At 40.0% G+C, this 144,179-nt stretch overlaps 1 non-coding gene across 1 annotated transcript; it reads right to left on the minus strand.

Annotated features, from left to right (window-relative positions):
• Window positions 1-79,506: 79,506 nt before the first annotated feature.
• On the minus strand, window positions 79,507-79,613 carry LOC127116146 (small nucleolar RNA R71). The gene has a single exon (XR_007801126.1). It is a non-coding gene; the product is annotated as a small nucleolar RNA R71 (small nucleolar RNA).
• Between the last annotated feature and the right edge of the window lie 64,566 nt (window positions 79,614-144,179).

Consider the following 144,179-nt stretch of genomic DNA (forward strand, 5'->3'; position numbering starts at 1 on the left):
TCCAACAATCACTTCTCCCCCTTTTTAGTCAAAATTTTGACCAAAGGTGACCAATTAGACAAAATAAATGTCAATTAGCCTAGCAGAGAATGTCACCACAGATGTCATAACATATAACATGTTAAAACATAATTGTTAGGAGATACAAACCAACATTATACACAGCTGTGACAGCTGAGATAATGACAAAGCCATGGAACTCACTAAGAGCCAAAAAAAATTACATAAAGGCATCAATAAGGACTACCATAAATTACACATTTAAACAAAAAGAACCAAATTCTTCAGCATCAAAGTATCAGGGGGAGCAACTTCCATAAGTCATTTAATCAGAGGAAGTACCATCTTCTTCTTACAACCACCTTGTAAAGCTCCTTGCTATTTTTGTCAGAAATATCCTCTGGGATATTGACCACAAGCTCCTCTGATTGCTATAGGTTCTCATGAATACAGATCCCCAACTTCCCTCTTAAACATTCAAATTGATTGGCATCCAAAGCTTTTGTGAAAATGTCAGCTAATTGCTTTTCAGTAGTAACATGCTCCAGAGCTATGATCTTCTCTTCTACAAGTTCTCTAATAAAGTGATGACGAATATCAATGTGCTTTGTCCTGCTATACTGAATAGGATTTTTGGAAATATTTATAGCACTCAGGTTGTCACAGTATAATGTCATGACTTCTTGTGTGACATTGTATTCAGTCAACATTTGTTTCATCCAGACCAGTTGAGAACAACTACTCTCAGCTTCTATGTATTCAGCTTCAGCAGTGGATAGAGATACACAGTTCTGTTTCTTGCTAAACCATGAGATCAGATTGTTCCCCAAGAAGAAACATCCTCCTGATGTGCTCTTCCTATCATCAGCACTTCCAGCCCAGTCAACATCACAGTAACCAGTCAGCATAGATCCAGATCCATGAGTATACAACATCCCATAGTCACTGGTGCCATTGATATATTTCAGTATTCTCTTCACTTGGTTTATGTGACTGACTTTTGGTTCAACTTGATACCTAGCACAAACACCTACAGCAAATGCAATGTCAGGTCTGCTTGTTGTGAGATATAGTAGACTGCCTATCATGCTTTTGTATAGACTCTGATCTACACTTACACCACTTTCATCTTTGGAGATTTTCACATGTGTAGGAGCAGGTGTCCTTTTGTGGCTTTCATTCTCCATGCCAAACTTCTTCACAATGTTCTTGGCATACTTGCTTTGAGATAGAAAGATAGAGTCTTCCATCTGTTTGACTTGTAGCCCAAGAAAGTAGGTCAGTTCTCCAACAAGGCTCATCTCAAACTCAGATTGCATTTGTATAACAAAATGTTCAACCATCTGATCTGACATCCCACCAAATATAATGTCATCTACATATATTTGTGCCACCATGAGCTTCCCTCCTTCATTCTTCACAAATAGAGTTTTGTCAATATCTCCTTTCTTGTATCCATTTTCAGTGAGGAACACTGTAAGTCTCTCATACCAAGCCCTGGGAGCTTGCTTCAACCTATATAGGGCTTTCTTTAATCTGTACACATGTTGTGGGAGATTTGGATTTGTGAATCCTTTAGACTGTTCAACATACACTTCTTCATTTAAGTAGCAATTCAAGAAGGCACTTTTTACATCCATTTGGAACAGTTTGAATTTCAGAATACAGGCCACTCCAAGCAATAATCTAATGGACTCAAGGCGAGCTACAGGAGCAAATGTTTCATCAAAGTCCACCCCTTCAACTTGAGTATATCCTTGAGCTACTAATATTGCTTTGTTCTTAGTAACAACCTCTTGTTCATCAGATTTATTCTTATATACCCACTTTGTACCTATGACATTTACTCCTTCAGGTCTAGGAACCAGTTCCCATACTTCATTCCTCTTGAATTGACCTAACTCCTCCTGCATGGCATTGATCCAGAACTCATCAGTCAAGGCTTCCTTGACATTCCTAGGTTCAATCTTCGACACAAAGCAGCCATGTGAGATCACTTCCCTTGATCTAGTCGTGACCCCTTTTTCTGGATCTCCTATGAGAACATCATTGGGATGATCCTTCTGAATTCTGATAGAGGGTCCCTTGTTGATTTTGTCATCAACAGGTTCAGCTTGAGGAGATTCACTTTCCTTATTTTTGTCTAAGAAGTCAGCTGGGGAATCATTCAGAGATGTCTCGACATCGTCTGTGACATCTGCCTGTTGGTCATCAACCACAACATTAATTGATTCCATCAATACATTAGTTCTGGAATTAAAGGCCCTGTAAGCTCTACTGTTTGTTGAATAGCCCAGAAATATTCCCTCATCACTTTTGGGATCCATCTTCCTTCTTTGCTCACGATCAGCCAAGATATAGCATTTACTACCAAATACATGGAAGTATTTGACTGTAGGTCTTCTTCCTTTCATGACTTCATATAGGGTTGTGGGAGTCCCTTTCTTCAATGTCACTTTGTTGTGAACATAGCAGGTTGTGTTCATGGCTTCAGCCCAAAAATGGTAGGGCAATTTCTTAGCATGAATCATAGCTCTAGCTGATTCTTGAAGAGTTCTATTTTTTCTTTCCACCACACCATTTTGCTGGGGAGTAATGGGAGATGAGAACTCATGATGAATTCCTTCTGAAGAGCAGAATTCAGCAAATTTGTTGTTCTCAAATTCCTTCCCATGATCACTTTTAATTTTGATGACAGGGCTTTCCTTTTCTCTTTATAGTTTTAGACAAAGCTCCTTGAAGACTTCAAACACATCAGATTTTTCTCTTATGAAATTGATCCAGGTGTATCTGGAGAAATCATCTGCACCACATATGCATACTTCTTCCCACCAAGACTTTTTACTTGCATGGGTCCCATCAAGTTCATATGAAGGAGTTCCAAAACCTTGGTAGTGGTGTCATGTCTGAGCTTTTGGTGTGACATCCTTGTCTGTTTACCAATCTGTCATTCTCCATAGATTTTTCCTTCATCAATCTTTAAGTTGGGAATTCCTCTAACAGCTTCAACAGATATGATCCTCTTCATACCTTTAAGATGCAGGTGGCCCAATCTTTGATGCCATATCTTCACTTCTTACTCTTTGGCTAAGGTACACATTGAAGAGTAACCAGTTTCTTGAGAACTCCACATGTAGCAATTGTCTTTGGACCTAACTCCTTTCATGATCACTTCATTTTCCTTGTTAGTAATCAGACATTCAGTTCTAGTGAAGTTTACATTCAGACCTTGATCACACAATTGACTGATGCTTATTAGATTAGCAGTTAATCCCTTAACAAGTAGGACATTGTCAAGGTCAGGAACTCCAGGGCAATCCAACTTGCCCATTCCTTTGATTTCACCCTTTGCTCCATCACCAAAGGTAACATAACTCATGCCATGAAGATGAAGGTCAGTTAGCAAAGGTCAAGGGATGGATCATATCATCCTTAATATCAATCATCCATTTTGGTGGATTATGGATTACACCTTATCAACACCCAAGTTCCATTGATATTAAGGATACAAGAAAGGATCAACCATGAATCAAGGGTTTGTGCAAGTCACAAGCATGGAGTCTCGGTTAAGAACCACCCAAAGGGAGTGTACTAGGTTTTAAACCTGCCAAACATGTTCTACAAGAGGTTCCCATAGTCATCATCCCATCTTTCGGATATTAACGGATAAACGACTACTCGTATTCCAAAAATATTCTCAAGAGAGACTCTTATGAGTGTAGTATCGCGTAACAATCGTATCAAATCTTACACTTGAACGACCTTTGCACTACGTCCTAAGAATAGGCCAAGATGGGCTTGGTAAACTAAGGTCCTTGGCTTCTAAGGTCTATATTGGAAAGAGTAATGTCTAACCACAACTACTTGTGTGACATTATTGATCCCAACATGATCTCCACCAAGTGAATGGGCTTGCAAGTCAACTTGCTAAGGAATAACTCCACACAAGTCAACAAGACTATGCCATTCTCCTATCCTAAGTGCACTCGAGTTCGGGTATAGAACTCATCTCACAAAGATCACCAAGCATACAAGGAATTAATATTCAAACAATTCAATCATTACATACAACTAATCTTTAACTCATTGATCAAAAAGAAGAAAGAAGAAGAAGAAGAAGAAGAATATGAAGGAATAAAGTTCATTAAATGAAATAATATGTATTAATCAACTAGCATTGACCAAAGATAGAGAAGATCAAGGTCAAACAATAGAAAACAGAAGCAAAATGAAGATTAGAAGTCAAGAAACAAATAAAATATTTTTGGCATTTTTTAATATTAAGACAAAACTTGAATTAAAATAATAAAAAAAAGGTCAGACTTCAAACTCACTTCAAATCAACTTTGAAAAGTCCAAGTGAATTATCTCAAGTTCAACAAGGTCAAACAAAGTTTGACAAAAAAAATTCAGTATTTTTAAAAGTCAGAAACTATTTTAAATCAATTAAAAAGGCATAAAAATAACCTAATTGAACTAAAATCTCAAATAAATATCAAATTAATTAATAAATTGATGAGAATATTTTTCATAGATCTATCATCATATAAAGTGGTTGGAAAAATATTTTTGTATTTTTTGAATATCAAAAAGTATTTTAAATGAATTTAAAATAACCAGAAAAGAGAAAATTATTAAAAAATATCAAATGATAAAATAAAAAATATTAAAAATCATTTTTAGAAAGTAGAAATTAAAAGGAGAAGAATGAAATTGGTCCCATAATTTTTGGACCAATAATAAGAGAGAGATGAATTGATGAAATGAAATGGAATTAAAGAAATAAAATGAAAATTAAAATCAGAAATTAAAAATAAGAAATATTGTGAAGCATTGGATCAAGAGCTCACTAATTGAGCTGGCGCATCAAACAGATCATGTGCTCGCATCCACCATACCCCAAAGTCAATGCAAAACACGCTGCCTTTAAACAAGTCATAACAATGAAGGTTCCAGATTAGATCTGGAAAAGAGATCGCACGGCCAGGATTTGATCTGGCAACTAGACGGTGGTGTACACCACCGTCTTCTCCGGCGAGGTATCCTGTTCCGGTGAGAGTTGCAGACATGGCAACCTCAACCAAATGCCACGATCTATATAGTTATGGAAAGCTGGGGTGATGTACATCACCCTTGTGCCATCTATTTTCTCTCTATACTTCCATGGAGAGAGGAATCAGGGCTTGAAAAAAATGGTGTTCAATTGAAACTTGATGGAATTTCAAAATTCAAAGCATCAAACAATTGCCTCTATTGAGAGGACTTCAGACAACCCAACAAATGCAAGAAATAAGCTATGAATAAAGAGTTTCAAAGAAAATAAGTTCTGATATCCACCTCTGAAATGTGGATCTTGAGAGCACAATTCTCCTTTGCTAATGCTTGCAGTGTAGTCTATTGATGAAGATGAGCAAGGGTTAGGAACTATAGATCTAGAAATCAACCAATGTAGCTGAAATTTAGATCTGAAAATTTGAAGAAAAAGAGAAAGTTCCTTTAAGTATGGCTATGGAGGGATTCGTGCAGCATAACAGGTGCCTTCAGGTTGTCTAATTATGAAGCCTAGCACTCCTATTTATAGCAATTGACAAGGCAATGCATGAACAAAGTGTGTGCATGAATGAAGAGGGCCTCCATGCATGGGCCTGTACAGGCACATGGAGGGCCCAATTCTGATTGGAATTGCAAGATGATACCAAATAGAATTAAAATGGACGTGCAGAAGTAATGTAATGAGCTCATGCAATGTGTTTTCAATAAGTTTCTAAAAATGCACCCAAATGTTCTTCTCTTCAAAAATGATATTTCCAAAAATGAAACATAGCCTTATGGGTAATGGTTGGAAAGCTTATTGCATAAGGAAGAAATGCTATGTTGATCAAAAATCCATTTGGGCCTTGGAAATTAAGGAAAATTGAACTTGAAGTGTAGGGTGCAAAACATGCATATGTGAACTTTTCAAAATTAGCCAATGTTCAAGCCCTTCTGTCTCAATGATGCAAGCTTCAAATTACAAACTCTTAAACATGAAAGTTGTAGATATTTTCAAGGAAATCAATTTGGACTTAAATTGTGCATCATTTGGATGTTTGATGAAGAAGTTATGGGCACTTGAAGTTGGATTTTTTCACATTTCAATGCATTTGGTCCAAAGTGACCTATAATGTTTTGCATTATCACATGTATTTATTTTGAGATTTAGAAATTTTTCTAAACATAAGATTTTAAGTAGACATATTAATATTTCCAATTCATTTGATCCCACCTCAAAATCATGAAAAATGAAGGAGTTATGTCTTTGGGAAGTTGACCCAAAATTAGGGTTTCGGTCAAAATGACCTATAATGTCTTGGAATGGATAATGACCTTCCAAGATTCAAATAAATTTTTGATGAACATGAAAGTTGTTCATATGGTCCTTAAGAACATTGTTTCTCTTAGGGTCATCTACATTTGACCAACACATAAAAAGTTAGGTCTCAGTGTATTTCAAAATAGTCAGATGAATTGACTGATCAACTTCTCAAGTCCAAAACTCATATCTTGATGAATTGATGATTGATGACACTCAAATAAGCTAAAATATGCATGAGATGTTGAATTAAAGAACTTCCCTTTATTGTATTTGACCATGGGTTGAGGTTACTTCATGAGCAAGGCACAGTTGATGGACAGATGAATTAGGGTTTCCTTGGGAAACAAACCTCAAGCCCCTTGATTTGTATTGATCAAAATGATGAATTGAGATACTTGGGAGGCATATTTGATGGATTAGAGCTTTGGGGAACCATTTCCATGCTTGCTTTCACCTTCTCTTGACCATGTTAAAAAGCATAGGGTCTCCTAGGAGCCTTGGATCTCATGATTGCTCAAGCTTCAAAAACAAAAGATGTTAGTGACATATTTTTGTTCTTTTGGTTAGTGAATAAAATGAGAAAAGCAATGATATACAATTCAAGTATGCTTGATGATCTCAAACCAACTCACAAGAGGTCTCACCCAAAGCTAAGGAGTCAAGATACTTATGATCCTTGAGGCAATGTAAATGCAATGTTATGATGCCATGAGGGATCTTAGGGTCAAAATTAGGGTCTTACATATGCCCCTATTTAAGGTCATTCTAGCCAAAGAAGTGAAGGTTAAAATGTTCGTCTCAACGAGGTAGAATGGGCTTAAATAATAACAAAGAGACGAATTTTTGTCCCTAAGAGACCTCATGATGCAAATGTATGTATGCAAAAAGGAAATACTCTGTGGAGATATGTGTCCACAAAAAGAAAAGAAATCAGGAGAAACTGACCATCCATATGGGTAATACACTCAATGGGACAGAGACTCTGGGGACTCTAACAAGGATAAGAAAGGAAATAAATTGCGTGAGCAGGTCACGATTTAGAACTTGCTAAGAGACACGAGAGGAATTTCGTGAAAAGAAATCAACGGAAAGACTCGAGCTGACTCAGAGATGCATGTATTGGGGAATATGCCAATACAGTGGAACTATCCACAAAGGATACTTCGGATGAAAATTCTTACTCAGATGGGGAAAATCCACTGAGGGACTCCGATGGGGAAATGTCCAAACAGGACTCATCTGAGGAAACAACAAGATGAGGTATTACTGGTTACTGGGTAATAAGCTCAAGGAGACATGTGGTCGAAACACCAGTATGAGGGTGAAAGAACAACATGCTCGGGGAGAATAAATATCTAAGACCGGTATAAGGGTGAGAGATATCAAACATCCAAAATCATCTGAGGAAGACCTAAAAAGGTATATTTCAACTCAGGAAATCTGACCCCACAGGGGACACAAGTCATAATAGGGAGTAGAGAGGAAGGAACACCAGGGATACCGGTTACTGGGCATATAATAGGTGACCGACCAAGCGTGAATTGGGGAATATTTCCAAGACACTCATCATCCAAAAGGAGGTCTGAAAAGCAAACTCGATTACAGGATGGGCATTCGACTCCGCAAAGAGGGGATACGAATCTTACTCGACTGGGGAAGACCAAAAGACTTAGACCAATGAGCGCATGAGATATATTATCTATTACCGTCATAATGTAGATAACATACTCGCATGGAAGATTATCCACAACCGGTTACTGGGTTAATAAAGGATAAATCGACCGAAAGAAAAGGCATCGGGATACCAAAAACTAGGTATAAAATGATGACCAATCAAAGGGAGAAACAAACATTACCAACAAAACGTAAATGACAGATGACCCGTTGGGGATACATTGACAAAAGCAATGATCCAGGAGATATATCACTGATTACTGGAAGATATACTCAAAAGGTGAAGGAATATCAATACCGAATATTGGATAAAGATAACCAACAAAGAGGGGATTACATCTACTGGCTACTGGGTAGAAGACCACAGAAGAGAGTAACTGTCATCAGTTAGGATGAACAAAAATAAGGTTAACTCTGCAAGGGGATAAAATAGGGTTTACAACTACCGGTATAAGGGTAGAAAACCACAGACTCCTCCCGGGAAAAGATGGACAATTGCTGGTTACTGAGCAATCATTCATCTAAATTAAACAGGGAAGTGCAAGGAGAATCACAAGAAGCCAAATCTAGGAACAAACTAGAGAGGCACGATGAAACAAGACTCATCCCTATGAGGATATAACTCAAGGGGAACTCCATCCCAATATATGTGTCGGGAGGAAACAGAAACAACAACCATCCACGAGGATATAACTCGGTGGAGAATACGGAAGAAAGAATAAACCCTTTCTGCTGATGGGGCTGACTCTACATGGGGAGATCAGACACAAACATCCGCTTGGTGAAATATGTATCACCGAATGGCAGGAAACAACAAACAAAGGTGTTTATGGAAAATAATGCAACATGAATATTTGAATGTCAAAATTATATGCGTATATGTGTGGTTTATGTATTATGAATGCTGACAAAACAAACATATCTAACACAAACAGGTCCAATGGTCAACAAACAAACATCTGGTACTACATCTCGAGAGAGAAAGCCAGGCCCACAGGAGAACATCAAATCTGATGGGGGCAGAGATACCAGGAAACACAGATCTCTGCAGGGGAATGAACATCAACCACTCCAAGCTGGAGTCAGGGGCCATACATGGATAAAATCCACCGCGGAAGCAACCCGACTGGGGAAATTATCAGAGGAGAAGATGGAACTATTGTGGGGAACAATCACCAAACATCGTACTACTGACGAAATCACATATGCTGAGGAGGAAGGATCATAACTCCGTTGAAGGAAAGACAGACTTCTTCGTTTACCACTCTGTTCGGGATGAAACCATAAACAGGATCTGAAGGAAGAAGATACAATCATGCCGGGAATATGAACAAATGTCTTACCCTATTGGAAATCATACCATCTTTGGGAGAGCACTGAAGACGTCCCAAGTATCCTTTTGTCATTGTGAATGTTCACTTTGTTTAAAAACAAATTATGAAAAATTTATTTATTTAAAACAACGATATTTCTCAATTAAAACAGGTAAAACATTTGTTGAATAGAAACAAATAAGAGTGCAAATAATTGGATAAAGGCTCAAATTTATTTGATGGGATGGTAGTCTGCAAATGGCAAGACTCCATAGATCTTTACAAATTTGAAATTGGTGATATATATTGGAAAAGGGCTACATTAAACATAATGACCATTTCTCCACCAACTCTGAATCTGATGTATTTGAAGCTTCAATTGATAATGACTGAGCGAGAATTTCTGACAGATGACAGCTTGTAGAACAAAGTCTTGTCAGGACGCAGTTACTCGCCAAATCCCTAATTTATGCCTAGATTACCCCAGGGTGAGGTGCTCAATCTAGCGGGATCCAAAATATTTTTTTTTATGTCTCTAACTTTTGCATGGATTGCCCTTTCGGGTTTTCAATCCACCGAGACGCTCATTTTTGCCTAAGCCGCCCTTTCGGGTTTTCAACTTAGCGAGCTATTCTGTTTTTAATTTTAGGTGAAGTATTTCTTGACTGCATCTGAATTCACAGGACGAGTGAAATCCTCCCCATCCATAGTTGTAAGTATCAAAGCACCGCCTGAAAAGGCTCTCTTAACAACATATGGACCTTCATAGTTTGGAGTCCACTTGCCATGGAATCGGGCGCGAAAGACAAGACTTTATTGAGCACAAGGTCTCCTTCTCGGAACACACGAGGCTTGACCTTCTTATCAAAGGCCTTCTTCATCCTTTACTGATACAATTGTCCATGACACATGGTAGTCAATCTCTTTTCTTCTATCAGATTCAGTTGGTCATAACGAATCTGAACCCACTCAGCATCAGTCAACTTGGCTTCCATCAAGACTCTCATTGATGGGATCTCCACCTCTACTGGGAGCACAACCTCCATGTCGTAAACAAGAGAGAAAGGGGTTACCCCTATTGAAGTGCGGACAGATGTACGATATCCATGCAAAGTAAATGGCAACATCTCATGCCAATCTTCTTGATATTCTTATTAGCAGCTTCAATAACCCCATTCATCTTGGGTTTGTAAGGAGAATAATTATGATGTGCTATCTTGAACTCGCTACACAGCTCTTTCATCATCTTATTGTACAAGTTAGATCCATTGTCAGTAATGATCTTATCCGGCACACCATAACGGCATATGAGTTGATTCTTGATAAACTTCACAACCACCTTCCTGGTTACATTTGCATATGATGCCGCTTCAACCCACTTGGTGAAGTAATCAATTGCTACGAGAATAAATTTGTGACCATTGGACGCTTTTGGCTCTATCATGCCAATCATGTCAATTCCCCACATGGAGAAAGGCCATGGTGATGAAATCACATTCAGGAGTGTCGGGGGAACATGAATCTTATCCGCATAAATCTGACACTTATGGCATTTCTTCACATATTTGCAACAGTCAGACTCCTTTGTCAGCCAATAGTAGCCCACTCTCAACATCTTTCTAGCCATGGCATGTCCGTTGGAATGAGTACCAAACAAACCCTCATGGACCTCAGTCATTGACAGGTCTGCTTCGTGTCTATCCACGCATCTGAGCAGAACCATGTTAAAATTTCTCTTATAAAGCACATCGCCATTGAGGTAGAAACTGCCAGATAATCTCCTTAAAGTCTTTCTATCTTTCACAGATGCCCCTGGCTGATAAATCTGGCTCTGAAGAAAGCACTTGATATCATAGTACCATGGTTTATCATCTTGCACCTCCTCTACTGCAAATACATAAGCTGGTCAGTCCAAGCGCATCACGATGATATTGGGAACTTCATTCCAAAGTCTAACCACAATCATCGAAGCAAGTGTAGCAAGAGCATCTTCCATCCGATTCTCATCTCGAGGAATATGATGGAAGTCAACCTCAGTAAAGAACATTGAAATCCTCCTCGCATAGTCTCTATATGGGATGAGGCCAGGTTAATTCGTCTCCCATTCACCCTTAATCTGATTAACAACAAGGGCCGAATCACCATAAACATCAAGATGTTTGATCCTAAGATCAATACATTCTTCCAATCCCATAATACAAGCCTCATACTCAGCCATATTATTCGTGCATTTGAAAGTTAGCCTTGCTGTAAAAGGAAAATGTGTGCCTTGAGGAGTAATAATCACTGCCCCAATACCATTTCGATATTGATTCACAGCGCCATCAAACACCATGCTCCATCGGGAACCAGGTTTTGGCCCTTCATCGAGCGTAGGCTCATCACAATCTTTCATTTTCAAATACAGAATTTCCTCGTCCGGGAAGTCATACTGAACTGACTGATAATCCTCAATTGGTTGATGTGCCAAGTGGTCAGCCAAGATACTACCTTTTATAGCCTTCTGAGCTCGATACTCAATATCATACTCAGACAACAACATCTGCCAACGGGAAATCCTCCTAGTTAAAGCAGGCTTCTCAAAGATATACTTGATTGTGTCCATTTTGGATATCAACCAAGTCGTATGATTCAACATATACTGGCGTAAGCGCTTAGCAGCCCAAGCCAAAGCATAACATGTTTTCTCAAGCATCGAGTATCGAGACTCACACTCAGTGAACTTCTTACTCAGGTAGTATATAGCATATTCTTTCTTTCCCGATTCATCTTGCTGACCAAGGACACAACCCATTGAGTCTTCAAGAACTGTCAGATACATAATCAATGACCTCCCTTCCACAGGCGGAGACAGAATCGGAGGTTCAGACAAATACTCTTTAATACTGTCAAAGGCCTTTTGGAAGTCCTTGGTCCAATCATGAGACTGATCTTTTCGGAGGAGCTTGAATATCGGCGCACATGTGGCAGTCATGTGGGATATAAATCTGGAAATATAATTCAAGCGGCCAAGAAAACCTCGGACTTGCTTCTCAGTTTTGGGCGCAGGCATCTCTTGTATTGCTTTGACCTTTGCAGGATCAACCTCAATACCTCTTTCACTGACAACAAAGCCCAATAACTTGCCGGAACGGACTCCAAATGTACACTTGTTAGCATTCAGAAGAAGCTTATACTTCCTCAATCGCTAAAAAGCTTCAACAAGTGCTCTACATGTTCAACTTCCGTTCTTGACTTTGCAATCATATCATCAAGATACACCTCGATCTCCTTGTGCATCATATCATGAAACAAGGTAGTCATAGCTCGTTGATACGTGGCTCCGGCGTTCTTCAAACCGAAGGGCATCACTCGATAACAGAATGTTCCCCAAGGTGTGATGAAAGTTGTCTTCTCCATATCCTCGGATGCCATCCTAATCTGATTATATCCGGAAAATCCATCCATAAACGAGAAGATATTGAATTTAGCTGTATTATCTACCAACATATCAATATGTGGTAGAGGGAAATCATCTTTCGGACTAGCTTTATTCAAGTCTCTATAGTCCACACACATTCGGACTTTTCCATCTTTCTTAGGCACGGGCACAATATTGGCCATCCATTGGGGATATGTAGAAATCACCAGAAACCCCGCATCAATTTTCTTCTGAACTTCTTCTTTGATCTTCACTGCCATATCGAGATGAGTTCTTCTGAGCTTCTGCTTCACAGGCACACACCCAGGCTTCAATGGCAAAAAGTGTTGCACGATATCAGTATCCAGATCAGGCATGTCTTCATATGACCAGGCAAAGACGTCGACGTATTCTCGTAGCAACTCAATCAACCCCTTCTTAATAGATTCTTCCAGGAGTGCCCCAATATTCACTTCTCGCACACAATCTTCAGACCCCAAGTTGACTGTTTCCAGATTCTCAAGATGTGGCTGAATGATCTTCTCCTCGTGCTCAAGCAGACGGGTAATCTCATCAGGAATCTCTTCAACATCATCTTCTTCTGCCTCAAATACAGGGAACTCAAAGTTGGGAGATGGTGTTGGATCATTATGTTCAATGGGTTTGATCAACCTGCATAATGATTTTGGATATAAAAGTTTTTAGAATTCAAACAAGGAAAATCATTATGCAGATGAAAAGATTGATTTTATTCTTATTATTATTTTTTTATTTTATTTTTTTATATTTTTTTTAGGATTTTATGTGATCACCAATTTCATGCAAAAGCGAAAAGGGAAAATATTTGGAAAAACAAACATTTAACCTGAATTTGTTGAATGAAAATATCATTGTATTTATGAGCCAACAATGTCATCACTCCTCCTTTTGGCATGGGAGGAGGGTTTTTTAAACACAATGAACATTACTCTGACTTATGGATAACTGTTGGAACATCAACAGCGACCCAATTATTACAGACCCCTCCAAGGATGATAAAGTTGCTAGAATCCTCTGCATCCTCTTCCACAATGGCAGCAGCTTCCTCATCTTGACCGGTGTGGATGGATCTTCCACTCTTGAACAGCACACGCTCATTGAAGGCGCCAGAAGAGTACTCTATGCCAGCCCGGGATTTGTTGTCTTCTAGCTTTATCATTTGCCCCAATCCAGCAGTTGCACCATGCTTGATGGCCAACTTTGCATCTTTATAGGCTCAGCAATAGATAAAGCTTGGAACGGCGTTCCGACTTCATCCTCAGCATCTATAGAAGAGAAGGAAGAAAAATGGCTAACCAGGAGAGCCTTTTCTCCCCCTACCACCACCAGCTTCTTGTTTTTAACAAACTTCAGTTTCTGGTGTAGGGTGGATGTCATGGCGCCTGCCTCGTGAATCCATGGTCAGCCCAATAGACAGCTATACGATGGGTGAATGTCCATGACCTGGAAGGTGATATGGAAATCACTTGGTCCAATTTTGACTGGGAGCTCAACCTCTCTAATCACAGTTTTACGGGACCCATCGAAAGCTTTCACCACCACTCCACTCTACCTCATGGGAGGCCCCTGATATGACAATCTTGTAAGAGTGGACTTTGGCAACACATTCAATGATGACCCAGTGTCCACCACCACATTGGACATGGCATCATCTTTGTAGCTCATAGATATGTGTAATGCCAAGTTATGGTTTCTTCCCTCCTCGGGGAGATCAGCATCACAAAAGCTTAAATTGTTACAAGCGGTGATGTTTGCAACAATACTGTCGAATTGCTCTATCGTGATGTCGTGATCCACATACGCCACATCCAACACCTTCTGCAGAGCTTCTCGGTGTGGTTCTGAGTTCATCAGTAAGGATAGTACAAAGATCTTGGATGGCGTCTGTAGAAGTTGATCTACCACGTTGTACTCACTTCTTTTGATGAGCCTCAACATCTCATCACAGTCTTCCTTCGTATTGCCACTCTGGCCAACCAAGACATTAGTTTTCAACGTAGAAGTAGCTTTGGCAACAAGTGCCGGATTCGTAGCGTTCACATCATTCCCAACCGGGTGTTCAGCATAATCAGCAGTGTCAGCTCTTCGAACATCAGCTTGGGATTTCGGCGGAGCCGAGAAGACACGACCGCTACGGGTCAAGCCGCTGACGTCGGTAATATTAACAATAGATGTAGAGGGCAGGGGCACCTCTTTCCCATCCTCCAGTGCTACAGCATTGTAGCGATAGGGGACCGCTTTCTCAGAAGAGTATGGCATAGGGCCGACTGGTTTAATGGTCAAATTAGGAGAAGCCTTTTGCTTGCTACCATCGTACTTGATAATAACAGGCTCAGGGATCCAAAATACTGGAGAAATTACATTGACTTTATCAGCATCTTCATCAACATTTTTGTTTTGAAGTATCTCAATGACTCCCTCATCCAGCATTTCTTGAACATCTTTGCGGACTTGGCGACATCCTCTTTGATTGACAGAGCAAACTCGACATCTGTGGTGGTCGTGCTCGTAATGACTGTACTCACACAGCAGTCTATGCATCTTGACCAGAGATTGTCGAATATGGCTGACATATTTGTCTTTGTATTTACCAGGCAACCCTGGACCATGTTGACAGATTTCCCATGCTTGGGCATTGGGTTCTTCTTTACATTAAGACCTATGTCCTCAAAACACAAAATACCACATCTCACAAGGTCTTAAACCTTGGTCTTCAGTGGGTAGCAGTTTTCCACGTCGTGTCCGGGAGCACCGGAATGATAAACACAGTGTAATTCTGGCTTATACCACCACTGAGGGTTGGTAGGTATAGCCGGTGGGTCTCGTGGAGTAATCAACTTCCTCTCTATCAAAGAGGGATACAATTCGGCATAGGTCATGGGAATAGGATCGAAGGTGACCCTCTTCCTCTCATAGCTTGTACTGGCTTGATTACTGTTTCGAGGCTTGTAGGCCTGCTGTGGAGGACGGTGTTGTTGTTGTTGATATTGTGGATGTTGTTGTTGCTGATTATTATTGTGATGCTGATACTGCTAATTATCTCTGAAAACAGGTGCTATGTGAGCCACCTAGCGGGGGAACAATCTGTGTTGCTACCTCTCGCCACCTCTGGGCGTATTCTTTAAAAGTTTCCTTGTCCTTCTGGGACATGGCTCTCAATTGATCCCTATCGGGAGCCATATCCACGTTATACTTGTATTGCTTGACGAAGGCCTCACCAAGGTCTTTGAAGGATCGGATGTTCGTGTTATCCAAGCCTATGTACCATCTTAGGGCAGCACCGGACAAACTGTCCTAGAAGTAGTGAATGAGAAGTTGGTCATTGTCGGTATGAGTCGACATTTTCCTGGCATACATGACCAGGTGGCTGAGAGGGCAAGTATTCCCCTTGTACTTTTCAAAGTTAGGTACTTTGAACTTTACCGGGATTTTGACATTAGGAACCAAACAGAGTTCAGCAGCAGACTTGCCGAACCAGGTGGTTGAGAGGGCAAGTATTCCCCTTGTACTTTTCAATTCCTTGCGGAGCTCAAGAAATTGGTCATTCATAGCATCCATTTGTTCATAGACATTTGGGCCCTCAGACGGCTCAGAATGATAGATGGTATCGTCTACTCTGGGCATAGTATGCACGACAGGAGGAGGAATGTAACACCCTTCTAAATACCCCAAATTATTATAATTAAAATAACAATATATTCATCAGAGTAATTATGCCCCGAAGGGTGTCACACAATCATTTCATAAAAATCATTAAAATCTCCTGTCATGCTCATTTATTTAAATCAAAATAAGGTCTTTTGCATAATTCGCAGCGGAATAAAATCCAACATCAATGTAAAACATGTAACACTATACATGTAAATCATCCAACAACCAATATCAAATTAATTAAAACATTCCCTCCCGATGTTACATCTATCAGAGCATGACCCATAAGAAACTACTCTAGACTCCAAGCATAAGCTTCTACTCAACTCATTTCTCGTTACCTGAAAAATAGGTGTAAGGGTGAGTTCCTCAATCAATATAATAAGCATTATAGAACAACATGTAATGCCAAGTAATTAACACATTAATTCACCCTAATTAGACTACGCATTCAGCAATAGTAATATCCATTCAAACATCATACTCAACAGTACAAATCTCCATCATATTCAATCATTAACAACACAATACACAACACACACATGATACTGGAATACATCCATTCATATCATATGCCATACATTCCTTATGCAATGAGACTCTATGCATGCGGTACCGACTATTTGTGAACATATAGTTCAACCTCACCGTCCAAATCCAGGCACGGCTACCAAGCTCACTAGTCCCACTCATTTGAGACATAGTGACTCACTCACTAATTCCTCACCATGGGAATTAGCTACCACCCCAAATGGGCCATGAAATGCACGCTAATCACCTAGCATGCAAACATCAACAACAACAATCAAATGATATACTCACTAATTCCTCACCATGGGAATTAGCTACCACCCCAAATGGGCCACAACATGCATGCTAATCACCTAGCAATGCAACATCAACAATAATCAAGAATAGACACATGCTCACACTCTAAGCCATAATACAGTCTATTCACAAACGTATACATTCACATCATCATGTATACCATCACACATCATCAACCTAATTAATCACAAAAGCACATCATATCATGCCACATAATCAACCACAGTATTATCGCACTCTACTAATATCTATACCACTCAAAGCAACGGGAATTGATCCCTACAACATCATATCTCAGCTAAGTCGCATCACTCAGCCTAAACAACCAAAAACTGCACAACAGTAGCACAGAAAAATCACAATTCTGCCCATACGCGTATTACCTCTGCCATACGCGTATTGCCCAAACCTGGCCAAACCCATACGCGTAATGCCCACTCTCATACGCGTATTGCGCATTTCCTCGCCCAACTCATACGCGTATCACCTATCCCATACGCGTATGCTACGCGTAACAATCTCCCCTTACGCGTACCAACAGAGACCAATATACGTTCAAAATATCATCTTTTTCTCCCATACGCGTAAGGCTCCCTCCATACGCGTACCAGCCAGCTCATACGCGTATTGCCTAGTGCCATACGCGTATGACCAGAAACCAGAACTCTCATATCTGCTATGGCTTTCTCTGCTACGAGATCTACCCAATTCAACCTTCTACAGTCCAATTTTCACACAAAATTCCTTCCTATTGTCTAACTCAAAACAGGTCCTATTCGATTCCACAAGGTCTAACATTTCCACACTAACTTCCTACGAATTCTTCAATTATATTCCAATTTTCGTTCATCTCAACAGTTCACAAATTCAACATATATTATCCAATCATAGGTAAAACAATGGTCTATCACTACCCAGTACATATCATCCCATAATACCCGTTAATTGATGATAAACCCCCCTTACCTGAGTTAATCCGGCAGTCTCTGAGCTCCAAGCTTTCCCTTCTTTCAACCTTCGTTCTTTTGCTTTTTGCCCTTTCTGCCTCTTTTCCCTTTTCACGTGAAATTAACCTTTTTACCAAAAAATGGGATTTTTTCTAAATTCCAACTTATATATTATTCCAATAAATAATTATCCCAATAATTATTATTCCAAAATAATAATAAAATAATAATAATCCAAACTTCCAATTATTCAATTAAATTAATAAATAAAATATTAATTTAAATTAAATAATTAGCTTAGTTTAATTGGGGTGTTACAAGGAACAGCTAGGACCGAGCTAGATGCCAGCAGAGAAGAAAAAGTAGGTGTGGGACCCTCAGGCATGAAGTTGGGAGGCATCCCCCACGGAAACCCGGCTGGCATGGCTGTTGGGGCGAAATGGGCGCTGGCCGCAGGCACAGTTGAAGAGACAACCTCGGAGATGAATGTCCTCTAGGAAGGAGTTGAAGGTGTCGGAGACGACTGGCTCTGGGCAGCCATGAGTGACTCCATCAGGGCAGTCAATCTGGCTACTTCCTCCTTAAGCTCACGGTTCTCTTGCTCCAAATGATCCATTAGTCTTGATGCGTTGGCTCGGGTGTAGTACCGGGGGTCAGCTTGTCTTCAAAATAAATGAAGAACACAGAGTTAGACCATAGAACAAGAAGCCTGGAGCAAAACCTGCTTATGCACATGATGCATACAATGCATATGATTTAATTTTTATATCAGAGGAACTTTAGAGTCCTATTTGCAAATATTGGAAATATTAAACATTTAGACATTTATGGAAACCCCATATCAATAATATCTGGAAAATATTTTTACACCAAAGAGTACAATATTGGTAACCAAATACAATACAAGAGAGAAGGAAAATGGACATCCTATGGAACCTTAGAAGCAATCATCTAAAGCTCTAGACACAGGAAGATAAGATGCATGAAGCCGCTTCACCTCCGTCTCGTAGGCTGCCTCCATGTCTGCCTTCTCTTTGGCGAGTGGATCGTACTTCCTCTTCCAAAATTTGGAAGACTGAGGAAGTAGAGAAGTTCATGCATCATCAGGATCATCTATAACTTGGTGCTCAAGGAACTCTATCAAAGCATCCTTCTCCTTGATCTGCTGAAGCAACTCTTCTCGTTCACGGATCCAGGCATGCGAACCATCTTCTGTAACACCCCGATAAAATATGATAATTATTTAATTTAAGTTAATAGTATATTTATTAATTTAATTAAATAATTGGAATATTATTGGATTATTATTATTGGAATAATAAAATAATTATCCCAATAATTATTATTCCAAAATAATAATAAAATAATAATAATCCAAACTTCCAATTTTCAATTAAATTAATAAATAAAATATTAATTTAAATTAAATAATTAGCTTAGTTTAATTGGGGTGTTACAACTCTCCCCCACTAAAAGAGTTTTCGTCTTCGAAAACATACCTCAAGCGAACAGCTCCGGATAAGACTCCTTCATCTGACTCTCAAGTTCCCAAGTCACATTGCCACCTGCTGGTCCTCCCCAAACTACCTTCACCAAGGCGATCTCTTTACCCCACAACTGCTTCAACTCTCGATCCTCGATCCTCATAGGTGATGTTTCAACAGTCAGGTTATCTCTCCCCTGTACATCATCTACTTGGACAACATGCGACGGGTCATGAATGTATCTCCTCAACTGAGACACATGAAAAACATCATGCAAATTCGCAAGCGACGGTGGTAAGGCGATACGATAGGCTACCTCTCCTATCCTCTCCAAAATCTGATAGGGACCAATAAATCGAGGTGTCAACTTCTTCGACTTCAAGGCTCGACCAACACCAGTTATCGGAGTAACACGAAGAAACACATGATCTCCCTCTTGGAACTCAAGTGACTTCTTCCTCTTATCATGATAACTCTTCTGACGACTCTGAGCAATTCTCATCTTCTCCTGAATCATCTTAATCTTTTCTGTAGTTTGTTGGACAATTTCCGGTCCAACCACAGCACCCTCACCGGACTCATACCAACATAAAGGTGTCCGACATCTCCTACCATACAAAGCTTCAAACGGTGCCATACCGATGCTCGAATGAAAACTATTGTTGTAGGTAAACTCAATCAAAGGCAAATAACAATCCCAAGCACCTCTTTTTTCCAAAACACAAGCTCTCAAAAGATCCTCTAATGACTGAATCGTCCTCTCAGTCTGACCATCAGTCTGCGGATGATATGCAGAACTCAATCTCAGCTTAGTTCCCAAAGCCCTCTGCAAACCTTCCCAGAACTTCGATGTAAATCTAGGATCTCTGTCCGAAACAATACTCGACGGAATACCATGCAAACTTACAATCTTCTCAATATACAACTCAGCTAGTCTCTCTAACGGATAATCCATTCTGATCGGAATGAAATGAGCCGACTTCGTCAATCTATCAACAATCACCCAAATAGCCTCAAAATTCTTACTTGTCCTCGGCAAACCAGAAACAAAATCCATACTGATACTATCCCACTTCCACTCTGGAATAGCCAACGGTTGCATTAGCCCAGACGGCTTCTGATGCTCAATCTTTGACTTCTGACAAGTCAAACAGGAATACACAAAACTCGCAATTTCTCTTTTCATTCCCGGCCACCAAAATAACCTTTTCAAATCATGATACATCTTCGTAGCTCCAGGATGAATACTCAAGCCACTACGATGTCCGTCCTCCAGGATACTCTTCTTAAGCTCAGTAACATCCGGAATACACACCCGATCACCAAATTTCAAAACACCATTCTCATCAACTCTGAATTCACCACCTTGACCTTGATTCACTAAAGTCAACTTATCAACCAAAAGCATATCGGATTTCTGACCCTCTCTGATCTCATCCAAAATACCACTTGTTAATCTCAACATTCCCAGTTTAACACTATTGTGAGTGCTCTCACACACCAAACTCAAATCTCTAAACTGCTCAATTAAATCCAATTCCTTAACCATTAACATAGACATATGTAATGATTTCCGACTCAATGCATCAGCCACCACATTTGCTTTACCCGGATGGTAATTCAAACCAAAATCATAATCCTTCAAAAATTCTAACCATCTCCTCTGTCTCATATTCAGCTCTTTCTGATCAAACAAATACTTTAAACTCTTATGGTCACTGAAAACTTCAAATCTTGACCCATACAAATAATGCCTCCATAACTTCAGAACAAATACCACAACTGCCAACTCTAAATCATGTGTCGGATAGTTCCTCTCATGAACCCTTAGCTGTCTCGAAGCATAAGCTATCACCTGCTTATTCTGCATCAACACGCCACCCAAACCCAATAATGAAGCATCACAGTAAACCTCAAATGGTTCCGACGAACTCGGTAATATCAGAATAGGAGCAGTAGTCAACCTTCTCTTCAACTCTCGGAAACCTTCTTCACATTTCGAATCCCAAACAAACGCTTGCCCCTTTCTCGTCAACATCGTCAGCGGTAATGCCAACTTAGAAAATCCCTCAATGAACTTCCTATAATAACCAGCCAAACCAAGGAAACTTCGAATCTCAGCAACAGACTTCGGAGCTTCCCACTTAGACACCGCTTCTATCTTAGAAGGATCAACAGCAACACCACCTCTTGAAATTACATGACCAAGAAAACTAACCTCCTCTAACCAAAATTCACACTTAGACAGTTTAGCAAATAACTTCTTTTCTCGTAGGACTCCCAAAACCACTCTCAAATGCTCAGCATGCTCTTCTTCAGATTTCGAATACACCAAAATGTCATCAATAAACACCACAACAAACTGATCTAGGTACGGATGGAAAATCCTATTCATATACTCCATAAATACTCCAGGCGCATTAGTCACACCAAAAGGCATTACAGAATACTCATAATGTCCATACCTTGTTCTGAAAGCAGTTTTCTGAATATCCTCAGTTTTCACACGTATCTGATGATACCCAGATCTCAAATCTATCTTGCTGAACACACTTGCACCAACCAACTGATCCATCAAATCATCAATTCTCGGCAAAGGATACCGATTCTTGATCGTCACTTTATTCAGTTGCCTGTAGTCCACACACAACCTCATAGTACCTTCTTTCTTCTTAACCAACAACACTGGTGCACCCCACGGTGACACACTCGGACGAATAAATTTCTTATCCAACAGATCTTCCAACTGACTCTTCAATTCGGCTAACTCAACAGCAGACATACGGTACGGAGCCATCGATATCGGTCTAGTACCAGGTACTAAATCAATTGAGAACTCAATTTCACGCTCTGGCGGTAATTCATTCACTTCTTCCGGAAACACATCAGGAAAATCACACACCACAGCTAGATCGCCAATCACCAGTTTATCTTTAGCCTCCAAAGTCGCTAACAGCATAAACAACTCTGCCCCATCTGCCACTGCCTCATTCACCTGCCTTGCTGATAGAAACAAACTCTTTCCTTCCTCAATCTCAGGGAATATCACAGTCTTATCAAAACAGTTGATAGAAACTCGGTTGAACACCAACCAGTTCATACCCAGAATAACGTCAATCTGCACTAATGGAAGACACACAAGATCTATCCCAAAGGCTCTACCAAAAATACTCAAAGGACAATTCAAACAAACCGAAGTAGTAGTCATTGAACCCTTCGCAGGAGTATCAATCACCATACTTCCAAACATCTTAGATATCTCTAACTTAAGTTTCACAGCGCAATCCAAAGATATAAAGGAATGAGTCGCACCTGTGTCAATAATAGCTACAAGAGGAAAGCCATTAATATAACACATACCTCGGATCAAACGATCATCTGCAGAAGTCTCAGAACCTGATAAAGCAAAAACCTTGCCTCCTGACTGATTCTCTTTCTTCGGCTTAGGACATTGTGGACTGATATGACCCAACTCTCCACAGTTGAAACAAGTCACAGTCTTCAACCGGCAATCTGCAGCTAAATGACCACCTTTTCCACACTTGAAACATTTCTTCTCATTACTGGTACACTCATGGATACGATGTCCAGCCTGACCACATCTGTAACACTTAGCAGGAGCACTAGAATCTTCTCCACTAGGCCTCTTCATCCCACTCTGCCTCTGAAAACCTTTGCCAGCAGCATACGGTTTTCCACGATCAATCTGATTCTTGCCCTTCCTATCAACCCTCTGCTGATAACTCTCAGCTCTAGCCTTGGAATCCTGCTCAAAAATCCTGCAACAGTCAACCAAATTAGAAAACACTCTAATCCTCTGATATCCAATCGCTTGCTTGATCTCGGGACGCAACCCGTTCTCAAACTTCACACACTTGGAAAATTCCCCAGCAGCCTCAGCATAGGGAGTGTAATACTTCGACAGCTCTGTGAACTTAGCAGCATACTCCGCAACAGACCTGTTACCCTGCTTCAATTCCAAGAACTCAATTTCTTTCTTTCCTCTGACATCCTTGGGAAAATACTTCCTCAGAAATCTCTCTCTGAACACAGCCCAAGTAATCTCAGCATCTCTAGCAGCTTCCAACTCAGTGCGAGTAGCAACCCACCAATCATCAGCTTCTTCTGACAGCATATGTGTACCGAACCTGACCTTCTGGTTATCAGCACACTCAGTTACTCTGAAGATCCTCTCTATCTCCTTCAACCACTTCTGAGCACCATCTGGATCGTATGCTCCTTTGAACATTGGAGGGTTGTTCTTCTGGAACTCACTCAACTGACGAGCAGCTCCCATTCCCATAACATTCGGATTTCCTCCAAGTACACCAGCTAGCATACCCAGAGCCTCAGCAATTGCAGCATCATCTCTACCTCTTCCAGCCATCTCTATTCTGAAAACCCAAACAAGCTAAACAAATAAGTACTGATAGGGTTACACAACACCTATCCCGTACAGGGGAAACAGAATAACTACGACTCGACACGACCGACTATGCTCTGATACCACTAATGTAACACCCTTCTAAATACCCCAAATTATTATAATTAAAATAACAATATATTCATCAGAGTAATTATGCCCCGAAGGGTGTCACACAATCATTTCATAAAAATCATTAAAATCTCCTGTCATGCTCATTTATTTAAATCAAAATAAGGTCTTTTGCATAATTCGCAGCGGAATAAAATCCAACATCAATGTAAAACATGTAACACTATACATGTAAATCATCCAACAACCAATATCAAATTAATTAAAACATTCCCTCCCGATGTTACATCTATCAGAGCATGACCCATAAGAAACTACTCTAGACTCCAAGCATAAGCTTCTACTCAACTCATTTCTCGTTACCTGAAAAATAGGTGTAAGGGTGAGTTCCTCAATCAATATAATAAGCATTATAGAACAACATGTAATGCCAAGTAATTAACACATTAATTCACCCTAATTAGACTACGCATTCAGCAATAGTAATATCCATTCAAACATCATACTCAACAGTACAAATCTCCATCATATTCAATCATTAACAACACAATACACAACACACACATGATACTGGAATACATCCATTCATATCATATGCCATACATTCCTTATGCAATGAGACTCTATGCATGCGGTACCGACTATTTGTGAACATATAGTTCAACCTCACCGTCCAAATCCAGGCACGGCTACCAAGCTCACTAGTCCCACTCATTTGAGACATAGTGACTCACTCACTAATTCCTCACCATGGGAATTAGCTACCACCCCAAATGGGCCATGAAATGCACGCTAATCACCTAGCATGCAAACATCAACAACAACAATCAAATGATATACTCACTAATTCCTCACCATGGGAATTAGCTACCACCCAAATGGGCCACAACATGCATGCTAATCACCTAGCAATGCAACATCAACAATAATCAAGAATAGACACATGCTCACACTCTAAGCCATAATACAGTCTATTCACAAACGTATACATTCACATCATCATGTATACCATCACACATCATCAACCTAATTAATCACAAAAGCACATCATATCATGCCACATAATCAACCACAGTATTATCGCACTCTACTAATATCTATACCACTCAAAGCAACGGGAATTGATCCCTACAACATCATATCTCAGCTAAGTCGCATCACTCAGCCTAAACAACCAAAAACTGCACAACAGTAGCACAGAAAAATCACAATTCTGCCCATACGCGTATTACCTCTGCCATACGCGTATTGCCCAAACCTGGCCAAACCCATACGCGTAATGCCCACTCTCATACGCGTATTGCGCATTTCCTCGCCCAACTCATACGCGTATCACCTATCCCATACGCGTATGCTACGCGTAACAATCTCCCCTTACGCGTACCAACAGAGACCAATATACGTTCAAAATATCATCTTTTTCTCCCATACGCGTAAGGCTCCCTCCATACGCGTACCAGCCAGCTCATACGCGTATTGCCTAGTGCCATACGCGTATGACCAGAAACCAGAACTCTCATATCTGCTATGGCTTTCTCTGCTACGAGATCTACCCAATTCAACCTTCTACAGTCCAATTTTCACACAAAATTCCTTCCTATTGTCTAACTCAAAACAGGTCCTATTCGATTCCACAAGGTCTAACATTTCCACACTAACTTCCTACGAATTCTTCAATTATATTCCAATTTTCGTTCATCTCAACAGTTCACAAATTCAACATATATTATCCAATCATAGGTAAAACAATGGTCTATCACTACCCAGTACATATCATCCCATAATACCCGTTAATTGATGATAAACCCCCCTTACCTGAGTTAATCCGGCAGTCTCTGAGCTCCAAGCTTTCCCTTCTTTCAACCTTCGTTCTTTTGCTTTTTGCCCTTTCTGCCTCTTTTCCCTTTTCACGTGAAATTAACCTTTTACCAAAAAATGGGATTTTTTCTAAATTCCAACTTATATATTATTCCAATAAATAATTATCCCAATAATTATTATTCCAAAATAATAATAAAATAATAATAATCCAAACTTCCAATTATTCAATTAAATTAATAAATAAAATATTAATTTAAATTAAATAATTAGCTTAGTTTAATAGGGGTGTTACAAGGAACAGCTAGGACCGAGCTAGATGCCAGCAGAGAAGAAAAAGTAGGTGTGGGACCCTCAGGCATGAAGTTGGGAGGCATCCCCCACGGAAACCCGGCTGGCATGGCTGTTGGGGCGAAATGGGCGCTGGCCGCAGGCACAGTTGAAGAGACAACCTCGGAGATGAATGTCCTCTAGGAAGGAGTTGAAGGTGTCGGAGACGACTGGCTCTGGGCAGCCATGAGTGACTCCATCAGGGCAGTCAATCTGGCTACTTCCTCCTTAAGCTCACGGTTCTCTTGCTCCAAATGATCCATTAGTCTTGATGCGTTGGCTCGGGTGTAGTACCGGGGTCAGCTTGTCTTCAAAATAAATGAAGAACACAGAGTTAGACCATAGAACAAGAAGCCTGGAGCAAAACCTGCTTATGCACATGATGCATACAATGCATATGATTTAATTTTTATATCAGAGGAACTTTAGAGTCCTATTTGCAAATATTGGAAATATTAAACATTTAGACATTTATGGAAACCCCATATCAATAATATCTGGAAATATTTTTACACCAAAGAGTACAATATTGGTAACCAAATACAATACAAGAGAGAAGGAAAATGGACATCCTATGGAACCTTAGAAGCAATCATCTAAAGCTCTAGACACAGGAAGATAAGATGCATGAAGCCGCTTCACCTCCGTCTCGTAGGCTGCCTCCATGTCTGCCTTCTCTTTGGCGAGTGGATCGTACTTCCTCTTCCAAAATTTGGAAGACTGAGGAAGTAGAGAAGTTCATGCATCATCAGGATCATCTATAACTTGGTGCTCAAGGAACTCTATCAAAGCATCCTTCTCCTTGATCTGCTGAAGCAACTCTTCTCGTTCACGGATCCAGGCATGCGAACCGTCTTCTGTAACACCCCGATAAAATATGATAATTATTTAATTTAAGTTAATAGTATATTTATTAATTTAATTAAATAATTGGAATATTATTGGATTATTATTATTGGAATAATAAAGTTGGAATTGGAACTTTGGAATCAGTAAAGAGTCCCATTTAGTAAAAAGGTTTTCACAACGTGAAAAGAGAGAAGCGACTAAAAAGTGGAAAAAGGGCAAAACGGAAGAGCAAGAGAAAAAGGGTTGAAGAAGGGAAAAGTTTGAAGTTAAAGGATTTGCCGGATTAACTCAGGTAAGGGGGGTTTATCGTCGTTTAATGGGTATTATGGGTTAACATGTAATGGGTAGTAATAAGCCATTGAATCGACTCTAATTAGGATGATGAATGCTGTAAATTATGAACTTATGGATGAATGAAATATGGGTTTATAATTGAAGAAAATTCGTAGGAATTGGATGTAATAAGGTTAGAAATTGTGAAATCGAATGGGTATGATCTGTGTCAGATAATATGAACGAATGCTGTGTAAAAATTGGACTGTGGGAGGTTGGATTTGAGAAATCTCGTAGCAGAGGAAAACCCATAGCAGATCTGAAATTTTGGTTTCTGGTCATACGCGTATGACACTAGGCCATACGCGTATGAGATGGCCTGGAGGGGAGGAGACTGGTGCTGATACGCACCATACGCGTGTACTTACGCGTAGCCTGTGAGTGGTACGCGTATGGGGTGAGGCCATACGCGTATGAATGAAGAAGATGATGTTCTAACATAGTTTTGTCTCTGTTGGTACGCGTATGGGAGAAGTGGTACGCGTAGCATACGTGTATGGGAGAGGCTTATACGCGTATGGGCTTGGCTAGGAAATGGGCCATACGCGTATGGGCAGGAGGCATACGCGTATGGGCAGAACTGGGATTTTTCTGAGCTGTTGTTGTGCAGTTTTTGGTCGTTTCAGCTGAGTGATGTAAATTAGCTGATGTATGATATAGTAGGGATCATTTCCCGTTGTTTTGAGCAGTATAGGTATTAGTAGAGTGTGCTAATACTGTGATTTATTATTTGGCATGATATGATATGATTCTGTGATAAATACGCTGATGATGTATGATGGTATGCATAATGCTGTGAATGTATCTGTTATGTATGCAATTGTGAATGGACTATTTACGGCTTAGAGTGTGAGCATATGTCTATCTTGGATTGTTGTTGATGTTTGCATGCTAGGTGATTTAGCGTGTATAGCATGGCCTTTATGGTGGTAGCTAATTCCCATGGTGAGGAATTAGTGAGTGAGTTGTTGTGGATTGTTGTTGATGTTTGCATGCTAGGTGATTTAGCGTGCATAGCATGGCCTTTATGGTGGTAGCTAATTCCCATGGTGAGGAATTAGTGAGTGAGTCACTAGGTCTCAAATGAGTGGGACTAGTGAGCTTGGTAGCCGTATCTGGGTTTGATCGGTGAGGTTGAACTACGTGTTCACGAATAGTCGGTACCGCATGCATGGAGTCTCATTGCATAATGTATGTATGGCGTATAATATGAATGGATGTATTCCAATATTATACGTGTGTTTTGTGTTGGAGTGAGTATGATTATGATTATGATTGAATGTGGCCGTTGCTGAATGTGTGATATGATTAGGGTGATGAAATGTGTTAATTTACTTAGCATTACATGATATTTTATAATGCTTGTTATATCGATTGAGGAACTCACCCTTACAACTATGTTTCAGGTAACGAGCAGTGATTGAGTAGAAGCTAGTGCTTGAAGTCTAGTGTAGTTCCTTAGTGGGTCATGCTCTGGTATATGTAACATCGGGACGGGATGTTTTACCTTGTTTTCATTGGGTTGTTGAATAATTTTACATGTAATGTGTTACATGGTTTGCATATCCGCTGCGAATTGTGCAATATTTTATTTTGATTAATAAATGAGCATGACAAACTATTTTGGTGAATGGTGTGAAGTGTCAAGTGTGACACCCTTAATTGCATATCTACTATGATTTATATTTTGTTGTTTTAATTAATTATTGGGGTATTTTAGAAGGGTGTTACATTAGTGGTATCAGAGCATAGTCGGTCGAGTCGAGTCGTAATTATTCTGTTCCCTGTATGTGATAGGTGTTGTGTAACCCTATCAGTACTTATTGTTTTAGCTTGTTGGGTTAACTCAGAGATGGCTTGAAGAGGTAGAGACGATGCTGCGATTGCTGAGGCCCTGGGTATGCTAGCTGGAGTACTTGGAGGGAATCCGAATGTTGTGGGATTGGGAGCTGCTCGTCAACTGAGTGAGTTCCAGAGGAACAATCCTCCAATGTTCAATGGAGCATACGATCCAGATGGTGCTCAGAAGTGGTTGAAGGAAATCGAGAGGATCTTCCGAGTGACTGAGTGTGCCGATAACCAGAAGGTCAGGTTCGGTACGCATATGCTGTCAGAGGAAGCAGATGATTGGTGGGTTGCTGCCCGCACTGAGTTGGAAGCTGCTGGGAGTGCTGAGATCACTTGGGCGGTGTTCAGAGAGAGATTCCTGAGGAAGTACTTTCCAGAGGATGTCAGAGGAAAGAAAGAGATAGAGTTCTTAGAATTGAAGCAGGGCAACCGGTCTGTTACTGAGTATGCTGCTAAGTTCATAGAGCTGTCAAAGTATTACACTCCCTATGATGAGGCTACTGGGGAATTTTCAAAATGTGTGAAGTTTGAGAACGGGTTACGTCCCGAGATCAAGCAGGCTATTGGGTATCAGCGGATTAGAGTGTTTTCTGACTTGGTTGACTGTTGCAGGATTTTTGAACAAGATACCAAGGCCAGAGCGGAGAGCTATCAGCAGAGGGTTGATAGGAAAGGCAAGAATCAGAATGATCATGGGAAGCCGTATGCAGCTGGCAAAGGTTTCCAGAGACAGAGTGGGATGAAGAGACCTAGTGGGGGAGACTCCAGTGCCCCTGCTAAGTGTTACAGATGTGGTCAGGCTGGACATCGTATCCATGAGTGTACCAGTACTGAGAAGAAGTGTTTCAAATGTGGGAAAGGTGGTCACTTGGCTGCAGAGTGCCGGTTGAAGACTATGACTTGTTTCAACTATGGAGAGGTGGGTCATATCAGTCCACAGTGTCCTAAGCCAAAGAAAGAGAACCAGTCGGGAGGCCAGGTTTTTGCTTTATCGGGTTCTGAGACTTCTGCAGATGATCGTTTGATCCGAGGTACGTGTTATATTAATGGCATTCCTCTTGTAGCTATTATTGACACAGGTACGACTCATTCCTTTATATCTTTGGATTGTACTGTGAAACTTAAATTAGAGATATCTGAGATGCATGGGAGTATGGTGATTGATACTCCTGCGAAGGGTTCAGTGACTACTACTTCGGTTTGTTTAAATTGTCCTTTGAGTATTTTTGGTAGAGACTTTGGAATGGACCTCGTGTGTCTTCCACTAGTGCAGATTGATGTTATCCTGGGTATGAACTGGTTGGTGTTTAACCGAGTTTATATCAACTGTTTTGATAAGACTGTGATCTTTCCTGAGATTGAGGAAGGAAAGAGTTTGTTTCTATCAGCAAGGCAGGTGAATGAGGCAGTAGCAGATGGGGCAGAGTTGTTTATGCTGTTAGCGACTGTGGAGGCTAAAGATAAACTGGTGATTTGCGATCTAGCCGTGGTGTGTGATTTTCCTGATGTGTTTCCTGAAGAAGTGAATGAATTACCGCCAGAGCGTGAAGTTGAGTTCTCGATTGATTTGGTACCTGGTACTAGGCCGATATCGATGGCTCTGTACCGTATGTCTGCTGTTGAGTTAACTGAATTGAAGAGTCAGCTGGAAGATCTGTTGGATAAGAAATTTATTCGTTCGAGTGTGTCACCTTGGGGCGCACCAGTGTTATTGGTTAAGAAGAAAGAAGGTACTATGAGGTTGTGTGTGGACTACAGGCAACTGAATAAAGTGACGATCAAGAATCGGTATCCTTTGCCGAGGATTGATGATTTGATGGATCAGTTGGTTGGTGCGAGTGTGTTCAGCAAAATAGATTTGAGATCGGGGTATCATCAGATACGCGTGAAAACTGAGGATATTCAGAAGACTGCTTTCAGAACAAGGTATGGACATTATGAGTATTCTGTAATGCCTTTTGGTGTGACTAATGCGTCTGGGGTATTTATGGAGTATATGAATAGGATTTTCCATCCGTACCTAGACAAGTTTGTTGTGGTGTTTATTGACGATATCTTGGTGTATTCGAAATCTGAAGAAGAGCATGCTGAACATTTGAGAGTGGTTTTAGGAGTTCTACGAGAAAAGAAGTTATTTGCTAAACTGTCCAAGTGTGAATTTTGGTTAGAAGAGGTTAGTTTTCTTGGTCATGTGGTTTCAAGAGGTGGTATTGTTGTTGATCCTTCTAAGATAGAAGCGGTATCTAAGTGGGAAGCTCCGAAGTCAGTTTCTGAGATAAGGAGTTTTCTTGGACTTGCAGGTTATTATAGGAAATTCATTGAGGGATTTTCTAAGTTGGCGTTACCGTTGACGATGTTGACTAGAAAGGGGCAAGCGTTTGTTTGGGACTCAACATGTGAAGAAGGTTTCCAAGAGTTAAAGAGAAGGTTAACTACTGCTCCTATTCTGATATTACCAAGTCCGTCAGAACCATTTGAGGTTTACTGTGATGCTTCATTGTTGGGTTTGGGTGGTGTTTTGATGCAGAATAAGCAGGTTGTAGCTTATGCTTCGAGACAACTGAAGGTTCATGAGAGGAACTATCCGACACACGATTTAGAGTTGGCAGCTGTGGTATTTGTTCTGAAGTTATGGAGGCATTACTTGTACGGGTCAAGATTTGAGGTTTTCAGTGACCATAAAAGTTTAAAGTATTTGTTTGATCAGAAAGAGCTGAATATGAGACAGAGGAGATGGCTAGAGTTTCTGAGGGATTATGACTTTGGTTTGAATTACCATCCGGGTAAAGCAAACATAGTGGCTGATGCATTGAGTCGGAAATCATTGCATATGTCTATGTTAATGGTTAAGGAATTGGATTTAATTGAGCAGTTTAGAGACTTGAGTTTGGTGTGTGAGAGTACTCACAATAGTGTTAAATTGGGAATGTTGAAGTTAACGAGTGGTATTCTGGATGAGATTAGAGAGGGTCAGAAATCCGATGTGCTTTTGGTTGATAAGTTGACTCTAGTGAATCAAGGTCAAGGTGGTGAATTCAGAGTTGATGAGAATGGTGTTTTGAAATTTGGTAATCGGGTGTGTATTCTGGATGTTACCGAACTTAAGAAGAGTATTCTTGAGGAAGGACATCGTAGTGGCCTGAGTATTCATCCTGGGGCTACGAAGATGTATCATGATTTGAAAAAGTTATTTTGGTGGCCGGGAATGAAAAGGGAAATTGCGAGTTTTGTTTATTCTTGCTTGACTTGTCAGAAGTCAAAGATTGAGCATCAGAAGCCGTCTGGGCTAATGCAACCGTTGGCTATTCCAGAGTGGAAGTGGGATAGTATCAGTATGGATTTTGTTTCTGGTTTACCGAGGACAATTAAGAATTTTGAAGCTATTTGGGTGATTGTTGACAGATTAACAAAATCGGCTCATTTCATTCCGATCAGAATGGATTATCCGTTAGAGAGATTAGCTGAGTTGTATATTGAGAAAATTGTAAGTTTGCATGGTATTCCGTCGAGTATTGTTTCGGACAGAGATCCTAGATTTACATCGAAGTTCTGGGAAGGTTTGCAGAGGGCTTTGGGAACTAAGCTGAGATTGAGTTCTGCATATCATCCGCAGACTGACGGTCAGACTGAGAGGACGATTCAGTCACTGGAGGATCTTTTGAGGGCTTGTGTTTTGGAAAAGGGAGGTGCTTGGGATTGTTATTTACCTTTGATTGAGTTTACCTACAACAATAGTTTTCATTCGAGCATTAGTATGGCACCGTTTGAAGCTTTGTATGGTAGGAGATGTCGGACACCTTTATGTTGGTATGAGTCCGATGAGAGTGTTGTGGTTGGACCGGAGATTGTTCAACAAACTACGGAAAAGATTAAGATGATTCAGGAGAAGATGAGGATTGCTCAGAGTCGTCAGAAGAGTTATCACGACAAGAGGAGGAAGTCACTTGAGTTTCAAGTGGGAGATCATGTGTTTCTTCGTGTTACTCCGATAACTGGGGTTGGTCGAGCTTTGAAGTCGAAGAAGTTGACACCTCGATTTATTGGTCCTTATCAGATTTTGGAGAGGATAGGGGAGGTAGCCTATCGTATCGCTTTACCGCCGTCACTTGCGAATTTGCATGAGGTTTTTCATGTGTCTCAGTTAAGGAAGTACATTCCTGATCCGTCGCATGTGGTCCAAGTAGATGATGTACAGGTGAGAGATAACCTGACTGTTGAAACATCACCTATGAGGATCGAGGATCGAGAGTTGAAGCAGTTGCGGGGTAAAGAGATTGCTTTGGTAAAGGAAGCTTGGGGAGGACCAGCAGGTGGCAATGTGACTTGGGAACTTGAGAGTCAGATGAAGGAGTCTTATCCAGAGTTATTCGCTTGAGGTATGTTTTCGAGGACGAAAACTCTTTTAGTGGGGGAGAGTTGTAACACCCCTATAAAATATGATAATTATTTAATTTAAGTTAATAGTATATTTATTAATTTAATTAAATAATTGGAATATTATTGGATTATTATTATTGGAATAATAAAGTTGGAATTGGAACTTTGGAATCAGTAAAGAGTCCCATTTAGTAAAAAGGTTTTCACAACGTGAAAAGAGAGAAGCGACTAAAAAGTGGAAAAAGGGCAAAAAGGAAGAGCAAGAGAAAAAGGGTTGAAGAAGGGAAAAGTTTGAAGTTAAAGGATTTGCCGGATTAACTCAGGTAAGGGGGGTTTATCGTCGTTTAATGGGTATTATGGGTTAACATGTAATGGGTAGTAATAAGCCATTGAATCGACTCTAATTAGGATGATGAATGCTGTAAATTATGAACTTATGGATGAATGAAATATGGGTTTATAATTGAAGAAAATTCGTAGGAATTGGATGTAATAAGGTTAGAAATTGTGAAATCGAATGGGTATGATCTGTGTCAGATAATATGAACGAATGCTGTGTAAAAATTGGACTGTGGGAGGTTGGATTTGAGAAATCTCGTAGCAGAGGAAAACCCATAGCAGATCTGAAATTTTGGTTTCTGGTCATACGCGTATGACACTAGGCCATACGCGTATGAGATGGCCTGGAGGGGAGGAGACTGGTGCTGATACGCACCATACGCGTGTACTTACGCGTAGCCTGTGAGTGGTACGCGTATGGGGTGAGGCCATACGCGTATGAATGAAGAAGATGATGTTCTAACATAGTTTTGTCTCTGTTGGTACGCGTATGGGAGAAGTGGTACGCATAGCATACGTGTATGGGAGAGGCTTATACGCGTATGGGCTTGGCTAGGAAATGGGCCATACGCGTATGGGCAGGAGGCATACGCGTATGGGCAGAACTGGGATTTTTCTGAGCTGTTGTTGTGCAGTTTTTGGTCGTTTCAGCTGAGTGATGTAAATTAGCTGATGTATGATATAGTAGGGATCATTTCCCGTTGTTTTGAGCAGTATAGGTATTAGTAGAGTGTGCTAATACTGTGATTTATTATTTGGCATGATATGATATGATTCTGTGATAAATACGCTGATGATGTATGATGGTATGCATAATGCTGTGAATGTATCTGTTATGTATGCAATTGTGAATGGACTGTTTACGGCTTAGAGTGTGAGCATATGTCTATCTTGGATTGTTGTTGATGTTTGCATGCTAGGTGATTTAGCGTGTATAGCATGGCCTTTATGGTGGTAGCTAATTCCCATGGTGAGGAATTAGTGAGTGAGTTGTTGTGGATTGTTGTTGATGTTTGCATGCTAGGTGATTTAGCGTGCATAGCATGGCCTTTATGGTGGTAGCTAATTCCCATGGTGAGGAATTAGTGAGTGAGTCACTAGGTCTCAAATGAGTGGGACTAGTGAGCTTGGTAGCCGTATCTGGGTTTGATCGGTGAGGTTGAACTACGTGTTCACGAATAGTCGGTACCGCATGCATGGAGTCTCATTGCATAATGTATGTATGGCGTATAATATGAATGGATGTATTCCAATATTATACGTGTGTTTTGTGTTGGAGTGAGTATGATTATGATTATGATTGAATGTGGCCGTTGCTGAATGTGTGATATGATTAGGGTGATGAAATGTGTTAATTTACTTAGCATTACATGATATTTTATAATGCTTGTTATATCGATTGAGGAACTCACCCTTACAACTATGTTTCAGGTAACGAGCAGTGATTGAGTAGAAGCTAGTGCTTGAAGTCTAGTGTAGTTCCTTAGTGGGTCATGCTCTGGTATATGTAACATCGGGACGGGATGTTTTACCTTGTTTTCATTTGGTTGTTGAATAATTTTACATGTAATGTGTTACATGGTTTGCATATCCGCTGCGAATTGTGCAATATTTTATTTTGATTAATAAATGAGCATGACAAACTATTTTGGTGAATGGTGTGAAGTGTCAAGTGTGACACCCTTAATTGCATATCTACTCTGATTTATATTTTGTTGTTTTAATTAATTATTGGGGTATTTTAGAAGGGTGTTACATCTTCGTCTCTCAACTCCTCTACTCCTTGGTCAGGGAGGGTTGAAGGCCCAGTCACAACCAAAGGTGTAGGTCTTGGATATTCGTAAGGCATGAGGTACTCGGAAACTCTCCTCCTAACCCAAGAGGTATAGGGTTCCAAAGCGATACAGTTCTTTGGACCTAACTCCTTCCTTCCCTTCCTATGAATCTTGCGCCAAGCGCGGACCATCCTGCCCTTCAAGCTTTGGGGATCTTTACCCTCCTGAAAGAACACACCCTCTAACAGAGTGTTATTGGGTTTATCCATTAGGGGGAACCCAAGCTGACGACGTGCCAAAATAGGGTTGTAGTTCATCCCATCACATGTACCAAGAAGAGGCACATTGGAGAATTCACCACAAGAGTCAATAATTTGCAAACCATCATATACACGGTTGTACCAAAAGATATCATCATTAGTGAGAGACATAAGTCTCGCGGACCACCGTACACATCCTTTGTTCTTCTTGAAGGCGACCGTCTGTGGCAAGTGCGAAATAAACCACTTGTGAAATAGAGGCAAACAACACACAATGGTACCACCACCCTTTGCATTCCTCATATGCAAAGAAAAGTAAGTGTCTCCCAACAGAGTCGGAACGGGATTAAGAGTAGAGAAAATCCTAATAGCGTTCACATCCACAAAGATGAGAAGTACAAATATGGCCTCAAAGGCGTCCTCACTTATGGCCTTCTCATACATAGTAGCTTGAGCAATGAGGAACTCAGAAGGGAGGCCTTCAATTCCACCTTTGGTAGTCATATGAGCACCAACCAGAGATTCATCTATATGCAACATATCAGCTATCTCTTGAGACGTAGGAACACTCTCTAAGCCACTGAACGGTAACTGGTCTAGAATAGTATACCCACAAGGTAGGCATACTCCTCAAGCGTGGGCAAAAGCTGAAAATCCGGAAATGTGAAACAACGGTACAAGGGATCATAGAACTGCACCAATACACTCATCAATCCTTCGTCCACCTGAGTAGTCAGAACAGATAGAAGCTTCGCAAAACGAGCCTTGAAACCCAAGGGATCTAATACATAGGATGTCAAATTCCTTAGCTATTTCAAGTCGGGTTGTCTGAAACTGTACTTCTTTATATTCCTTCTTTGTCTTTCCATGTCTGAAAATTTGCAAATAGACCTCTTAAGTTCCTTGAAAATTTTCTCATTATTGATGATATGGATGCAAATGGGTGCATGAATGCATGAATGCAACAATCACACTCAAGGATCAAGCAAAGCACACCAAACAAAGGTCATGGGATGGATCATATCATCCTTAATATCAATCATCCATTTTGGTGGATTATGGCTTACACCTTATCAACACCCAAGTTCCATTGATATTAAGATTACAAGAACGGATCAACCATGAATCAAGGGTTCGTTGCAAGTCACGAGCATGGAGTCTCGATTAAGAACCACCCAAAGGGAGTGTACTAGGTTTAAAACCTGCCAAACATGTTCTACAAGAGGTTCCCATAGTCATCATCCCATCTTTCGGATATTATCGGATAAACGACTACTCGTATTCCAAAAATATTCTCAAGAGAGACTCTTATGAGTGTAGTATCGTGTAACAATCGTATCAAATCTTACACTTGAACGACCTTCGCACTACGTCCTAAGAATAGGCCAAGATGGGCTTGGTAAACTAAGGTCTTTGGCTTCTATGGTCTATATTGGAAAGAGTAATGTCTAACCACAACTACTTGTGTGACATTATTGATCCCAACATGACCTCCACCAAGTGAATGGGCTTGCAAGTCAACTTGCTAAGGAATAACTCCACACAAGTCAACAAGACTATGCCATTCTCCTATCCTAAGTGCACTCGAGTTCAGGTATTCAACTCATCTCACAAAGATCACCAAGCATACAAGGAATTAATATTCAAACAATTCAATCATTACATATAATACAGTAATCCCAAATTGCACAAAAATATGTCACAAAATAATATATACACAACAATACAACAAATATGAAAAGTAGGAAAAACCCACTAGGCAAATTCCCCAGCAGAGTCGCCACTTTTCTGTAGCGGGGTATTCGTTACCATTAGAGATATTGACTAAATCTAAGGTAAACCATACAAGTCGAGTTGCCACCGCACTTCTATTTATCCAAAGGAATGGTTAGAAAGCAAACAAAAACCTAAAAGTTTTATCGAATCAAAAACTAGTAAAAATGTCAGAGATCGGGGTAAGGGGGTTGTTATGCAATGGGAAGGTTTTAAGCACCCAAAACATCCTAGGTACTCCTAGGGAGCCCTTTTCACATTTGTTGTAAGGTTGGTATTTTGTGAAAATTTGTTTGTGCCAACATGATTGAAGAGATGAGAAGAGAATATACAAGTTTGCCTAGTGGGTATTTTGTGAAAATTTGTTTGTGCCAACATGATTGTAAGGTTGTGTTTGGATGAATAAACCCATTGCCTACGTACCATCTTAAAAAAGATTAGGATCAAAACCTCGTAGTTCGGGGTAAAAATATCAAACAAATTGGTGAATTGATTGGTCCAAAAGCCTTAAGGTCTTTTTTTATCCAAGGGAGAAAACTCAACCTAAAACCACAAATCCACCATGTGAGGATAACTTCAACATGCTAGTGAGGGGTTAACCCTATAATAAGCATGGAAGACTCATTGTCCATCACTAAGGATATAGGTGAGTATTACATCTACCTCAAGGATAACTCAACCCTAATAGCTAAATGTTATGAAAAGTTTGATTAAGAGAGTGGCCATTGAAACCACAAAAAAGTATTTGAATGAGTGGTATTTACCAATGAAAAGTATTTACAAAATATGGTCAAAGTTGAGTTAAAAGTTCAATCCAAAATAAGTGTTATGAAAAGGAATTTTGAAAATCAAAAGCATAAGGCTTAGGTTTCTAATGTTTGAAAACAAATGTTAAATATTTGCACAAAAGTTTTGGCTTGGGTTAGAGTGGAGGGAAGAAGAAGAATGGCTAAAGTCCTAATCATACAAGAGATGAGGGATAAGAAACAAGACCACAAATGGAGTTCCTCTCTTAAGATCATATTGATGATCCAAGTAGCTCCCATCCTTTGGAATATGCAAGCAAAATAACTGTAAGCTCAAGCAATCAACATAATCAAACAAGCTCTTAGAAGATCCCCAATGTCTCTTGTATCTTTCACTTTGGATGAACATGGCAATGGTTCTTCAATTTGAGTTTTCATAGGATTCCCTAGCACAAAAGCACACACACATCAAAGAGTTCTATGAAGTAAATGAAGAATGGACAAGAGTGAGTTTAGAGGTTTAGTCCTTCTAATCTATCTTCAACATTAAGGTCATTTTAATCCAATTTTGCATAGGGAATGTCCTAGAAACTAAGTCCATTTGTTTATTTCTTTGCATTTGGTCCACAACAATCAAAACAAAACACAAGCACAATAATATATACACAATTATATGCTCAAGTGAGCAAAAGGAAAATTGCATTAACATAAACATGTGCTCAAATGAGCAAAGGTGGAAAAGAAAATGAATAATATGTACAAGAATATTAAATTGCATAAATGTAAAGTGCAAGAAGTAAATGTTAATAGTTAATGGTTAATGTTAGTAGTTAGTGTGCCATAAGGCAAGTTTAGCGCTATGTTAAGCAATCTTAATTGGACTTATGTAGAAGTCACAACTATCTGAGGTCGGTCAATAATAATGTAGGCAACAACACAAGTTAGAGGTCTTGATTAGTGAATCAAACTCCAACAACTTGCCATGCCAAAAAGAAGATGAGATATGATCTTGTATTGATTTAGGTCCTTTGCATGATTTAGGAAACAATCTATCCTTAATGCAAACCCATTCACTTGATCCATGATCAAGATGAATTATATTTGAATCAAGGAAGATTAAACCTCCATGTATCAATGCTAACCACCAATCTTTAACTCATTGATCAAAAAGAAGAAAGAAGAAGAAGAATATGAAGGAATAAAGTGCATTAAATGAAATAGTATGTATTAATCAACAAGCATTGACCAAAGATAGAGAAGATCAAGGTCAAACAATAGAAAACAGAAGCAAAATGAAGATTAGAAGTCAAGAAACAAATAAAATATTTTTGGCATTTTTTAATATTAAAACAAAACTTGAATTAAAATAATAAAAAAAAGGTCAAACTTCAAACTCACTTCAAATCAACTTTGAAAAGTCCAAGTGAATTATCCCAAGTTCAACAAGGTCAAACAAAGTTTGACAAAAAAATTCAGTATTTTTAAAAGTCAGAAACTATTTTAAATCAATTAAAAATGCATAAAAATAACCTAATTGAACTAAAATCTCAAAAAAATCTCAAATCAATTAATAAATTGATGAGAATATTTTTCATAGATCTATCATCATTCAAAGTTATTGGAAAAATATTTTTGTATTTTTTGAATATAAAAAACTATTTTAAATGAACTAAAAATAGCCAGAAAAGAAACAATTATTGAAAAATATCAAATGATAAAATAAAAAATATTAAAAATCATTTTTAGAAAGTAGAAATTAAAAGGAGAAGAATGAAATTGGTCCCATAATTTTTGGACCAATAATGAGAGAGATATGAACTGATGAAATGAAATGGAATTAAAGAAATAAAATGGAAATTAAAATCAGAAATTAAAAATAAGAAAAATTTCGAAGCGTTGGATCAAGAGCTCATTAATTGAGTTGGCGCATCAAACGGATCATGTGCGCGCATCCACCATACCCCCAAGTCAATGCAAAACACGATGCCTTTAAACAAGTCATAACAATGAAGGATCCAGATTAGATCTGGAAAAGAGATCGCACGGCCAGGATTTGATCTGGCAACCAGACGGTGGTGTACACCACCGTCTTCTCCGGCGAAGTATCCTGTTCCGGTGAGAGTTGCAGACATGGCAACCTCAACCAAATGCCACGATCTATATAGCTATGGAAAGCTGGGGTGATGTACATCACCCCTGTGCCATCTATTATCGCTTTAGACTTCCATGGAGAGAGGAATCAGAGCTTGAAAAAAATGGTGTTCAACTGAAACTTGATGGAATTTCAAAATTCAAAGCACCAAACAATTGCCAATATTGAGAAGACTTCAGACAACCCAGCAAATGCAAGAAATAAGCTATGAATAAAGAGTTTCGACGAAAATAAGTTCTGATATCCACCTCTGAAATATAGATCTTGAGAGCACAATTCTCCTATGCTAATGCTTGCAGTGTAGTCTAGTGATGAAGATGAGCAAGGCTTAGGAACTATAGATCTAGAAATCAACCAGTGTAGCTGAAATTTAGATCTGAAAATTTAAAGAAAAAGAGAAAGTTCCTTTAAGTATGGCTATGGAGGGATTCGTGCAGCATAACAGGTGCCTTCAGGTTATTTAATTATGAAGCCTGACACTCCTATTTATAGCAATTGGCAAGGCAATGCATGAACAAAGTGTGTGCATGAATGAAGAGGGCCTCCATGCATGGGCCTGTACAGGCGCATGGAGGGCCCAATTTTGATTGGAATTGCAAGCTGATACCAAATGGAATTAAAATGGACGTGCAGAAGTAATGTAATGAGCTCATGCAATGTGTTTTCAATAAGTTTCTAAAAATGCACCCAAATGTTCTTCTCTTCGAAAATGATATTTCCAAAAATAAAACATAGCCTTATGGGTAATGGTTGGAAGGCTTATTACATAAGGAACAAATGCTATGTTGATCAAAAATCCATTTGGGCCTTGGAAATTAATGAAAATTGAACTTGAAGTGTAGGGTGCAAAACATGCATATGTGAAATTTTCAAAATTAGCCAATGTTCAAGCCCTTCTGTCTCAATTATTCAAGATCGAAATGACACAATCTTCAACATGAAAGTTGTAGATCTTTTCAATGAAATCAATTTGGACTTAAATTTTGCATCATTTGGATGTTTTATGAAGAAGTTGTGGGCACTTGAAGTTTGACTTTTTCACATTTCGATGCATTTGGTCTAAAGTGACCTATAATGTTTTGCATTATCACATGTATTTATTTTGAGATTTAGAAATTTTGCTAAACATAACATTTTAAGTAGCCATCTTAAGCTTTCCAATGCATTTGATCCCACCTTAAAATCATTAAAAATGAAGGAGTTATGTGTTTGGGAAGTTGACCCAAAATTAGGGTTTCAGTCAAAATGACCTATAATGTCTTGGAATGGATGATGACCTTCCAATCTTCAAATAAATTTTTACATGAAAGTTGTTGATATGGTCCTTAAGAACATTTTTTCTCTTGGGGTCATCTCCATTTGACCAACACATAAAACGTTAGGTCTCAGTGTATTTCAAAATAGTTAGATGAATTGACTGATTAACTTCTCAAGTCTAAAACTCATATCTTGATGAATTGATGATTGAGGACACTCAAATAAACTCAAATATGCATGAGATGATAAATTAAAGAACTTCACTTGATTGTATTTGACCATGGGTTGAGGTTACTTCATGAGCAAGGCACAGTTGATGGACAGATGAATTAGGGTTTCCTTGGGAAACAAACATCAAGCCCCTTGATTTGCTTTGATCAAAATGATGAATTGAGATACTTGGGAGGCATATTTGATGGATGAGAGCTTTGGGGAACCATTGCCATGCTTGCTTTCACCTTCTCTTGACCATGTTAATGAGCATAGGGTCTCCTAGGAGCCTTGGATCTCATGATTGCTCAAGCTTCAAAAACAAAAGATGTTAGTGACATATTTTTGTGCTTTTGGTTAGTGAATAAAATGAGAAAAGCAATGATATACAATTCAAGTATGCTTGATGATCTCAAACCAACTCACAAGAGGTCCCACCCAAAGGTAAGGAGCCAATATGCTTATGATCCTTGAGGCAATGTAAATGCAATGTTATGATGCCATGAGGGATCTTAGGGTCAAAATTAGGGTCTTACACTTATCAGCAGTGGCTACTCCTTCCTTAGTAATTACTGGATGTTCCCAGCCTGTTAACACAGTCTTCCAAGCCTTATTATCAAGAGTTTTTAGGAAGGCTACCATTCTAGGTTTCCAGTAGTCATAGTTAGATCCATCCAAAATTGGTGGCCTGTGAATAGATCCTCTATCTCTCTCCATTGTACAAGAAAGTGTTGTCTCTAGATCTCACCCAGAACCAGAGCAGGATGCCTGCTCTGATACCAATTGAAATTCTGGTATCAGATATGAGATGTCGAAGGTAATGTCACGACACTAATATCTGAATAACACAAACAGAAGAAAGATATATAATAGTAAAGCAAATGACACAAGCAATTGTTAACCCAGTTCGGTGCAACTCACCTACGTCTGGGGGCTACCAAGCCAGGAAGGAAATCTACTAAATAGAATCAGTTTAAAGACTCTCCGTACACTTCAACAAGTTACAGTCTTTCTCACCTAATCTCTACCCGTGCAATTTCTACCTAAGCACTCTTAGATATGAGAACCCACTCACTTCCCTTCAATCACCCTTGTGATTTTAAACAACATTCCTTGAGAAAAGAAAACACTTTTCAATAACACACACTTGATTTTACTTCACAGTTTCAATCAAGTAGACACACACTTGATCTTGCTTAACAACTTTGATCAAGTAGACACACACTTGATCTTGCTTTACAGCTTTGATCAAGTAGATACACACTCTTGCTTACAAGCTTTGAGTGACAAATTACAACCACAAATCAGACCAATTCAATCATCTATGGATGACTTGAATGGCTTACAAGTCTCACGACTAAACAAGACACAAACCCTAGCTCTCTCTCTCAGTATTTCACTCAGTATTGGTTGTGTTGTTAAAACAGGTTTTCCAAGTCCCTTAATATAGAAGCTTTCAGCTGGGCTTGGACATCTTGAAAACCCTAAAACTATTTTCCAATTAAATCTTTTCATAACAGCTGGTTAGATCTCCTTGGAAAATAAGTATATCATGTTGTAATCAATAATTGAATGCGCCTGCAAATCAGATCTTCAATCATACATAGATTGCCATTAAATGCGCAATCACATAACACCTAACATTCACACTGAATATTCTGTGTACAGGATGTCATGACATTGGGTCTGACATCCTGGAACAATCCTGCATAATTCCATAATTCCTTTTATAATTTCCAGTAGGTACAAAACATCAGATGTCATGACATCGTGTATGACATCCTGAAATGATCCTGCATAATTATGTTTTCCAATTAAACTCCAGCAGGTACACATTATCAGATGCCGTGACATTGTGTATGACATTCTGAAACAATCCTGCATGATTATGTTCTTGAACTCCAGCAAGTACATAGGATATCTTATGTTAAGACATCATACACAACATCTTGTAAACACTCTTTGTTTTACCAAAATTGCTGCCAACACTTAGAACCAACACCAACAGTCCACCAAGATATTTTTTTAGTGTTTTTGTTGTTTATTAGGTATTTTAAGGTCCTAAGATCACAAGCAAAACAAAATCACAAGCAAACAATATATACAATCACAATATATGGCTCAAGTGAGCAAAGTGAAAAGAACTTAAACATAAATGTCTTGCATGAAATCTAAATGACAATGAATGATAAAGGTACTGAAATTTAAAGTGTATTAAGTAAATGACTTGAAATTAAAGCAACATTAATAAATAGTTAGTCAAAAGTTAGTGAAGGGTTCAATTGTTTACGTCATTCCTTGGAGAACACTCAACCATTCATTCACAAGTATGAATACATGAACCAAGACATCATCCATGAGAAGGGCTCCAACTTGGATAAATCAACAAGTATGCCACTAGCTCTCATGAAAGGAAAGAAGGTCAAGTTTTAACACAATGCCATGAAGAATGGGAGACTTACAATCTCAGTTACTAGAATGTTATGCCTTGCGGGACAAGTTTAGCTCTATGTTAGGAAATCGTAATTGGACTTATATGGAAGTCACAACTATCTGAGATCGGGAAATAAAAATATAGGTGTTAATGCATGTTAGAGATTTGATACAAAGAACCAAACTCCTAAAACATACCACACACTAAAAAAATGGGAGAGAGCTATCTTAATCAGGCTCATTTTGATTCATCTGACACAATGTCATTGATGAATTAACTAGCATTAGACATGGAGAGAATTCATTGGTCAATGATGGATTGGGGAAGAATAGGGATGAATATGAAGAGGGAAGGAGAAATAGAAACCCAAATTGATCATAGGAGGAATTTCATCTGATTAATACTATCCATTCATTTTGGGGGATGAAATATACATTTCATCAACCCCCTAAATCGAACAGTATTGGTCAAACAAAAGTCAAATCAACCATGACCAATTCCAAACAAAAATTCAAACATCATATGATCAATTAAATGGCTAAACACAATTTTTAAACAATTATTCAATTAAAAATCAAATTTAAAAAGAATTAAAATGCATTTTTAAATGGACAAAATCTCAAATCCCTTCAAAACACCAAATAAATGGCCAAGGGATTTATCCTAGGTCAAACAAGGTCAAAGGAACTTAGACAAACAAATTAGAATTTTTGGAAAGTCAAAAGTATTTTAAAATATTTAAAAACAAGTCCAAAATTATTTAATTCACAAAAAATATCCAAATTAATCCAAAAAATAATTTTAATTAAGAATATGGAAGAGAAAAATATTTAAAGTTTTTTTGTGAAAGTCCCATATTATTTGGATAAAAGATGAATTTATTATGAATTAAACAAAATAGGAGGGTTAAACATATAATCAAAAAATATAATAAAACTAAAAAAACAAGGGCCATCAGATCTCCCTCATTAATTGAGGTGGCAGATCTGATGGCCACACGCTTAAGGACCCCCATGTCCCAAGTCAAACGCGTGGGAGCTATGGTAATTCAAACTGAGGGTTAAGATTAAAATGCAAGGCAAAGGTCAGATGGCTAGGACTGATGTCAGCACACCACCGGAGCTAGGGCTCCGATCATCTTCTCCGGTGGACCTCACCGGAATGGTCCAGCACCAACTTCCATAAAAATGGTAAATGAATACACTATTCGAAAGGAAAAAAGCTCAGGAGCTCGAATTTGACCTCAATTCCTCCCAATTTAAAGTATATTAAAAGATACGTGGATTTGAAATTTGAGGTGCATGATCTGAGTTGCTTCGATTTGACCTTAAAGCAACTCAATTTTGTTGCCTACATTGGTAGGTCTTTAGACAACCAAAAATCAACCAAAATAGTTGAGAATTAAAGGAGAATCGAAGAAGAGAAAATCCAGAAATTCACCTTCAGTTTGCTTCAATTGAGCTTGATCTTGCTTCTAATTTACTTTGGCTCGCCTCTAACAACTTGCAGGAAGTGTAATGGATGATTAAGAAGCTTGGATTCTTGGAGTTTCAATTCCAAAATAGAATGAGAATAGAAACTCGATTTCAAATGAAATCTTCAAGTTTATCCTTTAATGGTGGTTAGGGAAGCAGTAGTGCAAAGCTTGGGCAAGGTTGATCCCTTTTCTGATCAGCAAGGGCATGTATATATAGCCATCCAATTGCTTTCCACACCTTTTAAAAATTTGGCCAAATTTAGTAATTGTGTGCATGGGTTCATAGGCATGCATTTAGGCCCAAGTGATGATTGCATTAATTCCAAATTCGTGCACAAAACATGATAAGATCATAACATGAAGCCATGCAAAGGTATTTGAAAATTAAGTTCAAAATTTGTCAAAACACATCATGCAAAGTAACCATGCGTAAGTCAGTCAAACATGATCCAAATGCCATGATATTGAATGATTTGGAAAGCCAACATAAAGGGGAACACCTTTTCTGTTGAAGACTTTTCCATTTGAAGCTTTGATCATGATGAATTTTAAGATGGAAGTTGGAGAAATCAAACATGAATGAAAATTTTCTAAGTATAAAGTCAAATGACCACTTCTTCCACCTTGAATAACTTTTTCTATGAGCTTCAAATCAAAATGGTTTCTTCACCAAAGTTGTATCTCTTTTCATTCCTATTCAATTTGGTCACAAATTTGACACCATTTGAATCTTGCATGAGGGAGTTATGGATTTTAGAAGTTGAGGAAAATTGCTTGTTCAATGGTAATGGCCCAAAATGACCTATAATATTTACTCTTGGAACATCTTGAAATTAATCATGAAACTTGGATGGTCTTCATTTCATAAAAAATGAGCAAGTTATGGTTCTTGGAAGTTAACCTTCCCTCTAGGGCACAAACAAAATGACCTGTAATCTTTTACCATATACAATGACTTTCAAAGAAAACTTAGCTCTTGATGTCAACATGAAATTTGTTTGTAATGTTATAAAGAGTAACTTTTCTCTTGGAATCATTTTCATATGACAAAAGGTGTAGGATATAGGGTCTAAGAAACCCTAGATTTGACTAGTTGACTTTCTCTGGTCAACCTCTTTAACCCAACTTGAAAACTTGAAGTTATCTTGCTATTTTGGTCTCATGAAGGATCATATATGCTTGATATGATGTATCATGAAGTATCCATTGAAATATTTGACCAGTTGTTGAAGAAACTTGTTGAGGAAATCACACATGATACCCAAATTAAATAGGGCTTCCAAGGCAAACAAGCTTCAAAATCTTGATGAATTCTTGATCAAATTGACAAATAAAGAACACGGGGATCCATATATGATGATTGGAATCATTGTGAACCTTTCCTTGATTTATATCTTTGCATTATGGGTCTCAAACCCTATATATGAGCTTTATGAGGCACAAGTGGACACACACTACCTACAAAAGAAACAACACCATACTAGACATATTTTGGGTATTTTGGTTAGTAAACAAAAGAAAATAAGGTATGATAAAATCAAATATGCTTGGTGATCTCTCCCAATGCATGCCCAATGAATAAGGGGTGAGGAGGATACCGAGGTGTGATCCCAAAGTCAATGCAAATGATGAGATAGCCTGAGGGATCTTAGGGTCAAAATTAGGGTCTTACAGCTGTCCCTAGTTAAGGACATTCTAGATGAGTATCTGAAGGTTAAAATCTCTGTATCAACTCAGTAGAATTGACTTAAATAACAACATCAAGAAACAAATTTTTGTCCCTAAGAAACCTCATGATGCATATGATATGAATTTTAAAATAATCTTTGTGGGAAATATATTGCCACGAAGGAAAAGAATCCGGAGAGACGGAAAATCCATAGAAGCATAATGCATTCCATAAGGAAAGTTCACTGAGGAGACAGAGACTCTGAGGGATAAAAAGTTATGCGTAGGCCAGGCTACGACTTGAAAACTACTGGAGACACGAGGGGATTTTCCATGAAAATAAATCAATGGAAAGACTCGGTTGGGGAAAAAGGAAATCTACATGTATTGGGATAATACCAATACAACAAGAAACACCCGCTGGGGAAATGCGTAAATCAGAACGATGCTGAAATACTCGAACACAAAAGGGAAATTGATTTCTCAAAGAAATACGAAGTCAAACTTAACTAGGGAAGAAAAACTTTAACACATGAGTAAAAGTGATATATTATCTATTACCGGTTAATGGGTAAAAAGATAATACACTCGGATAGAGGGACATCCATTACCGGTTAGGGTAAACATATCAAGGATGACTCGCTAAGAAAAATGAGGCATATTCATTACCGGTTATTTGGTAAGAATGGCCTACTGGGAAAAGAAAGCAAATAGGACTTACAACCACCTGTTACTGGGAAGAAGACCAAAGAGAGAGTATCAGTCACTGGTTAAAGTGAACATATCAAGGATAAACTCAAAGGAAAGAATATCCGACATCGGTTAAGATGAACATATCAAGGATACACTGCCGGGGGAAATAGGAATTATAACTACATGTTACTGGGTAAAATACCAAAGAAAGAGAAAATCTGTCAACGGTTAAAGTGAACATATCAAGGATGAACTCTTTTGGGGAAAGTAGGAATTACAACTACTTTTTTACTGGGTAGAATATCAAACATGAAGCATATTCACCACTGGTTAAGATGAACATATCAAGGATAAACTTACTAGGGAAACGACAAAATGAATCCGCTGGAGAAATAAAAAGAAGTAAATTACCTTTTATCGGTTATTGGGTAAATTAACACATGTAAAGTACTCAACATCAAGAAAAATATTACTAGTCATTGGGTAATACTTTCTTGGGGGACCAAAAGATCTACCTAGGTAAGAACTAGAAAGAAACGGTCAAACAAGACTCAACCCAATGAGGATCTAACTCAAGGGGAGTGGTTCCATCCAATAAGTAACTAGGGAGGAGACTGAACTAACAATCATCCACGAGGTAATAACTCAGTGGAGAAGGAGAAAAGATAAACCTTTTCTACTTAAAGGGGCTGAAACTCTACAATTGAAGGAGGACAGACACACTAAATTTGTATGGGGAAATAATATCCCTAAAGCAGGGGATCAGAAAAAAAAGTCAATGCGATAAAAATGCACAATGAAATATCTGATGTTGGGTTTTATGCATGTATATGCATGAGTATGTACATGATTATGCTGATAAACGAGCACAAATGATACAAATGACGAAGATTTGGATCATCACAACTAGATACTCAACTAATCTCAACAAGATGGAAACACCAACTAGAGAACCTGCTAGGGATGAAAATGAATCACCGAGGGTATAAATCCTAACTCAAAATAAAATCAACTCTGGCTGGGAAAAGGCATGGAAAACATGCGTCCAACCTAAATTAAGTCAACATCATATCAAATGGGAGACAACCTTGCAGAGGGCGCCATCAATACTGCTCAGAACCAAATACTTCCTGAAGGAAGAAATCTTCTATCAGTAAATAAAATTCCGATGGGGTCTCAAGTCACAATAAGAGGTAAAAGCTCTGAGTGGGGAGAACTAGACGATCTACTAGAGATTATATCCAAAAAAATCTATGTGGGGCTTCATTGGGGATACAGCAATCTGCCAGGAGAAATTGAAGACCACACGAGGATACCAAAATTAGCAAAAACCTTCTCAGAAGGAAAGTAATAGTCATCAGACTCTTCTTGGAGATTGAGAAATAAACCAATTCCAAGGTACCAGAATATCAACCAGATTTGTAGACTCATGCAGTGGAGAAACTGTCACGACTATGCAACAACCAAATAATGGTTTTGGGGATCTGGAGACCAAATAAAGGTTCTAGGATAATCCAAGGTTCATTCACCAATACACAAACTGGGAAATACAAAAACATGAACATCTCGGTTGGGGAAATATGATTTGCACATGGAACAACATATCATCTCTTTCAGGGATGAAAACCCACCAATTGTGTCGGGGATGAACAACGAACTGTTGTGGAGGTAAAGTCACCAAACCACTTCCCGGGAAAGACCAACAATGCTTCTCACGTCAAGACTTACCGTCCTTGGGATTTATGTTGAAATTCCTTTTTTGTAATTGATCGTTCTTAAAGTAAATGTCGTATTATTTTAAGAAAAATGATTGTTCATTGATTTATTTATTTCAAAATTATCATCATAAAATTTAATTTTAAAATAGAAACAAATAAGAATACAAAATAATTGGATAAAAGCTCAACTTTATTTAATAGAATGGTAGTCCGCAAATGGCAAGACTCCATGGATCTTTACAAAGTTTGAAAATGGAAATTTACATGAGAAAGGGATACATTTAATACAATGACCACTACTCTTCCTACCAACTTTGAAATCCATTGTGTGTTTGTCTTTGGTTGAGAATGATGAATTAGAGCCAAATGACTGCTCAAAACTGCTTTAAAGATCAGGACCAGTCGAATGCAGTTACTTGCCATAATCTCTAATGTTTGCCTAGATTTCCCCAGGGTGGGGTACTCAATCTACCGGGATGAATTTTTGGTTTTATGTCTCTAACTTTTGCCTGGATCGCCTTTTCAGGTTTTCAATCCATCGAGACGCTCATTTTTTCCTAAGCCTTCCTTTCTGGTTTTCAACTTAGCGAGTTGTTCTTTTCTTTTTTAGGCGAAGCATTTCTTGACTACATCAGCATTCATAGGACACGTGAACTCTTCACCATCCATAGTTGTAAGAATCAATGCACCTCCTAAAAAGTCTCTCTTAACAACATATGAGCCTTCATAATTAGAAGTCTATTTGCCCCTAGAATCAAGTTTAAAAGATAGAATCTTCTTGAGCATGAGGTCACCTTCTCTGAACACACGAGTCTTGACCTTCTTATCAAAAGATTTCTTTATTCTCTACTGATATAACTGACCATGACACATGGAAGTCAATCTCTTCTTTTCAATCAAATTGAGCTGGTCAAATCTAGTCTGACACCATTCAACTTCAGTCAATTTGGCTTTCATTAGCACACGCAATGATGGGATCTCAACCTCCACTATGAGCACAACATCCATGCCATAAATAAGAGAGAAAGGGGTTGCCCCTGTTGAAGTGCAGATGGATGTACGGTACCCATGCAAAGCAAATGGGAGCATCTCATGCCAATCTTTATATGTCACAACCATCTTCTGAATGATCTTCTTAGTGTTCTTGTTTGTAGCTTCAACAACCCCATTCATCTTAGGTTTGTAGGGAGAAGAATTATAATGTCCAATCTTGAAGTCTTTGCAAAGATCTTCCACTATGTTATTGTTCAAGTTTGATCCATTATCAGTAATGATCTTACTCGGCACACTATAACGGCATATAATTTGATTCTTGATAAACCTTACAATAACTTGCTTGGTCACATTTGCGTACTATGCCGCTTTAACCCACTTTGTGAAGTAATCAATAGCCACCAGAATGAAACGATGTTCGTTCGAAGCATTGGGCTCAATCATGCGAATCATATCAACTCCCCACATGGAGAAGGGCCATGGATAGGAAATGACATTCAACAGTGTCGGGGGAACATGAATCTTATCTGCATAAATTTGACACTTGTGGCATTTCTTCACAAACTTGCAACAATCAGACTCCATTGTCATCCAATAGTAACATGCTCTCAACATCTTCTTTGCCATAGCATGTTCATTGGAATGAGTACCAAAGGAACCTTCATGAACTTCAGTCATTAACAGGTCTGCTTCGTGTCTATCCATGCATCTGAGCAAAACCATATCAAAAATTATCTTATAAAGCACACCACCATTCAGGTAAAAGTTGCCAACTAATCTTCTCAAAGTCTTTTTTCTTTCAAAGATGCCCCAGACGGGTAAATCTGACTTTGGAGGAAACATTTGATATCATAATACCATGATTTTTCATTTGTGACTTCTTAGATGGTAAATATATGAGTTGGCCTATCAAGACGCATCATAGTTAAATTGGGAACCTCATTCCAGAATTTCACCATAATCATCGAAGCTAAAGTTGCAAGGGCATCTGCCATCCGGTTTTCATCTCGAGGGATATGATGAAACTCAACTTTTGTAAAGAAAGTTGAAATTCTCCTCGAATAATCTTTATACAGTATCAAACCGGGTTGATTCGTCTCCCATTCACCTTTGATTGGATTGACAACCAAAGCTGAATCTCCATAGACATCAAGATATTTGATTCTGAGATCACTGGCTTCTTCAAGCCCCATAATGCAAGCTTCATACTCAGCCATATTGTTGGTACATTTGAAGGTCAATCTAGCTATAAATGGAAAATGAGTGCCATGAGGAGTAATAATCATTGCCCCAATGCCATTACCATACGAATTAACAGCTCCATCGAATACCATGCCCCAACGGGAACCAGGCTTTGGCCCATTTTGAAACAATGGTTCATCACAATCTTTCATCTTCAAGTACAAAATCTCTTTGTCAGGAAAATCGTATTGCACTGACTGATAATCTTCAATAGGTTGGCAAGCCAAATGGTCAGCCAAGATACTACCTTTAATAGCTTTTTGAGATCGGTATTCAATATCATACTCAAATAACATTTGCCAACGACCAATCCTCCTAGTTAAAGCAGGCTTCTCAAAAATGTTTGGATCCATTTTGGATATCAACCAAGTAGTATGATTCAACATATACTGGCGCAGATGCTTAGCGGCCCAAGCCAATGCATATCACGTCTTTTCAAGCATAGAATACTGAGTCTCACTATCGGTGAACTTCTTACTGAGGTAGTAAATTGCATATTCTTTCTTCCCAGATTCATCTTGCTGACCAAGAACACACCTTATACTTCCTTCAAGCACAGTCAAATACATGATCAAAGGTCTTCCTTTAACAGGCAAAGACAGAATTGGAGGATCAAGTAAATATTATTTGATACTGTCAAAGAATTTCTGACAATCCTCGGCTGAATCAAAAGACTGGTCTTTTTGAAGAAGCTTGAATATAGGCACACACGTGGCAATCATATGCGATATAAATCTTGAGATATAGTTCAAGTGGCTGAGAAAACCTCTAACTTGCTTCTCAGTTTTGGGCACAAGCATCTCTTGTATTACTTTGACCTTGGTAGGATCAACTTCAATACCTTTTTCGCTGACAATAAAGCCCAACAACTTTCCAGAACGAACACCAAAAGTACACTTATTGGGATTCAAGAGGAGTTTATACTTCCTCAAACGCTGGAATAACTTCAACAAATGCTCAACATGTTCTGCTTTAGTTCTTGATTTAGCAATCATATGATCAACATAGACTTCAATCTCTTTGTGCATCTTATCATCAAAAAGAGTGGTCATAGCTCTCCGGTACATTGCATTAGCATTCTTTAAACCGAAAGGCATCACTCAATAACATAATGTTCCCCAAGGTGTAATGAATATGGTCTTCTCCATATCTTCGGGTGCCATATTGATCTGATTATAGCCCGAAAATCCATCCATAAACGAAAAGACTTTGAATTAGGTTTATTCAAATCTCTATAATCAACACACGTACAGACTTTTCCATCCTTCTTAGGAACAAGCACAATATTGGCCACCCATTGCGGATACTCGGAGGTAACAAGGAAACCAACATCAATCTGTTTCTGCACTTCCTCTTTAATTTTTACTACCATATCAGGATGAGTTCTTCTCAATTTCTACTTGACTAGAGGGCATTCTGGCTTCGATGGAAATCTATGCTCCACAATCTCAGAATCCAAACCAGTCATATCTTGATAGGACCAAGCAAACACATCAGAATACTCTCGAAGAAGATCAACCAACCCCTTTTTAGCTTCTGGACACAGTTCAGACCCAATCTTGACTTCCTTCACATCATCATTGTAACCCAAGTTGACTAATTCAATATGCTCTTCAAATGGCTGAATGGCTTTTTCCTCATGCTCAAGCAAACAAGATAACTCATCATATACTTCTTCATCATCATTCTCTTCGTCAGCTTCAAACACAAGGAAATCAAAGTTTGGAGAGGGAGTAGGATTATTAAATTCAATGGGTTTGAGAACCAACCTGCATAATGATTTGATATTTTGATTTTAGAGAATTGGAGTGCCAACAAATATTATGTAGATGGGAAGATTATTATTATGTTTTTTGTGATTACCATTTTCAGAAAAAGCATAAAAGTAAAAATAAACATCATAGATATGGATGAATAAAATTGTATTTTATTGATGATAATATTGAAAATGCCCAACAATATTTCACTTCTCCCTTAGGAATAGAAGAAGGTTTTTTATTAAAATAATTAAAACAAATTACTTCGAACGGTGCATAACAACAGGAACATGAACAGTAATCCAATTGTTGCAAGTTTGGTCGTGTGCTACAAAGTTGGCACAAACTTCGTCTTCATCATTGTCTTCAATAACAACAGATGAGTGTTGATTATCCTTATGAATGAACTCTCCACTGCGGAAAACTTCTTGTGTGGCCTTAACATTGACGTTGAATGACACTTGCTGAAAGCCCAACCCTACTCTATTCTTGTTCTCAATGACTTCCACAATGCGACCCCATTTGTCGGTGCTACCAACCTGAACAACCTCTTTGGCATCCTTTAGAGAAGACATGGGTTCCCCAGTCTTCTTCAATTCATCAGCAATAGACAAAGCTTGGAACATCGTTCCAACCTCTTCTTCCGCGTCTACGTAGGTGAAGGATGACAAATGGCTTACTAACGGCGCTTTCTCCCCACCAACAACGACAAGTTTTCCGTTCTTAACAAATTTCAACTTATGATGCAAGGTAGACATCACAACACCAGCTTTATGGATCCACGACCTTCCCAACAAATAGTTGTAGGTCGGGTGAATGTCCATTACTTGAAAAGTAATTTGAAAGTCACACGGACCTATCTTAACTAGAAGGTTCACTTCTCCAATGATAGTTTTTTGAGAATCGTCAAACTCTTTAACCACCACGCCACTGTACCTCATCGGGGCGTCTTGATAAGAAAGTCTTGCTAGAGTTGACTTTGGCAACACATTCAATGATGAGCAAGTATCAACCAACACATTGGACAGAGCATCCTGCTTGCAGTTTATTGAAATGGGGAGCACTAATTTGTGATTTATACCTTCCTCAGGAAGTTCTTCATCATAAAAGCTCAGGTTATTACAAGAAGTGATGTTGGCAAAAATATGGTCAAACTGATCCACAGTAACATCGTGTTCCACGTAGGGTTTCTCCAATACTCTTTGCAAAGCCTCCCGGTGTGCTTCAGAATTCATCAATAATGACATCACATAAATTTTTCACGGTGTTTGAAGCAATTGCTCCACAATGTTGAATTCACTTCTTTTAATCAGGTGCAATACCTCATCATCATCGTTAGTCTTCAACCAGTTGGATTCACCAGACTGATAAGTTGGAGCACTAACTGGATCAACTGTAGGAACCTCTGCCTTCTTACCCACTGTAACATCTTCCACAACTTTACGAAATACCGGACTGAACACACGACCATTATGGGTCACCTTTACTACGTCCACAATACTCACCACTGAATTTGCAACTGGAAGAGGAACCTCTTGACCATTCTCAATCATAATGGAATTATACTTACACGACACAACTTTACTGGATGAATAGGGGACGGGCCCCACTAACTGTATAACCAACGGAGATACCGATCTATTTTCTTTATTGCTGCTACTATCAAAATAAATAACTTCCCGCTCAGAGGTCTTGAACACTGGTACGATGATGTTCACATCATTTCCCATATACCTTGACTATTGAACTTGAATAACATTCTCATCCATAAACTTTTGAATATCCCTTTTAACAATTACACACCCTCGAGGGTTAATGTTACAAATAACACAACCATCATGGTCATGTTCACAATGGCTTACCAGGAATAAGTCTTTGTGAATCTCCACCAAGGACCTACGGATACGACGGACATCAAAGACCATGAAATTCCCAGGACAACCGTCTACCATGTTCATAAAAGCGTTGTCATGAGAAGGCAACAGGTTGGCTGTAACATTCAGCGCTCTGTCCTCACAGGACACCATACCACTTTTGACCAGCTTTTGAACCTCGTACTTCAAGGGATAACAATTTTCGATATCAAGACCAGGAGCTCCGTGGTGAAAAGCATAATGTAAGTCAGGTTTGAACAACCATGGTAATGGTTCAGGAGTTTGTGGAGGATTACTTGGTTGGATAACATTTTTGACTACCAAGGAAGGGTACAATTCTGCATATGTCATAGGAATAGGGTCAAAAGAGACCTTCTTCCTCTCAAATCTATGATGATAATTGTTGTTGTTGTAGTTGGTATGTTATTGTGGTTGCTGTTGATGTTGTTGTTGAATAGGAACTGATTGATTTGTTGAATTATTGGTAAAAATTGGAATTACTGATGATACTTAATGCTAATGTTGACGGGATTGGGAATTCTTTCTCAAATGAGGCCTCCTCTACCTCCATGTTGATACTACATTAGTTTCTCCTTCCTTCTTTATGGAGAAGCTACCACGGTACTTCTTGCTTATTGATGCTTCATCTTTGGATAATCGTCCCTCTCGGACTCCTTCTTCCAATCTCATCCCCATGTTCACCATCTCGGTGAAATCATTATGGGAACTTGTGATCATACGTTCATATTAAAATGAACTCAGCGTATTCAAGAATATCTTGGTCATTTCCTTTTCCTCGAGAGGTGGACTAATCTGAGCAGCTAACTCCCTTCATATTTGAGCATATTCTTTGAATGTCTCTTTGTCCTTCTGAGACATTGACCGAAGCTGGTCATGATCCGGAGCCATATCAACATTATACTTGTATTATTTGACAAAGGTCTCGCACAAGTCGTTAAACGTACGGACACTAGCACTATCCAAGCCCATGTACCATCTAAGTGCAGCACTTGTCAGACTATCTTGGAAGTAGTGAATAAGCAGTTGATCATTGTCGGTATGAGTAGACTATTTTCTAGCATATATGACAAGATGACTCAGAGGATAAGTATTCGCCTTATACTTTTCAAAGTCTGGGACCTTGAACTTCACCGGGATTTGGACATTAGGAACTAAACACAGTTCCACAATACTCTTACCAAATAAATATTTTCCTCTTAGGGTCTTCAATTCCTTGCGCAACTCAAGAAACTGATCCTTCATCTTATCCATCATTTCATAAACATCTAGAGCTTCATACATCTCATAGTAGTAAATGGTTTCCTCGACACGAGGCAGAGTATGCATAATAGGAGGAGGCACAGACAGGACCGAGCTAGATGTCAGCACAGAAGAAAATTTTGGCGCATACCCTTCAGGCACAAAGTTTGGTGGCATTCCCCACGGGAACCCAGTAAGCATGGCAGGAACAGATTGGCTAGCAACCACAGGCATAAATGATGAAGCAATCTCTGAAATAACAGTCCTCTGAGGAGGAGGAGTTATAGGAGACGGAGATGGTTGATTCTGAGCAGCAATCACAGACTCTATCAAGGCAGTGAGCCTAGGAATATCTTCCTTGAGTTCTCAGCTCTCTTGTTCAAGATGCTCCATTCTTCTAAGACGATTAGCTCGGGTGTTATAGTGATGAGTCAGCTTGGCTGATACACAAAAGAAGAACTGATAAGACATCTGACAAAAGAAACCTGTTATGCAAATGATGCATGACATGCAATGTTTTTTTATTGTTTTTAATTTCAAGGAACATATGTAGTCTCATTTCCAAATATTTTTAATTAGTAATAAAAATTAATAATAACAATTTAATTAACCATAACATCTCTTTTTATTCATAAAATTGGAAGGATTACACTGAGTACAATTTCAGAAACCAAAATATAAATACAAGAGAAAAGTAAGAAATCATCCTAAGGATCCTTAACAACTGCATCAGATGATCTGGACAATGGGGCGTATTTCCTTCGGATGCATCGAATCTCTGACTCAAAAGACATCTTCATCTGAGCTTTCTCGAGGACAAGCTGATCAACAATGTTCTTCCAAGCACTGGTAGGTTGAGGCATACTAGAGGAAAATAAACCCTTTGTCTCTATCTGTCTCTTCATTACACGCTCCTCAAAAATCTCAATAAGTGCATCTTTGTTCTTCGACTCAAGTTGCAAATCCCCATGCTTTCGATTCAAAGCATGGAACCGTTCTTCCCACAGGTATCTCTCTTGCTTCATCTTGGCAAGTGCGTCTTCCAACTCCTATACATCATAGTTAGGGAGAGTTGATGGCTCAACCATAACGATAGACATAGGTCTCTCACAAGCCTACGGCATCTTAGGCTCCAAAGCTCTCTTCTTCACCCAAATAGTGTAAGCTTCCAAAGCTACACAGTTGCATGGACCAAGCTCGGGTATTCCTTTCCTATGCACATTGTGTCAAGCACGCACCATTCTACTCTTCAAAAGTCGGGGATCTTTACCCTCCAGATAGAGTAGACCTTCTAACTGAACGTTATAAGGTTTATCTCTCAAGGGTAACCTAAGTTGATGATGGGCCAAAACAGGGTTGTAGTTGATTCCTTCTTGCGTACCAAAGAGAGGCACTTTAGAGAACCCACCACAAATGTCAATAATATCCAAGCTAACCACTGCATAATCATACCAAACAATATCATCATTAGTGAGAGACATAAGTCTCTGAGACCACCGTAGACATTGCTTATTCTCCAAGAAAGCAGGCGTTTGAGGCAAGTGCGAAATAAATCACTTGTACAGAAGAGGAACACATCATAAAATAGTTCCACCACCTTTAGAATTCCTCAAATGTAAAGAGAAATACATGTCACCCAACAGAGTCGGAATAGAATTCCCAATCAAGAAGATTCTAATGGCGTTAACATCAAGAAAACTATCAATGTTAGGGAACAAAGCTAGACCATAAATGAGCAAGACAAAGATAGCTTCAAAAGCATCCATGGTACCGGCTTGAGCAAAAGCAATAACTCTACCAATTAGAAAATCAAAAGTCAACCCTAGAGTCCCTCATTTCTTTACCAAATGAGCATGAATCTCAGATTTCTTCAGATGAAGAGCTTCGGCTATGGCATGAGATCTCGGGATCTCCTCCAGTCCACTAAAAGGTACCTTGTTAGATATGGGCATACCCAAGAGATGGGCATACTCCTCCAACATGGGCATAAGCTGATAGTCGGGAAAAGTGAAACACCGATAAAGTGGGTCATAGAACTGAACCAAAACACTCAGAAGCCCTTCAACCACATCAGTAGACAATACGGACAAGAGCTTCCCATGACGTTGCTTGAAGTTCAAGGGATATAATACAAAGGATGACAACTTCCTTAACTCTTTCAAATCAAGACATCTGAAACTGTACTTATTAGTGTTCATTTGTTCATAATTTATGGTCTGAAAATATTTCCAAACAAAACCTTAGTTCCTTTGAAATTTATTTTATGTGATGAATGTTATGACGCGCATGTATGCATGAATGCAACAATCACACACAAGGGATCACACATAATGCAAACACAAGAAAATGTCAAGGGATGTATCACGTTGTCATCAATATCAATCATCCATTTTGATGGATTATGGTTTTCACCTTATCAACACCTAAGTTCCATTGATATTGATGAGACTGATTGGATCAACCAAGAATCAAAGGGTTTGTTGTGAGTCACAAGCAAGGAGTAGGGTTAAGAACCATACCAAAGGAGTGTACTAAGGATAAAAACATGTAGATCATGTTCTAAAAAGTTCCCAGAGTCGTGATCCCATCTATCAGATACTATAGGTTAGGATGACTGACTCATCAACCCATAGTATTCTCAAGACAAACTCGTCTGAGTGTAGTATCGCATAACAACAGTTATTAAGTCTACACTTGAATTGTCTTCGCACTAAGTCTTAAATAGTCCAAGTTGGGTTAAATGTTCTATGGTCCTCAGCTTCTCGGACCCTAAAATTAGAGAAAGTAATGCCTATATATGACTTACTCATGTGACATCAGTAACTCCAAAGAGGTCTCCACTGAGTGGGGGATCTCATGTTAACTCTTTCAAGACTACTCCTTTAAATCCAACATGACTATACCACCCTCTTATCTTATATTTAACTCAAGTTTGGGTTAGAACATATCTGACCACACAGAGATCACCAAGCGCAACATATAGAGCATCATACAACAATGTATACAAACAAACATCAAATATACAAATATACACACATACAAGTAGGCTAAACCCACTGAGGACTACTCCCCAACAGAATCGCCACTTAATTTCTGTAGCGGTAAATTCATGACCATCAAGCTATGGATAATTTGATGTCAATAAAACCAGAGTCGCCACCGGGCTTTTATTGTTTCCAAAGGAAAAGGGCAAAAGTACGAACAAAACCCAAAGATAAGAAGTTTTCAAATCAAAACTAATAAAAATTTATAGATTATAGGTAAGGTGGTTGATTACACAGAGGGAAGGTGTTAGCACCCAAAGTGTCCTAGGTACTCCTAGGGAACCCTTTTTTGTGGGTAAGTGTTTTTGGTTAAAAAGATATTTGTTGAAAATTGAATGGGGGGATGAGAAAATAATTCATTTATTATATTTTTGTGTTTGACAAGACCTTTGGTCTTATGCCTACGTACCAACATAAAAATGAGGGATCAAAACCCCGTAGTTCGTGATAAAAAATTTAAAGAAGTTGGTGAATTGATTTTAATCAAAAGTTTAAAAGAAAAGGCACAAAAGGCCAAAGATTTGAATGGGGTTGATAGTTATTTTTGTCTTTTTGAAATTAAAGTCAATATGATTAAGTTTGTTCACAAGTTTGATTTATGAAAGAATTTAAAAATTCAATGGCATAAGGCCAAAGTTTCTAATCATTAAAACATGTCTAAATTGAAAACACAAATAGAGAAGGTTTTGAAAAGAGGGAGAGATTTGAAATTAAAGAAGTAGGAGGAGATGAAGGGACTATCCTAGAAAAAAAATTAAAAGTTAATAGTTGAAAAGATATGACCAATGGGATGCAATCCACAAGACAAGAATGTCAGGTAAAAACTCATTTTACTTTGTGTAAGACCCCAATTTTGACCCAAAGATCCCTCATGCTATCTCCTCATTTGCATTAGCTTTGGGATCATGCCTTGGTATCCTCCTTACCCACTCACTCATTGGGTTTGCATTGGGAGATATCACCAAGCACATTTGTTTGTATCATACTTTATTTTTCTTTTGTTTACTAACTAAAATACCAAAAATATGTCCATATATAGCTTTGTTTCTTTTATAGGTAGTGTATGCATCCACCAATGCTCTATCAAGCTCACAACTAGGCTTTGAGACCCTCAATGCAAAGTGATCAATCAAGATATGGTTCATATTGGCTCTAGTCATCATGTATGGGTCCCCATTACCTTCACTTATCATTTTGATCAAGAATTCATCAAGAGTTTGAAGCTTGTTTGTCTTGGAAGCCCTAATCCATCTGGGTATCTTGTGTGACTTCCTCAACAAGTTTCCTCAACATTTGATCAAATATTTCAAGGTATACTTAATATTATATCATCTTATACATATATGATCCTCCATGAGTCCAAGAGATCAAGATAACTTCAAGTTTGCAAGTTGGTTCATGGTGGTTGACCAGAGAAAGTCAACTGGTCAAAACTGGGGTTCACTAAACCCTATCTCCTAGAATTTTTGTCATATGAAAATGATTCCAAGATAAACGTTACTCCTTATGACATTCCAACAACTTTAATGTTGAGGTAACGACCTAGTTTTGCTTGTAAAGCCATTTTTTATGCTGAAAGATTATAGGTCATTTTGTCTGAACCCTAGTTAGGAGGTCAACTTCCAAGGACCATAACTTGCTCAATTTTTATGAGATGAAGGCCATCCAAGTGTCATGATAAATATAAAGATGTCATATCCAACTTTTATTAGTTTGAAGAAGTTAAAATTCAACTTGAAAATGCATGTGCCAAGAGGAAATATTATAGGTCATTTTGGGCCATTACCATTGAACAAGAGATTTTACTCAACTTCTAAAATGCATAACGCCTTCATGCCAAATCCAAATGAGGTAAATTTTGTGACTAAATTGAATAGGTTTGAAAGAGATACAACTTTTATGAAGGAATGTTTTCCATTTGAAGCCCATAGCCAAAGTTATTCAAGGTGGAAGAAGTGAACATTTGACTTGGGACTTAGAAAAATTTCAATTATGTTTGATTTTCCAAATTTCCACCTCAAAATTCATCATGATTCAAGCTTCAAATGGAAAAGTGTTAAACATGAAAGTTATTCCCCTTGATCTCACCTTTCAAAAAAGTCTAAGATCACCTCATTTGGCCAAGACTTTAGGGACTTGCGCATGAGTTCTTCACAAGGTTCTGTTTGATAAGATTTATGTTCAACATTCATTTCCTTTATGCATGGCTATGTGACATCATTTCAGGTTAGATAACACAAAATTATGGATCATTTGGCATCATTGGATGGGCCTATCACACGTCCATGCATCCATGTAATTGAGATTTCTATTTTTTGCATTTTAAATGAAGTGTGTGGAAAGCAAATGCATAGCCTATAAATCAGACCCCACATGCTCAAAATTAAGGATACCTTGCCCAAGCTGTAAACCTGCAATCCTAACCCTTAACATTAGAGGACAAACTTGAAGGTTTTCAATTGAAAATCGAGTTTCAATTTCACTTCAAATTTGAAGTTGAAACTCCAAGAATCCAAGCCCTTCCTTGGTCCATTTCACTTCCTGCAAGCATATGAAGTCAAGCCAAGGCCAATTGGAAGTAAGAGCAAGAAAGATTCAAGCTCCATCAAAGGTGATTTTTCAGAAACTTCATCTCTTCGATTCTCTCTCAATTCTTCACCATTCTCTTTGATTTTTGGTTAGCTGCAGTCCTACCAATGTAGGCAACAAGATTGAGTTGCTTTGAGGTCAAAGCGAAGTAACTCAGTTCATGATCCTTAAAATTCAAATCCCTGTATCTTTTTATATACTTGGAATTGGAGAAAATTGAGGCCAAATTCGAGATCCTGAGCATTTTCTCTTTGAAATAGTGTCCTTGTTTTTCATTTTCCATTGAGATGAAGTTGGACTAGTCCGGTGACGTTCACCGGAGAAGATGACCGGAGTCCTAGCTCCGGTGGTGTGTTGGCATGCCTCGTGGCCATCTGATCATGTTTGGATGTTTTAATTTGAGCCTTTTCTTTTGAATACCACTTGTACATGCGTGTTGACTATGGACTATGGTGGGTGATACGCGCTTGGCCATCAGATCTGCCATCCCAATTAATGAGGGATTTTAGGTTTTGACCAAATTAAAATTTATTTTAGTTCACTTTTAATTGGATTTTTAATTGGTTAAATGTTTAAAAATTATGTTGAGCCATTTTTATGATCTTGTGATGTTTGACTTTCTGTTTGGGCCTTGGTCAAGATTGATTTGACTTTTGTTGGATCAAAACTATTGGATTTAGGGGATTGATGAAATGTACATTTCATCTCCCAAAATGAATTGATGGTTTTGATTTAATGAAACTCCTCCCATGACCAATTTGTGTTTCTATCTTCCCCTCCCACTTCATCTTCATCCCTATTCTCTCCCATTTACTCATTTGACCAATGAAATCTCCAATGTCTTAAGGCTAATTGGTTCATCAATGACCTTATGTCAGATGAACCAATACAAGTATGGCTAAGATAGGTCCCCCCTCTTGATATTTTCTTTTAGTGTGTGGTATGTTTTAGGAGTTTGGTTCTTCATACCAAATTTGTAACATGCATTAACACCTAAGTTTTTATTGTTCGGCCTCAGATAGTTGTGACTTCTACATAAGTCCAATTACGATTTCTTAACATAGAGCTAAATTTGACCCTAAGGCATGGAATTCTAGTAAGTGAGATTGTAAGTCTCCCATTCTTCATGGCATTGTGTGGAAACTTGATCTTTTTCCTTTCATGGGAACTAGTGGCATACTTGTTGAACTATCCAAGTTGAAGCCCTTCTCATGGAAGATGTCTTGGTTTAAGGATTCATACTTGTGAATGAATGGTTGAGTGTTCTCCAAAGAATGACTTAAACAATTAAGAAATCACTACTAACACTTGACTAACTTTTGACTAACATTTGACTAATTCTTGTTAATATTGCTTTACTTCCAAGTCATTTACCTTATGCAATTTAAATTTCAGTCATTTACCATTTATTGTCATTTACATTTCATTTAACGTGTTTATGTTTATGTCATTTTCACTTTGCTCATTTGAGCCATATCTTGTATTTTGACTTTGTTTGTGGTCTTAGGACCTTAAAACACCTAATAACAACAAAAACCCTAAAAACATCTGGTGGACTGTTGATCTTGATATGAACTTTTAGACCTAGGACTAGCCAACATTCCCTATGCAAAAGGACTTGGCCAATGCCAATATTTTGAGACTGAGCTATTGTTAATTGAGCCTTCATCTGATGCAAGCCTTGGGATTTGTTTGAATTCATCTTTTATTATGTCTTTGTGCTTAATTGTTATTTTGATCTTGTGTCTGATGCTTTGCTCTGAGTTGATCAAGGAATATTTCATCTGATACATGAGAAGACAAAGAAGACTGCTAGCTATGGGATTGCTTGCTTGGATGTGGTTATCTTTATTTGATGCCTTGATCTTCATGATGTCAGGATATTGCCAATTGCTTATTTATTATTGCTTGATTCAAAGTCCAAAGGAAAATGGGTTTCTATATGACAATCTTGTCTGTTGGATTGCATCTCATTGGTCAGATATTTTCAACTCTTGACTTTTAATTATGTGCTTAGGGTAGTCTCTTCATCTCCTCCCACTTCTTAAATTTCAAAAAAATATCTCTCCCTTTTCAAAAACCTTCTTTGCTTGTCATTTCAAACTTATACATGTTTTAATGATTAGAAACTTTGGCCTTATGCCAATGAATTTTCAAACTCTTTCTTAAATCAAATTTGTAAATAAACTTAATCATATTGACTTAAAATTTCAAAAGACAAAAATAACTAACAACTTCATTCAAACTTTTGGCCCTTTGTGCCTCTTCTTATTAAACTTTTCTTAAAAGCAATTCACCAACTTATTTGAAATTTTTACCACGAACTACGAGGTTTTGATCCCTCATTTTTATGTTGGTACGTAGGCACACGACCGAAGGTTTTGTCAAACACAAAAAATATAATCAATGAATTCTTTTCTCATCCACACACTCTATTTTTCCCAAACGTATTTTATACCAAACACATATGCACGCATAAAAAAGGGCTCCCTAGGAGTACCTAAGACACTTTGGGTGCTAACGCCTTCCCTCTGTGTAACCAACCCCCTTACCTGTAATCTATGGCATTTTATTAGTTTTGATTTGAAAACTTCTTATCTTTGGGTTTTGTTCTTACTTTTCCCTTTTCCTTTGGAAACAATAAAAGCTAAGTGGCGACTCTGGTTTTATTGACGTCAAGCTTATACATAGCTTGAAGGTCATGAATTTACCGCTACACTTTGGACTTTAGCAAGCAACAAGCATAAGCAATATCCAAGCAAACCATATGAAGACCATGACATCAAATAAAGATAGCCATAACATCCAAGCAAGCACTCCAATAGCCAACAATCTTCAATATCTTCCACTGTATCAAATGAAAATGTTACTTGGTCGTCAGATACAATCATCAAACATGAACAATAATAACAACATAACCAATTGATCACAAAGATAAAATGGCAAATGAACCAGAAGCACTCAAGGCTTGCATCATATGAGAGGCACAATCATGGATAACTCAGTCTCAGATAGTGGCATTGGTTAAGTCGTCAAAACATATGGGAGTTGCCTATTCTAAGTCCAAAAGCTCAGATCAAGTCCAACAGTCCACCAAGATATTTTTGTAGGGTTTTTGTTTTTTATTAGGTATTTTAAGGTCCTAAGACCACAAGCAAAGCAAAATCACAAGCAAATAATATATACAATCACAAGATATGGTTCAAGTGAGCAAAGCGAATAGAACTGAAACATAAAAATCTTGCATGAAATGTAAATGACAATGAATGATAAAGGTACTGAAATTTAAAATGCATTAAGTAAATGACTTGAAATTAAAGAAACAGTAATAAAGAGTTAGTCAAACGTTAGTGAAGGGTTCAATTTTTTAAGTCATTCCTTGGAGAACACGCAACCATTCATTCACAAGTATGAATACATGAACCAAGACATCATCCATGAGAAGGGCTTCAACTTGGATAAATCAACAAGTATGCCACTAGCTCTCATGAAAGGAAAAAGGTCAAGTTTTCACACAATGCCATGAAGAATGGAAAAAAAGGTCAAGTTTTCACACAATGCCATGGAGAGAATTCATTGGTCAATGATGGACTGGGGAAGAATAGGGATGAAGATAAAGAGGGAGGGGGAAATAGAAACCCAAATTGATCATAGGGGGAATTTCATCTGATCAATACTATCCCCTAAATCTAATAGTATTGGTCAAACAAAAGTCAAATCAACCATGACCAAGGCCAAATAAAAAGTCATACATAATAAGATCAATTAAATGGCTCGACACCATTTTTAAACAATTATTCAATTAAAAATCAAATTTAAAAAGAATTAAAATGCATTTTTAAATTGACAAAACCTCAAATCCCTTCAAAACGCCAAATAAATGACCAAGGGATTTATCCTAGGTCAAACAAGGTCAAAGGACCTTAGACAAAAAAAATAGAATTTTTGGAAAGTCAGAAGTATTTTAAAATATTTAAAAACAAGTCCAAAATCATTTAATTCACAAAAATATCAAAATTATTCCAAAAAAGTTATTTTAATTCAGAATATGGAAGAGAAAAATATTTAAAGATTTTTGGTGAAAATCCCATATTTTTTGGATAAAAATGAATTTATTATGAATTAAACAAAATAGGAGGATTAAACATAAAATCAAAAAATATAATAAAATTCAAAAAAACAAGGGTCATCAAATCGCCCTCATTAATTGAGGTGGCAGTTATGATGGCCACACGCTTAAGGATCACCATGTGTCAAGTCAAACGCGTGGGAACTATGGTAATTCAAACCGAGGGTCAAGATTAAAATGCAAGGCAAGGATCAGATGGCTAGGACTGATGCCACCACACCACCGGAGTTAGGGCTCCGGTCATCTTCTCCGGTGGACCTCACCGGACTGGTCCACCACCAACTTCCATAAAAATGGCAAATGAATACGCTATTCGAAAGGAAAAAAGCTCAAGAGCTCGAATCTGACCCAAATTTCTCCCAAATCCAAGTATATTAAAAGATACGTGGATTTGAAATTTGAAGTGCATGATCTGAGTTGCTTCGATTTGGCCTCAAAGTAACTCAATCTTGTTGCCTGTATTGGTAGGTCTTCAGACAACCAAAAAATAAGCAAAATAGCTGAGAATTGAGGGAGAATCGAAGAAGAGAAAATCCAAAAAATTCACCTTCGGTTTTCTTCAATTGAGCTTGATCTTACTTCCAATTTGCTTTGGCTCGCCTCTAACAACTTGCAGGAAGTGAAATGCATGATTAAGAAGCTTGGATTCTTGGAGTTTCAATTCCAAAACAGAATGAGAATTGAAAATCGATTTCAAATGAAATCTTCAAGTTTATCCTTTGATGGCGGTTAGGGAAGCAGCAGTAAAAAGCTTGGGCAAGGTGGATCCCTTTTCTGATCAACAAGGGCATGTATATATAGCCATCCAATTGCTTTCCACACCTTTTATAAATTTGGCCAAATTTAGTAACTTGTGTGCATGGGTGCATGGACATGCATTTAGGCCCAAATGATGATTACATTAAGTCCAAACTCGTGCATAAAACATGTTGAGATCATAACATGAAGCCATGCAAAGGTATTTGAACATTGAGTTCAAAAGTTCCCAAAATAAGCCATGTAAAGTAACCATGTGCAAGTCACTCAAAAATGATCCAAATGCCATGATCTTAGATGTTTTGGAAAGCTAACATGAAGGGGAATAACTTTTCTTTTGAATAATTTTCAATTTGGATCTTGGATCACGATGAATTTGGAGGTGGAAGTTGGAGAAATCAAACATGGTTGAAAATTTTCTAAGTATAAAGTCAAATGACCACTTATTCCAACTTGAATAACTTTATCTATGAGCTTCAAATGAAAATGGTTTCTTCACCAAAGTTGTATATATTTCATTACTATTCAATTTGGTCACAAATTTGACACTATTTGAATCTTTCATGAGGGAGTTATGGATTTTAGAATTTGAGGAAAATTGTTTGTTCAATGGTAATGGCCCAAAATGACCTATAATGTTTCCTCTTGGAACGTGCCTTTGCAAGTATAGTTTGACATTTATCAAAGAATCAAAGTTTGAGAAGACATCTTGAGATTAATGATGGAACTTGTATGGTCTTCATATCATAAACATTGAGCAAGTTATGGTTCTTGGAAGTTGACCTTCCCTCTAGGCACAAACAAAATGACCTATAATCTTTTACCATAAAAAATGATTTTACAAGCAAAATTAGCTCTTGATGTAAACATGAAAGTTGTTCTTAATTTCATAAAAAGTAAATTTTATCTTGGAATAATTTTGATATGACAAACATTGTAGGAGATAGGGTGTAAGGAACTCTAGATTTGACCAGTCGACTTTCTCTTGTCAACCTCTTTGAACCAACTTGAAAAATTGAATTTATATTGATCTTTGGGGCTCATGGAGGATCAGATATGCTTGAGGTTATGTATCATGAAGTATACCTTGAAATATTTGACCAATTATTGAAGAAACTTGTTGAAGAAGTCACACAAGATACCCAGATAAATTAGGGCTTCCAAGGCAAACAAGCTTCAAACTCTTGATGAATTCTTGATAAAATTGACAAATGAAGAACATGGGGATCCATATATGATGCTTGGAACCATTGTGAACCTTTACGTGATTGATCTCTTTGCATTGAGGGTCTCAAACCCTAGATATGAGCTTGATGAGGCACAAGTGGACACACACATACTACCTACAAAAGAAACAAAAGTTATACGTGGACATATTTTTGGTATTTTGGTTAGTAAACAAAGAAAAACAAAGTATGATATAATCAAATGTGATTGGTGATCTCTCCCCATAGAAACCCAATGAATGAGGGGTGAGGAGGATGCTGTAACGCCTCAAAATTTGCCCTCCTCTCTTGGGACTAGCTTAACATATTGCATAACATTTTTAGGTCATTAGGCATTGCATATTGCATATCATGTGGTTACTTTGTGCAAGCCAGTTTCCCAAGTCTTGATCAGAAGATAGGAGGTCATGGTGCAAGCTAGGGTTTCAGTGGATTGGATCATTAATCATCTGAGGGTGGTGATTCAAGTTAGGGTTTTGATTCTCAAGGAGATTGGTCTTCATCTTGTTTGAAATGATACATCATCATCATCATGGTCTTGATATCATCCAGAGATTCAGAAGATTGATCAGATACCTTGAGATTAGGGTTCTGACCACTGGTCAACCCTAATCAGTTGCATTGGGCCAATCAGGGTTTGTATAGGAGATGGGGTCTAAAATGGATATGGGGATCATCACATGATTTTATTGGGATTATTGAGGTTAGGGTTTCACCCTTTGAGCCATTTCATCAGGGAATTGGGGCTCAGATTGATCAGTGCATTGCCAGATTCATCTATCAGTTGAAAAGGTCAACTGTGGTCAACTGTGCTTGATTTTATAGATTTGGAGGTAGGAGAGAGTTGGATACACTTCATTCATGTTGGAACAAGTGTTATTTGACATTGCAAAGCTCAAGAATGGAGAAAATAGAGTCAGACAAGAAATTGCCAAAAATAGAAAGTGACTTGTAATGGAGTTTCCAAAAATGGAAAGTTTTTCATCACAAAATTACGTGTCCAAAAAAGCTTAAAATGAAAATTTGTTCCACATGAAAGTTGTAGATCTTGTTCTCACCTTTCCAAAAAGTCCAAGAACTTGAAAATCCCATGTATGGTTGGCAAGTTATGGTCCATTCAATTTCAAAAATGACCCATAATCAAAGTGGCATAACTTCCACATGGAGTGTCCAAATTGAGTGATCTTTTTATGTGCAAACTCCATTTGACATGTACTTTCATGGTGCATAATTGGAATTCATCAAAAATGGTCAATGCAAAAGGTCATTTTTCAAGTGCTCAATTAAGAAGTCAAGGGCAAAATGGTCCAAGTTGAGAAATAATGGGAATTTTGGCATGGGAGTTTTTGCAACACCTCACATATGCCAATTGGAGATGGTTTGAACTGTCATAAGCTTGCAAAGTGCAATATTTGACTAAGTCATTTTGGAATTGCACTTGAAATTGCATATTTGGCATGACATATGGAAAATGAGAAATACAATGCCAATTGCCATGGGATCAAAGCCAACACATCACAAATGGTATTTAGAGGATGTCTGAGCTGTCACATAGCTGTCATGAGCCCTAATGTGGAAAGTCATTTTTGCCCTTTCACTCAAATTGCACATTATGCTAATTACATGTGTTTTGCTAATTGGTGATTAAGTGAGTGATTAGAGTGGAGTATTTAATCATAATTGTAACAGAATGCTAATGATAATCACAATTCTCAAGGCATAACTGTTTTTCCCTCCATTTTTCTCCAAAGCTCAAGAATCTTCATCAAACTTCTCTTGATCCAAACTTTCTCAATTCTCAACCAAATTGAGAAATTCGTTTTGCTTCAACTTCCATAAGCTTTCTTCTTCAACTGTTTTGAAGAATCATTGCCATAACCTTGCTGGATCGTGACTGTTCACATAATGCTCAACAATGGTGATTTGAAGTTTCTCGCAATAGAAGCATCTTTGAGCTAACCTAAGCATTCCACTCACCTTCCCTATCATCGTGCTACATCTGTTTGGAGCTTTTGCATCAAGAAACAGCGAGAATCATTACTGTCTTCATTCAAGGTGCAAGATTCGAAACTCTTATTTTCTTAAATTATTATATGCGTTTGAAAGATCGTTGCATGTAGATCGTCATGATAGGCTTGGTTTTTGATTTAGTTAACTGTAGATTGAGTTATCATGCTTTGAATGTTTGAATGTGAAACTTTAATTGCTCGATCCCTTCGCCATGGTTAGAATTAGGAGATTTCGTTTGTATATTCGTGATCTACATGCTTAGACCTTTCCATTGGTATATCATTTCTGAGTTTTGGTGAGGATTTGAGCGTAACCGAATTGGAAGGTTGATGAACACGCGATGAAGAAGAAGAATTCTGGAAATTTTCGCTCCAGATCCATTCCATGCTGGTTTCCGTTTGAATTTCTGTTTGCCTCCAAATCAGTCCAATAGCACGCTGACAACACATTAATGAAACACATGAGTTTGGACCGGCTGGCATGGAATTACGGTTCTGCCACTGTTATTTAATTATATCATAATTCATTTTAAATAATTATTCAATAATTAACAAATCTTTAAAAAATCATAAAAAATTCAATTTAAGTCCAAAATTAGTGAGGCTTTTTTTGATAGATCCCAAATTTTGTCTAGAATTTTATAGGCATGATACCATAAGTTGTGCATGGAGAAATTTTGACCTTGCCTATTGATCTTTGACTTGTGTGCATATTTTGTATGTTTTACCATATCTATCATGAAATGCTCATACTTTTAAATAAATGAATGAAAATTTTTGTGCTTGTTCTGGACATCTTGATGGTGATTTTCATGTGTGGTTTGTGAATTTTGGATACTTGGTTGACTAGATATGATTTTCTGAAGTAAGGTGTGACAATTTGTGTCACACCAAGCTAGGTCAACTTTCTGATTTTATTTGCCTGGCCTAGGAATGTTTAATTGCTCCAATTTTTTGTGTTAATGATCATTGATATGTCAAGATAACATGTGATTTTTGCTGGAATTTTTGATGTCATTTTCTAATTGATTGATGATTTTCTTCTCTGTTAGCTCATTTTGTGAATTTGTGTGACACATGTTGGCATTTTGCTTGTGAAATTCTCATATGGTACTGGATGAAGATGAAATTTGATATGTTAATTGTAGACACATTGTGGGACATCATGATTTTGGTCCCATTCATTTCTTAATTGTTGTCACTGTTTTATGAATTATTGAAATGGATGCTTGCTTGGATGTCTTGAATTGGCTTACATAATTGTGTCTGGACTTTTTGATTTTCATTGACCTACTTTCTTTTGTCCAATTGAGCTGAAAATTGACATGTTACTTGTTGATTGTGTCCTGTTTAGGTGTGAATTATTTGAGGATTTTTGGAATTGTTTTGGTATGCCTTTGATTGAAGTCATTCTGTTTGGACTTTTGGTTTTGTGTTTGACCTAGTTTGTGTTAAATTGGTCATGAAATGATAATGGAGAATGGTATAAGCATGGGACCAATTGCATTTGCTTTTGAATTGTTTTAATTTGATTTTGGATTGGTTTTGATTGCTGCTTAGATTTTTTTCTCCCTTTTGGACCCTAGGCATGGTCTAGTGGTCTAGTTTCTCACATTTGGTGTGGATTTTCAGGATGAAATGCACAATGCTTAAGGAGATTGCTTCAAGGCAATTTGAATTGAGTTTGGTTGGTGTTTATGAACTAACATGACTTTGTTTTATAGGGATTGATGCTTGAGCTTAGGCTTATAGCTTGCACTTATGTGCATTGACTTGTGTTGCTTGTACAGATTAACTGATTAACTATTTGCTGTTTATTGTTGGTTTGTCTGAGTACTGATGATACTTGATTGATTTCAGGTACATTTAGTCGCTTACAGTTCTTTAAGAACTTGCTTGCTGTTGCTTGGTTTTTTAACCAGTGGAGGTAGAATCTCTATACTTCATGTAGTCTGGAAGACCTGGCCTGTTACCTGGCCAGGCAACTGTCTGAAGTCCTCCTTAAGAGGCGATGTTTGTGTTTGTTTACTTTTGTGCCAAGCAGGTGAAGACCTCTATGAGGCAATTGGTGGATCAAAGGGATATGCAATCTATCCCCCACTATTCTGTTGAGTCGTCCCTCTGCTCACACGGCTGTGTGTTGATGCATTGGGACACAAACCCAAGATCTTGTGCTGTTGCACAATCGAGTCAGAGTCTTGAGCGTAGAAGGGTCCCTCCATTCTGGACCCACGCTCCCTTTGTCTGAAGCTCTCCCTGATCAGGGATAAGAGCTGTGAAGTCTAATCTTCACTCACCTTTCATCTGCTTCACCTTAGCCTCGCAATGGCAAGGTTAAGAGCGAATACTACCCATGTACAAATGACTTGCTTCGGCAGTCAAACCCATTGTTTGAGCCCACTTGACTGGTTATAGTGTGTGCTTTGTGAATATTTGTTTGCTCTGTTTGCCTGTATGCTTGTATGCTTGCTTTCTTTCTGGATAGGATTAGCTTGCAGTTGTGCAAGTAGGTAGAAACCTCAACGTAGGGCAATGATGCATGACAACACTAGGCTCGAGTACAGCTCCCTGGTAGTGTGTCTTCCCTTGGTTTCTGGCTAGATTTTCTTTCCCTTTCAGGGGAACTACATCGCCCTGATCCTTGTTCCAGACGAGGTATGTAGGCAGGAGACCGTGCGAGGTCTCTCCGGGCACTTTTTTTCTTTTTGTGTGTGTTTGCTTGTTATCTTCTGGCGTGTGTTTTGGTTCGGATGCCGACGTAAATCCAGTGATTGGCGGTCGGGCTCCACGTTTGCCTTCTGGTGTGTGTTCTGGTTCAGATGCTGATGTAAGTCCAGTGATTGGCATTCAGGCTCCATGTTTGCCTGTGTTTTTATTTGCTTGTTTGGCGTGCGTGAGCCGAACTACGGCAGCTCTGATTCTCGTTCCAGACGAGATATGTAGGCATAGGATGCGACGTCCTATCGAGCTCTCTTCCCCTTAACCCCACCTGTGTTGTCTTCGGTGTGTGTGTGTGTGATGTTTTAGCAACCTATTCTTTTTTCTAGAACGTGGATCCCGTCGAGTACGACGGACGTGAGGGGTGCTAATACCTTCCCCTTGCGTAACCGACTCCCTTACCCTTTCTCTTTGGTCGCGAGACCATGCTTTTTCCAGGTTTCTCTGAGCGTTTCCTTTCCCTATCTTGAGATAAATAACGCGCAGTGGCGACTCTGTGTTGTTTTTGTTTCAGCCCGCCGGTTGTTTTTTCGCGGATGCGACAGATGCCAAGATGTGATCCCAAAATCAATACAAATGATTAGATAACATGAGGGATCTTAGGGTCAAAATTGGGGTCTTACACTGATCAATGACTCAGAGGTATTTCTTTTGACGCTGGTTAGTTCTTTCAGGCTTATTTTCGATTGCCCCATGTAAAACTGTTTATGGAATAATCTCTCTAATTGCACCCACGTTTGGATGGATTATGGAGGTAGCATCGTAAACCATGTGAACGCATTTTTTGTAAAAGAACTTGAAAAGTATTTGGAACTTCAAATCCTCATTAGTCTCTATGTCTCCAGCTTTGGTTTAATATATGGTAACATGTTCGACAGTAGATTCTTGGGTATCTCCGGCGAACTTGGTGAATTTTGGAACTTTCCACCCCCCCTACGCAATTATGTTTGTAAAACAAAATCTGGTAAAGGTGAAGAGTACGCCGGCCTCTATAGGCCTGGGTTTATTCCATTTCGCACTATGATCCTCTCACAATAGCTTCTAAGTTTTGCTCCCTAGTCGTTGCCTCTTGTCGAATCTGCCTGACCATATGGTCGGGATCCTGATTCCTATTAACTAAAACAACGGGAGGCCTTCGATCCACCCTAGGAATTTGTTCCACTTCCTGATATTCTTGTTCGACTGTTTCGTCTTCCATCTCCTCTTTTCAGACTGGGGTTTCCGGTCGTGGCGGAGGTGAGGGGTTTTGACGAACTTGCACTCTAAGAGCCCCTAGGAAATCCCATATTCCTGTCATTTGAGTTGCCAATTGTTGGTAACTCTGGGTCGAATCTTGGATTAAAGGTCTCTGTACGGTGCCCATTTGCTGAGTCAGCATGTGGACCATTTTATGATTATTTTCATTTATCTGATATCTCATGACTGCGACAAAACTTGATGTGAAAGGTAGGACTGATTGAGATGACAATCCAAAACCTGGAGGTCAACCAAATTGGCTTGCTAAAGGTCCTAACCCCTGGTATCCTGGGAATGGATATGATTATGTTTCGTCGAATGTCAAACCGATATTATGCATACTTGCCATAAACTCGGTTGGCATTCCAACGTTATATGCATGGGAACTGTAAAACTGGGCATATATTGCCCAAAAGTTCCCATTGTTGACGACATCGGTGTTTGAGGCTGATGCAGTGTTAGAATTGGCCCACTATATGCAGTCGAAACCGCAGGTTTAGTGGCGTAACTAACATCGGTTGTTTGTGACGCGACCGTGTCTCCTGCCGAAGACGTTTCTTCGTGTGGTCGTGGTGACACCATCTTACCACTATGTAGTTTCATATACTGAATATAATGTGTTCCACTGGGTGTGCCAATTTATTTACGCAACAATCTCTAGCCTTCCTATAGAGGTTTACTTGCAAGATCGGCTATAAAGTCCTAGACTGAAGCATGTTAAGTATATGGTTGTTTTGTTGGTAAGGTGTTTGGAATACTTGAACAATAAGTGAAAAGCTTTGCAAACTAGAAATGCAGTAAAAGTGAGGAAAAGATAAAAGATAAGATACAAATGTAAATGAACAAAGTAAATGAAAATAACTTGACAAGTTAAATGACTTGAAAATAAAGGTGAAAACAAAACTACATTTTTGCAGGAAGTTAACTTTTTTCTCTAATGTTTGATACTTCAAGTGTATACCTACTATAATGCTAAAAATGCCACCTCTTAAAATGAACATTACACCTACTTAAATAGTAGTAAGAAATAACTGCTAGGAGGTTATGGCCCATTCATGTTGTGCCACGTGTCGGAGCCTATCACCCACGTTGCTGGTAACTTCTTACTTTCCACTTTGCACGATCAATTCCCCCCATGGTAAGCTGACCTTCGACTTCGACAAACTCGCCTTCTTCGTCGACCCAACTCTCTTGATTTTCCCTTTGTCGATCCTGCTTCTGACCTTCCATCGTCGACCTGGCTTCATGCTTCTTAGGACAAAATTCTCCAGCTAACATCATCACAGTTTTAGAAAAATAAGTCTCACCATTAAACTTTAATCTAGGAACTTGATGCAAATGAAAAGGGGCTTGAAAAGGATTTTAATCTTACTTGAAAAATAATAGAGATTGGAGATATGAAAGAGATGAAGATTCCCTCATAGAAGGTTTAAAAGAAGGACGAGGTTCTAAAGTTGGATCACATGTCACATCATCGTGGTCGACATACGACACCTGATCGTAGTAAGAACAAGAAACAACCTTTGATATGTCATCATTATGGTATATACAAGGCCTTATTGCTTTAAATGGTTAAAGCTAAACATCAGAGGATGCAAGGAAGTTCATGCTAAAAAGAAGTGTAATCCTAATACTACTTTAACCAGCTTCATAAAACATAGAGGTTCCTCAAGTAAGAAATGATATTTTAATAGTGAGGGTACTAGGCACATGGCTAGAGATAAGACAACTCAAGGAAATCGAGCAAAGGGAAGAATCAAAGGCTCAGGGAAATTGGTTACTCCAGGTCCAAAAGATAAAAGGTGGAATATGAACTTCAACTACTTTAAACATTATGTCAAAGAAGATAGGTTTAACAATATGTCTGAGCAGTTGGTCGAACATTTGTCTCAGGAGTCTAAACTAACTCATGAGGATTTTATCACGGGAGGGAAGGATGATGGTAAAGCTCGAGGTCCTCCCAACTTTAAACAACCTACTGTAGCTCAGCTAAGGGAGAATAGGGGTTATGATAGAAGTCCTTCTCATTTATCTTAAAGTATGACTAATCAACAACATGTCAAGGGACTTGAGGAATTAGAAGCTGGTGAGTTGGAGTATGTATCATACTGATAACACTGAAATTTACCGCATTTTCGACTCCGATTTCACATGCATTCTAGTTGTTTTATTATCATTTTGTTGTGTTATTGCTATGTTTTTCTTTGTTTTCAGGTTTTTACTTTAATCGGAGCCTCGATCGAGAAAAGGAGCGAAAAAGAGCCAAAAACCCTAAAATTCAGCATTTTGTACTTGTGGCCTACCCCATGGCTGGCGCCATAGACCCTGCCATGACGTGTCCAAGCTCAACTTCCCTCAACTTCCACGTTCCCCACTACTTCCACTAAGGCACCTCATTTTGTGCTTGTGACGGGCGCCATGGCCTTGTGGCGGGCGCCATGGCCTTGTGGTGGGCGCCACAAGAGGAAAGTTTTTCCCTCCCATTTTCAAGTTGAACGGCATCCTTGTCATTTCCATCTTTTTACTTGCTTATAAATAGAAACTCGAAATCACTTTTACAATCATCCAAACTTAGAGCAGAGGCAAACTCAGAGCAACTTTTTTCACTTAGGCATATATTCAGTATTTTAAAGTGGTAATCGCTTCGTATTGGAGTGTTACCACAATTGTGTAATCGAGTCTGTGATAGAGTCTGTAATCGAGTTTGGAGCACTTTGGAAGGAAGTTAATCCTACCGCCATTTTCATTTCCGCTTTGCAATTTACTCAACCCTCCGATTGGAGCAGGTTTTTATTACTTGTCTTTATCTTATTTATTTTCCCGCACTCGCTTTACTTTATTTATTTCTCGCACTCGCTTTAAATTATTTATTTCCCGCATTCGCTTTACTTTTATTTATTTCCTCGCACTCGCTTTACTTTATTTATTTCTCGCACTCGCTTTACTTTTATTTATTTCTCGCACTCGCTTTACTTTATTTATTTCTCGCACTCGCTTTACTTTATTTATCTCTCGCACTCGCACTACTTTTATTTACTCTCCGCACTCGCACTACTTTTATTTATTTTAATGCACTTTTACTTTACCATGTCTAACTAAATTTATAAGGTTAGAATGTAAGGATCGTAATTGAACCGATAATCCGTACAATTGTTCGTAGAAACACTTAAGGGCTATTTTAACTTTCAACTTAAGTTTTCCCGCACTTCAATTCCGTTGGGTAAGATCGAAAGCCGTCCAACGTCCTTTTAAACTTAATTGTTTTTAACTATTTCAAAAACAGCGAAAGCGATTTGTTTAGTTCATTAGGAGATTTTAACATTAAGAAGAAAAGAAATTTTAAAACTATTTTCGGACGCGTTAATAAGTTTAGAGTCTGGTTCGTGAGAACCTCTTTTGGTTAAGAAATCCAGGTTATAATACTTTTCGACTTAGTCAAGATACTATATTTCTTAAAAATAGGTTTACTACACTAACGCAGTGCGCGCCTTTTTATAAGTGACAATAAGAGGGTTTGATTAGGGAGTACAACTCGGTTCTGAATACGCGAAAGCGACAGTTCCTTTTAAATTAGTTCTTTTCAAAGTAGGAAACATTGCCCATAAGTAATTTTATTAGCAAGTACTTGGATTATTAATTGATTACGTGAATTACATTCGACCCTGTCTTTATTAATTAATCATTATTCAACACTTTACTTTTCATTGCACACTCCAAAAACACTTACTTTGATTGCCTTTGATAAACACCATAACGACAGATAACGATAGATTGACACTTGGTCTCTGTGGATTCGATAATCTTTTATATTACTCTGACGCGTTCGTATACTTGCGAAGCACCGTATCAAGTTTTTGGCGCCGTTGCCGGGGACCAATTTTCGTCAAATTTCATTTCCCTGTTGTTATATCGTTTAGACTTAGGCTATTTCCCGCCGGTCAATGCGAAGAACTCGCAGCACCGGAAGTTTAAGCTTAGTATACCCTTTGGCGGAACCTGAACGTTACGCTCGCGCACGTTTATTCTTTCATAGAATTAAGAGAGTTATGGCCGAAGATCAAAACCAAAGACCTCTTAAGGATTTCGCTCAACCATCTAATGAAAAACCTAGTTCTAGTATAGTAAACCCAACCATCCCAACCAATAATTTTGAACTTAAACTATCCCTGTTGCAACTAGTGCAACAGAGACAATTTGCGGGTCTCGCTACTGAGAACCCAAACCAACATTTAAAAATATTTCTTCAATTAGCAGACACTTTTAAAACCAATGGAGCTTCTCCTGAGGCAATACGTTTAATATTATTCCCTTTTTCCCTCAGAGATAAAGCCTTATCATGGTTAGATTCCCTTCCACTCAATTCCATTACGACTTGGGATAACCTTAGAAGAGTATTCCTTGCTAGATATTTTCCCCCGAGTAAAACCGTCGTTCTTCGAAACCATATAACTAGATTTACCCAAAACCAAGGAGAATCATTGTTCGAAGCTTGGGAGAGATATAAAGAGTTGTTACGAGCATGCCCACATCATGGTTTAGAAAATTGGTTAATCATTCAAACCTTCTATAATGGACTTCATTACAACACAAAGATGACCATCGACGCTGCCGCAGGCGGTGCTCTGATGAACAAACCTTATCCTGAAGCCAGTGCCCTCATCGAAGATATATCTCAAAAGCATCAATCATGGGGAGTCGAACGAGCGATAGTTGGGAAGAAGGAAGCCCAAGGAGGAGTGCATGAACTAAGCTCTATAGACATGATGCAAGCTAAAATGGACGCATTAGCTCTTAAGGTCGAGCATATGTGCATAAACCCGAATACTGTAGCCGCAGTTTCTTCGGATTGTGAGATATGTGGAACCAAAGGACACCAATCTGCAGAATGCAGTCTATTAAACGAAACCCACTATGAGCAAGTGAACTACACCCAAGGGAGCCCATATTCGAATACTTATAACCCTGGATGGAGGAATCACCCGAACTTCTCCTATAAAAACAATAACCCAATCCAATATAATGCACCTCCGAGACCTAGTTATCAAGCCCCTAGATCAAATCAACCTATGCAACCTGTGCCACCAAAGCCGAGCCTTGAGAAAATTATGGAAAATTTTATCACCGCTCAAACCCAACAAAACAAGGAGTTCATGAACCAAAACATTCATGTTAACGAATTGATTACTCAGTTAGGAACCAAGGTTGACCAAATAGTTACTCATACTAAGATGCTTGTGTCGCAACCTGAAAAATACAGTGTGCGAAAAAACCACCGGCGAAAGAAAATGACAGAAGAGTCGCCACCGTGCGTTATTTATCCCAAAGGAGGGAAAGGAAACGCTCAAAGTAAAACTGAAAAGAGGAAAGGAAAAGACAAGGTTTCGCAACCAAATCTTGGGTTCGGGAGTCGGTTATACGAAGGGAAGGTATTAGCACCCCTACGCATCCGTAGTACTCTATGGGATCCACTTTTGTAGTTCTTGTCTAAAGGGTGTGAGTTTATCTTGTGTTGTTTACTGAAAAAAGGGGGTAAATGAAAATGACTCGCACGGATGTCGCATCCACTGCATACGTATCTCATCTGAATATGAGAATCAGAGTCTTCGTAGCTCGGCTGACCTATGGGTTTGGGGGATGTGTGCTCGCTAAGACATTACGTCTTATGCCTATGTATCTCATCTGGAATGAGAATCAGAGCAAGCCGTAGTTCGGCTAACTACGGGTTAAGGGTTATGTTTTGGGGGAGGACGACGTTACTACGCAATCTACCGGATGCTCGACCTTTAGAGACTTACTCACCTGTAGTAGAAGGAGTAAATGTGTGTTTAGAAGAAGAAAAATCAACGAAGGGTTAGGGTTTGGGATGCTCATGCAAAAAGGCAGTCCTTGACGAAGGAACCGCGCTACCTGCGGGGGTACGAACACATACAAAACAAACATGTATAAAGTAAATGTGCCAACAAGGCAATCAGAATAAATCTCCCAAATGGTATCCCACAAGCAAAGTGGAATATCCAGCGAGCTATCCCTGCAAAAGTCATGTGAGCCTTCACAAAAACTCAACAAAAGGGTTAGTGAAACAAGATAAAGATTAGGAGAAAACATGCTATGACAAACGTAAGTCAGATTAGAGCAAAACAGTATGGTTTTTCATGGATAACAGTATGGTTTCAGAAACCTCAAACCCTGTGGCATACACTTCAGAAATTAAACGATTAAGCATTCAAGGCATTATTTATACATTCATACATAATTATGAACCCGTGGGCAAAAACCTAATGAAATTCATCCATCATACCTCAAACATTCAGAGTATTCAACTTCAAAGCACAAAGGTAATGGGAATAAGGGCAAACTTGATTGGAGAGATCGGTTGAAATCAAATGGCACGGCTGGATTTGCAAACCAATGTTAGGGTTTGCTTGAGCTGAAAGTGTGTGAGTCAGAATGAACCTTTCTGAGTTGCCTGGAGGTTGCTCTGAACTCTGTTAGCTCTTCTCTCACTATCTTTTTCCCCATGGTTCTTCTCTCACTATCTTTTTCCCAGACAGGGTAATAGGAATCGAATGGCCTTTTGTTTCACTGAAACTCTGAATTTATAACCTGATTTTTGTGGACCTGTGGGCTCAAATGAGAGAGGTCCAAGTCCAAGATTTATTTATTTATTTATTTATTTATTTATTTATTTATTTATTTATTTATTTATTTATTTATTTATTTTTCGTTTTCCGTTCTTTTCTTTTTTTTCGTTTTTTCTTTTTTTTTTCAAAACACGTGGGCTTCGCCTAGCGAGCATGACAGCTCATGAACAAACCTTTGCTCCTTCAAGATTAACGTTTTGACTGACGAATAGACCCCTGTTGGAAGTAACTCATGTCTTTCCCTTGTGTTGACTGATCATCTAAATAGCGCGCACAAAGTGTCTTGGATGATGTTCAAGCTTCTTGGATCCGATTCCGATTGCCATGATGAAATGCAAATGCTAAATGACCTGAAAATGAATGCATGCATGAGGTGTAAAGCGTATGCTTCCAGGAAAAATAAAGGGTAAATTTTGGGGTATTACAGCTGCCCCTATTCAATCAACCGGAGACCTGGAAAGAAGATAGCAGCGGCTTTCGTGCTTTCGAGGTATCAAGGGATTGAATACAATAAAAGCCCGAAAATTTGCACTGAAGTGAAGTGAAGTAACAATGCCTGTCTGAATCGGCAAAGAGGTGGTCTTGAAAGAAGAATCCGTCAGGTACGGTGAGAGTCAGTCTGAATACCGAAAAAGAATGTTAACCTGGATACCAAAATAAATGATAATACAGAAATAACCATGGCTTGAATGCCGCTCATCAGTCTAAATACTAGAAATGACTTCGATCTGAACATAGGGAGATATGAGATTATTAATATCGGAATGAACACCGAGAGGCTGGCCTGAATGCCTCAAGTTGCGTCGACCTGAACGTCGGAAACTTCTTCGATCTGAACATCAAAAAATTGGCCTGAATGCCACAAGTTGCATCGACCTGAATGTCGGAAACTTCTTCGATCTGAACATCGGAAAATTGGCCTGAATGCCACAAGTTCCATCGACCTGAACGTCGGAAACTTCTTCGATCTGAACATCGGAAAACTGGCCTTAACGCCACAAGTTGCATCGACCTGAATGTCGGAAACTTCTTCGATCTGAACATCGGAAAACTGGCCTAAACGCCACAAGTTGCATCGACCTGAACGTCAGAAACTTCTTTGATCTGAACATCGGAAAACTGGCCTGAACGCCACTTCGGTCTGAATACCGGAAACTTCATGCCTGTCAGCATCGGCAGAAATAGGGAACGATAATAGAGGCGGCGCATGGTCCAATGAAACTTGCTGGGGATAACAATGGTAAGTCATGAACAATCTTCAGTCTGAGTACTGGAAACAACTTCTGGCTTATCACTTGGGATACCGAGAATGTTTTATGCTTACATGCGTATGTTTGAATTTTTCAATGGCGTAATGCTCCATGAAAATGGAAATGCTACGCGATTTGGGAGGACGCAATGCAATATGATTCTACATGCAGGGATGCGAAATGTTGGGTAGAATGTCAAACTGAGGCAAGGCGATCTGCTGGGGAAATGATCACCATCTTCTGGACCCTGGCAAGGCTGCTGGAGATGTACAGCGCAAAGAATTATGTGAGGAAATGACCCGCCACACGGTGTTCTAGCAATGACGAAATACTGAGATTCTGACTGGGGAGAGAACGGCACTGAAAACCTGCTGTTGGGGAAAGCGATAGTGGTTTTGGCAACCTTGATCTGCGAGAGATGACTCAGCAGGGGAAGCAAACACCGATACGGTACCGAGGTTCTGCTTCAAGGAAAGAAACCATGGATCTGGCATTGGGATTATCGATCTGGCCTCGAACTCTGAGGAGCAGCCGCTTCAGTTGGGAAGATACAGTCTGGCACTGTCAACTCCGCTGGGGGTATATAGTCTAACACTGTCAACTCTATTGGGGAGTGTATAATCTGAAACCACCGCTTGGGGGGAGGTACAGTGGTGAGAACCTGCTGGGGATTGAAGAATCCAACGCTCTGATCAGCTCTGCAGGGATAAGATACTGAATTCGTCTGTTGGCGAAAACACTCACGATCATCTGCAGGGGATTTTAAGGAAATGCCCTGAGGGTACCTATTCTGAATAGACGATCCAAAGCACTTCAAATTTACAACAATTTTAAATGTTTATTAAGCATGTACCTGTAAAGCTCTTATGTGTCATGATGCAATGTTTATCAAAAAATTCGGACGTCATTTTTGCAAACAAAACAGAAAAATGAAAATGAAAACAGAGATATACTGAATAACATGATTTTATTGATTGAACGGCCTCTGAATAGGTATTTACATCAGGAAGCAATCCCTGGAAAGAGGTAATCACACAACAGATAAAAACAGACATTAATCTAATGGCAATGTGAAATGGATTTCTATTGGGTTCCAACTCTGCTATGACTTGCTCGTCTTCAAGATCCTCCAGATGATCAACTTTCTGAAAGAGTGATTGGACTGTTTCCTATCCTTCAAAAGTTTCCAGTCATTGACACGAGATGAGATTCAGAACTACTCAGAACGCAGTCATTCGCTTAATCCCTAACTTTTGCCTAGATCGCCCTTTTCGGGTTTTCAATCCACCGGGATACCCATTTTTGCCTAAGTTGCCTTTTCAGGTTTTCAACTTACCGGGTGTACAATCTTTTCATTTTTAATCCCTAATTTTTGCCCAAACCTTTTCATTTTCTTGGTTCGTCGGGATGCCCATTTTTGCCTGGACTATTCTTTTTACTGTCCAGCGGGTCTATTTTATGCGAAGTATTTTTTAACTGCGTCTGAGTTCATAGAGGAAGTGAAGTTTTCACCATCCATAGTTGCAAGCATTAAGGCCCCACCATCAAAAACCTTGGTGACAATATACGGTCCATCATAGTTAGGAGTCCACTTGCCCCTGTGATCTGTCTGAGGAGGAAGGATCCTTTTCAACACCAAATCTTCGACCTGGAAGCATCGAGGACGCACTTTCTGATCAAAGGCTCTCTTCATCCAACTCTGATACAACTGCCCATGAGAAATGGCTGTCATTCGCTTCTCTTCGATAAGACTCAACTCATTGAACCTTGTCTGAATCCATTCAGCTTCGTCTAACTTGACATCAAACAGGACTCTTAAAGAAGGAATCTCCACTTCAACAGGTAGGACTGCTTCCATACCATACACAAGGGAGTAAGGGGTTGCCCCAGTCGATGTACGTACTGAAGTACGGTACCCATGCAAGGCGAAGGGTAGCATCTCATGCCAATCTCTGTACGTAACGACCATCTTCTGCACAATCTTCTTTATGTTCTTATTTGCCGCTTCAACAACACCGTTCATCTTAGGGAGGTAAGGGGAAGAATTGTGATGCTGAATGTTGAAGTTTTGCCACAACTCCTTCATCATTTTGTTGTTGAGATTAGAACCATTATCAGTAATGATTCTTTCGGGAATCCCATAGCAACAAATGATTTCTTTCTTGATGAATCGGGCAACCACATGTCTGGTGACATTCGCGAACGATGTTGCTTCGACCCACTTGGTGAAATAGTCGATGGCAACAAGGATGAAGCGATGCCCATTGGAGGCGGTCAGCTCAATCTTTCCAATCATATCGATGCCCCACATAGCAAAAGGCCACGGCGAAGACATCACATTCAAAGGATTTGGCGGCACATGTACCTTATCAGCATAAATCTGGCATTTATGACACTTCCGAGCATATTTGAAACAGGCAGATTCCATGGTCATCCAGTAATATCCTGCTCTCAACAATTTCTTAGCCATTGCATGTCCGCCGGCATGAGTACCGAAGGAGCCTTCATGAACTTCCTGCATTAACATGTCTGCTTCGTGTCTGTCCACGCATCTGAGCAAAACCATGTCGAAGTTCCTCTTATACAGAACATCGTCTTTGTTCAAGAAGAAACTGCCTGCCAATCTTCTCAAAGTCTTTCTATCATTGTTGGATGCCCCTGCAGGGTACTCTTGATTCTTTAGAAAGCACTTGATGTCGTGATACCAGGGCTTGTCATCAACTACCAGTTCAGCAGCAAACACATACGCGGCCCTATCAAGGCGCATAACATCGATCCTGGGAGCATGGTTCCAACGAATCACCGTGATCATGGAGGATAGAGTAGCAAGAGCATCTGCCATCAGGTTCTCATCACGAGGTATATGGTACAACTTTACTGTTGTGAAGAAAGTCAATAGTCTTCTTGTGTAATCTCTGTAGGGGACCAGATTGGGCTGGAGGGTGTTCCAATCACCATTCACTTGATTGATCACTAGAGCTGAATCTCCGAAGATGTCTAAAGTCTTGATTCTCAAGTCAATGGCTTGCTCAAGACCCAAGATACAGGCTTCATACTCAGCTTCATTATTGGTGCACTCGAAAGTCAGACGAGCGGTGAAAGGCATGTGGGCACCTTTCGGAGTTGTAATGACAGCACCAATTCCACTTCCTCTGGCGTTGACAGCCCCATCAAACATTAAAGTCCACTTTTCGTCTGGATCAGGTCCCTCTTCAACAACTGGCTCTTCACAGTCTTTCATCTTGAGGAACATGATGTCTTCATCTGGAAAATCAAACTTCATCGGCTCATAATCTTCAACCGGCTGTTGAGCAAGATAGTCTGACAGAATACTCCCCTTGATGGCTTTCTGGGAAGTATACTGGATGTCGTACTCTGTTAGTACCATTTTCCAATGAGCAACTCTTCCGGTGAGAGCTGGCTTCTCAAATATATACTTGACTGGATCCATTTTGGAGATCAGTAAGGTTGTGTGAGACAGCATGTATTGTCTCAATCGCTTCGCAGCCCATGCAAGTGCACAACATGTTTTTTCAAGCATTGAGTATCTCGACTCGCAATCTGTGAATTTCTTACTCAGGTAGTAGATGGCATGCTCTTTCCTACCTGTCTCGTCGTGTTTACCGAGAACACAACCCATGGAATTGTCTAGTACTGTCAAATACATAATCAGCGGTCTCCCTGGGACCGGAGGCACAAGGATAGGAGGATTCTGCAAATACTCTTTTATCTTCTCGAACGCCCTTTGACAATCATCATTCCACCTGATAGCCTGATCTTTTCTCAACAATTTGAATATTGGCTCACACGTGGCTGTTAGGTGAGAGATGAACCTTGCAATGTAGTTCAACCTCCCTAAGAAACCACGGACTTGTTTCTCTGTTCTTGGCTCAAGCATTTCCTGTATCGCTTTCACTTTGGCCGGATCCACCTCAATCCCTTTTCCGCTAACAACAAAACCCAGTAGTTTTCCAGATCTCACCCCAAAAGTATACTTGTTCGGATTAAGCCTCAGCATGAATTTCCTCAAACGCTCAAACAATTTCTGCAAATTCACCAAATGTTTTTCTTCTGTCTGAGATTTGGCAATCATATCATCAACATAAACCTCGATTTCATGATGAATCATATCATGGAACAGAGTCACCATCGCTCGCTGATATGTTGCTCCAGCATTTTTCAGACCAAACGGCATCACCTTGTAGCAGAAGGTGCCCCATGGGGTTATGAATGTTGTCTTCTCCATGTCTTCTGGTGCCATCTTAATTTGATTATAGCCAGAAAAGCCATCCATGAAGGAGAATACCGAGAACTGAGCCGTGTTATCCACCAAAACGTCAATGTGAGGTAAGGGGAAATCATCTTTAGGACTAGCCCTGTTCAGATCCCGGTAGTCAACACACATCCGTACCTTTCCATCCTTCTTAGGTACCGGAACGATATTTGCAACCCATGGCGGATAATTTGTGACTGCTAGAAACCCTGCATCCAACTGTTTTTGCACTTCTTCCTTTATCTTGACAGCCATCTCTGGTCTTGTTCTTCTAAGCTTTTGCTTGACCGGAGGACAGCTTTCTTTGAGCGGTAAGCGATGTACCACGATGTCTGTGTCAAGCCATGGCGTGTCCTGATAAGACCAAGCGAATATGTCAACATACTCTTGCAGCAATTCAATCAACCCCTTCTTCACATTGTCTTCCAAAGCAGCCCCTATCTTGATTTCTCTCTTGGAGTCCTCGGTGCCGAGATTAATCACTTCAACAGACTCTTGGTGCGGTTGAATGACCCTTTCCTCTTGTTTTAATAACCTGGTAAGTTCTTCAGGGAGTTCACAGTCTTCATCACCCCCTTCTTCAGCTTGAAAGATTGGATTTTCAAAGTCGAAGCGAGCCATAGCAGAACCGTTATCAATAGGATCCGGTGATTTGCATCTGCATGAGTGATGGTATGTGCTTATGAGTGTGAAAAAAAAAGTGGAAACTAAACAAAACATTGCCATTTTTTTTTGAAAAACTGCAAAAATAGAAAGACAAGGAACGAAATATTTGAATGCAAAAAGACGTCTTTTATTTATGATAAAAAATGCAAGTGTCACATAGATGAGCCCTACAATGAGTCATTACGCCCTGGAGGAACGTAAGACTTGGATATGCATGAATAAACAAAGAAAATTACTCCTCCAGACAAGTGGCTTGGACAATCTCCTCAGAAGACCAATTGTTAAGAACTTCACCCGGGATCCTCGGACGCACCCAGTTATCGATGTCGCAATCACTATCCCCATCTTCATTGTTGACCGCAGAGACTAATTTGACTTCTCCTCAACCATGTTAACGTTGGCTCCACCATGCTGGGGCATGGGATTGTTGACGACATTAGGAGCTGGTGCAAAGTTAACGGCCTTTGAATCAATGAGGTCCTGAACTACGTGCTTAAAAGCTTTGCAGTTCTCAATATTATGGCCAGGTGCCCCAGAGTGGAAGATACACCTAGCATTGGCGTCATAACCCACCGGAAGCCTACCAACGGGAGGAGCCAGAGTGCACAACTGCACAAGTTGTAGTTGTTGAAGACTAGAAAACAACTGAGCGTACGACATTGGAAGAGTGTCGAAACGTCGGTCCATCGTCCTTGGCCTTTTTTGATAGGTGGGTCTGTTACCCGGTTGTTGCTGTTGGTACTGAGCTGGTTGATGTTGTGGTTGTTGTTGTTGTAGTGGTGCTGCAGCTGGAATGGTCACAGCCGCAACATACGGTTGTTGATGATAGTTCTGAAAGTTATTCCTCCGGTTACCCCTATTCTGATAAGAAGATATGGCATCTGCATCCCCTTCTCTCCTCTCCTGTCCCTGAATGAACGGCTTCTTCACCCCTGATGAGGATCCACCTCCACTCTGGGTCTTGTATGTCCTCAGGTAATTCTCCACCCTCTCTCCGGTAGAGACTACATCAGCAAAATTGGAGGCATTGCAACCCACCAGGCGCTCCGAATAAGGTCCTGGCAGAGTGTTCATGAACATGTTAGCCATTTCCTTCTCCAACATATGAGGTTGAACACGGGAAGCTGTTTCTCTCCAGCGTTGAGCGTATTCTCTGAAGCACTCATTGCTTTTAAGAGACAGATTTTGAAGTTGAGTTCTATCCGGAGCCATGTCTGCGTTATACTGATACTGCTTCACGAAAGCCTCAGCCAAATCCCTCCAGCAACGGATGTGGGCTCTGTCCAGCCTCATATACCATTCCAGGGATGCCCCAGCTAGGCTGTCCTGGAAAAAGTACATAAGCAACTTTTCGTCATCGGAGTATGCAACCATTTTACGGAAATAGGCTTGCACATGGGTCTTCGGACAAGAGTTGCCATTGTATTTGTCAAATATCGGGACTTTGAATTTCGGTGGCACTCTCACACCTGGGACCAGCCCCAAGTCAGCAACATCTACTCCCAGAGGATTTTGTCCTTCCACTGCCTTCAACCTCTCTTCCAATCTTCTAAACATGGGGTCCACACCATGACCCATACCAAAGTCTTCCTGCAGCAGGGGGAACTGATCGTCCTGATCATCATGAACGGGCTGTTGACCGGAGGTGACATGTAGGATTAGGATAGGCCCCGGTCCATTGGGTCCATTAGCCTCTCCAGCTGGAGGATCAGTCACCGTCTCTGGTTGAGCAGGGGGATTCCTCTGTATCATCTGCCTGAGCTCTTGCTGTCCCTGAGCCACCCCTTGAACCACATCCATGAATTGATTCATGCGGATTTTCATCTCGGCGAACTCTGCCTGTAGGCTTTCCATTACTCTCTGTTGGTTTCTGCGGGTACCGTACCGGTGAATGCCTGGGTCAGCTATCCTGATAATGGAACACCAAACAAACTGAGAACACTGTGGAGGTACCTGTTATGCAAGACATGCTAATGAATATGTAAATGCAATGACATGTTTATCAATTCCAAAGGTATTCTACCCCCTTGATTCCAGTCTCTCAATAGATTAACGATGTAAAAAAAAGACTAAGCCGTTGATGAGAACCAAGAAAATTCTGACTAGAATCAAGTAGAAGATATAAACCCCACAGAAATGGATAAACATGTGTGAATGATTATGAATGCAAAATGATGTGATGCAAAATGATGTGAATGCAGTGCAGTGGCATGGGAATCAGGATCGCCGTATCTGCTTGAACATCTGTTAGGTTGCACTGTCTGGAGAGAAATTAAGAGCACACCAAACAAAGGTCATGGGATCGATCATGTTATCCTTAATATCAACCACCCATTTTGGTGGATTATGGTTTACACCTTATCAACACCCAAGTTTCATTGATATTAAGGATACCTAATCGGATCAACCATGAATCAAGGGTTTGTTGCAAGTCACGAGCATGGAGTTTAGGTTAAGAACCACCCAAAAGGAGTGTACTAAGGTTTAAACCTGCCAAACATGTTCTACAAAAGGTTCCCATAGTCATAATCCCATCTTTCGAATATTATCGGAGGAACGACTACTCGTATTCCAAAAATATTCTCAAGAGAGACTCTTATGAGTGTAGTATCGCGTAGCAATCGTATCAAATCTTACACTTGAACAACTTTCGCTTTGCGTCCTACGAATAGGCCAAGATGGGCTTGGTAAAATAAGGTCCTCGACTTCTAAGGTCCATATTGGAAAAAGTAATGACAGTGTGCGAAGGTTGACCAAGGTTGACCAAATAGATACTCATACTAAGATGCTTGTGTTGCAACCTGAAAAATACAGTGTGCGAAAAAACAACCGGCGAAAGAAAATGACAGAAGAGTCGCCACCGTGCGTTATTTATCCCAAAGGAGGGAAAGGAAACACATAAAAGTAAACCTGAAAAGAGGAAAGGAAAAGACAAGGTCTCGCAACCAAATCTTGGGTTCGGGAGTCGGTTATGCGAAAGGAAGGTATTGGCACCCCTACGCATCCGTAGTACTCTACGGGATCCACTTTTGTAGTTCTTGTCTAAAGGGTGTGAGTTTATCTTGTGTTGTTTACTAAAAAAAAGGGGGTAAATGAAAATGACTCGCGTGGATGTCGCATCCACTACATACGTATCTCATCTGAATATGAGAATCAGAGTCTTCGTAGCTCGGCTGACCTATGGGTTTGGGGGATGTGTGCTCGCTAAGACATCGCGTCTTATGCCTACGTATCTCATCTAGAATGAGAATCAGAGCAAGCCGTAGTTCGGCTAACTACGGGTTAAGGGTTATGTTTTGGGGGCGGACGACGTTACTACGCAATCTACCGGATGCTCGACCTTTGGAGACTTACTCACCTGTAGTAGAAGGAGTAAACGTGTATTTAGGAGAAGAAAAATCAATGAAGGGTTAAGTTTTGGGATGCTCATGCAAAAAGGCAGTCCTTGACGAAGGAACCGCGCTACCTGCGGGGATACGAACACATACAAAACAAACATGTATAAAGTAAATGTGCCAACAAGGCAATCAGAACAAATCTCCCAAATGGTATCCCACAAGCAAAGTGGAATATCCAGCGAGCTATCCCTGCAAAAGTCATGTGAGCCTTCACAAAAACTCAACAAAAGGGTTAGTGAAACAAGATAAGGATTAGGAGAAAACATGCTATGACAAACGTAAGTCAGATTATAGCAAAACAGTATGGTTTTTCATGGATAACAGTATGGTTTTAGAAACCTCAAACCCTGTGGCATACACTTCATAAGTTAAACGATTAAGCATTCAAGACATTACTTATACATTCATACATAATTATGAACCCGTGGGCAAAAACCTAATGAAATTCATCCATCATACCTCAAACATTCAGAGTATTCAACTTCAAAGCACAAAGGTAATGGGAATAAGGGCAAACCTGATTGGAGAGATCGGTTGAAATAAAATGGCACGGCTGGATTTGCAAACCAATTTTAGGGTTTGCTTGAGCTGAAAGTGTGTGAGTCAGAATGAACCTTTCAGAGTTGCCTGGAGGTTGCTTTGAACTCTGTTATCTCTTCTCTCACTATCTTTTTCCCCAGAGTTCTTCTCTCACTATCTTTTTCCCAGACAGGGTAATAGGAATCGAATGGCCTTTTGTTTCACTGAAACTCTGAATTTATAACCTGATTTTTGTGGACCTGTGGGCTCAAATGAGAGAGGTCCAAGTCCAAGATTTTTTATTTATATTTATTTATTTATTTATTTATTTATTTATTTATTTATTTTATTTATTTTCCGTTTTCCGTTTTCCATTTTTTTTTTTTTTTTCTTTTTTTTTTTTTCAAAACACGTGGGCTTCGCCTAGCGAGCATGACAACTCATGAACAAACCTTTGCTCCTTCAAGATTAACGTTTTGACTGACGAATAGACCCCTGTTGGAAGTAACTCAAGTCTTTCCCTTGTGTTGACTGATCATCTAAATAGAGCCCACAAAGTGTCCTGGATGATGTTCAAGCTTCTTGGATCCGATTCCGATTGCCATGATGAAATGCAAATGCTAAATGACCTAAAAATGAATGCATGCATGAGGTGTAAAGCGTATGCTTCCAGGAAAAATGAAGGGTAAATTTTGGGGTATTACAGCTTGAAACCCAGATCTCTCAGGTAGCTTTAAACCAAGCCCCTCAGACTACACCTGGAGGACAATTCCCTGGACAACCTCAACAAAATCCGAGAGGACAAGCCAATGCCATTACCCTACGAAGTGGGAACGCTTATGATGAGCCACCAAACTCTAGATTGAGTGAACCTGAAACTTCTAAGGAATTTACCAAACCCACGGACGAAGTAAAGGAACCAGAGGAATCTGAAAACCAGGAAGGTCGAGAAAAAGGAGAAGAACCTAAAGATAAAACTTATGTACCACCCCCGCCATATAAACCACCTATACCATATCCGCAAAGACTCAAACAAACCCAGATCAATAAACAGTATCAAAAATTTATTAAACTTATAGAAAAACTTCATGTAGAAATCCCTTTCACAGAAGCCATCACCCAAATACCTTCTTATGCAAAGTTTCTCAAAGACATCCTTACCAACAAACGTAGACTTGACGATCCGAAGCCTTTGGAATGTAATGCTATTTCCGAGGACAAATTAGCAAAGAAAGATAAAGATCCTGGAAATTTCTCCATTCCTTGCCTTTTGGGTAATCATGTCATCGAAAAAGCTTTTCTAGACTTAGGAGCTAGTGTGAGCCTAATGCCTTTAGCAGTTTGTGAGAGGTTAAACTTAGGAGAATTACAGCCCACTAAGATGTCACTTCAGTTAGCCGATAGATCTGTTAAGTATCCGATAGGCATTTTAGAAGATGTTCTTGTTAGGATAGGTCAGTTATTTATCCCTACTGATTTTGTTGTCATGGACATCAAAGAGGACAATGATATACCAATCCTTCTAGGTAGACCATTCTTATCGACTGCAGGAGCCATAATAGATGTCAAGAAAGGAAAGTTGACATTTGAGGTAGGTGACGAGAAAATAGAATTTATACTTTCGAAATTTCTTATGGCACCTGTGATGGGAGACTCGTGTTATGCCTTAGATATCATTGATGAATATGTTAGAGAATTAGAACAAAAAGAAATTATAAAAACAATTAACTTACCATCAACTCTCATAAGGGAAGATGATGACTTTAAGAAACCCTACATCGATGATAACCTTTACGAATGTGTATCCCTTACCCCAGATCCTATGCCATGCCCTAAGAAACCAACCTTAGAACTTAAGGAACTGCCTAAGAACCTGAGATATGAGTTCCTCGATGAAAAGATGAACCGTCCAGTTATAGTCAGTGCTACCTTGAGCCAAAAGGAAATGAACCAACTTTTAAACGTTTTACGAAGATATCCCTCAGCCTTAGGATATAATATCTCTGACCTGAAAGGTATAAGCCCATCCGTATGCATGCATCGGATTTCGCTCGAAGAAGATTCAAAACCCTCTAGGGAACATCAGAGAAGAATAAACCCTATAATGAGTGATGTTGTTAAAAAGGAAGTTCTTAAGTTACTTGAGGCGGGTATCATCTACCAGATCTCAGATAGTAAGTGGGTGAGCCCTGTGCATGTAGTACCTAAAAAGGGAGGCATCACAGTCGTGCAAAACGATAAAGGCGAACACGTAGCAAAACGTTTAGAAGGAGGATGGCGGATGTGTATAGATTATAGAAAATTAAATAAAGCAACCAGGAAGGATCATTTCCCTTTACCATTTATAGACCAGATGTTGGAGCGTCTAGCCAGACACTCTTACTTCTGTTATCTAGATGGATACTCTGGATTCTTCCAAATACCTACCCACCCCGAAGATCAAGAAAAAACTACCTTTACATGCCCTTATGGAACTTTTGCCTACAGACGAATGTCGTTCGGCCTCTGTAATGCCCTAGCCACTTTCCAACGTTGCATGATGTCAATCTTTGCAGATCACCTAGATGGTGTCATGGAAGTGTTTATGGATGATTTCTCGATTTGATTTCCATAATTGTCTTGCTAACCTTGAGAAAATCCTGGAGAGATGCGTGGAGGTGAACCTCGTGCTAAATTGGGAAAATGTCATTTCATGGTGACCGAAGGAATAGTTTTAGGACATATAGTTTCTGAAAAAGGTATAGAGGTAGATGGAGCTAAAATAGAAGTTATAGAAAACCTAAAACCCCCCAAAACCATCAGAGAAGTCTGAAGCTTTCTTGGACACGCTAGATTCTACCGGCGTTTTATTAATTACTTCTCCAAAATAACCAAACCTTTAACTGGACTTTTAATGAAAGATGTTGAGTTCATTTTCGATAAAAAATGTAATGACGCATTTAATCTTTTAAAGCAAGCATTAGTATCTGCACCCATTATGCAACCACCTGATTGGTCAGAACCTTTTGAGATAATGTGTGATGCTAGTGATTATGCAGTTGGAGCCGTTCTAGGACAAAGGAAAGATAAAAAATTACATGCCATTTATTATGCCAGTAGAACCCTAGATGCTGCCCAACTTAACTACGCAATAACTGAAAAAGAATTACTCGTTGTAGTTTTCGCTATAGACAAATTTAGATCTTATCTAGTAGGAGAAAAAATTATAGTTTACACCGATCATGCTGTCATTCGTTACCTATTAAGTAAAAAAGATGTCAAGCCCAGGTTACTCCGATGGATTCTATTACTACAAGAGTTTGATTTAGACATAAGAGACAAAAAAAAGGCACTGAAAATGTAGTAGCCGATCACCTTTCTAGGTTAGAACATCTAAAACCAGAACTAGTACCCATAAATGATGATTTTGCCTATGATAGATTGATCGCTAAAGTAGAAACCATTGAAGATAATAACCTAGATCCTTATGAGCACCCCCAAAATTCCTTAGCAATAAGTAACGTACCCTGGTATGCAGACTTCGTTAATTACCTAGCTGCTGATATAGTACCCCCTGATCTTGATTACCACCGCAAGAAGAAATTCTTCCACGATGTGAGAAACTTCTATTAGGACGAACCGCTCCTTTTCAAAAGGGGTAAATATGGCATTTTTCGCCATTGCGTTCCAGAAGAAGAGGTAAATAGTATTATCGAGCATTGTCATTCTGCACCTTATGGTGGACATGCAAGCACCTCTAAGACATACGCCAAGATTCTTCAAGCCGGCCTATTCTGGCCTACCATGTGGCGCGATGTCTATGCTTGCATTGTCAAGTGTGATAGATTCCAACGCACTGGAAACATTTCAAGGCGTGATGAAATGCCTCTAAGAAACATTCAGGAAGTATAACTCTTTGACGTATGGGGTATAGATTTCATGGGACCTTTCCCACCATCCTTAGGAAACAGGTATATCTTAGTAGCCGTAGACTATGTGTCTAAGTGGATTGAAGCTATAGCTGCACCCACAAATGACACTAGGGTAGTAATCAAACTATTTAAAAACTATATATTCCCTAGATTTGGAACACCATGTTTAGTCATAAGCGATGGAGGATCACACTTTATATCGAGAATATTTGACAAACTTTTAAGAAAATATGGAGTTAGGCATAGAGTAGTAACATCATACCACCCACAAACTAGTGGCCAAGTAGAAGTATCTAATAGGGAGATAAAACAAATCCTAGAGAAAACTGTTTCTATTTCTAGGAGAGACTGGTCTCAGAAACTTCAAGAAGCATTATGGGCCTATAGAACCGCTTTTAAAACCCCTATAGGAACTACTCCTTATCAACTAGTTTATGGAAAATCATGTCACTTACCGTTCGAATTAGAGCGTAAGGCCTATTGGGCCATTAAAACTTTGAATTTAGACTACCTAGCCGCTGGAGAAAAGCGTACCCTAGACATTCATAAACTAGAAGAACTTAGGCAATCGGCCTACGAGAATGCAAAAATATATAAAGAGAGGACAAAAGCCTATCACGACAAAAGAATAGTAAAGAAAAATTTCAATATAGGCGATCCTGTTCTCCTTTTTAACTCTAGGTTACGACTCTTCCCTAGAAAGCTACGTTCAAGATGGACTGGTCCTTTCGAAGTATCCAAGATTCTGAGATCCGGAGCCGTAGAAATCAAGAACGATACCTGTAGTCCATTTATTGTAAATGGACAAAGACTGAAGCTCTACGAAGGAGGAGACATTCCAGCATACTACTCAAGCCACACCCTGATTGATCCACCAATTCCTACTACTACAGGTGTATAAATTCTAATCGTCAAGCTATTGACGTTAAACAAGCGCTGCGTGGGAGGCAACCCATGGTTTTTCTTTCATTTTACTTTTTCGCATTTATTTAATTTTATTTTTATTTTATTTTATCATATTTTGCATTGAGACTAAGATTTGAATGGTTTGCATTTTCAGGATCACTTTCTTAACTTTTACAGGATGCATGATTTCGATGACATGCACGTGGCCTATAGAGATAATGCTCAGAGGGAGCGCTACATCGCTCTGTATCAGCATCCTATGGCACCCACACGTTATCCTGATCAGCACTGTATGGAGGCACTGGGTATCGAGTCGAGTATCCGATTCCTTAGCCACCAGCTTCACTGGGACGAGTTTGCTGATGACTTAAGTAACACCTACAAGAACCTGACTTTCGAGTTCCTGAGTTCATTCGACTACGACCCATACTCTGGACAAGATGGGTATGCTGCTTTCAGGCTTTTCGGAGTTGAGCACTCCTTCAGCCATAAAGAGTTTGGCGACTTATTGGGTTTCAAGACCACTCCTGATGCTATCCCGGAGACACCTATGGGATATTTCCTGGGTAAGAAGGTTGAAAAGTTTTGGAGTGATATATCAGGTGGCGGAAGCCAGGATCCATCTATGCAGCTGTCTCATGTTATACATAACCCCGCCTTCAGATATTTTCAGATGATATTAGCACATTCCTTCCTGGGAAGGCCGGATGCAGAGACACTACTGAGTGAAGAGGAGATCTTCCTATTATTTTGTGCATCCCAGTCTCGCCCAGTAGCATGTGGTAACTTTTTATTATACAGTCTCAGCGGTATCTCCAGATCTACCGAAGGAGTCATCCATGTTTGCGGAATCATCACGCAGATTGCTGTCGCTTTAGGTCTGTCTCGGAAGTTGTTACATCTTCGGACCTACTGTGGGTACACTACCATGGACATCAACTTCTGTTTGACCAGAGGATTGATGAGGAGAGCCTCTTTCCACCCATGTCAGTTCCGACTGCTAGTCGACAGCGAGGCTATCCATTATTTCACATTGCCAGATCCCATGATGACCAGTGTGCATGATCCAGCGAATTGGAGTTATGCTCTAGAGGGCCAGGGAGAGACTGTTGAGGAACCAAGATCACCACCCATTGCTGAATACACGCCTACACCACCATCTCCCAGAATCACTGTTTTCTCTAATAATCTTTCATTGCAGACACCCGACATCCGCACTCAGATTGCTGAGTGTCGTAGAGAGATCGCAGCGCTTAGACAGGAGGTGGCAGACCTCACTTTACAGATGGGAGTGTCCGATCTCACCCATTCTACTGAAGTCGACTGTCTATATCAGGAGATCGCAGAGCTCAAGCAAGAAGTAGCCATGCTCCGTGGTTCCTTTCAGGAAGATGACATCCCCACTATATGATCTCACCATTCCATCTTATTTCATCTTTCTTTTATTTTATTTTTCTCGTATTTACATAACTCATCTTATATTATCGCATTTGGAATATTATATAAACTACATCTATACACTGATATTTCTACTTTTATCTATATATGTCTTATTTTTCGTTTTATTTGCATTTTTTATTTTTCAGTTATTTATATATTTGTTATTCTAATATTTAATTTTTGTTTCATTTTTATTTTTGGTTTTTACCTTTATAAAATTATGCAAGTCAATGATGCTAGGAAAATCACAAAACAAATGCTATCCGGACCCCTCAAATCCAAAAGACAAGAGAAGCCCAAACCAAAGGACCAAAATCCGGCCCAGCCAGATTTTGCCTTGTGGCGCCCGCCATAGACCCTGTGGCGCCCGCCACAGCGTCTGTAAAAGGTCGGGGCAGAACCCCTTTCTTCACCATTTTTGCAACTTACAACCTTCCAAACCCATTTTTTCACCTTGGAAAAACATCCTTGAACCCACAAAAAGCTCATACTTTTCTAACCACCACACCGTACAAATCATCTTTCCGAATTCCATTTTCATTTTCATCTGTCGGATTTCGTAAAAATACAACCTTCTCACAAACCGCTTCATCTTCTTCATCACTTCTCAAGAGCTTTCAAATGGAGTTTAACGGATTCATTCTTCGAGGAGGGAAACCGGGGGATAGACAAAGAAAAATTATTGAACGGTTGCAAAATCGGGAAATCCTCCCAACAAGGTATGTTGACGAAAACTGTCTCTACATTTTAGGTATCTATCATAGCATATTTCATTTATTAGATAATTTAGGTTTGCATAATTTCTTTTCCAATAAAGAACCTACCTATGAGCGGTTGACAATTGAATTTTTGAGTTCCTTAATTTATATTGTCAACCCTAACACTGCTAGCACAGTTGGTACTTTCAAATTTAGAATGTTTGCTGTTGAATACCAATTCAGTACCGACGAACTAGCCAGCTTGTTAGGAATCCCTCATGGGGACGGTGCTATTTGTGAGGCCCCTTTGGATTCCGAATGGTCTGTTGAGGTATTTTCCTTCTGGGAGCGTCTATCAAACACTTCCATAAACTCTTTTGAAGGAGTTCTTGCCTCAACTATCCACAACCCGGCCATCAGAGTTTTTAGATACCTGTTGGCATGTACTATTTTTGGCCGGGAGAATCCAAATAAGGTTAATGCTAGAGAGCTTCTATTTTTACAAGGAAGCCTCACAAATAGACGTATTAATTTGGTCCCGTTCATGCTTGCTCATATGACTTTAACTTTGAATAAAGCGGGACTGATTTCTTTTGGTGGATTGATTACATCTATTGCTCGGGCACTTAACCTGAATAATGAGATGGCTACCCTAGACCCCTTACCTCCTCGCACAATTAACCTAAAATTTCTGAGAGACATGAAATTGTGCCGCTCGAGGAGAGAAGGAGGCTATATGCTTATGGTTCATGGTGTAGCCATCCCATCTGTTGTTTTACCGTACTCCATGTGTCCCCCCATCATCCTTCACCACCACACACCGCACCATCTTCTTCTTCTGCAGGTACCACTCCTGGCTTCTATATTACGGAGGAGATGTGGCGTGACCACATGGCTAGAGAGCAAAGGCGTGACGACCTACTCTCTACCATCCAGCAACAAATGGCGGATAACATGAGCTTCATGCAAGAGTCGTAGCGGAGGACAGACAGGTCCTACGACACTGTTCTACAGTCTCTGCAAACGATCACAGATTCACAAGCCCGTCAGCAACACTACCACCAGAGGCACATGGAACTCATTGAAGCCACTCAAGGTTCCATTATAGGTAACCTTCGAGAGGTGAGGACCGCTCAGGATGCCCTGCAGGCGAGGATGGATCAGAGAGATCGTCGTCGTACCCGATCCCGTCGTCCACCTCAGGATGGCGAGGGCACTAGTGGTCTGTAATAGGTTGTCAGGTAACTCTTCCCTTATCTTATTTCGAAACATTGGGGACAATGTTTGATTTAAGTGTGGGAGGAGACTCTATCATCTTTTCTTTATTGCTTTTCTCGTTTTTCCTTTATCGCTGTTTCTTTGCTGTTTTTAGATAGTTTATTTATTGTTATTTCCTTTTAGTTGTTTATTTTGCTTTTTAGTATAATGCATGAGTTTGACGAGTCACCAAATATAGTAGATCTTTAGTACAATCCTACCTCCCCATACCTTTAGCCCCACCGGAAAAAAAAATTGCAAAAGAAAATAGTGTTATTCCGAAAGTTTTCAGGTTTTAAAGACATGTTTTGAGTAAGGATGCGGTGACTTAGGAGAACTTTACGAAACATCAGTATCTGTTTTAGCACCATAAGCTTCGTAAATATAGGAATCATTCCCGAAACCCCATATACCATGGCCTTAATCATCATTTCCGTATAAGTCCTCAGTAGTTTATCTCAGCAGTCAGCTCCGGCCTACGCAAACTCTACGTAGGGGACCGATGCAAATAAGTGAATGATCCAGAAAAACAAAAAAATAAAAGAAAGCAAAAAGGCAACTCCGGTATAGGTGACCCTCACAAAGTCATTTAAACCAAAGAATTGTAAAAAAATTGCTACAAAAAGAAAAAGAAAAAGAAAAACTTACCCACTGCTAGTTGGTTCAGAGATATCTGGCACTGAACTCGGTAGGACGGATTACGATCCGATCCCCCACAACTACAGTTGGGTCCAATAAAAGGGTTTACACATATTTATGTGTCAGAAACCCCATGCTCAGATCATAATCACTAACAGGCCACTCTACTATGAAGCATGTACGGATAACGGGCTTAATGTGATTGTGCCTGAATGAAAAGGACACAAAAAGAGATGAAGAGGCAGGCCTAGGTATTGTGGGATAATATGGGTTGGTTAATATAGGAATGAATTTTATGTCCGTATTTGCGGATTAGTGTCATCATGATACCCTTAGTTCACTCAGTTAGTACCTATCACTGCATCCCGACTTCAACATAGAATTTTTACCTAAAGCGCTCGTTTGCACCAGTTTTTCTTTTATGAGCTTTTTAATGTTTTTCTTGAGGACAAGCAAAGGTTTAAGTGTGGGAGAGTTTGATAACACTGAAATTTACCGCATTTTCGACTCCGATTTCACATGCATTCTAGTTGTTTTATTATCATTTTGTTGTGTTATTGCTATGTTTTTCTTTGTTTTCAGGTTTTTACTTTAATCGGAGCCCCGGTCAAGAAAAGGAGCGAAAAAGAGTCAAAAACCCTAAAATTCAACATTTTGTACTTGTGGCCTACCCCATGGCTGGCGCCATAGACCCTGTCGTGACGTGTCCAAGCTCAACTTCCCTCAACTTCCACGTTCCCCACTACTTCCACTAAGGCGCCTCATTTTGTGCTTGTGGCGGGCGCCATGGCCTTGTGGCGGGCGCCATGGCCTTGTGGCGGGCGCCACAAGAGGAAAGTTTTTCCCACCCATTTTCAAGTTGAAGGGCATCCTTGTCATTTCCATCTTTTTACTTGCTTATAAATAGAAACTCGAAATCACTTTTACAATCATCCAAACTTAGAGCAGAGGCAAACTCAGAGCAATTTTGTTTCACTTAGGCATATATTCAGTATTTTAAAATGGTAATCGCTTCGCATTGGAGTGTTACCACAATTGTGTAATCGAGTCTGTGATAGAGTCTGTAATCGAGTTTGGAGCACTTTGGAAGGAAGTTAATCCTGCCGCCATTTTCATTTCCGCTTTGCAATTTACTCAACCCTCCGATTGGAGCAGGTTTTTATTACTTGTCTTTATCTTATTTATTTTCCCGCACTCGCTTTACTTTATTTATTTCTCGCACTCGCTTTAAATTATTTATTTCCCGCACTCGCTTTACTTTTATTTATTTCCTCGCACTCGCTTTACTTTATTTATTTCTCTCACTCGCTTTACTTTATTTATTTCTCGCACTCGCTTTACTTATATTTATTTCTCGCACTCGCTTTACTTTATTTATTTCTCGCACTCGCTTTACTTTATTTATCTCTCGCACTCACACTACTTTTATTTATTTTAATGCACTTTTACTTTACCATGTCTAACTAAATTTATAAGGTTAGAATGTAAGGATCGTAATTGAACCGATAATCCGTACAATTGTTCGTAGAAACACTTAAGGGCTATTTTAACTTTCAACTTAAGTTTTCCCGCACTTCAATTTTGTTGGGTAAGATCGAAAGTCGTCCAACGTCCTTTTAAACTTAATTGTTTTTAACTATTTCAAAAACAGCGAAAGCGCTTTGTTTAGTTCACTAGGAGATTTTAACATTAAGAAGAAAAGAGATTTTAAAACTATTTTCGGACGCATTTATAAGTTTAGAGTCTGGTTCGTGAGAACCTCTTTTGGTTAAGAAATTCAGGTTATAATACTTTTCGACTTAGTCAAGATACTATATTTCTTAAAAGTAGGTTTACTACTCTAACGCAATGTGCGCCTTTTTATAAGTGACAATAAGAGGGTTTGATTAGGGAGTACAACTCGGTTCTGAATACGCGAAAGCGACAGTTCCTGTTAAATTAGTTCTTTTCAAAGTAGGAAACATTGCCCATAAGTAATTCTATTAGCAAGTACTTGAATTATTAATTGATTACGTGAATTACATTCGACCCTGTCTTTATTAATTAATCTTTATTCAACAGTTTACTTTTCATTGCACACTCCAAAAACACTTATTTTGATTGCCTTTGATAAACACCATAACGACAGATAACGATAGATTGACACTTGGTCTCTGTGGATTCGATAATCTTTTATATTACTCTGACGCGTTCGTATACTTGCGAAGCACCGCATCACATACAAGTATGATCTAGATGCTACAGGGATTCTGAATATGGTTCCACTCTGAATTGGGCATATGAAAATGCTTCTTGATGAAGATCGCCAGAATTCAGGTTTGAGAAATCCTGATGATGATAATAATGTGTCATATCTCATGTAAAACATGGTGGTTGAATATCAAGTGCATAAGGAATTTGATGGTCATGACCATGAAGATGTTAAGGATGAATGGTGTAATTTCTAACCTTGAATATGCTCTAGAATATGTGAAGACTCAGGAAAAAGGAGTGATGAGCAAGAATGGAAGTATTCTTCTATATTGTAATACTAAGATCGTCTCAAAGGAATCACAACCTATGAATAATATGTTACCACATAATGATGAATAGCGGAATAAAAATGTAGTTATCATGATATCTGCTTATATGGATGTGGAAAATACCCTCATAAATTTCCATTGTAATATCACTCCTGATCTCAACATAAGAGACTGTGGAGATCTGTTGACAAACACTATGGTGGGAAGTAAGACAATGTCAAATGTTCAACAAAGGATGATTGAGTATGAGTTCAGCATGACTAAAGATGTGAGCTACCTTCCTGATTTTCAAGAAGATAAAATGAATAATTCCTCATATGATTCCCTAGGAAGTAGTTACACTCAACTTGGATGGAGTAATCATATGATCAAAGATGTCATCAAAATTGATAAGGAAAATGTTGTACAAGTTGTGATAGACACTGTGAGCGATAAAATGGTAACTTAGATCCCAAGTCTGACGAAGAGTGAGCAAGATAGTCTTATTGTCTATAGAGTAAAATGAAGGCCAAAATTAGAGACAAATGTTGAAGCAAATGCCTTGGCCATTGCAAAAAGGCTTAATCACAAAGAAATTTTCACTCTCAAAATGTCTTACTTGCTTGAAGAAACTCTGTTGAAGAAGATGTGGTTGTATCACAAAAGAAAGGTGTGTAATCTTGTCATCTAATGAAGTTGATCATATACTCATGGGAGAAATGGTAAGCAATTAATCAGGATAAAGTTAGTATTGAAGGAGAATAATATGGAACAAGATGTTTTGACATCGTTCTAGAACATCCTAAAGGCTATAAAGTATTCAACAATTCCAAGTCAACATAATATAAAAGACCATCTTGATCTGTGTCATCACTTTATTAGGGATCTTGTTAAATAAAATGAGGAAATTCTTTAACACATGGCAACTGAAAAACAACTGGATAGCAGTCTCACTAAGGCATTAATGGTACTCTTAATGTCTTCCTGTGTGAGAATTAATATCATTCAATGTTAGGGAGGTGTGCAAGGGAGTTTATCTCTCACTAGGTCTATGTTGCACATAAAAAAATACATGATTTGCTTATTTCTATACCTATTTTTATATGGACCCACGTTACAAACAAGGCTCTTAATCTTCTACTTTTTTCTCTTGCTACCTGCATTTCAAAATAAGTGAGGTGTCAGTAAATTTAAAACCCTCTCAAACAATGATGAAAAAAAGAAAGATCAATTGGGTTAGGCCTTCTGCAAATGGTGAAGATGCAATGTCATATACAAATGACAAGAAGATTGTTACCAATAGGAAGTCTTTCAATAAGAAACATATTCAGAAACATAATTTTAACTTAGAGGACGATCGAGTCTGGATTGCTCACAAGCACTGTAGAGGATTGATTGAATAATAAGTTCAAGTTTTTAAGTGGTTCTTCTAGCTCTTGTATTTTATGTTTCTTTGTAAGGGCTCTATAGTTCATTAAATATTTTTTAGTTTAAATATTGTTGGGCATCTTTTGATGTTGTTATGGTTTTTTCTCATGTTTCTAGGTGTGTATGTGCTAACATAACCCTGCATAACTGACCTTGTGTATGTTATTCTCTATGCATACTGACTTCATAGAAGTGTAACACCCCAAAATTTGCCCTCCTTATTCACGCATTCATTTTTAGGTCATTTAACATTAGATACATTGCATTTCATCATGTCAATCGGGATTAGCTCCAAGAAGCTTGAACATCATCCAGGACACTTTGTGGGTTCTATTTAGATGATCAGTCAACACAAGGGAAAGACTTGAGTTACTTCCAACAGGGGTCTATTCGTCAGTCAAAACGTTAATCTTGAAGGAGCAAAGGTTTGTTCATGAGCTGTCATGCTCGCTAGGCGAAGCTCACGTGTTACGTGTTATGCAAAAAAAAACGAAAAAAAACGAAAATAAATAAATAAATAAAATTAATTAATTAAATAAAAATAATAATAAATAAATAAATAAATAAAATAAAAAATCTCAGACTTGGACCTCTCTCATTTGAGCCCACAAAGCCATGAAAATCAGGTTATAAAAAGAGGGAGAACAGACAGAAAAAGGAAGAGAAGCAAAAACACTCTGAGGTTTCCTTGGAACAAAACCCTGGACAAAACCTGAAGAGAAACCTAGACAGAGAGAGTGAGAATTAATCTGCAGCAACCTCCAGGCAACTCTGAAAGGTTCATTCTGACTCACACACTTTCAGCTCAAGCAAACCCTAACATTGGTTTGCAAATCCAGCCGTGCCATTTGATTTCAACCGATCTCTCCAATCAGATTTGCCCTATATCCATCATCTTTATGCCTTTAATTTGAATGCTCTAAATGTATGAGGTATTATGGGTGAATTTGATACTCTTTTGATGCATGTGTTTGACAAGAGGTTTAGGCCTCCTACCCTTGGTTGCTTTTTGTGAGCTTTTTGTGAATTTTAATGGCATGATTCATGTGGTTACATTTTGATTTGGGGGCAACTCTTGGTTACCCTATTTTGTTTCTCTAACCTGTTTGTTGAGTTTTGTTTTGTGAGGGCTCATATGACTCTTGCAGAGATGGTTTGCCTGGTGTTCCACTTTATTTGTGGGATACCGCCTGGAGGTTTCATTCCGATTACCTGTACTGACTCACTTTCTTTGATGGTGTTAGCTTGGGAGGATCTCAGGCTTTCCTTGTTCCGTTAATTACTGTTACTTCGGATCTTTATCCGTGTGGTACTTTTACATTTTCCCGTATTTTTACCATTTTCTTAGCTGGAAGACCTCGATAGGAGGCAATGTTTTGTGTGTTTACTTTATGCAGGTTCCTTCGTCTAGGATTTCCCTTTTGCCTGAGCGTTCCTAAAACGCAAACAAATTCATTGATTTTTCTTCTCCTAAGAACACGTTAACTCCTTCTACTACAGGCGAGTAAGTCTCCAAAGGTCGAGCATCCGGTAGATTGCGTAGTAACGTCGTTCGTCCAAAACCCAATCCATAACCCCGTAGTTAGCCGAACTACGGCTTGCTCTAATTCTCATTCTATATGAGATACGTAGGCATAAGACGCGATGTCTTAGCGAGCACAATTACCCTTAACCCTTAGGTAGCCGAGCTACGAAGACTCTGATTCTCATATTCATATGAGATACGTATGCAGTGGATGCGACATCCATGCGAGTCATTTTCTTTTGACCCCTTTTTTTTAGTAAATAACACATTAGATAAACCCACACTCTTTAGACAAGAACTACAAAAGTGGATCCCGTAGAGTACTACGGATGCGTAGGGGTGCTAATACCTTCCCTTCGCATAATCGACTCCCGAACCCAAGATTTGGTTGCGAGACCCTGTCTTGTCCTTTCCTTTTTCCAAGTTTACTTCGAGCGTTTCCTTTCCCTCCTTTGGGATAAATAACGCACGGTGGCGACTCTCCTGTCTTTCTTCGCCGGTTGTTTTTTTTCGCATTCCATTTTTCAGGTTGCGACAGCTGGCGACACTGTTGGGGACCCGGTTTCCCTAAGCGACTCCCTCCTAGCTTTTGTAGGTTGTTTGTTTATTGGGTGTTTATTCTTTTGTACAGTTATTTATCTTTCAGCATTTACCTGCTTTATTGTATTGTGTACGTATGACTGCCGTATCTGATGGTTCTGTTTGTGAGATGAGTTCTATACCCGAACTCGAGTGCACTTAGGATAGGAGAATGGCATAGTCTTGTTGACTTGTGTGGAGTTATTCCTTAGCAAGTTGACTTGCAAGCCCATTCACTTGGTGGAGGTCATGTTGGGATCAATAATGTCACACAAGTAAGTTGTGGTTAGACATTACTTTTTCCAATATAGACCTTAGAAGCCAAGGACCTTAGTTTACCAAACCCATCTTGGCCTATTCGTAGGACGTAGTGCGAAAGTCGTTCAAGTGTAAGATTTGATACGATTGTTACGTGATACTACACTCATAAGAGTCTCTCTTGAGAATATTTTTGGAATACGAGTAGTCGTTCCTCCGATAATATCCGAAAGATGGGATTATGACTATGGGAACCTTTTGTAGAACATGTTTGGCAGGTCTAAACCTTAGTACACTCCCTTTGGGTGGTTATTAACCTAAACTCCATGCTCGTGACTTACAACAAACCCTTGATTCATGGTCGATCCGTTCAGGTATCCTTAATATCAATGAAACTTGGGTGTTGATAAGGTGTAAACCATAATCCACCAAAATGGATGGTTGATATTAAGGATAACATGATCCATCCCATGACCTTTGTTTGGTGTGCTTTGCTTGATCCTTTTAATTTCTCTCCAGGCAGTGCAACCTGACAGATGTTCAAGCGGATCCAGCAATTCTGATTGACATGCGATTGCATTACATAACATCATCTGCATATTTGCATCCAATATCTCATGCTTATTCATTTGCAGGGTATTCCCTTTTTAAGGGGGGGCCTTAAAATCGAATAAGCAGTGCATAGCATATCATACATACTAACCCTTGTTTGTTTTGCAGGTGTCACCGCAGTGTCTAATGTTTGTTCCCTGTTGCAGGCAGTTATTGGTCCCAAGCGAGTTCACAAGTACCCGACAAAGGAAAACCGTCCACGACTAGCAATGGACCAGATACAGAAAGAACTGGCTGATATGCGTGAAAGGATGGATCACTTCATGACATTGATGACTGGTATGGCAGAAGGCCAGGCGAAGCTGAAGGAATTGGTTAAGCAACCGAGGCCCGATCCAGAGGTGGAAATACCAAGTGCTGAGGGGAACCCTGATAACCCTGGGAACGCTGATAACCCTGTGAACACTGGAAACGCAGGTAACTCAAATGTTGATGGAAACCAGGGTAATGTTGGCAACACGGGAAATGTTGGGAATGGTATTGGCGGAAGGTACAATGTGAATCAAGGGATTCTGATTAACGGGCGCCCCGTTACTGAAGATTGTCAGTATGATCAATTTTCTTTGCACGACGAGGCCCTCGAGACCACTCGCCGTATGGATGAGCTTGCTGAGAAGCTCAAATCTTTGGAGTCTCAAAATTCCTTAGGTTTTGATGTCACCAATCTTGGTCTGGTTCAGGGATTAAGGATCCCTCACAAGTTCAAACCCCCTACTTTTGAGAAATACAACGGGGCTTCTTGCCCCCGCACTCATCTCCAATCTTATCTGGGAAGGTTGGGAGCTCACACTGAAGATGAAAAACTGTGGATGTACTATTTTGAATACAGTTTAACTGGAGCTTCTCGTGAATGGTATTCTCATTTGTCTCGCACTACCATCAAGAGCTAGAAAGACTTGGCAGAGGCTTTTGTCAAGCAATATCAATACAACTTGGACATGGCTCCGAATCGGACCTTGTTGCAAGGAATGTCTCAGACTGCCAAGGAGACCTTTAGAGAATATGCTCAGCGTTGGAGACAGATTGCTGCATCCGTCCAACCCCCTATGTCTGAAAGGGAGATGGCGGACATGTTCATGAACACTCTTCAAGGCAATTATATCGAGAGATTGGCTGCTTGCCCGTCAATCAGCTTTGCAGAGATAGTGATTACTGGAAAAAGGATCGAGAGTCTGCTGAAGATGGGCCGAATTCAAGACAACAGTGCTTCCAACTTATCAGTTCCCAAGAAACCGTTTGCTGGTAACGGTCAGCGAAGAAGAAAAGGTGAGACGAGCGTTGTATATGCCGGCAGAGGCAGGGGAAGAGGACGCCCTAATTATTATCAAGATCAAGTCGCCGCAGTCATTATTCCAACACCTGTTCCTCAACCGCAGTATCATCCGCAACAGCAACCCAGGTACAACAATCAACAACAAGGAGGTAATCCGGGTCAGCAGAGACCCTATCAACAACGTCCAAGGCAGGCGGACCGGGTCATTGAGCCAATCCCAATGCCTTATTTTGTATTACTTCCCAAGCTGATTGACATGAATCTGGTTACGTTGAGAACTCTGGCCCCACCGGTCGATCTCAACAATCTGCCTAGAGGTTATGATGTCAACGCCAGATGTGCTTTTCACTCCAACGCACTTGGCCATACTACAGATAATTGCAAGGCTCTCCAGCTAAAGGTACAAGATTTGAGAGATGCCCAGGCCATCAATTTTTCTCTGGTGCCTAATGTTATCCAAAACCCGATGCCAGCTCACGGCGGGCAGAGGATTAATGTTGTTGATAGTGGGGAAACTTTGAATTTGGTTTCTGATGTGACTAAAGTGAAGACTTCGCTATCGGTGGTCAAAGACCGACTCTTGAAAGGACGGATTTTCCCGGGCTGTGGGGAAGAGTGCAGAAATTGTCAAGACGCCGAGAACGGATGTGATAGTTTGAGAAGGGGTATTCAGCAACTGATAGATGAAGGTTGTCTTCAGTTCGATCAGACTCGTCCAGTGAAGAATGATGTGTCAACAGTAACGTTTTATTTCACTCCTGAAGAAATATATGTTCCCGAGAGACCCGCTCCGACAATAATATATTTCCCAGAAAGTCCAACACCAATTTACTCTGACAACCCTCAACCGACTTTGATTGGTCCGGTCACCATCACGGTACCAAGACCTGTTCCGTAGGAGAAAGACAGTGCTATCCCGTGGCACTATGGGGTTGATATCTACTGCCAGGGGCAGAAAGTTAACGAAGAAGACATTGACATTGGTAGCTCCGCTGTAGACAATGTTGGAGGAATTGGTGGCTTCACTCGTAGTGGACGTCTATTTGCACCATCAACATTGCGCACGAATGCTGAAGCTGAGGAAGCTGCCAAAGCTAAAGGAAAACAGGTATCCACCGAAGAGGTTACTACCGAGGAAGCTCCTCCTAAGACCGCATTCGAGAAGGAAGTGGATGAGTTTATGAGGATTATCAAGAAAAGTGACTACAAGGTAGTCGACCAGCTAAATCAGACACCCTCAAAGATCTCCATTCTCTCACTATTGATGTGCTCTAAGGCACACAGAGCAGCCTTGTTGAAAGTACTGAATATGGCTTATGTTCCCCCAGAGATAACTGTTGATCAGCTGGAGTCGATAGTTTCGAATGTACACACTAGCCATGCGCTAGGTTTCCCCGATTATGACCTAACATATGAGGGCGGGAATCACAACAAAGCCTTGCATATCACAATGGAATGCAAAGGGACGGTGATTTCCCATGTTTTGGTTGATACAGGTTCTTCTCTGAATGTTCTCCCAAAGAAAGCCTTAACGAAGTTGGATTGCGATGATGCCACTCTGAGGCCGAGTAATTTAGTTGTAAGGGCTTTTGATGGCTCTAAGCGAGCTGTTCGTGGCGAAGCTGAGTTTCCAGTTAAGATTGGACCGCAGGTATTCAAGAGTACCTTTTATGTGATGGATATCCAGCCTGCCTATAGTTGTCTGCTAGGTCGACCCTGGATTCATGTTGCCGGTGCTGTTACTTCTACTCTCCACCAGAAGCTCAAATATGGACTAGAAGGGCAGATCGTCACCGTCTGTGGTGAAGAGGATATTTTTGTTAGCCACCTGTCTACATTTAAGTATGTGGAGATGGATGGCGAGATGCATGAGATGCTGTGACAGGGCTTCAAAGCCATAAACATCAGTGAGGTCGCGCCCGAAACTGTCTTTTCACCTGAGTCTGAGAAGGTCGGGACTTCTATCTCTTCATACAAGCAAGCTATTGAAGTGGTTAAGGCTGGTAATGCCCAAGGCTGGGGCAAATTTGTGGAGTCAATCATAAAAGAAGACAAGTTTGGATTGGGGTATACTCTGGGGTCTCAGAAGAATGAAGTCGGTACTTTCTCCAGCGGGGGTTTGGTTTCTCCCCACACCGTCAATGCTGCAGATGAAGACAAGGCTGACAGCGGCTGTGACTTAGATAACTGGATTCGCCCGTGTGTCCCAGGAGAAAAGCTCGACAATTGGTCGTGTGAAAAAGTCGTCCGGTTTACTCTACTGAAGGAGTAATTTTTATTGTTTTCCTTTTATCACATGCATAACAAAGTCTTACACTTTGACCAAGGTGTAATGACTCATCTGTAGGGCCATCCATTTAGTTACATTTTGCAATTATTTTCATCATCAATAAAGGACAGCTTTTGCAAACAATTTTGTGTTCTCTTTCTTTCAATTATTTTTACTTTTACAAAAACGGCAATGTTTCTTTTTCATGTTTCTTTTTCGTTTTTCTTTCTTAAAAACACCTTGTAAAACTGATCACCCGGATCTCACTGCTAATGACACTGCTATGGCCAAGTATGACTTCGACAATCCTATCTATCAAGCCGAAGAAGGGGTTGAGGAAGATTGTGAATTGCCTGAGGAGTTAGCCAGGTTGTTGAAACAGGACCGAGCTATCACACCTTATCAGGAGGTGGTTGAGACCATCAACATTGGTATCGAAGACGACAAGAAAGAGATCAAGATCGGGGCCAGTCTACAGGCCGAGAGGAAAAGACCGTTGATCATGTACTTGATTGTGTTAGAAAGGTCAATGGGTTGTGTGCTCGGTCAGCATGACGAGTCAGGTCGAAAAGAGCACGCAATATACTACCTTAGCAAAAAGTTTACCGACTGTGAACAAAGATACTCACTGCTCGAGAAAACTTGCCGCGCTTTGGCATGGGTTGCTCGCCGACTAAGGCAGTATATGTTGACTCACATGACTCCATTGATATCAAAGATGGATCAAGTCAAGTATATTTTTGAAAAGCCAGCAGGGTTGCTAGGTGGCAAATGATGCTGACAGAGTATGACATCCAATACACTTCACAAAAAGCCATCAAAGGAAGTGTCTTATTAGACTACCTTGCCGCGCAACCGATTGATGATTACCAACCTATGAAGTTCGACTTTCCTGATGAGGACATCATGTTTCTCAAATCTAAAGATTGCGAGGAACCACTCCCGGAGGAGGGGCCTGACCCTGAATCCAAATGGATTATGATGTTTGATGGGGTGGTCAACGTCAATGGTCGCGGAGTTGGTGCAGTGTTGATCACACCAGAGGGGGTTCATATGCCATTTTGTGCCAGAATAACTTTTCCCTGCACCAACAATGAAGCCGGACGAAGCAGAATGGGTCCGTTTTCGATACAATCAGCTAAGCCTAATTGAAGAAAAGAGACTAGCAGCTATATGCCATGGCCAACTATATCAGAGACGGACGAAGAGAGCGTTTGATCAGAAAGTGCGCCCTCGGGAGTATCGAGTTGGTGAATTGGTACTCAAAAGAATTCTTCCTCCCAACACAGATCACAGGGGCAAATGGACACCGAACAACGATGGTCCATACGTGGTTAAAAGAATTTTCTCTGGCGGAGCTCTGATGCTAACAACCATGGATGGCGAAGACTTCCCGTCCCCTGTCAACTCAGACGCAGTTAAAAAATACTTCGCATAAAATAGACCCGCTGGACAGTAAAAAGAATAGTCCAGGCAAAAAAGGGGCATCCCGACGAACCAAAAAAAAGAATGAAGAGGTTCGGGCAAAAATTAGGGATATAAAAATCAAAAAAAAATTACACCCGGTGAGTCGAAAACCCGAAAGGGCGGCTCAGGCAAAAAAGGGTATCCTGGTGGATTGAAAACCCAAAAGGGCGGTCCACGCAAAAGTTAGGGAATAAGCGAATAGCTGCGATCTGAGTTCATCCGTGTTATATCACTATTTCATTCAATCCGGCAATCTTCGAAGGTAAAAGATCGACTAATCATCCACTTCAGAAAGCAAGATGAGCAGAGCGTCTTGAGGACATACGAGCCATAGCAGAGTCGAAACTCGGTGGGACCCCATTTCCACATTGCTATTAGGATAGTTTCTCTTGTTCAATTTATAGCGATCGCCTCTTTCCAGGGATCAGCTTCCTGATGTACTCGCCTATTCCTGGCACAAATTTTTCAACCAACAAAAGTTGAATAATTCAGTTAAAAAGCCTCTTTACTTTTCATTTATCAGTTTGTTTGCAAAAGATGTCTGAATTCTTGAGGAAACATATTGCATCTGAATGTAATGGTGGCTTTTGCAGATGACTTGCGCAGGAAAACAGTCAAAATTGCTTTGAATGTGCTTAATCCCGGACGGTGAATTCAAACCGAGTAATTCCCCGGGGCATACGTGTATTTTTTGGTTACAGGTCACAGGAACCGGATGCCAAGTCATGAATCCTCACCCCCAAGCGGTTGACAAAGCCTCTCCTCTACAGAGCAGGTTCCCCAGTAGAGTTGACAGTATCCATACTGTATATCCCCAGTAGAGTTGACAGTATCCAGACTGTATGTCCCCAGTGGAGTCGACAGTGCCAGACTGTATCTTCCCAGCAACAGCGGAGTAGTCGCATACCCAACAGACAAGAGGGTGGTGTTCCCAGTGTTCATCTCGTCCCCAGCAGATTATTTTTTTTAACAGATTTGTTTTAATCCCCAGCCTGAGGACGATTAGCAAGTTCATATCCCCAGCAAAGGTCGATTCCTACGACATTTCCCCAGGAAGTGCTTTCCTCACAGACTCTCCTCGCAGAGCCTCGCCAAGCAAAGTTTCCATAGTTGATTCTTCCCCAGCAAGGTCAACTTTTCAAAAAAGGCCGATTTATTTTCGGTGGCTCCCCGGTCCCGGCAGACGGATCGTTCCCCACAGAGCATTCAAGGATTGATACAGCGATCCGCTCCCTGCCAGAGTTTCTTCCCCAAGCAGATTTCTTTTTTCTTTTGCACCATGCATAACATTTGCATTTGCATTTGCATGCATATCAAACATACAGATAAGCTGATAAACAGGTTCTTCAAAGCAGACTGAAAAATTACTTTACAACCAAAGTCATGAGATTCGGCCAGAGGATCAAGTGTGTGTGTGACCCAGCATGAGGGTCATTTCGAAGATTCAGCCAGAGAATCGAAACAATTCAGATCTAGCCAGAAGATCGAAGAAGATCTAGCCAGAAGATCGAAGTCAGGTCTAGCCCGAAGACCGGAAATAGATTCAGCCAGAGAATCGAAACAATTCAGATCTAGCCAGAAGATCGAAGAAGATCTAGCCAGAAGATCGAAGTCAGGTCTAGCCCGAAGACCAGAAATAGATTCAGCCAGAGAATCGAAACAATTCAGATCTAGCCAGAAGATCGAAGTAGATTCAGCCAGAGAATCAAAGAAAATAGATTCAGCCAGAGAATCAAAACAAAGGAGATCTAGCCAGAAGATCGAAGAAGATCTAGCCAGAAGATCGAAGTCAGGTCTAGCCCGAAGACCGGAAATAGATTCAGCCAGAGAATCGAAACAATTTAGATCTAGCCAGAAGATCGAAGTAGATTCAGCCAGAGAATCAAAGAAAATAGATTCAGCCAGAGAATCGAAACAATTCAGATCTAGCCAGAAGATCGAAATAGATTCAGCCAGAGAATCGAAACAATTCAGATCTAGCCAGAAGATTGAAACCGTATCCAGCCCGAGGATCAAAATTAACATCACACCAGAGGACTAAATTGAGTATAGATTCAGCCAGAGGATCGAAACTCCAGATTAAGTCAGAAGACTGATTCAGATTCAGCCAGAGGATCGGAAGAGAAATAAACAGCGCGGTGTATTTCAGCATTTTTGTGGTGTTCTCGGAGCGCAAATTTTCGGTTTGTCTTTGGTATTCAATCACAGCTCACCCTGTTTGTCCGATAAGTTGTTCGCTTTCATCCTGCTCGGGTTAGCTGATGACTGAATAGGGGCAGCTGTAACACCCCAAAATTTGCCATCCTTATTCACACAATCATTTTTAGGTCATTTAACATTAGATACATTGCATTTCATCATGTCAATCGGGATTAGCTTCAAGAAGCTTGAACATCATCCAGGACACTTTGTGGGTTCTATTTAGATGATCAGTCAACACAAGGGAAAGACTTGAGTTACTTCCAACAGGGGTCTATTCGTCAGTCAAAACGTTAATCTTGAAGGAGCAAAGGTTTGTTCATGAGCTGTCATGCTCGCTAGGCGAAGCTCACGTGTTATGCAAAAAAAAACGAAAAAAAACGAAAATAAATAAATAAATTAAATTAATTAATTAAATAAAAATAATAATAAATAAATAAATAAATAAAATAAAAAATCTCAGACTTGGACCTCTCTCATTTGAGCCCACAAAGCCATGAAAATCAGGTTATAAAAGAGGGAGAACAGACAGAAAAAGGAAGAGAAGCAAAAACACTCTGAGGTTTCCTTGGAACAAAACCCTGGACAAAACCTGAAGAGAAACCTAGACAGAGAGAGTGAGAATTAATCTGCAGCAACCTCCAGGCAACTCTGAAAGGTTCATTCTGACTCACACACTTTCAGCTCAAGCAAACCCTAACATTGGTTTGCAAATCCAGCCGTGCCATTTGATTTCAACCGATCTCTCCAATCAGATTTGCCCTATATCCATCATCTTTATGCCTTTAATTTGAATGCTCTAAATGTATGAGGTATTATGGGTGAATTTGATACTCTTTTGATGCATGTGTTTGACAAGAGGTTTAGGCCTCCTACCCTTGTTGCTTTTTGTGAGCTTTTTGTGAATTTTAATGGCATGATTCATGTGGTTACATTTTGATTTGGGGGCAACTCTTGGTTACCCTATTTTGTTTCTCTAACCTGTTTGTTGAGTTTTGTTTTGTGAGGGCTCATATGACTCTTGCAGAGATGGTTTGCCTGGTGTTCCACTTTATTTGTGGGATACCGCCTGGAGGTTTCATTCCGATTACCTGTACTGACTCACTTTCTTTGATGGTGTTAGCTTGGGAGGATCTCAGGCTTTCCTTGTTCCGTTAATTACTGTTACTTCGGATCTTTATCCGTGTGGTACTTTTACATTTTCCCGTATTTTTACCATTTTCTTAGCTGGAAGACCTCGATAGGAGGCAATGTTTTGTGTGTTTACTTTATGCAGGTTCCTTCGTCTAGGATTTCCCTTTTGCCTGAGCGTTCCTAAAACGCAAACAAATTCATTGATTTTTCTTCTCCTAAGAACACGTTAACTCCTTCTACTACAGGCGAGTAAGTCTCCAAAGGTCGAGCATCCGGTAGATTGCGTAGTAACGTCGTTCGTCCAAAACCCAATCCATAACCCCGTAGTTAGCCGAACTACGGCTTGCTCTAATTCTCATTCTATATGAGATACGTAGGCATAAGACGCGATGTCTTAGCGAGCACAATTACCCTTAACCCTTAGGTAGCCGGGCTACGAAGACTCTGATTCTCATATTCATATGAGATACGTATGCAGTGGATGCGACATCCATGCGAGTCATTTTCTTTTGACCCCTTTTTTTAGTAAATAACACATTAGATAAACCCACACTCTTTAGACAAGAACTACAAAAGTGGATCCCGTAGAGTACTACGGATGCGTAGGGGTGCTAATACCTTCCCTTCGCATAATCGACTCCCGAACCCAAGATTTGGTTGCGAGACCCTGTCTTGTCCTTTCCTTTTTCCAAGTTTACTTCGAGCGTTTCCTTTCCCTCCTTTGGGATAAATAACGCACGGTGGCGACTCTCCTGTCTTTCTTCGCCGGTTGTTTTTTTTCGCATTCCATTTTTCAGGTTGCGACAGCTGGCGACACTGTTGGGGACCCGGTTTCCCTAAGCGACTCCCTCCTAGCTTTTGTAGGTTGTTTGTTTATTGGGTGTTTATTCTTTTGTACAGTTATTTATCTTTCAGCATTTACCTGCTTTATTGTATTGTGTACGTATGACTGCCGTATCTGATGGTTCTGTTTGTGAGATGAGTTCTATACCCGAACTCGAGTGCACTTAGGATAGGAGAATGGCATAGTCTTGTTGACTTGTGTGGAGTTATTCCTTAGCAAGTTGACTTGCAAGCCCATTCACTTGGTGGAGGTCATGTTGGGATCAATAATGTCACACAAGTAAGTTGTGGTTAGACATTACTTTTTCCAATATAGACCTTAGAAGCCAAGGACCTTAGTTTACCAAACCCATCTTGGCCTATTCGTAGGACGTAGTGCGAAAGTCGTTCAAGTGTAAGATTTGATACGATTGTTACGTGATACTACACTCATAAGAGTCTCTCTTGAGAATATTTTTGGAATACGAGTAGTCGTTCCTCCGATAATATCCGAAAGATGGGATTATGACTATGGGAACCTTTTGTAGAACATGTTTGGCAGGTCTAAACCTTAGTACACTCCCTTTGGGTGGTTATTAACCTAAACTCCATGCTCGTGACTTACAACAAACCCTTGATTCATGGTCGATCCGTTCAGGTATCCTTAATATCAATGAAACTTGGGTGTTGATAAGGTGTAAACCATAATCCACCAAAATGGATGGTTGATATTAAGGATAACATGATCCATCCCATGACCTTTGTTTGGTGTGCTTTGCTTGATCCTTTTAATTTCTCTCCAGGCAGTGCAACCTGACAGATGTTCAAGCGGATCCAGCAATTCTGATTGACATGCGATTGCATTACATAACATCATCTGCATATTTGCATCCAATATCTCATGCTTATTCATTTGGTGTGGTACTTTTAGATTTTCCCGTTAATTACTGTTACTTCGGATCCAGGATCTCAGGGTTTCCTTGTTCCGTTAATTACTGTTACTTCGGATCTTTATCCGTGTGGTACTTTTAGATTTTCCCGTATTTTTACCGCTTTCTTAGCTGGAAGACCTCGATAGGAGGCAATGTTTTGTGTGTTTACTTTATGCAGGTTCCTTCGTCTAGGATTTCCCTATTGTAAGACCCCAATTTTGTCCCTAAGATCCCTCATGGCATCATATCATATCATATCATTGCCTCAAGGATCTTTGTGCCCTAGCTTCCCTCCTAATGGGTGGGTACCTTGTGAGTGTGGTTCTTGATCACCAAGCATGTATTGCATTTGTATATCATTGCTTTTCATCTGTTTATCAACCAAAAGTACAAAAATATTGTCATCTAACCATGTTACTTGCAGATGAAGCCAATTAGGTCAAATCAGTCAAAGTCAGTCATTGAGATAGGCGGTGACCGTTCTTGAAGAATTTGGGCACCATGATCATTCACCAAGAGTTCATATGAGTTGTGACATCATTTTGAATCAAGATATCAAGTGGTAGGGGTTTGGAATTCATCAGAACATGGTTCAGTCAAGCAAAACCGTAGCAAAGTCAATTGAAGTCAACCTTGGTCAACTGTGCATTTAATCAGTGATTTGTTGGTGGGAATTGGTCTGAGAGGTCTCATTCATGTCCATATAAGCCTCATATAACATGTCAAACATCCACAGTGAAGAAAATAAAGTCAGATAAGAAATTTCCCAAAATAGAAAGTTGACCTGTAATTGGAATTTGCCAAAAATGGAAACTTCTTCTCCTCAAAATTACATCATCATACAAGCTTCAAATGAATTTTTGTCCAACATGAAAGTTGAAGATGTTGTTCTCCCATTTCCAAAAAGTCCAAGAACACTCATTTCTCATTTATGGTTGGCAAGTTATGATCAAATCATTCTCAAGAATTTTTGAACTTCAAAGTGGCATAACTTCCAAACCATTTGGCCAAATTGGGTGGGGTTTTTTGCTACAAGTCATATTTGATGTGCTCTATCCAAATATTTCATCACAATTCACCAAAACTCAAACAATCAAAATGGCATTTTTTAGTTGACTTGAATTAAAAAGGAAGGGTAAAAAAGTTGACTTTCAAAATAACCATTTCCATTGTTTTCTACCAATTGAACTTGACTAAAAATTGCATTTGGGATTTGCTCAAGGCCCATTTTCGCAGCTGTAGCTCATGCCCTTATCACATGAGTGGATTTTCACTAATTGGCCAAAAACATGTCATTTTGAGCTAATTTTCATTACCACTCAAATTAACCAAACTTAGCAGCTTAAACACAGTACATATACAACATTTTTCTGCTGAGAAGCCCTAGCACACTTTCACCAAAACAGACCAAAAACCATTTTTCTCTCAAACTCTCTCACTTTTCCATCTGAACTTTTACTGAAAAACTGAAAAGAACTCGAGCTTGGGTTGTTTGTGTCATCATATACCATCATTTTTGGAGCTGTAGCAAACACCATTTCAGCACTGTAAGCAAGGAATCAGCACTGTTCTATTGAAGCATTTCCATGGCAGATTTAGATTGGAGCTTCCTCAAAGGTTGCTGAGCTAAAACTCCTTGACCATTCATCATCTAAAGCAACATTGTTCATCTGTTTCAACCTTCCACAGCCAAACAACATCTGTTTCACCACTGCCCTCCAAATTTGGTAAGTTTTCGAATCACACCATTTCCAAAATCATGCTATGCCTTATGAAGATCTCTTCATGCTGGTTTCAATGAACTTTGAATCGTGTAAAATGGTTGCATATTGAGTGAGCACCATGGATTCAAAGTTTGGCATTCGAATATGTTTTTGTTTGTTTCTTTCTTGATAGCTCGATTTAGTGAAAAATAGGGTTGGATTTGTATTGAGCATGTTGAGATGTTTTGAATGGTATGCTTGCTTTCCATTTCTGGGAGAAAAAGTTCATCACGATTTGGTGATGATGATGAACAGTAGAACACAAACCCTAATTTCAAACCCAGAATTCGTTTGCTCGTGTTTGGTTGGCTGGGGTTTTATTTTTGCATGAAAAACACTGTTTGATTGCCATGCACGAATTATCACATGACACCTCCCTAAGTGAAACGCATCGTTTCACTTAAGGGACCAGAATATTACCATAATGCCACTGCCGGTTTTAAAAATTAATTAAATCATTTTCTTTTGCAATTTTATTTCATTTTACATGGCCAACTTACAAAAATCATAGCACACTCAATTTTGATCCAAAATTCATGGGATTTTTTGCAAAATGCTCTGCATGATATCTAGTTTCTTATCATGATTTTGTCAGATTTTTTGCATGTGTGGGTTTTAAAATGTGCTAGGGTTTGTCATATATGTCCATTTTGTGTATGTCTCACCAAATTGATTGTGAAATGATGATACATTATCCAATGCTTCCCAAATTTTTTGTGCTTAAACTAGACATGTTCATGGTGATTTTGGTGTAGAGTTTGTGAATTTATCATTGCTGGTTGTGGAGTTATGATGTTTTGATTAGGGGTTTGACAATTTGTGTCACACCATTGATGTCCAACTTCATGATTTTATTTGCCATGCTTAGTGAACTCAAATTGATTTGAATTTTTGCATGGATGTACTTGTGGATGTCTAGTATACATGTGACTTTTTCTGGAATTATTGATGCATTTGCATTTGTTGTATGTGAGGATGCAATTGTAAGTCCCTGCAAGTTGGCATTTGCTTTCCTATGATCACATGTTGGATATTGGTATAAGCCAAGACAGATTGGCATCCGGTATCCAAGTTTCGTTTTGTTTAGGAGATTGGAATAAGTCCAGCTATTGGCTTCCGACATCCTTGTTTCTTTGTTTGGGAGATTGGTGTAAATCCATCTATTGGTATCCGGTATCCGCTTTTGTTTGTGAGATTGGAGTAAGACCATTGAGTGGCATCCGGTATCACTTGTTTGCTTATTTTGTTGTTGCTCATTGCCTATTCCAAAGGACACACTTGAGTCATCTTCTATATGATTTCAAGAGGTGAACCTTCTAGGAAGTTTTACAATCCATTTTCATCCATTCATCCCCATTATGTCCTAAACCTTTTCACACATTACTTTCAAACTTGAAATAAATACTGTGCAAACATCTTCATGTTTTCAAATCAAAAACCTGGACCCCAAGTCCTTGACTTTTTCAAACTCCCTTTCATAATACTTCTTTGAATCAATCTTAATCATACTTTGACCCTGCTTTCATGAACACTCATAATCAATTAACTTCACCCATTCAATTGTTTTGGCTCTGTCCATTCCTGCTAAGTTTTCATGCATTAGCCATAGGTTTCAATTATCATTGTGGTTGATGTAAACCTCACCCTATCCTTAGTGAGTCGACTATAAGACTTCCGTACTGAAAACAGGGTTAACCCCTCTAGTACGTCGAAGCTATCCTCGCATGGTGGATGTTGGTCTTGGTCGAGTTTTCTCCCATTGATAATGAAAAGCCTCAAGTGCTATTGTTTAAAATTGAACTCACAAACCTTTTGGAAATCTTTTAGCCGAACTACGGCGTTTTGATCCTTACCTTTGATGGAAGGTACGTAGGCAACGGGTTCATCCGTTCGAACACAAAAACAATAAAAATTGTATATTCTTTTCTCATCATCCCAATCATGTTTGCACAATAATATTTCATAACAAATAACATTTTAGCACAACAAGTGTGAAAAGCAGACTCTCTGATCTTTTCATTAGTTTTCTACGCGTAAAACTTCTTAGGCTTTTGTTCGCTTTTTAGCCAGTCCTTTGGATAAATAAAAGTGCGGTGGCGACTCGAATTCATTGTATGCTTTGCTTATGGTTTAATCAATAAATCATATAGCGACGAATACACCGCTACAGAAAAGTGGCGACTCTGCTGGGGAAGAAAATCACCCTGGTTGTATTGCCTACTTTTCACCCTTGTTGTGTGCTATATTGTTATTTGTTATATGACATATTTTTGTACCATTTGGGATAACTGTATTGATTGTAATGTTTGAATTGCTTGATATACAATTGTTGTTTGCTTTGGTGATCTGTGAGATGAGTTCTATACCCGAACTCGAGTGCACTCTAGGATAGGAGAATGGCATAGTCTTGTTGACTGGTGTGGAGTATTCCTTAGCCAGTTGACTTGCGAGTCCATTCACTTGGTGGAGGTCATGTTGGATTAATAATGTCACACAAGTTATTTGTGGTTAGGCATTATTCTTTCAATCATGTGCCGCAGAAGCCAAGGACCGTAGTTTACCAAACCCCTCTTGGCCTATTTTTAGGAACGTAGTGCGGAGGTCGTTCAGATGTAAGTTCTGATGCGATTGTTACGCGATACTACACTCATAAGAGTTTCTCTTGAGAATATTTTTGGAATACGAGTATTCGTTCCTCCGATAATATTCGAGAGATGGGACGATGATTATGGGAACCTCTGGTAGAACATGTCTGGCAGGTTTAAACCCTAGTACACTCCCTTTGGGTGGTTCTTAACCAAGACTCCATGCTCGTGACTCTCAGCAAACCCGTGATTCATGGTTGAGTCGTTCAGACAACCTTAATATCAATGGAACTTGGGTGTTGATCAGGTATAAAACCTAAATCCCCCAAAACGGATGGTTGATATTAAGGATGTTCGAGCCGGTTCATGTACCGTTAATATCAATGGAACTTGGGTGTCGATAAGGTGAAACCTAAATCCACCAAAATGGATGATTGATATTAGGGATACAATGAGCTTTCCCATGACCTTTGTTTGGTGTAACTTGCTTGATCCTTGAGTGTGATTGTTACATTCATGCATTCATGCATTCATCTGCACTTCATGTCATCAGAAAAAAAAGAAAATTTTCAAGGAACTTAAAAGGGTTTATTTGCAAAGTTTTCAGACATGGAAAGACCAAAAAGGCATACAAAGAAGTACAGCTTTAAACAGCCCGATGTAAAAGAGTTAAGGAATCTGACATCTTATGTATTAGATCCCTTGTGTTTCAAAGCTCGCTATGGGAAGCTTCTGCCTCTGCTGACTACTCAGGTTGACGAAGGGTTGATGAGTACTCTAGCTCAGTTTTATGATCCGTTGTATCATTGTTTCTCATTTCCGGACTTCCAGTTGTTGCCAACCTTGGAGGAGTATTCTCATCTCATTGGGATTCCGATTCTGGATCAAGTGCCGTTCAGTGGCCTAGACAGTATTCCGACTGCTCGAGAGATTGCCAACTTGTTGCACATAGATGAATCTGATTAGGGCTAATCTGACTACCAAAGGCGGAATTCAGGGTTTTCCTTCCGAGTTCCTCATTGCCCAAGCTACCTTTTATGGGAAGCCCATGAGTGAGGATGCCTTTGAGGCCTTGTTTGTGTTGCTCATCTATGGATTGGTGTTGTTTCCCAACTTCGACAAGTTCGTGGACATGAACGCCATTAGGATCTTCTCAGTTCTTAATCCCGTTCCGACTTTGTTGGGCGATGCCTATGTCTCTTTGCATCTGAGAAACGCAAAGGGTGGAGGAGTTATTGTCTGCTGTCTACCTCTGCTGTACAAGTGGTTTATTTCGCACTTGCCGCAGACAGTTGCTTTCAAGGAGAACAAGGGATGTCTACGGTGGTCTCAGAGACTTATGTCTCTCACCAATGATGATATCACCTGGTATGATCGCGTGTATGATACCGTCCAGATCATTGACTATTGTGGTGAATTCCCTAATGTGCCTCTTCTTGGCACATGTGGTGGGATCAGCTACAATCCTATTCTCGCACGACGTCAGCTTGGGTTCCCCCTAAAGGATAAACCTCATAACATTCTGTTAGAAGGTGTGTTCTTCCAGGAGGGTAAAGATCCCCAAGGCCTGAAAGCCAGATTTGTCCGTGCTTGGCGCAGTATTAACAAGAAGAGTAGGAATGAGTTGGGTCCAAAGAACTGCATTGCTTTGGAGCCATACACCTCTTGGGTCAGACAGAGAGCTGTCGTGTACTTGATGCCATATGATCATCCGAGACCTACACTGTTGGATGTGGCTGGGCCTTCAACCCTCCCTACCCAACGTGTAGAGGAGTTGAGAGAAGAGGACCTTTCACGTGCTTGGATCCGTGAAAGAGAAGAATTGCTTCAGCAGCTCAAGGAGAAGGACGCTATGATTGAGTTCCTCGAGCATCGAGTGATCGACGATCCGAACGACGCTTGGACCTCTCTGCTTCCTCAGTCTTCCAGATTCTGGAAAAGGAGGTATGATCGACTTGCAAAGGAGAAAGCAGATATGGAAGCTGCCTATGAGAGAGAGATCAAGAAGCTGTGCAATTCTCGTCTTCCAGCATCCCGAGCTTCTAGGGATCCATAGGATGTTATTTCCCTTTTCTCTTTGTAATAATCAAAAATGTTGTACTTCTTTGTCTTGATATATTTGAATGAAATATTTTCCACGAGAAATTAAAATGCTTTAAATATTCAAAATATTGCAAACAATACCCTCAGGGTTCCTTGAAAATAAATAAAGCATCTGCACAAACATTTCATGCATCATTTTTGCATAAGCAGGTACCCTTTGTTTCTGGTCTTCTTGTCCTAACCCTGTGTTCTTCATTTATTTTGAAGACAAGCTGACTCACCGGTATTATACGCGAGTCAATTCTGCAAGAGTGATGGAGCAGCTAGAACAAGAGAACAGAGAACTGAAGGAAGAGGTCGCCAGACTTGGCGCTTTGATGGAGCAACTCCTCGCTACTCAGAATCAACCTACTCCGCCGCCCGCAACTCCTGCTCAAAGGACAGTCATCTCAGAAGTCTCCACTTTGACTGTGCCAGTCAACGCTCATGCGCCCAATGCTATGCCGCCCGGGTTCCCTTGGGGGATGCCTCCAGGTTTTATGCCTGATCTGCCAGTGCCAACATTTGCTCACATGCCGGCATCTAGCCCGGTCCCTGTTCCCGCTCCTCCTGTCGTGCATACCATGCCAAGGGTAGACGACACCATCTATCACTCCGAGCCGTCTGAGGGCCCGGATGTTCATGAAAAGATGGACGCCATGAACGACCAATTCCTTGAGCTGAGAAAGGAATTGAGGACTCTTCGAGGAAAAGATTTGTTCGGCAAGTCTGCAGCCGAGCTCTGCCTTGTTCCCGGTGTGAAGATACCGATCAAATTCAAAGTACCTGACTTTGAAAAGTACAAAGGGAACACCTGTCCACTTGCTCACCTGGTCATGTACGCCAGGAAGATGTCTACCCAGACTGATAATGATCAACTCTTGATTCATTATTTCCAGGACAGCTTGTCCGGTGCAGCGCTCAGATGGTACATGAGCTTGGACAGTGCCAATATCAGATCCTTCAATGACCTTGGCGAAGCTTTCGTCAAGCAATATAAGTACAACGTCGATATGGCGCCTGACCGAGATCAACTCAGGTCCATGTCGCAGAAGGACAAGGAATCGTTCAAAGAGTATGCCCAGAGATGGCGAGAGCTGGCAGCTCAAATCACTCCACCGCTTGAGGAGAAGGAAATGACCAAGATCTTTCTGAAGACTCTTGGCTCATTCTATTATGAGCGGATGGTAGCAAGCGCTCCCTCTGATTTCACCGAGATGGTGAACATGGGGATGCGTCTCGAAGAAGGTGTCCGTGAAGGACGGTTGGCGAAGGATGAGAGCTCTTCCTCTAAACGATATGGGGCGTTTAAGAGGAAAGAAGGGGAAACACATGTTGTGCAATCCCAGCCCAAGCATAGAAGACCCTCTGTTCAGAGGAAGCCCGCACGTCGTGCCGGTCATCAGCACCAGGTGGCTCACATAGCACCTGTCTTCAAGGACAATGCTCAGCAACATCAGCAATACCAACATCAGCAGTATCAGCATCAGCAACAATATCAACAACCTCAGTACCAACAACAACAGTCTCGTCCACAGCAACAGGCTTACCAGCCTCGTGGTAGCACAAGTAATCAAGCGAATGTGAGTTATGATAGGAAGAAGATCAGTTTTGATCCAATTCCCATGTCTTACACAGAATTATATCCCTCTCTAATAGAGCGGAAGCTGATTACTCCAAGAGATCCTCCGGCTATACCGGTCAACCCTCAGTGGTGGTATAAGCCTGACCTGCACTGTGTCTATCATTCTGGCGCTCCGGGCCATGATATAGAGAATTGTTTTAAAATGAAGACCAAGGTTCAGGACCTTATGAGATGTGGTATTCTGAGTTTTGAAGATTCAGGCCCGAACGTCACCAAGAACCCATTGCCTGCGCATGGGAAGTCTGTCAATATGATTCAGGAATGCCTTGGGAAGTACAAGGTCAGATATGTGAGCCACATTAGGCAGTCGTTGGTTGAATTACACCGTTTGCTGTGTCAGTACAGCTACTTGGAGCATAACCACGACAAGTGCCGCGTCTGTTCAGTTAACCGCTTGGGTTGCGATCAAGTACGCAGAGAACTTCAAAGGTTGTCGAATGAGGTACCATTGAGATTCTGCAGAATCGCAATGTTGATGAAGACGAGCCTGAAGTAAACGTCATATCTCCAGTGTTTAAGCTGCCCGAGCCTGTTGTTATCCGCTTCAATAGCAACAAGCCGAAGGCTTCCCCTTCCTTGATCATTAAACCTGCCGGCCCTGTGCCTTATTCATCTGATAAGGCTGTACCATTCAGATACAACCCTGTTGCTGTCCAAGATGGGGTAGAAGTGCCTTTACCTTCCACTTCCGTGACCAACGTCGCTGATGTAAGTGGGTTGACCAGAAGTGGTCATGTATTTTCTGCGCCTCCTAAGGTTGTTGCTTCTGATACTGTTGAGCGTCCTGTGGGGACCGCTGTGAATGTTCAGAATCCGGCACTTGATGTTGCCAAACCATCCTCCTCTGTACAAAAAACTCCTGTTTCTTCAGTTGGCCCGAGTGGCATTATAGATGAAGAATCTGATGAGATGCTGAGGCTCATCAGAAAGAGTGTGTACAACATTGTAGACCAGCTTCTACAAACGCCATCCAAGATTTCCATTCTTTCTCTGCTACTGAATTCAGAACCCCATAGGGAGGCTCTGCAGAAAGTCTTGGATCTGGCGTATGTAGATCACGACGTCACCCTTGAGCAGTTTGATAGTATTGTTGCAAACATTACCGCTTGCAACACTTTGAGCTTTTGTGACGCTGATCTCCCTGAGGAGGGAAGAGACCACAACATGGCTTTACATATCTCCATGAATTGCAAATCTGATGCAATGTCCAATGTGCTGGTGGACACCGGATCTTCTCTAAATGTATTGCCAAAATCCACACTCTCTCGATTGTCATATCAAGGTCCTCCTATGAGGCAGAGTGGGGTTGTTGTGAAGGCATTTGATGGGTCGCGTAAGACCGTGATTGGGGAAGTTGATCTCCCAATCAAAATTGGACCAAGTGATTTCCAGGTTACCTTCCAGGTAATGGATATCCACCCATCTTATAGCTGTCTCTAGGCAGACCATGGATTCACGAGGCTGGCGCCGTGACATCCACCCTACACCAGAAGTTGAAATTTGTCAAAAACAAGAAATTGGTTATGGTAGGGGGAGAAAAGGCTCTCCTGGTTAGCCATCTGTCTTCTTTCTCGTACATTGACGCAGAGGATGAAGTTGGAACTCAGTTCCAAGCTTTATCTATTGATGAACCAATCGAGAAGAAGTCTCCTTCATTCACTTCCTACCGTGATGCGAAGCTGGCCATTGAATGTGGTGCAGTTGCTGGATTAGGGAAGGTGCTTGAACTTGAAGATAATAGATCCCGGGATGGCATTGGCTACTGTTCTGGGGCATGTAATGAGCAAGGTCTGTTCACAAGTGGAGGTTTCATCCATGATGATCAACCTGAAGAGGAAGTTGCTGCTATCTTGGAAGAAGATACAGAGGACGTGAACAACTTCGTTATTCCTGGTGGTGTCTGCCACAATTGGGTCGCTGTAGATGTTCCTACAGTCGTCCATAGATTAGAGTAATTGTTCACTTTGTTTAAAACCCTTCTCCCATGCCAAAAGGAGAAGTGATGACATTGTTGGCAAAGCATATATACAATGATGTTTCCATTCAATTAATGCATTGTTAAACATTTGTTTTTCCTTTGTTTTTCACTTTTTGCTTTTCTGCATGAAATCAGTGATCACAAAAAACCATAAAAACAAGAATAAAAGCAATTTTTTTTCATCTGCATAATGATTTGTTTGTTTAAATGCTAAAGTTTTTCATTAACCAAAATCATTATGCAGGTTGATCCTAAAACCCATTGAACATAATGATCCAACGCCATCTCCCAATTTTGAATTCCCTGTATTTGAGGCAGAGGAAGATGACGTTGAGGGGATTCCTGATGAGATTACCCGTCTCCTTGAGCACGAAGAGAAGATCATTCAGCCGCATCTCGAAGACTTGGAAACAGTCAACTTGGGGTCTGAGGATTGTGTTCGCCTGGTGAAGATTGGGGCACTTCTTGAAGGGTCTGTCAAGGAAGATTTGATCAGTTTGCTACGAGAATATTCAGATATCTTTGTTTGGTCCTATGAAGACATGCCGGGTTTAGATATAGATATTGTGCAACATTTCCTGCCTTTGAAGCCTGAGTGCGTGCCTGTGAAGCAGAAGCTCAGAAGAACTCATCCAGATAACACAGTGAAGATCAAAGAGGAAGTTCAGAAGCAAATTGATGCGGGGTTTCTGGTGACTTCTACATATCCTCAATGGGTGGCCAATATTGTGCCCGTTCCTAAGAAGGATGGAAAAGTCCGTATGTGCGTTGATTATAGAGATTTGAATAAAGCTAGTCCGAAAGACGATTTTCCTCTACCACACATTGACATGTTGGTAGACAATACAGCTAAATTCAAAGTTTTTTCCTTTATGGACGGATTTTCCGGATATAATCAAATCAAGATGGCACCTGAGGATATGGAGAAGACAACATTCATCACACCTTGGGGAACATTCTGTTATCGAGTGATGCCCTTCGGTTTGAAGAACGCCGGAGCCACGTATCAACGAGCTATGACTACCTTGTTTCATGACATGATGCACAAGGAGATAGAGGTCTATGTTGATGATATGATTGCTAAGTCCCGAACGGAAGTTGAGCATATCGAGCATTTGTTGAAGCTTTTTCAGCGTTTGAGGAAGTTTAAACTCCGCCTGAATCCAAACAAATGTACTTTTGGAGTCCGTTCTGGCAAGTTGTTGGGCTTTGTGGTAAGTGAAAGAGGTATTGAGGTTGATCCTGCAAAGGTCAAAGCAATACAAGAGATGCCTGCACCCAAAACTGAGAAGCAAGTCCGAGGTTTTCTTGGCCGCTTGAACTACATTTCTAGATTTATATCCCACATGACTGCCACATGTGCGCCGATATTCAAGCTCCTCCGGAAAGATCAGTCTCATGATTGGACCGAGGATTGCCAGAAAGCTTTTGACAGTATCAAAGAGTATCTGTCTGAACCTCCGATATTGTCTACGCCTGTGGAAGGAAGACCTCTGATCATGTATTTGACAGTTCTTGAAGACTCGATGGGTTGTGTACTCGGTCAACAAGATGAATCAGGGAAGAAAGAATTTGCTATATACTACCTCAGTAAGAAGTTTACTGATTGTGAGTCTCGGTACTCTATGCTTGAGAAGACGTGCTGTGCTTTAGCTTGGGCTGCTAAGCGTTTGCACCAGTACATGATAAATCATACAACTTGGTTGATATCCAGAATGGATCCAATTAAGTATATCTTCGAGAAGCCTGCTTTAACTGGGAGGATTGCCCGTTGGCAGATGTTGTTGTCTGAGTATGATATCGAGTATCGAGCTCAGAAAGCTAACAAAGGTAGTATCTTGGCTGACCATTTAGCGCACCAGCCGATTGAAGATCATCAGTCTGTTCAGTATGACTTCCCTGACGAGGAAATTCTGTATTTGAAGATGAAAGATTGCGATGAGCCTACACTTGATGAAGGTCCAGAACCTGGTTCCAGATGGACGATGGTGTTTGATGGCGCTGTTAATCAATATGGAAATGGAGTTGGGGCAGTGATCATTACTCCTCAAGGTTCACACATTCCGTTTACAGCAAGGCTAACTTTCAAATGCACGAATAATATGGCGGAGTATGAAGCCTGTATTATGGGACTTGAAGAATGCATTGATTTGAGAATCAAGTATCTTGATGTCTATGGTGATTCAGCCCTGGTTGTCAATCAGATCAAGGGAGAATGGGAGACGAATCAACCTGGTCTCATCCCATATAGAGATTATGCAAGGAGAATTTCAATATTCTTCACAGAAGTTGAATTTTATCACATCCCTCGAGAGGATAATCGGATGGCAGATGCGCTTGCTACGCTCGCTTCCATGATTGTAGTCAGATGGTGGAATGATGTCCCCAATATTACTGTGATGCGCTTGGACAGACCGGCTCACATATTTGCAATTGAAGAAGTGAAAGATGACAAGCCTTGGTATTTTGATATCAAGAATTTCCTCCAGAACCAGGTCTACCCGCCTGGGGCATCTGTGAAAGATAGGAAAACTTTGAAAAGGTTGTCAGGCAGTTTCTACCTCAGTGGTGAAGTGTTGTACAAGAGAAATTTCGATATGGTTTTGCTCAGATGCGTGGATAGACACGAAGCAAACCTGTTGATGACTGAGGTCCATGAGGGTTCATTTGGTACTCATTCCAATGGACATGCCATGGCTAAGAAGATGTTGAGAGCAGGCTACTATTGGCTGACAATGGAGTCTGACTGTTGCAAGTATGTGAAGAAATGTCACAAGTGTCAAATTTATGCGGATAAGATTCATATTCCTCCGACACTTCTGAATGTGATTTCATCACCATGGCCTTTCTCTATGTGGGGAATTGACATGATCGGCATGATTGAGCCAAAAGCGTCCAACGGACACCGGTTTATTCTCGTAGCAATTGATTACTTCACCAAATGGGTTGAAGTCGCTTCGTACGCGAATGTAACCAGGCAGGTGGTTGTGAAGTTTATCAAAAACCAGCTGATTTGCCGTTATGGTGTGCCAGAGAGGATCATTACTGATAATGGATCTAATCTGAATAACAAGATGATGGATCAGTTGTGCGCTGAGTTCAAGATTGCAGCCCATAATTCCTCTCCCTACAGACCTAAGATGAATGGGGCTGTTGAAGCTGCTAATAAGAATATCAAGAAGATTATCCAGAAGATGACTGTCACGTATAAAGATTGGCATGAGATGCTGCCATTTGCTTTGCATGGATATCGTACGTCCGTACGCACTTCAACAGGGGCAACCCCTTTCTCTCTTGTTTACGGCATGGAAGCTGTTCTCCCAGTAGAGGTGGAGATCCCATCAATGCGAGTCTTGATGGAAGCCAAGTTGACTGATGCTGAATGGATGCAGAGTCATTATGACCAGTTAAATTTGATCGAAGAGAAGCGTTTAACTGCCATGTGTCATGGTCAGTTATATCAGTAGAGAATGAAGAAAGCATTCGATAAGAAGGTCAAGCCTCGTGTGTTCCGAGAAGGTGACCTTGTGCTCAAGAAAGTTTTGTCTTTCGCGCCCGATTCCAGGGGCAAGTGGACTCCAAACTATGAGGGTCCATATGTTGTTAAGAGAGCCTTTTCAGGCGGTGCTTTGATGCTTACAACAATGGATGGGGAGGATTTCACTCGTCCTGTGAATTCAGATGCAGTCAAGAGATACTTTGCCTAAAAAGAAAAAAAAGTATATGCAAATGAAAAACAGAATAGCTCGCTAAGTTGAAAACCCGAGAGGGCGGCTTAGGCAAAAATGAGCGTCTCGCTGGAGAACCCGCAAGGGTAATTCAGGCAAAAATTAGGGACTTGAAAAAAAGAATATTTGCATCCCGCTAGATTGAGTACCTCACTCTGGGGCAATCTAGGCAAGAATTAGGGATTTGGCAAGTGACTGCATCCTGACAAGACTTTCTGTTCACCAGTCGTCATTTCGTCAGAAGATTCTCGATTCGTCGTCAACCGAAGCTTCGAATACATCGAGATTCAAATTGGTAGAGAAAGGATCATTATGTTCAATGTAGCCCTCTTCCAATATATATCACTGATTTCAAATTTGTACATATCTATGGAGTCTTGCCATTTGCAGGCTACCATTCCATCAAATCAATTTGAGCTTTTTATCCAATTATTTGCACTCTTATTTGTTTCAATTCAACAAATGTTTTGCATGTCTTAAATTGATAAAATGTCATTGTTTTAAACAAATGAATTTTTCAAAAAAATTTTGTTTTAAACAAAGTGAACATTCGCAATATTGAAAGGATACTCAAGAATATCTCAGTGCTCTCCCGAGGGTGGCATGATTTCCAACAGGTAAGAATTTGTTCATATTCCTGGTTTGGTTGTATCTTCTTTCTTCAGATCTTTGTTGGGGTTGTTCCTCAAACAGAGTTGTTGATGGGGTTGTTCCCCAGTATAGTCGCAAGCAGGGTGTTGTTGAAGACTTCGTTTTCTCCAGCAGCAATCTTCCCTAGCATGGATGTTTTCTTGTAGAAGATCCGGCGATTGATGGTTTGTCATCTTGGTGCCCCGTCAATTTCTTCAGTGGGTCGACATCCCTAGACTTTATTTGTCTCCTCAGCATATTCGCAAGCAGAGTTGTTGTCACTCTCCCCAGTGCAGGTGCCAGCAGAGTTGTCTGTTTCCTCAGCACGGTTGTTTTCCTTTTAAAAGACTCGGTAAGTCAGCGGTTTGATACCCGGTACTTTACCTTTCCCCCGGCGAAGTCGTCTGTAGAGTTGTTGTTGTCTCTCTATCAGAGTATTTGTTCTCCTCAGCAGAGCAGGATTTATTTTCTTATTCAGTGGTTGATTGGGTTGACATCCCAGTATTTCAACCATCTTTTCCTCAGCATAGTCTGCAGAACGTTTGTTGTGGCAGTTTCGCCTGTTGAATACTCCTTCAATCCCCAGTATGGTCAGATGATGGCTCTAGCATTCAGAGAACGGATTGATTTCCTAACTGCTTGTGATCCCCAGTAGAGTGGCTTATATTGCAGAATCTACTTGTTGCGATCAGTTTGCTTTGTGTATTCTCCCCAAGAAGAGTGGCTTGTTGCAGAATCTACTTGTGTGGTACATTCTCCCTCAGTGGGTTGTTCCCCAGCGGAGTTATGTGGAGTTGTTTCTACAGCAGTTCGTGCTTGTGCAATGTGTAACACACTTCTTAATACCCCAAATATTTAATTAAAATAATAAAAATATCAATCAGAGTAATTATGCCCCGAAGGGTGCCACACAATCATTTCATAACAATCATCAAAATATCCTGTCATGCTCATTTATTTAATCAAATAAAACATTTGCATAATTCGCAGCGGAATAGAATCCAACATCAATACAAAACATGTAAGCTTATTCAACAATCATCAATGAAAACAAGTCAAACATCCCGTCCCGATGTTACATCTATCAGAGCATGACCCACTAAAGAACTACTCTAGACTCCAAGTACTAGCTCCTACTCAATCACTGCTCGTTACCTGAAAAACAGTTGTAAGGGTGAGTTCCTCAATCAATATAATAAGCATTATAAAACACTATGTAATGCTAAGTAATTTTAACACATTTCATCACCCTAATCCAAACATATATTCAGTAACAGCACGTCAACTCAACATAATACTCAACACCAACACAAAACACACGTATAATATTGGAATACATCCATTCATATTATACGCCATACATAATTTATGCAATGAGACTCCACACATGCGGTACCGACTATTCTTGAACATATAGTTCAAGCTCACCGATCCCTCCAGATACGGCTACTAAGCTCACTAGTCCCACTCATTTGAGACCTAGTGACTCACTCACTAATTCCTCACTATGGGAATTAGCTACAGCCCCAAAGGCTAGACTATGCACACTAATCACCTAGCATGCCAACATCAACAACAAATCCACAATGATTTACTCACTAATTCCTCACTATGGGAATTAGCTACAGCCCCACAGGCTATGCTATGCACGCTAATCATCTAGCAATGCAACATCAACAACAATCCACAATGGACACATGCTCACACTCTAAGCCATACAACAGTCCATTCACAAATACATGCATAATATATACATTCACAGCATTATGCATTTCATCATACATCATCAACACATGTATCAACACATCATATCATATCAAATAATTAAACACAGTATTAGCACACTCTACTAATACCTATACTGCTCAAAACAACGGGAAATGATCCCTACTACGTCATACATCAGCTAAGTTACATCACTCAGCCTAAACAACCAAAAACTGCACAACAACAGTTCAGGAAAACCACAAGTCTGCCCATACGCGTATTGCCTATACCCATACGCGTATTGCCCATTCCTGACCAAGTCCATACGCGTATTGCCCAAGCCCATACGCGTATGCTATGCGTACCACATTCTCCTACGCGTACCAACAGAGACAATTTCACGTTCAAAACATCATCTTTCTCACCCATACGCGTAAGGCCTCATCCATACGCGTACCAGCCATCTCATACGCGTATTGCCTAGTGCCATACGCGTATGACCAGAACCCAGAATTCCCAGATCTGCTATGGCTTTCTCTGCTACGAGATCTATCCAATTCCAACCTTCTACAGTCCAATTTTCATACAATTCATTCATCTCATCTAACACGAATCATACACTTTCGATTTCACAAATTGCTAACCTTTCTACCTCTAATTCCTACGAATTTCTTCCATTTTAATCCCAATTTCGTTCATCCCAAAAGTTCACAAATTCATCATACATCATTCAATCAGAGGCAAATCAATGGTTTCTCACTACCCATCACATATTATCCCATAATACCCATTAATCGGTGATAAACCCCCCTTACCTGAGTAAATCCGGCAATCTCTGAGCTCCAAGCTTTTCCTTCCTTCAACCTTCGTTCTCTGGCTTTTTGCCCTTTTCCCTTTTCTGCCTCTTTTTCCTTTTCACGTGAAAATAATCTTTTTACCAAAAATGGGCTCTTCTTCCTTATTTCACACTTATATATTTTCCAATTTATATTATTATCCCAATAATAATAATAATAATTCAAAAATTCCAAATAATAATAATAATAATCCAAATATCTAATTAAATTAATAAACATATTATTAACTCAATTTAAATAATTATTTTATTATTATCGGGGTGTTACAACTCTCCCCCACTAAAGAGTTTTCGTCCTCGAAAACATACCTCAAGCGAATAACTCAGGATAAGACTCCTTCATCTGACTCTCCAGTTCCCAAGTCACATTGCCACCTGCTGGTCCTCCCCAAGCTACCTTCACCAAGGCAATTTCTTTACCCCGCAACTGCTTCAACTCTCGATCCTCGATCCTCATAGGTGATGTTTCAACAGTCAGGTTATCTCTCACCTGTACATCATCTACTTGGACTGCATGCGACGGATCATGAATGTACCTCCTCAACTGAGACACATGAAAAACCTCATGCAAATTCGCAAGCGACGGCGGTAGGTAAAGCGATACGATAGGCTACTTCCCCTATCCTCTCCAAAATCTGATAAGGACCAATAAATCGAGGTGTCAACTTCTTTGACTTCAAAGCTCGACCAACCCAGTTACCGGAGTAACACGAAGAAACACATGATCCCCCTCTTGAAATTCAAGTGACTTCCTCCTCTTGTCATGATAACTCTTCTGACGACTCTGAGCAATTCTCATCTTCTCCTGAATCATCTTAATCTTTTCCGTAGTCTGTTGAACAATCTCCGGTCCAACCACAGCACTCTCACAGGACTCATACCAACATAAAGGTGTCCGACATCTCCTACCATACAAAGCTTCCACGGTGCCATACCAATGCTCGAATGAAAACTATTGTTGTAGGTAAACTCAATCAAAGGTAAATAACAATCCCAAGCACCTCCTTTTTCCAAAACACAAGCTCTCAAAAGATCCTCTAATGACAGAATCATCCTCTCAGTCTGACCATCAGTCTGCGGATGATATGCAGAACTCAATCTCAGCTTAGTTCCCAAAGCCCTCTGCAATCCTTCCCAGAACTTCGATGTAAATCTAGGATCTCTGTCCGAACCAATACTAGACGGAATACCATGCAAACTTACAATCTTCTCAATATACAACTCAGCTAACCTCTCTAACGGATAATCCATTTTGATCGGAATGAAATGAGCCGACTTCGTCAATCTATCCACAATCACCCAAATAGCTTCAATCTTTGACTTCTGACAAGTCAAACAAGAATAAACAAAACTCGCAATTTCTCTTTTCATTCCCGGCCACCAAAATAACTTCTTCAAGTCATGATACATCTTCGTAGCTCCAGGATGAATACTCAGACCACTACGATGTCCTTCCTCCAGAATACTCTTCTTAAGCTCGGTAACATCCGGAATACACACCCGATTACCAAATTTCAAAATACCATTCTCATCAACTCTGAATTCACCACCTTGACCTTGATTCACTAAAGTCAACTTATCAACCAAAAGCACATCGGATTTCTGACCCTCTCTAATCTCGTCCAGAATACCACTCGTTAACTTCAACATTCCCAATTTAACACTCTTGTGAGTACTCTCACACACCAAACTCAAGTCTCTAAACTGCTCAATCAAATCCAATTCCTTAACCATTAACATAGACATGTGTAACGATTTCCGACTCAATGCATCAGCTACTACATTTGCTTTACCCGGATGGTAATTCAAACCAAAGTCATAATCCTTCAGAAACTCTAACCATCTCCTCTGTCTCATATTCAGCTCTTTCTGATCAAACAAATACTTTAAACTTTTATGGTCACTGAAAACCTCAAATCTTGACCCGTACAAGTAATGCCTCCATAACTTCAGAACAAAAACCACAGCTGCCAACTCTAAATCGTGCGTCGGATAGTTCCTCTAATGAACCCTCAGCTATCTCGAAGCATAAGCTATAACCTGCTTCTTCTGCATCAACACACCACCCAAACCCAACAATGAAGTATCACAGTAAACTTCAAATGGTTCCGACGGACTCGGTAATATCAGAATAGGAGCAGTAGTCAACCTTCTCTTTAACTCTTGGAAACCTTCTTCACATTTTGAGTCCCAAACAAACGCTTGCCCCTTCCTAGTCAACATCGTCAACGGTAACGCCAACTTAGAAAATCCCTCAATGAACTTCCTATAGTAACCTGCCAAACCAAGGAAACTTCGAATCTCAGCAACAGACTTAGGAGCTTCCCACTTAGACACCGCTTCTATCTTAGAAGGATCAACAGCAACACCACCTCTTGAAATCACATGACCAAGAAAACTCACCTCTTATAACCAAAATTCACACTTAGACAGTTAGCAATTAACTTCTTTTCTCGTAGAACTCCTAAAACCACTCTCAAATGCTCAGCATGCCCTTCTTCAGATTTCGAATACACCAAAATGTCATCAATAAACACCAACCAGTTCATACCCAAGATAACATCAATCTGCACAAGTGGAAGACACACTAGGTCCATCCCAAAGTCTCTACCAAAAATACTCAAAGGACATTTTAAACAAACTGAAGTAGTAGTCATTGAACCCTTCGTAGGAGTATCAATCACCATACTTCCAAGCATCTCAGATATCTCTAACTTAAGTTTCACAGCACAATCCAAAGATATAAAGGAATGAGTCGCATCAGTGTCAATAATAGCTACAAGAGAAAAGCCATTAATATAACACGTACCTCGGATCAAACGATCATCTGTAGAAGTCTCAGAACCCGATAAAGCAAAGACCTTGCCTTCCGACTGATTCTCTTTCTTCGGCTTAGGACACCGTGGGCTGATATGACCCACCTCTCCACAGTTGAAACAAGTCGCAGTCTTCAACCGGCACTCTGCAGCCAAGTGACCACCTTTCCCACACTTGAAACACTTCTTCTCAGCACTGGTACACTCATGGACACGATGTCCAGCCTGACCACATCTGAAACACTTAGCAGGAGCACTAGAGTCTCCTCCACTAGGTTTCTTCATCCCACTCTGTCTCTGGAAACCTCTGCCAGCTGCATACGGTTTCCCACGATCATTCTGATTCTTGCCTTTTCTATCAACCCTCTGCTGATAGCTTTCCACTCTGGCCTTGGTATCCTGTTCAAACCTTCTGCAACAGTCGACCAAATTAGAAAACACCCTAATCCGCTGATACTCAATAGCCCGCTTGATCTCGGGACGTAACCCGTTCTCAAACCTCACGCATTTTGAAAATTCTCCAGTAGCTTCATCATAGGGAATGTAATACTTTGACAGTTCTGTGAACTTAGCAGCATACTCCGTAACAGACCGATCGCCCTGCTTCAATTCTAAGAACTCTATCTCTCTCCTTCCTCTGACCTCCTCCGGAAGGTACTTCCTCAGAAATCTCTCTCTGAACACCGCCCAAGTGACCTCAGCACTCCCGGCAGCTTCCAATTCAGTGCGGGTAGCAACCCACCAATCATCTGCTTCCTCTGACAGCATATGCGTACCGAGCCTGACCTTCTGGTTATCGGCACACTCGGTCACTCGGAAGATCCTCTCGATCTCCTTCAACCACTTCTGAGCGCCATCTGGATCGAATGCTCCCTTGAACATTGGAGGATTGTTCTTCTGGAACTCACTCAGTTGACGAGCAGCTCCCATTCCCACAACATTCGGATTTCCTCCAAGTACTCCAGCTAGCATACCCAGAGCCTCAGCAATCACAACATCGTCTCTACTTCTTCCAGCCATCTCTATTCTGAAAGCCCAAAAAGCTAAACAATAAGTACTGATAGGGTTACACAACACCTATCCCGTACAGGGAAACAGAATGATTACGACTCGACTCGACCGACTATGCTCTGATACCACTAATGTAACACCCTTCTTAATACCCCAAATATTTAATTAAAATAATAAAAATATCAATCAGAGTAATTATGCCCCGAAGGGTGCCACACAATCATTTCATAACAATCATCAAAATATCCTGTCATGCTCATTTATTTAATCAAATAAAACATTTGCATAATTCGCAGCGGAATAGAATCCAACATCAATGCAAAACATGTAAGCTTATTCAACAATCATCAATGAAAACAAGTCAAACATCCCGTCCCGATGTTACATCTATCAGAGCATGACCCACTAAAGAACTACTCTAGACTCCAAGTACTAGCTCCTACTCAATCACTGCTCGTTACCTGAAAAACAGTTGTAAGGGTGAGTTCCTCAATCAATATAATAAGCATTATAAAACATTATGTAATGCTAAGTAATTTTAACACATTTCATCACCCTAATCCAAACATATATTCAGTAACAGCACGTCAACTCAACATAATACTCAACACCAACACAAACACACGTATAATATTGGAATACATCCATTCATATTATACGCCATACATAATTTATGCAATGAGACTCCACACATGCGGTACCGACTATTCTTGAACATATAGTTCAAGCTCACCGATCCCTCCAGATACGGCTACTAAGCTCACTAGTCCCACTCATTTGAGACCTAGTGACTCACTCACTAATTCCTCACTATGGGAATTAGCTACAGCCCCAAAGGCTAGACTATGCACACTAATCACCTAGCATGCCAACATCAACAACAAATCCACAATGATTTACTCACTAATTCCTCACTATGGGAATTAGCTACAGCCCCACAGGCTATGCTATGCACGCTAATCATCTAGCAATGCAACATCAACAACAATCCACAATGGACACATGCTCACACTCTAAGCCATACAACAGTCCATTCACAAATACATGCATAATATATACATTCACAGCATTATGCATTTCATCATACATCATCAACACATGTATCAACACATCATATCATATCAAATAATTAAACACAGTATTAGCACACTCTACTAATACCTATACTGCTCAAAACAACGGGAAATGATCCCTACTACGTCATACATCAGCTAAGTTACATCACTCAGCCTAAACAACCAAAAACTGCACAACAACAGTTCAGGAAAACCACAAGTCTGCCCATACGCGTATTGCCTATACCCATACGCGTATTGCCCATTCCTGACCAAGTCCATACGCGTATTTCCCAAGCCCATACGCGTATGCTACGCGTACCACATTCTCCTACGCGTACCAACAGAGACAATTTCACGTTCAAAACATCATCTTTCTCACCCATACGCGTAAGGCCTCATCCATACGCGTACCAGCCATCTCATACGCGTATTGCCTAGTGCCATACGCGTATGACCAGAACCCAGAATTCCCAGATCTGCTATGGCTTTCTCTGCTACGAGATCTATCCAATTCCAACCTTCTACAGTCCAATTTTCATACAATTCATTCATCTCATCTAACACGAATCATACACTTTCGATTTCACAAATTGCTAACCTTTCTACCTCTAATTCCTACGAATTTCTTCCATTTTAATCCCAATTTCGTTCATCCCAAAAGTTCACAAATTCATCATACATCATTCAATCAGAGGCAAATCAATGGTTTCTCACTACCCATCACATATTATCCCATAATACCCATTAATCGGTGATAAACCCCCCTTACCTGAGTAAATCCGGCAATCTCTGAGCTCCAAGCTTTTCCTTCCTTCAACCTTCGTTCTCTGGCTTTTTGCCCTTTTCCCTTTTCTGCCTCTTTTTCCTTTTCACGTGAAAATAATCTTTTTACCAAAAATGGGCTCTTCTTCCTTATTTCACACTTATATATTTTCCAATTTATATTATTATCCCAATAATAATAATAATAATTCAAAAATTCCAAAATAATAATAATAATAATCCAAATATCTAATTAAATTAATAAACATATTATTAACTCAATTTAAATAATTATTTATTATTATCGGGGTGTTACAACTCTCCCCCACTAAAGAGTTTTCGTCCTCGAAAACATACCTCAAGCGAATAACTCAGGATAAGACTCCTTCATCTGACTCTCCAGTTCCCAAGTCACATTGCCACCTGCTGGTCCTCCCCAAGCTACCTTCACCAAGGCAATTTCTTTACCCCGCAACTGCTTCAACTCTCGATCCTCGATCCTCATAGGTGATGTTTCAACAGTCAGGTTATCTCTCACCTGTACATCATCTACTTGGACTGCATGCGACGGATCATGAATGTACCTCCTCAACTGAGACACATGAAAAACCTCATGCAAATTCGCAAGCGACGGCGGTAAAGCGATACGATAGGCTACTTCCCCTATCCTCTCCAAAATCTGATAAGGACCAATAAATCGAGGTGTCAACTTCTTTGACTTCAAAGCTCGACCAACCCCAGTTACCGGAGTAACACGAAGAAACACATGATCCCCCTCTTGAAATTCAAGTGACTTCCTCCTCTTGTCATGATAACTCTTCTGACGACTCTGAGCAATTCTCATCTTCTCCTGAATCATCTTAATCTTTTCCGTAGTCTGTTGAACAATCTCCGGTCCAACCACAGCACTCTCACAGGACTCATACCAACATAAAGGTGTCCGACATCTCCTACCATACAAAGCTTCCACGGTGCCATACCAATGCTCGAATGAAAACTATTGTTGTAGGTAAACTCAATCAAAGGTAAATAACAATCCCAAGCACCTCCTTTTTCCAAAACACAAGCTCTCAAAAGATCCTCTAATGACAGAATCATCCTCTCAGTCTGACCATCAGTCTGCGGATGATATGCAGAACTCAATCTCAGCTTAGTTCCCAAAGCCCTCTGCAATCCTTCCCAGAACTTCGATGTAAATCTAGGATCTCTGTCCGAACCAATACTAGACGGAATACCATGCAAACTTACAATCTTCTCAATATACAACTCAGCTAACCTCTCTAACGGATAATCCATTTTGATCGGAATGAAATGAGCCGACTTCGTCAATCTATCCACAATCACCCAAATAGCTTCAATCTTTGACTTCTGACAAGTCAAACAAGAATAAACAAAACTCGCAATTTCTCTTTTCATTCCCGGCCACCAAAATAACTTCTTCAAGTCATGATACATCTTCGTAGCTCCAGGATGAATACTCAGACCACTACGATGTCCTTCCTCCAGAATACTCTTCTTAAGCTCGGTAACATCCGGAATACACACCCGATTACCAAATTTCAAAATACCATTCTCATCAACTCTGAATTCACCACCTTGACCTTGATTCACTAAAGTCAACTTATCAACCAAAAGCACATCGGATTTCTGACCCTCTCTAATCTCGTCCAGAATACCACTCGTTAACTTCAACATTCCCAATTTAACACTCTTGTGAGTACTCTCACACACCAAACTCAAGTCTCTAAACTGCTCAATCAAATCCAATTCCTTAACCATTAACATAGACATGTGTAACGATTTCCGACTCAATGCATCAGCTACTACATTTGCTTTACCCGGATGGTAATTCAAACCAAAGTCATAATCCTTCAGAAACTCTAACCATCTCCTCTGTCTCATATTCAGCTCTTTCTGATCAAACAAATACTTTAAACTTTTATGGTCACTGAAAACCTCAAATCTTGACCCGTACAAGTAATGCCTCCGTAACTTCAGAACAAAAACCACAGCTGCCAACTCTAAATCGTGCGTCGGATAGTTCCTCTAATGAACCCTCAGCTATCTCGAAGCATAAGCTATAACCTGCTTCTTCTGCATCAACACACCACCCAAACCCAACAATGAAGTATCACAGTAAACTTCAAATGGTTCCGACGGACTCGGTAATATCAGAATAGGAGCAGTAGTCAACCTTCTCTTTAACTCTTGGAAACCTTCTTCACATTTTGAGTCCCAAACAAACGCTTGCCCCTTCCTAGTCAACATCGTCAACGGTAACGCCAACTTAGAAAATCCCTCAATGAACTTCCTATAGTAACCTGCCAAACCAAGGAAACTTCGAATCTCAGCAACAGACTTAGGAGCTTCCCACTTAGACACCGCTTCTATCTTAGAAGGATCAACAGCAACACCACCTCTTGAAATCACATGACCAAGAAAACTCACCTCTTATAACCAAAATTCACACTTAGACAGTTAGCAATTAACTTCTTTTCTCGTAGAACTCCTAAAACCACTCTCAAATGCTCAGCATGCCCTTCTTCAGATTTCGAATACACCAAAATGTCATCAATAAACACCAACCAGTTCATACCCAAGATAACATCAATCTGCACAAGTGGAAGACACACTAGGTCCATCCCAAAGTCTCTACCAAAAATACTCAAAGGACATTTTAAACAAACTGAAGTAGTAGTCATTGAACCCTTCGTAGGAGTATCAATCACCATACTTCCAAGCATCTCAGATATCTCTAACTTAAGTTTCACAGCACAATCCAAAGATATAAAGGAATGAGTCGCATCAGTGTCAATAATAGCTACAAGAGAAAAGCCATTAATATAACACGTACCTCGGATCAAACGATCATCTGTAGAAGTCTCAGAACCCGATAAAGCAAAGACCTTGCCTTCCGACTGATTCTCTTTCTTCGGCTTAGGACACCGTGGGCTGATATGACCCACCTCTCCACAGTTGAAACAAGTCGCAGTCTTCAACCGGCACTCTGCAGCCAAGTGACCACCTTTCCCACACTTGAAACACTTCTTCTCAGCACTGGTACACTCATGGACACGATGTCCAGCCTGACCACATCTGAAACACTTAGCAGGAGCACTAGAGTCTCCCCCACTAGGTTTCTTCATCCCACTCTGTCTCTGGAAACCTCTGCCAGCTGCATACGGTTTCCCACGATCATTCTGATTCTTGCCTTTTCTATCAACCCTCTGCTGATAGCTTTCCACTCTGGCCTTGGTATCCTGTTCAAACCTTCTGCAACAGTCGACCAAATTAGAAAACACCCTAATCCGCTGATACTCAATAGCCCGCTTGATCTCGGGACGTAACCCGTTCTCAAACCTCACGCATTTTGAAAATTCTCCAGTAGCTTCATCATAGGGAATGTAATACTTTGACAGTTCTGTGAACTTAGCAGCATACTCCGTAACAGACCGATCGCCCTGCTTCAATTCTAAGAACTCTATCTCTCTCCTTCCTCTGACCTCCTCCGGAAGGTACTTCCTCAGAAATCTCTCTCTGAACACCGCCCAAGTGACCTCAGCACTCCCGGCAGCTTCCAATTCAGTGCGGGTAGCAACCCACCAATCATCTGCTTCCTCTGACAGCATATGCGTACCGAGCCTGACCTTTTGGTTATCGGCACACTCGGTCACTCGGAAGATCCTCTCGATCTCCTTCAACCACTTCTGAGCGCCATCTGGATCGAATGCTCCCTTGAACATTGGAGGATTGTTCTTCTGGAACTCACTCAGTTGACGAGCAGCTCCCATTCCCACAACATTCGGATTTCCTCCAAGTACTCCAGCTAGCATACCCAGAGCCTCAGCAATCACAACATCGTCTCTACTTCTTCCAGCCATCTCT

This window comes from Lathyrus oleraceus, chromosome 1, assembly GCF_024323335.1.
Source record: "Lathyrus oleraceus cultivar Zhongwan6 chromosome 1, CAAS_Psat_ZW6_1.0, whole genome shotgun sequence".
Classification (NCBI taxonomy): Eukaryota; Viridiplantae; Streptophyta; class Magnoliopsida; order Fabales; family Fabaceae; genus Lathyrus; species Lathyrus oleraceus.